This window comes from Lissotriton helveticus, chromosome 3_2 (assembly GCF_964261635.1).
Source record: "Lissotriton helveticus chromosome 3_2, aLisHel1.1, whole genome shotgun sequence".
NCBI lineage: Eukaryota > Metazoa > Chordata > Amphibia > Caudata > Salamandridae > Lissotriton > Lissotriton helveticus.
The window spans coordinates 190,987,071-191,131,249 of record NC_136062.1 but is presented as its reverse complement, the minus strand read 5'-3'; the positions used below and the strand labels follow the sequence as shown (position 1 = coordinate 191,131,249).

The window sequence follows — 144,179 nt, the reverse complement described above, 5'->3', positions numbered from 1 at the left end:
AGAAGTAGGCACACTACGGAGAGAGGTTGCAGGTCTAACTCGTAAAGGACCAGGGGGGAGTCCGTATTTGAAACCTGCTACCTTACCCCCTCCTGGCGCCAGGACACCTACACCTCTGGGAGCAGAAGGGGGTGGGTTTTTTGTTCCTCCTCAAGCAGCCCCAAACACGGCACCCACGACGGATCCAGTCCATACTGTTCACGTAGTACAGACAGTGGGTGTTCCTTTGGCTCCGCCTGAACGCTTTTACGGGGACCCCCGAAAATTCGAGACATTCTTGAATCAGTGTAGGTTGCATTTCCTATGTAAACCTGGGGTTTTTCAGGACGACCCCGCTAAAACCGCATTTATGATGTCCTATATGGGTGGTAACGCTGCTAGTTGGACCATCCCCTTGTTGGAGAAAAACGACCCAGTGTTGCACAATTTTCCTGCTTTTTGTGTGGAACTACGAAAGCTTTTTGACCGGAAATCCCATATGCTGACCCTGGATAGGGAACTGCTCACCATTCGGCAAGGTTCACAGGACTTGTTATCTTACATAACCTTGTTCAATAGGCTGGTGGTCGAAACTGACTGGCCCCCTAATAAACGTATCTCACTGTTCTACCAAGGCCTCCGAGGGGAACTGAAAGATGTCCTAGCACAAGTGGTACAGCTGCCTGATACGTGTGAGGAATTCATTGATCTCACGGTTCAGTTGGACCATCGGCTCTTGGAGAGGAGAGGGGACAAAACAAAAGGGGACAATCGTCCATTCTACCCTCGCTTTAAAGGCCCTACGGAAGAACGTGCCAAAACGCCTGATGGCCCTGAACCCATGCAGTTAGGCGGAATACGTGGTCCCTTGACACAGGAGGAGAAAGACAAAAGACGCCGTCTGAAACAATGTTTGTACTGTGGGAAAGGCGGTCACTTTATCAAAGAATGCCGAGCCAGAAACGCAGTACCAGAAAGAACCCTCGTTCCAAGGGTACAAGCCCTCCTGCAGTCCGAGAAACCGACGGAAAACTGAAGAACCCAAATCAGGAAGAGGTCTCTGCCTTGGGTTGTTTGCCACTAATGATCTCCCCTTCTCTTGCTAACACATTGCATCCTGCTGTGGCGCACATGAATCTTCAGGTCATCCTATGGGTCACACCTCAGAAATCCATGACCATAGACGCTTTGGTAGATTCCGGGGCCACCGGGAACTATATCGATCAGGAATTCGCTATGAGGATCGGTATTGCCTGTGAGAAAAAGGAAAAACCTGAATTGGTGAAAGCCGTTGATGGAACCGTTTTGTCATCTGGTCCAGTGGCTTACCACACCCGTCCTATGCTGATGCAAACAGGCCTTAATCATCAGGAACATATCCAGTTTGATTTAATCGACGCCCCCCACTTTCGTCTCATACTGGGGATGCCCTGGCTAACTCTGCACGACCCGAAGGTCAGTTGGGCAGCCCGTACCATCACGCTGTCCTCCGAATATTGTCAGGAACATTGTAACCACGATTCCTCTGACACCTGCATACCTGAAACATCACCGTCTGCATGTTTGGCTGCTGCATGCTCACAAGTCCGTTATTGTTGCGCTACCGTGCTCCCTGTGGACTATCAGGCATTTCTTCCTGTGTTCGATAAACAACAGGCTACCCATTTGCCCCCACACCGGGTGTACGACTGTCGGATTGACCTTGTACCTGGAGCCGACATTCCATGCAGTAGGGTCTATGCCATGACTGAAAAAGAAACTCAGTACTTAAAGGTGTATATAGAGGAGAACCTAGCGTCCGGATTCATCAGACACTCGACTTCCCCTGCCTCTTCTCCCATGTTCTTCATTCCGAAGAAGGACTGCGCGGAATTACGGCCCTGTATTGACTATAGAGCCATCAATCGGGTGACCATCAAGAACCGATACCCTCTCCCCCTGATACCAGTGCTCATGGACCAGCTAAAAGGGGCCAGATTCTTCACAAAACTCGATCTCCGTGGGGCCTATCATCTGGTGCGCGTAAAGAAAGGGGATGAGTGGAAAACAGCGTTTCGCACAAAGTTCGGTTTATTCGAATACAGGGTAATGCCCTTTGGGTTATGCAACGCCCCCGCGGCGTTTCAATTCTTTATGGACGAAGTCTTGCGCGGGTGTCTGGAGACCTATTGCATCGTCTACATAGACGATATTTTGGTGTACTCGTCTACCCTCTCAGAACACGTCATGCATGTGAAATCCGTGCTAGGCAGATTACAACAAAACTCATTGTATGCAAAACTGGAGAAATGTTTGTTCCATGTGCAGGAGGTGTCATTCCTTGGATATGTGATCAACGCACAAGGTTTTCAAATGGATTCGAGCAAAGTGGACGCAATCATCAACTGGAGTACCCCGAAGACCGTTAAGGCTGTGCAGGGCTTTCTCGGTTTTGCGAATTACTACAGAAGATTTATAAAGGATTTCTCCAAAATCATACATCCAATCTCCAGTCTGTTGAGGAAGAATACACCATTTGTCTGGAGCGAGGACGCGGCTGCGTCCTTTCAGTATCTGAAGAAGCAGTTCACCCAGGCTCCCATCCTCCGTCATCCTGATCCGCAACGACCATATATATTGGAGACTGACGCTTCTCAATATGCGGTCGGAGGCGTGCTATCCCAACGACATCCATCCACCGGTCAAATACACCCAGTCGCCTTCTTCTCCAAGAAGCTCTCGCCCTGCGAGGTAAATTACACCATCACAGATAAGGAACTACTCGCCATTAAACGGGCATGTGAGGAATGGCGTCACTATCTCCTTGGAGCGATGCATACTGTGGAAATTTACACGGATCACAGGAATCTGCTCTTCCTGAAAACCGCGAAGGCCCTTACTCCAAGACAGCTAAGGTGGTCCCTGTTCTTTTCGGATTATGATTTTACCATCAAGTACAAACCCGGACCCCAAAACGGCAAGGCGGATGCACTATCGCGGTTGGTTGAAGGAGAACCGGAAAGGGTGAATGAAGCTGAAACGCCTTTGATACTCAAGGAAGCAGAAACGAACGCAGGAGCGGTAGCACTTCTGTCAACCAATGACTTCCTAGAGGACGTTAAGATCGCCCTGGCGGGGATGAATCTACAGGAATGGATACAAGAAGACCCAGAACATCGCCTAGAGAAGGATGACCTCGCCTATCACGGTACCTCCTTGTTTGTTCCTACAGAAAACCTGCGGCAGCAAGTGCTGACATGGTCCCACGATTCTGTGTTGGGTGGCCATATGGGAATGTACAAAACCATCGCCAACGTAGAACGTTCCTTCTGGTGGCCCCGGTTAAGAGAGGACGTCCGGTCCTACGTAAGGAATTGTGCTGTCTGTGCACAGGGAAAGGCAGTACATACTCGACCCGTGGGTCTGCTTCGACCATTACCCATACCTCCCTTACCCTGGCATACTCTCTCCATGGACTTCATTGTTGAGATGCCCCCCTGTGATGGAATGACCGTGATCCTGGTTGTCATCGATCATCTGACAAAGATGGGTCATTTTATACCATTGCCGGAAGTACCCACGTCTACAGAACTAGCGAAGGTGTTTCTCCAACATGTTGTAAGGGCCCACGGACTTCCCAGAGTGCTAATAACGGACAGGGGCGCTCAGTTCACGTCCCGATTCTGGAAGGCACTGTGCACCACCTTGGACATCGATGCCCGTCTTTCATCCAGTTACCACCCTCAGACGGATGGCAAAACGGAACGTCTGAACCAGACGTTGGAACAGTACCTTCGTTGCTTCTCTCTGCAAAACGAGATGGACTGGACTGTGCTCCTATGGATGGCAGAATTTGCATACAATAATGCTGTGCACACAACACTGGGTTGTTCTCCTTTTTTTTGTCTCCATGGGTTTCACCCGAATGTCCTACCCTTTGAGTGGCCTATTCGCTCCCCAGTCCCTAGCATTCACGAACACCATGCACATCTCAGGGCTGTGTTGATAGATGCAAGACGTAGTCTGGCCGATGCTCAGTCCGCGCAGAAACGCTTCGCTGATAGGAAGAGGGCGGTTGAGCCGAGCTATGGGGTGGGAGACAAAGTGTGGCTCTCCACTAGGAATCTCCGTGTTAAAGGGAATTCCAAACTGAAGCCCAAATACGTGGGTCCCTACGTCATTACGGAGGTGATCAACCCTGTCGCGGTCAGACTCCAGCTCCCGGAGGGTTGGAAGGTCCACCCTGTGTTCCATGTTTCTCTCCTCGTCCCTTGCCCTCCCAGTACGAGACTCCCGGTGAGACCCCTTCCCATTGAGGTGGACGGGCAGGAGGAGTATGAGGTGCGCGCCATTCTTGACTCCAGGATGGTGAGGGGAGGGATCCAGTATCTGGTGGAGTGGAAAGGGTATGGCCCTGAAGATCGGTCTTGGGAACCCGTGGGTAATCTGCATTGTCCTGAGTTGGTTGAGCGTTTCCATGCCCTGCATCCGGGTAGACCGGGTCGACCGCCGAGTCGGCAGTCCTCGAGAGGGGGTTCTGTAGCGATTGCTGGGTCCTGGGGGCTGGGTACCGGTCACCTTCGAAATCCCCGTCGCTGTAGTGCGCCTGGGAGGATCTGTAGGACACGTCACACGAACTACAGGAACCAGCATGCCCAGGGAAAAGTGGGCGGAGCCACGAGACCAAGCATTCATAGGCACCTCCCTTCCTTCAGAAAGGTGCTTGTCAATCGATCCGGAAGCCGTGGGAAGGGCGGATGGTGTTCCCCGCCGGATTTCAGCTAGAAGCACAAGACTGCAGAGGAGCTGAAGCCGTTTACATCCTGCCGCCTGCTGTCTGCATACCGATAAGTACTTTGTCAAACGGAGGCGGGCTCGTCTCCGTTTCAGACCCTGTGTTCGCATGGTACCATAGTTAGATAGGGATTCAGTTGGTACCGTGCGCTTGCTTGTTTGTGGACCCTGGTTGCCCCCCTCTGATGATTCCAAGAGGGGAACTCGTCTGCTGTTACGACGAGGATTTGCCTATTTTCAGTCCGCTACTCCCCAGAGAGGCATTCTGGGAGATGTAGTGTTTGTGACGTTCTGTACGGGAAGCCTTGAATGTGAGGCAGAGACTTTTTCATTAACTTTGTGAACACTCGTATACTTCCCTGGAATTAAGGCTGTGTTCGGCTTGTGCTGTCAACAAACCGTCACAGTCTATGTACTCTGTCCGCAAAAGGTCCAGTTCTGGTAACGCCTGTCCAAGGAACAGTCAACCATCCTCCGGACGCATTTCTTCCTGAAGAGTCAGAGGGCTCTCTGTTCCACAGGAGTCTGTTGTTGCCGGTTTCAAAGGCCTGGGTGGTGTGTGAGTCTGGTAAGCTCCAGAAACCAAAGGGGGGGTTAGCGGTGTTCTCCGACTCAGGGGCATTGGTGGTAACGTTGTTCCTTTGTTCTCCCTGGACAGGTGGAGTGCCCTTGTCGGTCCCCTGCCACCATTAGACCAGACCAAGAGGGATCCTCAAGATTCACCATTACCTGTTTTTTATTTTATCCACTTACCCTTTCCCTGCTTGGTATGTGTTCACACAGTGAGTAATCCTTCACTGTGGGATCCGTAGCTGGTAGGGCTGGGGAACTTAGCGTCTGACGTCGTTTCTGCCGGACATCCTGAGCAAAGGTTAGTGGCGATTATATGCTTGCGCTGCTGCCAATCCCCGACAATAACTTAGCTTAGAATACTCTGAGTTCTACTGAACCAGCTGTTGTAGCTCCTAGGGCCTAGCACACCCTAAACTACAACTCTAGCAAGGGATCAGTAGGTAAACATATAGTGTAGGTAAGTGCACCACTTACACCTCACTAGAAAAGCATGTCTACCCAGGGAGAGTCTACTGAGACTCCCCTTGTGGATCTTGACCCTCCACAGGTCAAGTCAAGATATGCAGCTCTCAGTTTCCAGGAGATGAGACAAGTGTGTACCTCCAGGAAACTGAAACAGGGGTCTAACCCCACCATTCCCTTTCTGATAGGTCTCTTAGAGACATATGATGCGAGAAAGATTTCTCAGCTAGATGGGAATATGCCAGCCTTAGAGGGTACCACTGGGGATCCAGACCTCCACAACACTGTAAATACAGTTGAGGAGGAGGATCTAGAGGAACTCTCTGAGGGTGAGGCAACCAAGGGTCCTGAGTTAGTCAGCAGACTCACTAGGGCCAACTTAGACCTACTTGGGGAAGGATCTGGGGGACCCCCAGTACTGACCCTGATGAGGCCTAACCTTGGAGTTAGGAGAGATAGATCTCTTTCTAGGGACTCCATTAGATCTCTGCACTCTAATGCCTCTTCTCAGAGGAGAAGGAACTCTCCCCAGAGGAGATTGACTTCCCCTCAGAGAAGAGAGCATGAAGCAAGGATGAGACAAGCTAAACTGAGGATTGAAAGGGAAGAACTTGCCCTGGCCAAAGAGAAGCTTGCCTTTGCTAGAGAGCAGCAGATGAGTGGGTTAGCTCCCACTGGTGGCAGCAATCTCCCAAGAGAAAAAGAGAAGGGTTTAGATACTAAACACCTGACAAAGATAGTGCCCCCCTTTAAACAAGGGGATGACATCCAGAAATGGATGGCTGCTTTGGAGAGGGCCTGCACTGTGCAGTGCATTCCCCAAAGTCAGTGGGCAGCTATACTGTGGCTCTCCTTTGATGGCAAAGGGAGAGATAAGCTCCTCACTACTAGAGTTGAGGATGCTAACAATTACCAGGTCCTGAAAAATTCACTGGTTGATGGGTTTGGCTTAACCACTGAGCAGTACAGGTTGCAGTTCAGAGACACCCAGAAAACTCAGTCTCAGGACTGGTCTGACTTTGTTGATTGTGTCACTAAGGCTTTGGAAGGCTGGGTACTGGGTAGCAAGGTTACTGACTTCACAGGATTATATAATCTTATTATGAGAGAGCAAGTCTTAAATAATTGTCAGAACCAGTTATTACACCAGCACCTGGTAGACTCTGATCTGACCTCTCCACAAGAATTGGGTAAGAGGGCAGACAAATGGGTCAGAACCAGGATTAGGCCCAAGAACCAAGGTGGTGACCAGAAAAAGGAATCAACCAAGCCTCAAGAGAAGGGTGGGAATAAATCTCCAGATCAAACCACACCAGGGCCCCAAAAATCCTCTGAGGGGGGTGGGTCCCAGAATCCTTCTAATAACCAGAAGAAACCTTATTGTTATCCCTGTAAACAGGTGGGTCATTTGAAAACTGACAGCAGTTGCCCAAAGAATAATAATAAGGAGAACATACCCCCAAGTAACATTCCCAAACCTCCTGTTACTACTAGTAGTAATCCCCCAGGTGGTGGGAGTGCCCCCAAGAATTTGGGTGCATTTACTTTGGGAGTTCCTGGGGACTCTGGCCTAACCAGGTCCCCAAACTTAGATACTCTTGTCTGTGAGACTGGCATGGGGTTTGCCAACTTCACAACTTGTGACAACACTTTGGGCAAGTACAGACAGGAGCCCCTCATCAATTGTATAAAAGATGAGGCCTATAGAGATACAGGGGCTAGCATCACTATGGTGACTGAGAGTCTAGTCCCCTCAAGGCAACTTTTACCTGGTGCCACATACCAGGTGACCAATATTGATGGAATACAGAGAGATCATCCCATGGCAGTGGTCAATCTCAGCTGGGGAGGTGTCACTGGCCACAAGAGAGTGGCAGTGTCACCAAACTTGCCTGTAGATTGCCTACTGGGGAATGATTTAGAGCTCTCAGCCTGGGCTGAAGTAGAGCAAGAAACCCATTCTAAAATGGTAAACTTCCATGGTAAGGTTAGTGGGGCAGTGATAGCCACAGCCCCAGTCCAAGATATCCTCCCTGAACAGGTCAGGAGGGCTGTGCCAGTCACAGCCCAATCTCAGACAACTTCCTTCCCAGAACAGGTTGTAAAGGCTGTGATGGTCACAGCCCACACCCAAACTGAGCCCCCTCCTGAAAAGGTTGGGAGAGTTGTGATGGCCACAGCTCAAACTCAGACAGATGATAGTGTTGTGAAGCCTGAAACTATGGATAACTCCACTCAGACAGAGAGCATTGAGGAGGAAGAGAAATCTCCCTCCCACCAGACTTTAGGAAAGGATCAGCCTCCTCAGGGAACTGATCCGACCCCTTGTGAAGGAACTGCCCCAGAGGTAGTCAGGCCTAGCCTGGCAGAGCCCCTGATGTCAGTGGACCCTTCCAAGGTGGGACCCAGTCTGGAGCAGGTAACCTGCCCCGCTCTACCCTGCCTCAGTCAGCCCAGGGCTGTAGAGGTCAGGGAGGCCAGTGGTGGACCCCAAAGGGCCCCCTGTCCAAAAGAACTTCCCAATCAACAGATTAAGGGCACTGAAGCTAGTAATCCTAGCCAAGTGAAAATAAAACAGACTCCTGAGGGATCCCCCTTAAATTTAGTTAGGGACCTCCCACAGATGGACACTGTTGGGCACAGCCAAACCTGGGACCTGAGGGCCCCAAACCTGACCTGTCCCTCCAGTAAGCCAAACAGAGGGACCCAACCTCCAGCTGTAGGTAGCCAGAGGTTGACCCCGAGAGCCCAAAACAACTCAGTCTTTGAAAGAAAGGCCTCTATGGTGGAAAATGATTGGAGGAAGCTGAGCCCAAAATTAGTGGAGCCTCACTTCAGTACTCCATTTCAGCACCAGCCTTTTACTTTGCCAAAGCACACCACAGGTAGGGATTCCCTATGGTGGAGACCCTCAGACACCCTTAGGGTGAGGGATTGCTTAGTGGACCATGAGATAGGGGGTAACCATGCCAGTGCTGGTACTTCCTTATATGGCCACTCAGGCAATATAGGCTTACCTGGCAAGGATAGCCTTATCTCCTTTCGTTTGGGGGGGGTTATGTAGGAAGGTAGATCCCTGACTATGGTTGCCCCCAACTTTTTGCCTGGTGTTTTGCTGGTTTTCTGACTTAGTTGACCTGGGGCCCTGCTATTCAGGACCCCAGGCCTACTGCTCTCTCTGTAAAATGGATTCCATGTACCCTAGGTACATATCTAATTGGATACTGAGTCACCTTATCAGTCCCTGTACAGTGTACCTTAGGTACCCAGGGCATAGGTGTAACCAGGGCCTACCAGGGGCTGCAGCATGTATTATGCCACCCCTGGCTGGCCATCCAGATCTGACACAACTGGCTGCACGACAGCTGGGGCAAGGTGGTGTAATCACCCTTTGCTTTAGATATAGTATACCTATATCTAACCCTAAAAATGGACACACAGATCTCCTATCAGTCACTCCTATGGCAGGCCTTAACAATCCTGAAGGCAGAGTGCTTGGAATCGTGTGAGATAGTGCTCTGGCATGAGCTGAGCCTGTCTGCGGCTTTCGGGATCCATCCCTTAGCCGTTTCCATGATATCGCATACCATATACTCTTAAGTGCATTATAATCCTCGCGGTTATATGCCAACTCTGGTATCGCTTTATCAAAACATGTCGAGTAAGGTGTCATACGAATTGGAATACTAACCCCTCGCCAATTCTGGCGACGGGGTTAGCATTCCACCCTTCTAGAGGGACACGACATGTATGTAACCTGTAACCCCGGTTAAAGTTAGACAGAGCCTTAGCTCCACAAAATGGATGCTGCCACCGAGACACAAGTCTGCCCTCCTGCTGCTGGGAGTCCTCCCAGCCCAGGAGGCAAGGACAAAGGGTTTCCTGCCAGGGGCGGTGCCAGCACCGTCCCAGACAGGATTTTGTGTATTCTAGGTAGGCAGGGCTTTAGAGGAAGGTGACTGCAAGTGGCACCCCGGTGCTCACTGTGCATAGGCCGGCTGGAACCAGTTCCAGGGGCACTCCAGCCCCTGGCCTGGGGAAAGCCCGCCAAAGGAGAGGGGTGTAACCACCCCCCTCCTAGTCCCACCCATAGGGCAGGACTTAGTCGCGTGCCAGCCCCTTTTTGCAGGATAAAGGTAGGAACTGGCCCCCTTCCAGATCAGATCATCTTTGAATCCTGAAACTACTTTCCACGAAAGGAACTCAAGACTCTTCCCAAGATTCTCCCTTGTGACTAAGGAGTAGTCACCCTGCAGCAGCAGGCACCAACCAAGCATCGCGGTTTGTTGCCAGTCTCTCCTTCGGATCAAGACTGCTCCAGCACGACGAGAACCGGCTTCCCTGGCACCTCTGACCTCAACCTACATCATCAGCCCAGCTGTGATCCGTGGGTGCGACGAGACCTCGAGGGCCCTTCTGCTCTTTGCTGCCAACGGCGTTGTCCAGGTCGCTTGCCCGTTGGCTAGTGGCCCTCTCACGACGCTCCACGACGACAAACACTGCTGGTCTGGTTGCTCCAGACTAGCCCTTGCTCCCCTCCAAAAGAGGAGCACCCTGGACCCTCCTGGTCCACTCAAGACGCCATTTTAGGTCCACCGCGTGGGCCTTGCATTTGCCAAGACTTGTTGCCCAATCCTGGGTCCAGCGACGTCGACAGCAAGAACCTTCGTGGGACAGCTCGCACCTCCATCCTGGTCGCCGACAACGCCTCCTGGTCCGAGAGACTGCAGAGCCCAGCAGCGCCCACTCACCTGGCTGAGGTGACTTCGTCCGGTGCCATCCTGGTGCCCACTCAAATCACTGGCTAGTGATTCAGAACTTGGTCCCCTCTGCTTACAGGTTTCTTCTTCCTTGATCCAGGCTTGGATCACTCCGAGCTTTCTTCACTGGCCGCCTGCCAGCAACTCTTTCTTCAGGCTCCTGGATCTTCAACGAGGGTTTCCGACGCAACTTCAACCCTATGCAGCCGCAGCCCCTGGGCTAGGTAACCTGAGTACTCCGGTGCTCCAGCATAGTCCAACACCCTAAGTGTTCGGATCCACTCTTGTTTTCGACCCACCTAGTCGGGTTCGCCCGAGAACAGTAACTTTGCAACTGCTAGCCTCCATAGACTTTTTCCCGCCTTACGCGTGAGAGTTCCCACTCTGCACACGACGTCCACAGACCTCCTGCATCTAATCCCAGTGTTTAGAATTGTAGGCCTAGCGATTCCTAAGTCTAGAAAAGTATTACTTACCTGCTAGCAAGTTCGCATTCCACTTACTGTGTATATGGTTTTTCGTGCCCCTAGGGCACCTGTGTAAATTGTGCGACTTAAAGTATTTTCGTAAGAGTTTTGTTGTGTGCTTAGCTCCCTGACTCATAAAGAGTTCAGGGTAGACTTGTTATAAATAAATATACGTTTATTTTCATAACAACTTGTGTGGTGTCCTTTCACTTGGTGTTCAAGGGGTAATGTGATGGTAAAACAGCTGGCTTAACACGCCCTCTAGAGTCTTAGCCTTAGACTGCTCGTATCCATGCTACTAGGATAGCTGGTCTATAAGGTTGACTTACAACCAATCATCAATAAGGGTTGTTTGGACTGATACATAGTGATCACTAGAATAGTGAGCACTGCATATCAGGCCAACTTCTCACAAGAGTGTATAGTTTGTTAGTGCAGCGCTAATTATCCCTCACTGCCACCTTTCTCCTTTTTTCAGAGTCATTCCTTCATTAGAGACAATTGCGCAAAGAAAACACAAAAGCAGATAAGGAAAAAAGAAGAAAAAATTTCCTGAGATTAGACACCACCAGATACAGTGAAGATTTCTAGAAAGTGACTTAATAACAGACGAGTCAAGTGACACATTTTGCCATAAAAGTCCACCACTAAGATGTACTCCATACTCTGAAATTGCTCCTCACCATGTTAGTCTTGTTTTGTGAAACTCACACTTTTCAGCACTCAACGTAAGACCTGCATCAGCCAGTAGATGGCACACTTGAGTAAGGGCGCTATCATGTTCCTTTCGGTTGGCCCCCAAACACTAGTGTATCATCACTATAATTGAAAGCATGCATGACAGGCTGTATAATGCGACAAATTACATCTTGGAAACCGTAAGCAGCTGAAGACACTCTGAAACTTAATCTCTTAAATCTGAACAAACCAATATGAATTGAAAAGGTAATAATGTGCCTTCAATTTTCTTACAATTCAAGTTGATTATATCCTTTATTCAGATCAAGGCCGGAAATGAGTTCTGCAACATTCAACTGGGTAATCATATCCGCAAAGAGCGGACCTAGGTGTCATTCTCTTTCGATTAGCTTGTTTGTTTGATACACGTCAACACAAATTCGCACAGACCCTCCACTGTCCATTTTAGGTACCACCACTATGGGAGACATCCATGGTGTCGGACCAGTAGAGCGCTCAACAAGATCATGTCTTAGTGAAGTCTCAATTTCTTTTTCCCCAGTCACTTGGAGAACAAATGCAATTTGATGAAGAAGTTGTGCAACAGAACGAATTTCCACCTTAATGTGGAGCTGTACTTTTATTTTTCTTAACCTTTCCTAATCCATGAAACAATGACCAAAACTATTCACAAGTCATGATGAGCATTGACATTGCAATTTACAGAAATTGGTCTGATGTCAGCAGCAGTGCTTAAGCTGAGCAAACTGATTTGCATATGGCTGGGTCTGACCTAGGGTGGCGATGTGAGCTAAAGAATGATAATGGATTCAACCCAGATCTGTGACTAGGGGTGAGTGTCTGAAAAGTTTCAGCGGTCCGTCCACCATCTCCTTGTGTTTGCTTTGTTTGCCCCAAGCTGAGCAAACATGCACTCAATGAAGTACTCTGAAGGACATGGATTGGGGCTTGCACCTTGTCATTTTACATTTCATGGTCAACATGAATGAACCTTGACTTTGTAATGACTTCGAGGCTGTCCACATATATACCTTGGTTTTCGATGGTGTAAGACGGGGCACTGGAAACAGTTCATGCTAATTTTCGACTGGCATGATATTTATTGAGGCACCACTGTCTATGATAAACGGTATATAGCAACCATTAACCTTCAATTTTATTTTTGGACAATGTCCAAGTGAATTTCACTGTTTCACTTGTCGATCTTTTTCCATCTTGTAGTCTTCTCTGCAAGAAGCCAAACCTTCATGAGCACGTCATTCAGTAGCATTGACATTGCACACCCATCTTCTTCACTGTCGCTCAACAGTGATCTTGACGAAGAATTGGATAACAATCGAACTCTTCATTTCTGCTTACTTCAACTGTTGTTGCAATTTACTGTGGTGGGCATGACGGGAATGCTTTTGGAATTTTCTGGTAGCCATTTTGTCTGCACATGATGCACTGGCAGCCATGCTGTCTTCACAATGTGACGCGCTCACTTTTTCTCTCGCTTTGCTAACTGTTACAAAATGGTTCTGTTTCTCGTAGTCTTAACATATCTGTTGAATGGCGGGACATTTACCTTCTTGCGGAAAGGAAAATCCACGTCCATAACACAACTTCTTTTTCTTTGGAGACATCACTTTGTGGCCTTCTCCCTTGTGCTTTTTCTTCCTCTTCACTTTCAACGCCGATTCACTCTGGACACTTCCGGCTTCCACGTCAGCAGTTCTTTCTTGGCCCACTTCTCTACTCTGGCCATCATGAGCACAGGCTCCAGATTGAACGTTTCTCTCAGCATTCGTCGTCGAAAGAATGGGACAGGGCGTAGATCCGCATGTCTCTTGTAGCTTGTTTTAGCTTTCTGAAGATTCAACTGTGTCTTTTTGATAGTGTGTTGTATTTGTTTCACTCTGTCCTGCACTTCAGGTAAGTTATGATCCATCCAAGGGTGGACCAAATGCAAGAATCTAGGATGAAACCCATAGTTGCTGTAGTAAGGGGTGTGATTGGTGGACTGGTGAGTCGCACTGTTGTAAGCTGTTTCTGCCACCCACAACAGATCCATCCATTCATCAGTGTTTTCTTGGACATAGCACCTTAGATATTGTTTTAATGTTTGATTTAAACGCTCAGTCTGCCCGTCCATCTGCGGATGGAAACTTGTGAATTTGGCGGATTTTATTTGCAACGCCTCACACCACACTTTCCAGAAGTGCGCGGTGAATTGGGATTCACGATCGGATACAATAGTGGAGGGCATGCCATGTAATCGCACTATCTGACTCAGAAAGATTTTGGCTAACTGCTCAGAAGTAGGTAACGTCTTGCAGGCTATAAAATGCCCCATCTTTTTGAGACTGTCTACTACTACCAAGATCACAGTGTGCCCTTGATCTTTAGGCAACCCTACTCTGAAATCTATGGATATAGTATTCCATGGAATCAAGGGTGTGGGTAACGGTTGCAATAACCCTTGAACTTTTCTGTGATCAGTTTTTGCTTTTGCGCACGTTTCACATTTCTGTACAAAAATCACCACGTCGGTCTTTACTGAAGGCCACCAAAATATCTCAAAATTCTGTCTCGTGTCTTTTCGATGCCATTGTGACCTGCACTGGGAACCATATGGCACCGATGAAGCACTCTTGCTTGTAATGCTTTTGAAGTAATTAACATTTGTTGATTTCTGATCGGCACCCCTTGTTTCATCTTCCATTGAGAATGTTCTTTGAGCCATTTCCTCCATAAGGGAATTGGGCTTGCACGAGCCACAGAAAGTAAGAACTGTTCAGAGTGCACCACGCCTATGACTTGATCAGGGGCCAATATAGAAAGAGTTGGTTTATTCTCCTGGCCACACACTGTTTCCTGTCTGGTAAGAGCATCTGCTTTCCCATTCTCTGCACCTGGTCTGTAGGTAACAATGTAATCGAATTACGAGTAAAACAACATCCAGTGCATTTGCCTAGGGGACAATAAGCGGGCAGACCTCATAAATTGTAGATTTCTATGGTCAGTGTATACTGTGACCACATGCTTGGCCCCCATCAAATGATCTCTCCAGGTAGAGAAAGCATCCTTGATGGCCATTAACTCTTTTTCCGCAATAGTGTATCTTGTTTCAGCCTCCTTAAGTTTGCGAGACATGTAGGCAACTGGATGTAGCTGTCCTGTCTTTGCATTCCTTTGTGACAAAATTGCACCCACTGCCATGTCTGAAGCATCTGCTTCCACTACAAGCGGTTTCTCCAGATCTGGGTGGGCCAAAACTGGGGCTGAGGCAAAGGATACTTTCAGCTGTGAAAAGGAGGCTTCGGTTTCTTTAGTCCATTCAAACCGAATGTTTTTTCTTAACAGTTTTGTTATCGGTGTTACCATTTTTGAAAACTGTGGTATGAACCTTCGGTAGAAATTAGGGAAGCCCCCAAAAAAGTGGACTTCCTTCACATTGCCTGGTTGTGGCCAATCTTTCACAGCTTTTATTTTACGATCAGACATTTCCAATCGATGAGGTTAAATGATGACTCCTAAAAACTCCACTCTCTGAACATGGAATTCACATGTACTCAGCTTGCAGAATAACCCATTGTCACGTAAGGCTTGCAGGACCAAACACACATGCTGGTAATGCTGGTCCACAAAATCAGAATAAATCAAAATATCGTCAAAATAAACAACTGTGAAAACGTCCAGATACTCCTGCAACACTTCATTAAAAAAAAACTGAAAAGCAGCGTGAGCATTACATAGCCCAAAGGGCATCACTGTGTATTCAAATAACCCACAACGAGTGCGAAAAGCGGTTTTCCACTCATCACCTTTCATTACCCTGACTAGGTGATAGGCTCCATTTAAGTCCAGCCGTGTGTATATTTGAGCTGTTTTCACCTGATCTAATAGAACAGGGATGAGAGGTAGGGGATACCTGTTTTTTTTGGTGATGTGGTTCAAGGCTCTAAAATCTATGCACGCGCGTTTTTCCCCATTTGCTTTTGGTATGAAAAACAAAGGGGAGGCTGCAGGAGACTTAGAGGGTCTTATGAAGCTATTTGCCAAATATTGATCCAAATAGGACTTGAGATGCTCGTTTTCCGTGTCCGTGAGAGCATAGAATCTGCTACACGGTACTACCGCACCTGGCACTAGGTCAATTTGACAGTCATAAGTCCTATGAGGGGGTAACACATTGGCTTGTTGTTCATTGAACACTTCCCTGTATTGTTCATATTCCACTGGTAAAGTAATATCCTGCTCTGCCGTGGTAGCAATGTGAAGAAGTGTGGCTAAATCTTTTACTAGAAAATCACTATGTTCTTGGCTGCCATGTTCCTACCATTCCGGACTGTTAAAGAGAACCGTCCTGGAAACCCAGTCTATGGAAGGATTGTGCTTGATCAACCAATGTAACCCCAGAATAATGCCATATTACGGTGCACGAATGATGTTGAAGGTTAGGGATTCTACGTGTTTAGGCGTGCTACGCACTAATAAGGCACTTGTGGAGAAACTGACGTGTCCTGTGATCAATTCCCTCCCATCTGTGGCCAAAACAGTTTCAGGTACCTCTTTCTTAACCAAGGACAACTGTAAGTTAGCTGCCAAGTTCTCATTCATAAACAACCCAGTGGCCCCTGAGTCTAGCATAGCTTCCAGGTCTCTCCACCCATTAGGCAACTGGATACAGATAGGGATCCTAAAATGTTTTGACGTGATCGCCTGTATCTCCTGAGTTGAAGGGATTACTAAGCCGCTCAAAAAGCCCCCCCCCTTTTACCTTTGAGCATTCTAATTTTCCGACTTAGGGGACATTCATGCTACCAAACCCGGGTTTAGTCTTGGGATTGGCTAGACAATCCCTTACAAAATGGCCTTTCTTGCCACAATACAAATATAATCCATTCTTGGGTCTTTGGTCTCGTTCCTCCTGTGATAAAGGAGCCCTAACCGTTCCTATCTCCATAGGACCCGGGGCCCTCCAGCCGTGCTAGGTTTAGAGAACCTTGGTTTCTCGTATCTAGGAAAAACCCTGTCAGGTCTTCTCCTATCAGCCCTACAATCGTTCATCCTACTATCGAACCTCAAGGCCAAATTAACTAGATCAGTGCACGTGGATGGTTGAGGATCTACCTGGACTATCACGTCTTTGAGCTCTTCTCGTAATCCCTGATGAAACAAGGTTGCACTCTTATCCTCAGGCCATTCAGTCTCTGATATCAATCGCTGAAAGGTATTCAAATACACAACTAGATCTTTATTGCCTTGCCTCAGTTCCAGCAACTCCCTATCTGCTGCGAGACTGTGGGCTTGTCTATCAAAAATATTCTCAAACTCTTTTCTAAACCCATCCCAATCGTACAACAGAGGATCATCATTACGAACTAATGGAACAGCCCACAAAGTGGCATCTCCAGCCAGATATGAAATAAGGAAAGCCACCCTTGCTTGATTAGTAGGAAATGCCTTAGGTTTACAGGTAAAGTGAAACAACACATGTGTCATAAAAATCAGTACCTTGCTCTCATCCCCTGTAAACCTTTCAGGGGCCGCCAAAGGTATAGGGTTGGGAAAGTCCATCGACAATGGTGGTGCCACTCCAGTAAAGGAACTCGAGGATCACATGGCACCGCTACCTTTACCTGCGCCCACATCAAATGGGTTCCTCTGTAACAAATCAACATGGTCTTGTAAAACAGTGGTTTCTGCCCTAGAGGCAGCTAATTCCTGTTGAACCATAACCAAGGTTGCCATAACATCCTCTAAGGTGGGCATCATCAACCAAACACCGATCAGGAGAGAATAAATTCTTGGGCTGCGAATTCTGTCAAGGTTTTATTCCAAACTCCCAGGATCGGTGCGTTGATCAAATGGGTCCACCTCTCAATCACTCCACCCTCTGATGCTATAACAGTGCAGAGGGTAAGAATGATTAGGCGAAGGAAGGACAGCGGGGAGGGAGACCTACAACACAAAAAACACAGTTAAAGGCCTGTACTACTTCCAATAATACATGTTCAAACTCATATCACTAGACTGAGCAAAAACTACATGTAAAGGAAAAAAAGAACGTGCATTCTTGTAACCAGGTTCTTGATGAGGATATTGTGTATATGAAGGCTCTTTATATGCAAAACAAATGAGAAAACACTCAATGTCAAGTTTCAATGCACTAAGAAGTTACACAACTCACACACTACTCACTCACACTGTACCCACCACAATGTTTGTCGGTACTTGCATCACAGAGGAGGTTGAGCCTAACTCACACCAAGCCCCCTGCTAGGAAGAGAGATCACAAGAGCATATAAAGTATTTAGGGATACCCATCACAAGAATGAAATAAAAGGTACTGGCATTACCCTTGTGCCAAGCACTCCTCTGCTGTTTCAGCACAGCTAATGACATGCATACAAATCCATGGATAAGGTATATCTTAGGAGTCACACTATACTTCTATAAACAGTACACGTTGGAGGTATAGCTTCCACCTCAATGATTAGGGTAGCAGTACGAAACTGGGCACAAGGTTCCAAATCACATCTTTGGGAAGATAGAAAGTTATGCCCCCAGAGCGGTGACGTCTTCACCCTTACCGCCCTTCTAGAAAGCGTCCAAAATCGTTGAAGAATCCCAGAGCGTGGTTCTTCCTTAGTCCAGCGTCTCTGCCGAACAGAATTCGCAGCATTGATCGCTGCTGCCGCCCAGCATAAATTAATCTGGGTAGGCGCGTCATCGGAATGCGTGCGCGCCTACCCGGAAACAGGAAACATGGGAAATGTAGTCTGGTCCTAGGACGTGAGCGAACGCCGACATCGCGCTCGCCCTCCTGTTGCGTCCCTTGAGATGAGTGTGACAGGTTGATGAGCATTTCCAGTTTTTCAACAAATTCATCCATCGGTTCACCATGTCTCTGTCTCTCCTGACTGAAAATGTACCTTTTATAGTCAACGTTCGGCAATGCAATTGTAGTTGATGTTCAATGCCACCTTGACATCCTGGTAAGATACTCTGCCCATCTGTGGTATCTCCTTTAACACTTCTTTTACTCCTTCTACTGCTATGTTCTTAAGATATTTGATGACATTTTTGTCATTGGTTATTTCTTGCACATCATTGAAATCTTCAGTGTTTCGATCCAAGCAGTCTATCGGATACCAACAGTATCCAATGAAGACAACGAGTTTAAGAAAACTGCGGCATCATACTTTGCTCTGTTTCCTGCAGTTGCTGCCAGGATTATATGTTGTTCAGGCCGCACTTGACCTTCAGCGTCTTCTGGCCCGGAGTCACTGCTGTGGGCTCGGACCGTTGTGCCCAACTGGAGGTGAGGAGGCATCATCTTTTTTTTTGACGGTGAGTAGTGTCACTCTTGTTCGTCACCACTCTCAGCCTTCTACATTGTACCTGGTTTTCACCACTTGTAACTCTCCTTTACTTTCCTCTGCTTCCCCATGCAGCGTTCTCTTGTACCTGGCTGTCGCTGCTTTCTGTACTTGGTTATCACTACATTTAGTGTTATTGTACTGTATGAATGAAGGCTCTGTATCAAGTTGTGTTCCACTACTTATCTTGGTCATATTAGCAATGTTCTGACCGATGATAAATGAAACTTTCTGTGGGGCCTTTACTGTCTTGAAGGTCTAATACTGGCTGGAGTTGCGCTATGATGCTACGTTCGTCAACCCTCGATTCTTCACTACAACTTAGAGGAGGGAGGGAGTCGGAAGTGAGTGAGGGCCTGCCATCGGCCCGGTTAGCGGTCTAGTGGTCAGGCGCCTGCCTACTTAAGAGGCATGCTGACGCGCAGCTGACGCGTGCAGCGGGCGCAACAAAGGAAAGCCCGTCTGCGCCCACCTGGACCGGGCTCAGGGCCAATCCGCCTGGCTGGTCGACCCTAGAAACTACAATGTATACTAGAGAAGAACTACGGAGGTTGGATCCAGGAATGGGAACACTTAGATGTCTTTTGATCCCTTTAACGGCCATGAACAATATCACAGCATTTACTTGCTCTAACTTCTGGCTACACCTCCCCCACATGTTAGACTCTCCAGTCACGGGCCCAGATAGGAGGGTAAAGGAAGTCGATGCAGGCCCACTAAAATGTGTCCTAGTAAATGTCTGATCACTGATCAAACATAGTACCGAATGCGCATTTTTGTTGGAGGAATATAAGATTAAACTGGCTTTCATTACAGAGACCTGGGCAGATAGTGCTTCGGGACCAGACCTAGTGATAGTGACCCCTCCAGGTTTCCAATGCTACACTTTGGATAGACCGCATAAAAGGGGAAGGGAGTTGACTGTCATATATCACGCATCACTGGAGCCTACCTTTCACAATGTCTTCAATACTTGCTGTGAGGCGCTATCATTTAGTTTCCACAGAGTACAGCATAGCACCTTTAAGGGTATATTGTTCTACCGCCTGCCAGGCCCCAGAAGCGGTTTTCTGGAGCTGCTAGGCACACTGCTTGAGGAAGGGCTATGCTTAGATTCCTTTACGGTGTTGGGGGATTTCAACTTTTATCTGGAGGTCCCCTCTGACTCAGATACTTCCTTACTGGAGCAAATCATGGGAGCGGGAGACCTCAAGCAGTTGGTAGAAGCCCCAACTCATGATAAAGGAGACACTCTGGATGGGATATATTCTAATCACCCAGACCTAGCCTGCACTGCAGTCCTCCCTTTTCTGTGGTCTGATCACAGTGCTATTCAATTTGTATTGAAGTCCCCCATGAGCCATCGAGCTACTTCAAAACCCGCTCAGAAGATTGAAACTAGAGTATGGAAAGATGTGGACAGCACAAAACTAGAAGTAACTTTGAGGAGTTCATTGCATCCCCTCCCTTTTGGAGTGGAATAGGCTACAGTGGCCTATACACAATGACTTGATGCAATCTGTAACATACTAGCCCCTGTAAAGAAGTAGACCCCTAAACGGGCCCAACCCTCAGCCCCCTGGTATTCTGACGAACTAAAAAATCAAAAATTAGCCTGCAAGTGCCTGGAACGAACTTGGTGGAGAAGCTATAAAAGTTTGGATATGGAAGCATATAGACATAGTATTGCTATCTACAAGGACAAGGAGCTAGTGCTGGACACCCAAAAAAACTTTGTTTGCGGTGCACAATTTACAAGCTAAATCTAATTTGAAGGAACTCTTTAAAACTACTAACAAATTGGCTAATCCGAATGTCCCTAAGAGTTCAAGAAGCCCTGGACTCTGCAATACACTGGCCAACAAAAGGTCGAATCCATCTTTTCCTCTTTTACATTTGCTGACAAAAAGGAACAACAGTCGCTGCCGGCGAAACCAGATAGCGCTAGCCTTATACCGGTCTTAAACCAATTTCTTCCTCTTGAGATACCAGATACGATTAAACTTTTGAGTTTTATTCGTTCTGGGGCTCCCACTGATTCCTGTCCTGTGTCGGTTCTGAAACAAATTTCAGATGTCATTGGGCCAGCACTTACACCTCTGTCGAATGCCATATTTAGCTCAGGCATTTTCCCAGTATGTGGAAGGCCTCCATTCTTCCCCTACTGAAGAAACAGACCCTTGACCCAAAGGACCCTAATAATTATAGGCCTATATCGCGTCTTCCGCTTCCCGCTAAGGCCACGGAAAAAGCCATGAACATCCAACTCAGTGCATTCCTCCAATCTAATAAAATACTCGATCCATCCCAATAAGGGTTTAGAGCAGAGCACAGCACTGAGCTAGCCCTAATTAAATCTACAGAAAAAATCAGAGAGGTCCTGGATAGGGGAGGCAATGCTATACTAATTCTGCTAGATCTGTCCGCGGCCTTTGACACGGTCCATCATAAAGTTTTGATGGACCGGCTGTCTGAGGTGGGGATAAGAGGACTAGCTTGGAAGCTACTGCAGTCGTTTCTCTCTGACAGAATGCAAACTGTGGATTTGGATAGCTGCAGCTCAAAGTCTTTTTTCCTCCCATGTGGTGTGCCACAGGGCTCGTCTCTTAGCCCGACGCTTTTTAATGTGTATGTGGCACCCTTAGCCGGAGTGATAAGACCCTCTGGTTTCCAACTCACCTCCTATGCAGACGACGCTGAAATAGTGTTGTCACTAAGAGATGGGGCTGAAAAGGTAACTGGGGCACGTTTTCACAACTGTATGGTGGCCATCTCAGGATGGATGTCCGCTAACTGTTTAAAACTGAACTCAAGTAAAACCGAGGTCATTACGTTCGGGAACAATCCACATGTGTGGACACCGGACTGGTGGCCTGAAGGTTTGGGAATCTGCCCTACACCCACTAAGAAAGCAAAGAATTTCGGGGTAATGGTGGACAACAAGCTTGCGCTGGGTGACCAAATAAGTATGGTAATTTCTGTCTGCTTCTTGGCACTCAAAAAAAGTAGAACATTTTTGTTTTTTCTCACCGAAAACAGCCTCAAGACTGTGATCACGGCCCTTATTCATGTCACGTCTTGATTACTGCAACGGCCTATATTTGAATGCCCAAAAGCAACATATCAACAGACTACAAATCGCTCAGAATGCTGCGGCCAGAATGTTGTCAGGGACTCCGAAATTTGTTTCCGTCAGGAAGAATTAAAACAACTCCACTGGCTCCCCGTTAAACCAAGAGTAGGTTTTAAAGCACTTTGCACAGTTTTTAAGGCTCTCAATGGAGTAGGACCTGACATCCTATGGCAAAAATTCCAGTGGTATGTCTCCAGATGAAGAACGCTACGCTCAATTGGAGCTAAACAAGCGCTAGTCCCTTCATTTAAAAAAGTCAATTGGGGAGGCAGGAGCTTTATCACCTGCGCGTCAAAGGCATGGAATGATCTCCCTTGCTATCTGAGAAACTCCACAGACCTCCTTTCATTTAGGAGGGGATTGAAAACATGGCTCTTTAACCAGTAGAATACGTATTACTTTTTCCAGCAGGCAGTGCTCAGCGCCAGGACACCAGAGGGTAACCGTGTGCTCTAAAAAAGCAAATAACATAACATAACTGAGGCACGAGCAACTGAGGCACGAGCAATTTGCTGGACCTCGGCAAACTCTCTGGGAGGGCACTCTCAACTCTTCGGGTTGTGGGGTTTACGTATCCCCTATCTCGTCGCCAGCTGCGCCTCCTCCCCTTATGGTAGCATGTAAATTAATCATGCCACACATGGAGCTAGTATTATAAGTCTTGTCTTTATTCTCTAGAGCACAACCGGACACTGGTGGAGTGGTGTGGCTCACTGGTTAGAGGCGGCAGACCCGGAAGCAGAAGTCGGCCCGGGACCAGGGTTTGATTCCCGACGCGGCAGGGTTGTGGACCAGGGTCAGCAGACTCGATAATTCTCGCCTCGATGCCTACTCTAAGCAGGGGTCCCACTTGGCAACTCTGGGCATTAGCTTGCCTAATCTCCACAACGGCCCCATCAACGCTGGGGATGCCTGGCTCCACCTTGGGGATTCCCAGCAGGAACCATCCCACAGGGAAAGCCAGGACGGGTTCCCCAGCGGTATACAGCGCCAGGACGCCGACTGGCAACAGTGCGCTTTACAAGTATACACATTATATTACATTACATTACACTGAAACTTACTGTGTCACAAATGTAATTAACCTCACCCAATCACTTGCGTCACTAGACTACAGAGTCTGTTAAAGACCAGAGGAGTCATGTGTGCAATAATAGACAAGACACTACAGACACTTCATTGTTTTTTAACAGGCCTAAATTGAAAATCATAAAACAACGTACCTTATCCCATATGAAACATACATTTAATGTATTAAACACATGAACTAATTGATTAAAAAGTAATTGAGAAATGTATTTCTTTAAGATTATTAAAGAAAACAGACGGGTAATTGCAATGTTTAAAACATTTTAGGATTTTACACAAATTATTAATGGCCTATTACCTCTTGACCCTTTCAAAACATAAGCATATGACCTGGATTTTTTTCTGACATCCTTATCTGCTGCGTGTGCACTACTACCCAGTCCTGTTTTTGATGGCGCTATTGCTGGCCCTTCTTCTTCAGTCAGCCTCTACCTTTAGCCTTTATCTTTTTAACTGGTTTTCTATGCTGTAGTGTAAAGCACTTCGACTTCTTATGACTACGCTACAGAAAAACAGTAAACAAATGTTTCCCGAGTGTCGGCTGTACTGTGTGTGTGTCAGGTACAGCTCCATCAGTGGGGAGACTGCACGTGACAGGTTGCACAAGGCCACTAAACTTCTTGAGAATCGTTGGACTGTTGGAGTGGGAGGGCTCTGTCGAGAATGTTTCACAAAGCTGAAGTCAGGCAGCGCCCCGCCCAAAGGCTTAACCCCAGATGTTCCTACACGTTGGAACGGCGGGATCCTGACTGACTCGAAAATGGCCTCTGGTCAGGACGTGACCCCGCCCTTGCGCGGCTTGCGATGCGCAGTACCGTGTGTCATTCTGTTCGGTGTGTCATATGACTGTCAGCTCAGAGGTGCTGTGCATTTCATTGTGGAAGACATGGAGCTCGCAAGTGCCCCTCGGTGCCTTCATCTCTGGCCTCTGCTGCTTATTCTAGCCCCACTGCACCTCACCCCGGTGAACGCAGTATGGCCGTGGCCGCAGACTCTCATTTCTTCCCCACAGATCCTGCCTTTGCTCCCTGATAGATTCCGCTTCTTGCATGGGGAAGCATCTGCAGTGGGACCCGAATGTATGGTGTTGGAGCAGGCGTTCAAGCGGTACTACCCTCTGCTCTTCCAGGGAACGCTGGCAGGTAAAAGAAGGTGATCTACTAATTGTACAGTTCAGGAGCCCTGCCCAGCTGAAATAACTCGGATGCTAGGTAGAATGTAGTAAGGGTTGCAGTTAAGTTTTAAGGTTGCTTCCTATCGCTAATGCAGAAGAGAGGAGTGGTACCTGTCCTTGGCAGTCACAGGGGACAGATGCATCATGATGGGGTCTTTGCACTTAGTGGGGGTACATATGGACATCTATATATACCTCACGTCGAGCTGTTGCCTTCAGTTGTCTTCTTAAAGTAAACCGAAATAGCATTGGTGTGAGCTTTTGTAGCCCCGGTGTGCACTTCGGAGGGAATTCGTTTATTCTACTTTTTTGTTTCTTATCTTTTCCTCCATTTGAATGTTTATAATCCAGTTTTGGACATTCTTCAGTATTGTATTCCTTGCTGTATAATGCTCTTTTGCATAATGATTATTAGTTTATAAACCGCAATAAAATATTAAATTTTCACATGAAGATGTGCTGCTACCTTCTGGCCTTTACTTTAATCAATCAATCAATCACAGACATTTATATAGCGCACTACTCACCCGGAGGGTCTCAAGGCGCTGGGGGGGGGGGGGGGGGGGGGGGGGGGAGTGCTGCTACTGCTCGAATAGCCAGGTCTTGAGCTTCTTCCTGAAGGAGAGGTGGTCCTGGGTCAGGCGCAGGGAGGGAGGGAGGGAGTTCCAGGTCTTGGCGGCCAGGTAGGAGAAGGACCTTCCTCCTGTTGTCGTTCTTCGGATGCGGGGGACGGCGGCGAGGGCGTGGCTGGCTGAACGGAGATGTCGTTTGGGAGCGTAGAAGTTGATGCGGTTGATGAGGTAGCTCGGGCCTTGATCGTGTAGGGCTTTGTGTGCGTGGGTGAGGAGGCGGAAGGTGATTCTTTTGTTGACGGGGAGCCAATGCAGGTCTCTCAGATGTCCGGAGATGTGGCTGTGTCGTGGGATGTCGAGGATGAGTCTGGCTGAGGCGTTCTGGATCCGCTGGAGTCTCTTCTGGAGCTTGGCGGTGGTTCCGGCGTAGAGGGCGTTGCCGTAGTCCAGTCGGCTGGTGACGAGGGCCTGGGTGACCGTCTTCCTGGTCTCGGTGGGGATCCACCGGAAGATCTTCCGTAGCATGCGCAGGATGTTGAAGCATGACGAGGAGACGGCGTTGACTTGTCTGGTCATGGTGAGGGAGGAGTCCAGGATGAAGCCCAGGTTGCGTGCGTGGTCTGTCGGTTTGGGTGCGCTGCCCAGGGCGGGGGGCCACCAGGAGTCGTCCCAGGCGGAGGGCGAGGAACCCAGGATGAGGACTTCCGTCTTGTCTGAGTTCAGTTTCAGGCGGCTGGTCGTCATCCACTCGGCTACGTCTTTCATCCCTTCGTGGAGGTTGGCTCTGGCGGCGGCGGGGTCGTTGGTCAGGGAGAGGATCAGCTGGGTGTCGTCAGCGTAGGAGATGATGTTGAGGTTGTGTTGGCGTGCGATGGCCGCGAGGGGGCTCATGTAGATGTTGAAGAGGGTGGGGCTCAGCGAGGATCCCTGAGGGACGCCGCAGATGACTTCGGTGGCCTCTGACTTGTACGGTGGTAGACGGACTCTCTGTGTTCTTCCGTCGAGGAAGGAGATGATCCATTCCAGTGCCTTCTCCCGGATTCCGACGCTGCTGAGGCGCTGCACTAGGGTGCGGTGGCAGACCGTGTCGAATGCTGCGGAGAGGTCTAGGAGGATGAGGGCCGCTGTTTCTCCGTTGTCCATCAGGGTTCGGATGTCATCGGTGGCAGCGATGAGGGCGGTCTCGGTGCTGTGGTTGGCTCGGAAGCCAGACTGTGAGGGGTCGAGGGATCCATTTGTCTCGAGGAAGGCGGCCAGCTGCTTGTTGACGGTCTTCTCGATGACTTTGGCTGGTAACGGGAGGAGCGAGATGGGGCGGTAATTCTTGAGTTCGGTGGGGTCCGCTGTTGGTTTCTTTAGTAGAGCGCTGAGTTCGGCGTGCTTCCAGCTCTCCGGGAAGGTGGCGGTGTTGAAGGAGGTGTTGATGATGTCCCGCAGGTGGGGTGCGATGACAGCGTCGGCCTTGTTGAAGACGTGGTGAGGGCAGGGGTCGGTTGGAGATCCGGAGTGGATGGAGTTCATCATGCGGATGGTGTCTTCGGTGCTGATCGGATTCCAGGCGCGGAGGGTGGTGGTGGGGGGCGGTGGTTCGGTTGTGGCGTGCGTCGGTTGAGTGCTGAAGCTGAAGCTGTTGTGTATGTCCGCGATCTTGTTGTGGAAGTAGGAGGCGAGGGAGTTGCAGAGGTCTTGCGATGGGGTGATGTTGTTGTTTCCGGCGTTGGGGTTGGAGAGCTCTTTGACGATGTTGAAGAGTTCCTTGCAATTGTGTGCGTTGTTGTCCAGCCGGTCCTTGAATGCAGTTTTCTTAGTGGCGCGGATCAGTTGGTGGTGCTTCCGGGTGGCAAGCTTGAGGGCGGTCGTGTTGTCCGGTGTTGGTTCCCTTGTCCAGGCTTTCTCGAGGGCTCGGCAGTTCTTCTTGGAGTTCTTGAGTTCGTCGGTGAACCATGGGGCCTTCTTGCTGCTGGGTCTGCTGGGCGGGGTCCTCAGTGGGGCGAGTTCGTCCGCACAGTTGCTGATCCACTTCGTGAGGTTGTCGGCGGCCTGGCTGGGGTTCGCTGAGCTGGCGGGGGGGTGCTGGCTCAGGGAAGCGGCGAGCTGGTCGGCTGTGATCTTGTTCCAGCTTCTTCGAGCAACCGGTTGCTGGTGGTGGTGGATCGTCGTTCTTCTGAAGGTGAAGTGGACGCAGCTGTGGTCCGTCCAGTGGAGTCCGGTGGCGTGGCTGAAGGTGATGTCTTTGCTGGATGAGAAGACGGCGTCGAGTGTGTGTCCGGCGAGGTGGGTGGGGGTGGACACCAGCTGCTTGAGTCCGAGGTTGGCGAGGTTGTCGAGCAGGGTGGTGGTGTTGCGGTCGTTGTTGTTTTCCAGGTGGAAGTTGATGTCCCCCAGGAGGATGTAGTCAGTGGAGGGGAGGGCATGCGGGCTGACGAAGTCGGCGATGTCCTCGCTGAATTGTGTGCGTGGTCCCGGGGGTCGGTAGATCAGGGTGCCTCTGAGGGTGGTTTTGGGGTCCGTGTGGATCTGGAAGTGTAGGTGTTCGGCTGTAGTCAGGGTGTCGTCGGTGTTGGTCGTGATGTGGGTGGTGTCCCTGTGGATGATGGCGATACCTCCTCCAGTCTGGTTGACGCGATCTCTCCGGGTGATCTTGTATCCCTCTGGGATGGCGATGGCGATGTCGGGCGCTGAGGAGTCGTTCATCCAGGTTTCCGTGAGGAAGGCAACGTCAGGGGCTGTGGTGTCGAGGAGGTTCCAGAGTTCGATGGCGTGTCTGTGGACGGAGCGGGTGTTGAGCAGGATGCACTTGAGGTGGTTGCTGCTGGTGTTCGGCTTGGCGGGTGCTGGTGCGGGGCAGGTCCGGATGCAGGTGAACTTGCAGGCGTGGCAGCTGAAGGGTCCGTGGGTGCGCCTCGGGGTGGCTCGGTAGCATCCAGGGATCCCGCCGGTGTTGAGTGCGATGAGTTCGGTGGCGTTGTAGGACATTCGGGTCGTCTCCCGTCGGTGGGGGCCAGGGGTCCTGGCGCTGGGCGCGGTCCGGTCGCGGATGGGCGCAGACGGGCTTACCTTTGGCGCGCCTTCGGCGCACAATCGGCGCGCCCGCTGCGCGTTCGCACGGTTGCCATATATGGCCAAGTGCGAGGGAGGGCGGAGCAGCTGGGAGGCGGGAGCGGGGAGGGTACAGAAAGAAAAAAGGGGGCGTGGTTAGCGGCGGTGGCGGGAAGCGGGGAGCGGGTTGGGATGAGACGGGGGAGCGCGAAACAGGCAAACAGGCAAAAAACAAATACAAATTCACAATAAAATACAATAAATGCAGAGGGGCACAGGTCAAGATAGCGGGGTAAAGGAGCCTGCATGTCAGGCGAGCACAGCGCTACGCCGTAGGATACCACGCCGCTCGGAGGCAGGGGACGTGGTCACACGGCGGCGGCCGGGGCAGCGAGGCAGGCAGGCGGGAGGCACACGCAGCAGCTGGTGGCCGTGCGGCGCGGGGGTGTCCTAAACTAGGTCACACTCACCTGCGTCGCACGGTCGCCATATATGGCCAAGTGCGAGGGAGGGCGGAGCAGCTGGGAGGCGGGAGCGGGGAGGGTACAGAAAGAAAAAAGGGGGCGTGGTTAGCGGCGGTGGCGGGAAGCGGGGAGCGGGTTGGGATCAGACGGGGGGAGCGCGAAACAGGCAAACAGGCAAAATACAAATATACAATAAATGCAGAGGGGCACAGGTCAAGATAGCGGGGTAAAGGAGCCTGCAGGTCAGGCGAGCACAGCACTACGCCGTAGGAGACCACGCCGCTCGGAGGCAGGGGGCGTGGTCACACGGCGGCGGCCGGGGCAGCGAGGCAGGCAGGCGGGAGGCACACGCAGCAGCTGGTGGCCGTGCGGCGCGGGGGTGTCCTAAACTAGGTCACTTTAGATATAGCAGCTAAGTAAATATATTCGTACAAGGCGCAGAACTTCATAATGTGGCATCCACTTGCCATACCTGGCAAATAGCTCTGAAAGGCGCACCTCAAGTGTGATTTCATACCACGTGCCCCATGCACAACCCTTGGGGATCAGAAACCCCTCCAGCTCCACAGATGGGGCATTTTGTAAAGCGTTAACCCTTTGTCTTGTTTTTTATTGAATGCATAGCATTTTAATCTGTATGTTGAAAAGCCTAGTCAGGGTAAATGTACTGATGCCAGAGCTGCGCGCTTGCATTTCTGATGAGTTATGTGAGAGGAACAGCCTAAGGCGCCTCGGAAATTCCCAGTAGCCTCGCCTATTCTAAGTTCTTTGTGATCTAACCTGGAATGAGCGGGATATCCAGCGCTTAATTTGTAATAAAATGAGTTACTGTGCGCAAAGCCATGCTCAGAAGTCCACGCTGGTGCAATCAAATGTGAGCGCGCCGAATAGGGAGGCTGCGTGGAGTTGAATTCACCTGTGCATCTTTAATCCACTCCCTGGCTCTTTAGCCAACTCTTACAGGTTCCTGCTTTCTCCCTTTATGACAATTTTGCCGTCGTTCTCTACTTCAATCCTTCTGCTTGGTTTAATGTTGCCTCTCTTGCTCTTAGTTAATGCCTTATGCAAAAAAATACACGCCAGTCTCCAAAATTGAAGGCAGGTGGCTTTCACCAGCTCAAATTAAGCACTGGTCGCAGCGGCTGACTCCTGGTAATGTTCGAACGTGCTCTTGTCTGACTCCATCTTGCTTTCATTGTTGTCTCTCTCCTTTCAGAGAACCCTGCATTTCTAGTCGATCCTGTTACCGCCCTGGTTGTCTCTGTCACTACTCCCGGCTGTGAAGACTTCCCCGCCTTGGACTCAAAGGAGAATTGTACGTATTGACATTGCCCAACATAAGTCACGCTGGTGGCGCTCCTTAGCTTTCTGCCTTCTGGGCCTGAGCAATCACCTGCTTTTACTGCAAGATACTTGAGTGATGAGTGTACAGTTTCCAACTATGTGTGCTTAAGGTTATACAGTCTCGTCTCACAAGGACCAGGGCCTTTCAAGAATCAAACGGGAGAGCTGTGCTCACACATTAATATTTATAAAACTGTGTTAAAATATGATTTTATGCTGTTTTTACTTGTGTTAATCTTACCCAAATTAATGGTACTCAGTTTACCAACATCGGAAGGATGGAAGTCAGAGTTTTCTTGACGAGATTCAAATTCATAACCCTGCATTCAATTCATATCCCAGACGTTTAAGTGTTCAACTCATTACCTGTTAACTTGACTTTATTCGGCGTCTGTCATCTTTTGTTACGTGATTTTCACCCCACCAAAAAGTGACATGACTTTATACCGTGAGGTCCACTGAATATCCGTCCCAAATTATGTTTTCTACAGTTCCCTTCAAGTGGGATTATCCTCTTAAGCATCAGAGGCCTCATTATCGAGCCACCAGGGTGTAGGTATGCAAATCACTGAGCCATTTTACCAGATTCTCCTTCATTGTAACTCCACGACTTACTTGCCGATTGGTTTAATGTTTATAGTGACTCAGATTAACATCATTCAAGATTAGTCAGTCAGTCATAAATTCTTTATTCGGTTTGAAACAACCATAAAAGCATACAAATAAAACATTAAAAGCATCCAGTTAATTAGTTACAGGAATTCATCTGCGAAAAATCCCTGATAAAATACATGTACAGATAAAATGCTACAGTACAAAGTTAAGATGATCACTCTAAAATAGATTCCATTCAATAATTTAAGGCAATTGGCACTGATGCAGTTCATCATCATTTACCCACTATTTTTCTATGTTTAATAACAAGAGTAAGAAATCCAAAACCATTGATGCACACTTGATCTGTCTTCAGCAATTGTAAATGCTCTAAAGCCGCTCATTCAAGATTAATAACACTCTGGGAAAATGTACTGTTCAACTGGTGTCCGTTTATAAATGTATGTCCTTGAGCTTTCAAATAGCTGGATGCTGTCATGAAACCACAGATTGGATTTGTCACTGGATTAAACCCACACCATGCACTATCCCAAGGGGTTCTGTAGCACAAGGTCCACTTTCCAGACCTGTTGGCAGAGCTGGGATTTCTCTTATCGCGACTGTGACTTAGATATAAAGATATCCAAAGGTCTGTTCTGAGCAGCAAGCTGACCTCGTCGACCTGGCCTAAGCGGTAGAGAGTGGTAGGGGCAGGGAGATGCAGATGAGGTGGTTCCTTTATGGCCGAGGAGTAGTCCTATGGGAACATTCTTTTAACTCCATTTAGTTTCTGTGCGAGAGTGGCACTTCTGACTGCATCTCAGCTGGAAAGTGTTCTTCTAATGGCATAACCATTCAAGTCAAGTCAGATAATTTATATAGCGCACTACATACCCAGAGGGTCTCAAGGCGCTTGAGGAAGGGTGCAGGATTACTTGTCGAATATCCATGTTTTAAGCTGTTTTCTGAAAGCTAGGTGGTCTTGGGTAAGGCGGAGGTGAATGGGAATGGAGTTCCAGGTCTTAGCCGCTAGGTAGGAGAAGGATCTTCCCCCCATGGTGGTTTTGTTGATGCGTGGAACAGCAGCGAGGGCAAGGTTGGAAGAACGAAGCTGGCGGGGGGGAGTGTAGAATGATAGTCGTGTGTTGAGGCATTCGGGTCCAAGTTCGTAGAGGGCTTTGTGTGCGTGGGTGAGGAGGCGGAATGTTATTCTTTTATTGACCGGAAGCCAGTGGAGGTCTTTCAGGTGACCGGAGATGTGGTCTTTGCGCGGGATGTCTAGTATGAGTCTGGCTGATGCGTTTTGGATGCGTTGTAGTTTTTTCTGAAGTTTTGCGGTGGTACCGGCGTACAGGGTGTTTCCGTAGTCCAGGCGGCTTGTAACCAGTGCATGGGTTACCGTTTTTCTGGTATCGGTGGGGATCCAGCGAAATGTTTTTTTGAGCATGCGAAGAATGTTGAAGCATGATGATGAAACTGCGTTGACTTGTCTGGTCATCGAGAGTGAGGAGTCCAGGATGACGCCCAGGTTCCTTGCGTGGTCCGTTGGGATGGGTGCTTTTCCTAGGGCCGTTGGCCACCAGGAGTCGTCCCAGGCGGAAGGTGAAGTACCTAAGATGAGGACTTCTGTCTTATCCGAGTTCAGTTTAAGACGGCTATGCTTCATCCATTCGGCTACTTCTTGCATCCCTTCATGTAGGTTAGTTTTGGCGGTGTTTGGGTCTTTGGTGAGTGAAAGGATCAGTTGAGTGTCATCGGCGTAGGAGATGATGTTAAGGTTGTGATGGCGTGCGATGGCCGCGAGGGGGCTCATATATACGTTGAAGAGTGTGGGACTGAGTGATGATCCTTGCGGCACGCCGCAGATGACTTCGGTGGCCTCTGACTTAAACGGTGGGAGGCGGACTCTTTGAGTTCTTCCGGTAAGGAACGAGGTGATCCAGTCCAGTGCTTTTCCTTGAATTCCGATGTTGTTGAGACGTTGTATAAGGGTGCTATGACAAACTGTGTCGAATGCTGCGGATAGGTCAAGGAGGATGAGGGCGACTGTGTCTCCATTGTCCAGTAGTGTTCGAATGTCGTCAGTTGCTGCGATGAGGGCTGTTTCGGTGCTATGTTTGGCTCGGAAGCCGGACTGTGAGGAGTCGAGGGATTTATTGGTTTCGAGGAAGGCGGCGAGCTGGTTGTTGACGGCTTTCTCAATGACTTTGGCCGGGAATGGTAGGAGCGAGATGGGGCGGTAGTTTTTGAGTTCGGAGGGGTCTGCTGTGGGTTTTTTCAGAAGGGCGCTGAGCTCGGCGTGTTTCCAGCTTTCCGGGAATGTGGCGGAGTTGAGTGAGCAGTTGATGACGTCTCGGAGGTGGGGTGCGATGAAGGAGTCTGCTTTGTTGAAGATGTGGTGGGGACATGGGTCTGTGGGGGATCCTGAGTGGATGGAGTTCATCAGGCGAATGGTGTCCTCAGTTGAGATTGGGTTCCAGTCCTGAAGGATGTTCAGGGGGGGTTTAGGATCGGGGGTAGGTTGGGTAGGTTGGTTTCCGGGATGGTTGTCGAAACTGTTGTGGATGTCGGCGATTTTGTTGTGGAAGAATGAAGCTAGGGAGTCGCAGAGGATTTGAGAGGGAGTGATGTCGTTGGAGTTGGCAGTGGGGTTGGTAAACTCTTTGACGATGTTGAATAGTTCCTTGCTGTTGTGGGCGTTGTTGTCTAGTCGGTCTTTAAATGCGGATTTCTTGGCTGATCTGATAAGTTGGTGGTGTTTACGGGTGGCGTTTTTGAAGGCGTCTCTAGTCCTAATGTTTGGTTCTTTTTTCCAGGCTTTCTCCAGGGAACGACAGTTTCTTTGATTTCTTAAGGTCATCGTTGAACATGGGGGCGTTTTTGCTGCCTGGTTTGATTTGACGTTTTTTCAAGGGTGCTAGGTTGTCTGCGCTGTGGGTTAGCCATTGAGTGAGGTTGATGGCTGCTTGGTTAGGGTTCGACGAATAGGCAGGGGGGTTTTGAAGAAGCGATGTGGAGATCTGGTCGATGGTGATTTTGTTCCAGTTTCTTCGGAGTGTTGGTTGAGGGTGGTTGTGGATTGTGGTTTTTTTGTACTCAAAGTGGACGCAGCTGTGGTCCGTCCAGGGGAGAGCTGTGGTGTGATTGAAGGAGATGTGCTTGCTGGAGGTGAAGATAGGGTCGAGAGTGTGTCCTGCGTAGTGGGTGGGGGTGTTTACGATTTGTTTGAGTCCGAGGTTGGCGAGATTGTCCAGAAGGGTGGTGGTGTTGCTGTCGTTGTTCTTTTCCAGGTGGAAATTGAGGTCTCCCAGTAGAATGTAGTCCTCGGAGGGGAGGGCGTGTGGGCTGATGAAGTCAGTGATGTCTTCACTGAATTGTGTGCGGGGTCCTGGTGGTCTGTAGAGGAGGGTGCCTCTGAGTGTGGTCTTGGGGTCGATGTGGATCTGGAAGTGAAGATGTTCGGCGATAGTGAAGTTGTCGTCTGAGCTTGTTGAGACGCGGATGGTGTTCTTATGGACTATGGCGATGCCTCCTCCTGTTTGGTTGGTGCGGTCTTTTTGGATGATCTTGTAGCCGTCCGGGATGGCTATGGTGATGTCTGGAGCTGAAGAGGCGTTCATCCAGGTTTCTGTGAGGAAGGCGAGGTCCGGTTCTGTAGTGTCGAGTAGGTCGCAGAGTTGGACGGCTTGACTGTGGACTGAGCGGGTGTTGAGAAGGATACAATTCAGCTGATTGGTGTTAGGAGTATGTTTGGAAGTGGTGGGTTTGGTAAGGGTTCTAATGCAGGCAAACTTGCATGAATTACAGGTGAAAGGTCCATGGGTGTGACCGGGTGCTGCTTGGTAGCAGTGTGGTGGTCGTCCGGGGTTAAGGGCTGTGAGGGTGGCAGCATCATATGTAATGCGGGGGGATTGGGAATTGCAGGGGCCAGGGGGTCTGGCGCTGGGCGCGGTCCAGGCGCGGACGGGCGTAGACTGGCTTACCTTTGGCGCACCTTCGGCGCGGCCGTAGCGCGTGGACGCTGCGCGTGGAGTCATCTGTCATAAGTGGATAGTAGGGGGGGCGGAGCATGGGAGGGTCAGCTGGGAGGCGGGAGTCAGGTGGAGTGACGGTGTGGGAGGACGGCACTACAAACAAAATGGCGGCAACAGTAAACAAACAAATGTTGCAAGGCAGGACGATATTAGGTCCAGGCTGTAGTTATAGTGGAGCGCTTATGGGGAGGATAAAGCGCTACGAGGTTTGGCAGTACTTTAGGGAATGTGCGCTAAGCTATCTAATTGTGCAGCCAGTAAGTCGAGGCTAGACTAATTCAGCAATGACAGAGTGTACTCGGTGATCAGATTAAAAACACCAAGCGCTATGAGCCCAGCAGTGCAATAGCATAAGCCTTACTTAATCCCAGCAGAGCGATACCGGCAGAGTGTTACAGAAGTGCCCTCAGTGCGATATTAGCAGATCGCTACAAGTCCAGCAGATCGAAACCAACAAAGCGCTACAAAAGTGCCCACAGTGCGATATTAGCAGAGCGCTACAAGCCCAGCAGAACGAAAACAACAAAGCGTTACAGAAGTGCCCGCAGTGCGATATTAACAGAGCGCAGCAGAAGCCCAGCAGAGCGAGTACTTAGCAGAGTTGAAGAGCTGTGGTAGGATACCAGGTCGGGAGGAGGTGGTGGGAGCGACCGCTTCTGCCGAGGACAGGACGGTCACCATTGCATATTCTTTTTGGTAGTCGCTTTATTTAGTATAACATGAGGATTGTGAAGTCGGAGCACAGTTTGTGTGCATGTAAATTTGCAAATATATAATGTTCAAAATAGAGTATTTATGCAAATACTCGAGTGTAATATGCTTGCTATTTATTAGTATTATGTTTAGTTTGGAGAGGGCCATCACTCATGAGAGGAGAGGCCATGGGTGGGTCATGATACCCCTACTCCCCGAACAGTTGTAATAAATAGCATATTACATCTGCATTTTTGGCTTATACCATGGCATTTTCCCATGTCTATTACATCTGAATAAAGATTTGAATATATGGGTTAAACTTGTACAGTGCGGTAAAATGACATTGAATAGCCATCCTAAATACCAAGAGCCTTGTTTTTCTGTGTTAGTAGACCGGTTTTCTAATTTCAGATCAGATTTTCAGTTCTGTTATAATATGGAATTTGGCCTTCCACTACTATCTATCATGCTTGGGTGTTGTTATTGCACGAAATGCACTGGTATAAAAACATATCTTTACAGTGAACCTTCTAATGTGGGAAATATTTCACAGTTCCTCGTGAAATATTTCACAGTTCCTCGTGAAATACTGATTTCATATTCCTAATGACAGCTCTCAAACCACGCTGCAGAGCTTTAACATTGTCTGGGCTACTAGTTGTCTCCCTCTTTCTTTCTCCCTCTCCCCCCTCCCCCCTACTCAAGGCAATAAAGCTCTTTCAAATTCTTGCATTTCATCAAGTTATTGTTATTGTTATTGTTAATTTAGATTTATAGCGCGCCCAATCACCTGCAGGTCTCTAAGCGCTTGGAAATCGATGTTATTACAATAACTTGGCTCACTCCTCAGAGAGACGCAGCTGCAGGACAATATTGCGATCAGGGCTCTTCCAAACAGCAGTGTTTTCAGTGATTTCCTGAATCGTAGGAGATTCACCTCCCTGCGTAGCCCCTCAGGCAGTTTGTTCCATAGCTGGGGGGCCAGAACAGAGAAGGCTCTCCCTCCTTTAGTCACCAATTTGTAGCGAGGGCAGACCAATAACTGAGAATCCGATGATCTAAGTATTCTCTTCGGGTTGTATACTTCCAGGCGAGCTTTGATATAGGCCGGCGCATGACCGTAAATCGCCTTGTGTGCTATACAGAGGCTCTTAAACTCAACCCTCTCTTTAACAGGGAGCCAATGAAGGTTTCGGAGAAGGGGGGAGGCCTTTGTTCGTCTGGGCAATCCGAAGATTAGCCGTGCGGCGTCATTCATTACGACCTGAAGTCTGTTTGTCAATATTTTTGGGAGGCCAAGGTACAGGGCATTCCCATAATCGACCCGCGAAATGACGGTTGCTGCTACAATTGAGCGCATCATGGAATGAGAGAGGAAGGGAGCTAACTTTCTCAGTTGCCTGATGATGCTTGTGCAGGTTCCAACCACGGTGGAAATTTGGCTGCACATTGACAGGTCACAATCCAATTTAATCCCCAGGCTCTTTACGTTAGTACTAGGTTTTGGGGCTGATCCAAGCTCTACAGGCCAATACAGGTCACTCCACGGTGAGGTGGTAGATGGAATTACCAATACCTCGGTCTTATCCGGGTTGATTTTTAGTAGATTTTTCGTCATCCACCCTACGGTGTACCTCAAGATGTTTTGAGCTTGGATTTGTGCTGTCCCTGTGTTATCGATACTCAGCAGTAGCTGAGTATCGTCAGCATAGTTGTAAACTCTACAGCCCATCTCGGCCAGGGATGCAATCAAAGGCTGCAGGTAAAGATTGAACAGAAGTGGGGACAGTGCAGAGCCCTGTGGTACTCCGCACTCTAAGGACCCCACTTCAGATATTGCCTCCCCTAGTTGTATCCTCTGAGTCCTTCCTAAAAGGAAGGATTGCAGCCACTTAAAGGCCAAGCCTTTGATCCCAAAGGCCTCCAGTCTTCCCAGGAGCAGGTCATGGCTGACGGTATCGAACGCCGCTGACAGGTCTAATAAAATCAGGGCGCTCGGTTTTTTGCCGTCAGCCATGCCTCTCAGTTCGTCTAACACCGAGAGCATTACTAACTCGGTGCTATGGTGTGCTCGAAACCCCGCCTGTCGCTCATGCAGTAAGCCATGAGATTCAAGGTACAGAGACAGGGACTTCAGCACGTGTTGCTCCAGGACCTTTGCAAGGAAAGGCAACTGGGAAATCGGCCTATAGTTCTTCAAGGCAGCCGGATCAGCGCCTGGTTTCTTCAATAAGGGTCTAACTCGCGCCTCCTTGAGGTCACCAGGTAAATACCCTGTTTCTAGGGACCTATTAAGGAGAGAGATGATCCGAGCTTCCAATAGCGGCTGTGCCACACGGAAGATACTCGGGGGACATGGGTCCGCTGGGGAACCAGATTTAGTTTTCCCCATTAGCTGCTCTAGGCTCAGCTCATCCAACTCAGGGAACTGTACTATAGAGCAGTGAGCAGGATTATGGACCACAGAATGTATAGTATCACAGTTCACCATACTATTCTTAATTTCCAGGATGATAGTCTTTACCTTTCCTAAAAAATACCCCTGGAAGGTGTTACAGTTTATGGGAGACTCAGAGTTCTCCTGTTTTTTACTCAACTCCGACAGGATTTGGAACGTCTCCTTCTGGGTATTCCTGGCCTTCTGCAGGCGAGACTCATAGTACTCCGCCTTGGCTTGTGAGATAAGGTTTTTATACATAAGTAGTGAGTCTTTATATTGGTTCCTTGCTGTGTCCTGCTTAGTTTTCCTCCAGATTCTCTCCCGAGCTCGGAGCTTTCGTTTTTGTTCCCTTAACAATGGAGTAAACCATGGGGCCTCTTTACCAGGTCCTTTAATTGGCTGAGTTTTTACCGGCGCTATCTGATCAATAGCTATGTTCAAGCTCTGGGTAAGGTCCGCGTATTCTACATCCAGGCTTCTATCTGTATTCGTCAGACAAGCCATTTTCGGAAGCACAGAGGTTAGGGTTTTTAAATCCACCTCGACCCATTTACGGGTCCTTCTAGTACCTCGGGGTAGGTGCTTTAAGTGGTCTTTAACGTTTACCTCACAGGTCACCAGGTAATGGTCAGTCCAGACACAAGGAACCACATCCTTAAGAAGGACATTTGGGTCCGTGGACCATACTAAGTCAAGGGTATGACCCTTGATGTGGGTGGGTACTTCCACGAGTTGACTAAAACTCAAGGCGGACATGGTAGTGTCCAGTTGGCGTGTTGGTAGGTCCTTTTGGGGGCTATCCCAATGCAAATTAAAATCTCCTAATATCACGATGTTTTTGTACCTTGTACATAGATCTGATATGATGGGGGTAAATAAATCATTAAAAAGTGGGGATGAGTTGGGTGGGCGGTAGATCGACAGAATCACCCAGCAGGAGTTGTTTAGGGAAATCTTTATTCCTACTAGATCAGCTAGATCCACTGTTTCTGATATTATTTCTTCCGCAGATAGTTTTTTAAAAAATAAAATCGCTACCCCACCCCCCCGAGCCGACCCTGCGCGGTTCTGCCAAAATGCGTCATATCCATTAGGGAGGGCAGCAATGATATCCGGCATGGAATAGTCACCCATCCAGGTTTCTGAGAGTGTCAGGATATCAAGGTCTCTATCCTGAAGTAGATTATAGATCTCCACATGATGACTGTGAAGGGACCTAGTGTTCAGGCTAGCTATCTTTAGTACCGGGTATTGGATTCTAGAACTTCGTTTGTGAGACCGTAGTATGGCATGATTTTTTAGCCGAGTAATTGCACCTTGATCGAGTAACAACTGACCGTTATCTAGACAGTGAAGTTCTTCCACCGTATAAGTATAGCGATGGTCAGGGGTCCGAGCCACCGAGCCCAGCCGTGCGCGGACGGGCGCAGACGGGCTGGACTCTGGCGTGACTCCGGCGATGCTCTGGCGATCCCGCAGCGCGAAACCGCTGCGCGTAGGCATGGTCGTCTTTAAATACCGGTCTAGCGTCCTTGTGACGACTAGACCGTGCAGATCCTCAGCCCCCACCCAAGATGTCCGCCGCTATTGTATTCAATCTGAGGAAGCGAGTGAAATGAAGCTGTTAGCTTCTCAATGTCAGGAGGAGCCGCCCCAACGCGGTGTTTGGTAATTTTAATGTGCAAGTAAGTGGCGCATTTTAAAATAGAGTAAACAAATCAAATTTTCACCTAACACACAAAAAAACGATAATGTTAAAATTTTAGGCTGTGAAGGCTCCTAGTGAGCGCAATATGCTCTGTACTGCCTTCTGGCTTCAGGGTATGCCAAAAGCGTGTTTCCAAGTGGCAGGCCGCCTAATTTGCTCGTCTTAAATACCGGTCTAGCGTCCTTGTGACGACTAGACCGTGCAGAGCCTCAGCCCCCACCCAAGATGTCCGCCGCTATGGTATTCAATCTGAAGGAGCGAGTGAAATGAAGCTGTTAGCTTCTCAATGTCAGGAGGAGCCGCCCCAACGCGGTGTTTGGTAATTTTAATGTGCAAGTAAGTGGCGCATTTTAAAATAGAGTAAACAAATCAAATTTTCACCTAACACACAAAAAAACGATAATGTTAAAATTTTAGGCTGTGAAGGCTCCTAGTGAGCGCAATATGCTCTGTACTGCCTTCTGGCTTCAGGGTATGCCAAAAGCGTGTTTCCAAGTCAAAGCTGTAGAAGCTATTTGAAGTCCAACCCATGCTGCGTTGCTCTGAGCTTGGGAAAACTGAATGAAATGTGTCTGGCACTAACATCTAATTAAAATCTTGACAAAGAAGTGCATTTAGGAAATAGTACAACTTTACAAATAAATTTGCAAGTGATAATACTGAAGAATAGCAAGTAGCTAGTAAGCTTTGCATCGCTGAGGAATATGAAGAGATCCCATAAGTGAACTACCATGATCAGGATGGTAACTGCGGCTGTGTTTTACTAAAAGCCCACCACGGTTGAAGAGAATAGTTGGGTGCCTACTTGTTTTCAGGGCGGCCAGCTATGAAAGAAATGCTATGGCTATCGCTGATTGTTGGAGAGCTATGCACCGGAGGCGAAATGAAACCTCGCTGGACTATTCTTTATAATAAGAAACGTTGACAAAAAGTGCATCAAGAAATGAAAATTGTAATGCAGTTAGAAACGATAAGGCTGGAAAAACAGCTACTAAGCTGGGGGATATGCAAGCATTGCATGGTTGAACCATGGCTAGAATTCACTAGGAGGGAAAAGGACCCCGTCCTATACTAAAAGTCCACAGCTGAAGGTAATTATTTGTGCGTCTAATTATCTTGTGTGTATGTCCACCTTTGGACTTAAACTGTTCTTTAAATTAAAGTTTAACGCGTAGTTACGCTTGTGATTCAAAACTGAAACCCCCTGTAATTCACCAGTTACTGTCAGCTCTGCAATTTATAACTCACAATCTAAATGCAAAGCTCATGCCATCTCCCATAATGTGACAGATGACTTCATAAAGAACATGAATGACTTCACAGGTGACATTGCAAATGACATCACCATTAACATTCTATATGACTTGTGTATGAATATAATAGGATGCGTTTCTTTAGCTATGCATTATTTCCTGATGTTGTGATGTCATCTTATTGGTATAACATTTGTGAGGTCATACGCATTGCATTTTGTGTGAGGTATGGCTTGCCTGGCTGCTGTGCAAGTTATGGATTACTAACTAGAACTGGTGAATTTCAGGGATTTTTTTATTTTCAATTGTAAATGTAACTTTATTTTTACTATGTTTTTAACATGATTTTCAGAGTACTTGGGTGTTTACAAAAATAACCATCCCTTCACTGTAACCGTTTATTACAGTCAATGTTTCTTTCTCTTTTTTTTGTTGATGATATAAGTGGACACCACTGCTGGGCTTGGCCATGTGCAGCATGGATGCCAAAAAGGGTTGCCAAAATCTGGACTAAACCCCAAGTGGGTGACTAAACCCAGCCACGCAAGACCTTAAGCTGTGCACTGCGGGGCCTGACTGCAGACCTTCAACACGTCCCACAGCAGCTGGCCAGGGTGGTTGCAGTGTTTGGCCTCTAGCCGAGCACAGAACCCCTGTCTCCCTCGAAATGTGTCTTGCCAATCCTTCATTCGTGTATAGCGAGGTTGGCCAAAGGGCCTGTGCCTAAAACCCCATTGCCTGCTAACCTCCACTGCACACACACATGATATTTTTGCTTGTGTAGCCAGGGTGGTTGCAAGGCCCCTTTTCTTGTTATTTACTTATTTATTTTTTGTCTTAAATTTGGATCTTCGAGCGTGAGTTCGGGGTCCACAGGAGTCATTTTATGTCCACAAATTCAGATTTGGTGTTTGCAAACCCAGTGACGAAAATCCTTTTTTTTTTTTCTTCTTCAAATTGATTACCCCTGTGGGCATGCCCTTCCACCCCTAAAGGCGCCTTTGTTATTACAGGACATAGGGAATGACCGCTGCAACAACATTTAGAGTTTTATTGCCCCATTCCGAGCAGTAGGGTCTGCAGACCTGGGTACAGGTTCATGAACCTCATATGACGATACAAGAAAATGCTCCCTCATTCAGTGGTGCAGGCCATTCCGTGCATAAAGAGCCTGCTGTGCACATCAAAAGGACCTGTCAGTGGCTTGGATGGCATGTGCCCTACTCCCATATACACACCAGCTAATGTCTTATTCAGAAGACCATAAGGCGGGTTGACTGGTGCAGGGGCCTAGCTGCAGGTTCCACCGTGTTTTCAAATCCCACTGGGCATGACTGAACAGGGGCAGCGTCAACTCACTGCTTTAAAGCAGTGCAAAGGAAAAATAAAATAATAATGGGGAGTTATTAGCATTTTATTTTGAGTATGGCAGTTGCGCTGCAGCCAGGTTGTTAAGGCAGTCCGGGCTGGGCTCCCCTGATGTTGAGGGAGGAGTGGTGGTTGCACCTTAAGTACGCATGTCGGTTTGGCTGGCCGTCTTGGGCTGGCCAAACAATCATGCGCACTTTGCATTCATGTTCGTTTTGCATGTTTTCCACAGGCAATATTGTACAGCCTGGGTGGAGAACATGCACAGCCTCCCAGTCCCTCTCAGAGTGCCAAAAACACGGCGCTCAGACCAATCCCAACACTGCTGTAAGGCAGTGTTGTGATTGGTCAGGGGATTCTAGGAGGCTGTGTGCTACCTGGTCCCTGCTGGAGGAGAGACAGCGGGGACTACCAGGTAAGTTTTCTTTTTATCCTTTTTTTTCTCACCTACCCCCGTCCTCCAGCCCGCCACTGTTCCCTATCAGCTGCCGCTGTGACGGAAGACTGGACACAGTGTTTTTGGTGACTCGGAAGCTGCCTCATGGCTTTACCTCAGGCCAGGCCCTGCCCCCAGAATCATTTCACACAGCCAATGATTACTCCCATTACATTAAACACAGTAGCTGGATGCAGTAGATAAAAATAACAGAAATACCTTCACGAAACTTCGCTAACCACTTTATTCTTTGTTGTGTATGGATTCTGTTTGAGGTGACAGTCTATATTTCCTTTCTTTCTGGTGGTTATATACCCCTTCTTTACCCCTCTGAGCTAGAATTAATTTCTGTGGGCTGCTTATCTCTGTGCTCTGAACTCCCTTAATTTTTGTGTCCCTGCACTTGCCTGACATGCTTCTCTCCTCACCTACTCAAAGGCTCTGTTGTGGCCCAAGGCTCCCTTGTTGCCTTAGACACCCTGCCTCCTCAACAGCGAGTGGTGGATAGTCGATGCAGTCCTTGCTGTGGACCTAGGAAAATAACTCAACCTTTAAGCCTGGTAATTGCCTCTTTTATGGGTTCTCCTCATTTGTAGATTTTATACTGACTCTACCCTCAGTTTTCCCTATTGACATATAATTAAATTATCACAGTTTAGGGACAAGATAAGCTTAATCATGTATTGGAGATGTGTGCTTAGCTGCTCTTCTGCCACTCTCTTGGCCATTCCCCTGTTTCTTTCCCAGAGCGCCACATGTCCCCGACTCCTCTGAGCAGTGCGGTCATCATGCAGATCTCTCATCTCTTTGGTGTCACTTTTTTCCCACCCGTAAACTATTGCCAATTTGCTTTCCCCTGTTGTCAATAATATCTATAGTTATCTCCCTGTTTTCCATATTGCATTTTGCAGTGCTTTTTTAAGTTTAAGCTTCTCACCCCAATTTTCAACTCAAAGTGCGTGGAATGAACTGTTGCTAAAATTACTAGTTTAGTGCCTAAAGTAAATGGTTTAATGCCCCTACTCTACAAACTTTAATTTTGCTTCTTCCAAGTAACCATTTTGATGCTCTTCTGTAGGTCTCACTAGTATTCGCAGTGCCAAAATAGATCTCTTTCCCATCAGTTCCCACTGATTGCATGCATGACTAGATAATGGATGGGGGACTGAGGACTGTCAGTGCTGCACCACCAAAGAAATGTTCATACTATCCCTGTCAACTATGCTTCAATGGAGCACTCAGATTCCCACCCACCATCTTTTTATTTTGAGTTGTGACGTAAGATGGGTTCCTGCCCTTTGGTGGCAGGGATTCAAATGGGATTGCAATGTCCAGGCTTGTCTGCATTACATTTTCTGACTTCATTGTCCTAGATTTGATGTCGGGTCTGGCTTATTACAATGATAGGATGTGGATTGATTATGAATAGTTATGTCTACCTGCCATAGAAAATTGTATTTAGACTGCCGTGTTACATTAGTTAGCCTACTAGTAAAAAGACTAGACTTTTCAGTCCCCGTTCATCTATATTGAAGCTTTTACGCATCAGACTTTTCCTGTTTTTAAATACCATAAACCCATGCTTATAGTAGAGTACTCAGTCATAACGAGCTGCTAAGGCAATGGGCTTGAGCAATGCCAAATTTAATGATGCAGGGTTCATTTAAGGGCATTGTTAAAATATAAAAACAGGTGTATGCAAACATATTTTTTGCACCTAAACGTATCCCTTCGATTACTTCTGCAGTTGTTCTCGCACGCCTTTATCTGCGCAGAGCTGACTAAATATTCCAACTCCAGTCCTTGCAATTGTTTTACAGAATTAAATTCAAAGTAAAGGTGTGGATAAAGTCCAGTTCATTGTGCCTGAAAGTGAATTTGCCAAAGTAGTGGTGTGAACACGGTAAAGTAATAGTGTGGTCAACTGAACAAGGGAAGGTAATGCTGTCACAGTGAGTGCTGTGACAAACTGAGTTGAAATGGGATCTAATTGGGATTGAAGACTGAATCCTATTCTCAAATGTACTGTGCAACAATGTTGAGGTGTAACCTGAACCTGTTTTGTGTTCCAGATACACTGAGTATTTCGAAGGATGCTTGGCTGCTGAATGCACACACTGTGTGGGGGGGCCTTCGAGGTAACTTTCCATTGGTCTCTTCACTGTTCTGTCTTAACATGCATGACGAAGTGTGCTCTATTATGCTGATGCATGTTTGGAATAGGTGGGAAGGTGTTATTGGGCTTGCTGTGGGCAGTACTGTTAGTTTTGAGGGCGCATTTCTTGTGGGTAACATGAAATACTTTGAGATTTGTTGCAGAATGATGTGCTTTGGGGACGATTGACCAAGGCAATGGTGGACGTTTTAACGACCGAAAAACGTCCATTATTGGAGGTCTTCCCTCAGTAGAGTAGAGTCGACCTTGAAGGTTGTATGGGTGCTAGGAGGAAAGTTGGTGTATGACTTGTGGTACGCTGTGGGCTCAAGAAAACAAATTCAGGGTTTTGGTTTCTTCATAGATAATGGTGACTTGATGCAGATCCAAGGAGAAGACGCAATATTGCATAGGGCCACAAGATGTAGATTATTGGGTGTGGGCATACTGATAATTGCACTATTGAACAGCCTGCTCTATGCTGTTTATTGACCACTGATAGCAGTTCCTGGTGATGTTAGACGTCATGTAGGAGTAGATCTACGTGCAGTAGGAACATGAGACTGTTGAATGTATGATTGATTCAATGGTTCTAAATGGAATGTGTTAACTGATGTGGTCCTGGGCTGTACCGCGGGTGGTATTTGAATGCTGAACTCTCATAGGATACCTCTTACATTGTAGAACGTTGCTTTCACAGGGTTGGAGACATTCAGCCAGTTAGTATGGCGAGCAGAGGATGGAGCGGTGAGTACATGGCACCTGCATAGACAGGAGGAAGCAATCTGCCTTCGCATCCTGTTCCAAATGCAAAGTCTTTCTTTCATATCTTCTCTTGTCCCCCATGTATCACGATTAGTCCATGGTGGCAATCGTCTATGGATATACAGTGCTGGCCTGATTGATGTTTGTTGTAGTATTAGCATATTTTCTAATCTGGCCTCTAGTGCTTACAGGGTAATACACCTGCAAACTAAATAACTTTATAAAAATGTAAAGTTTTCCACTGAATGAGAGAGGAAAAAGGCTGTCTCTTCGAAAAGAAAACACATAAGTAAGATGGGGAAGACCTGATATGGGAACGGTCAGATGCTATGCAAGCCATTGCAGATATCTTAGTGATTGCATATACTTCCTCAAGGCCTTTCAACCACTGCAACAGCTTGGTGCTCCTTTGTTGCTAGTGCTTGTTCTGCAGTGACTGGACTTCCGGACAGTGCACGATTTGTGGTGAAACTGTGAAGACAATATGTAGGCTACGCTTGCATGAATGATGTATGGCATACTTTGCCTTTTGTTATACAGACTTTACTGCACGATGAGCAAGCAAAAGTTCAAAAACATATTGTTAGACCTGGTATCTTTGGCGTGGTTTCCCCTTATCTTTTTGCCTCTACCTCCTGTATTTTTGATGCTGTGCTGGATTTCGTTTTTGCTGGTTTAGATGCTTTGTGCACTTTGCCACTGCTGTTCAGTGTCAAAGTGCAAGTGCTCCATGTATAAATTGTTATTGAGATTGGTTATCCATGATTGGCATATTTGTGTCACCAAGAAGTCCCTAGTAAAGTGCACTGAGTGTGGCAGGGCTGGTGATAACAAATGCTACTAGTGGGCCTGCGATACAAAAGGGGATGATGGACGGAGCGTTTGTATAAATCAAACACTCATCCCCAGCCAACTGATCTGGGTTTAATCCATCACCATTCTTTAGTTCACTCAGCCACCCCAGTTCAGACATGGCTATATGCAAATCAGTCTGACCCTGTGCCTTATGGGAACAGTCCAGCCCGAACTGCCAAGCCATGTCTTCCCTGGACCGGAAACAAGCATCCTGGGACCGGTTTCGGATTCATAATCCTCATCAGCCAGGCTATCTTGAATCCAGTGGCCAAGTGAACAAGGGACTCACGTCTGAGCATACCCTGCCACACTTAGGGCGAACAAAGCGATACAAAAGGGGATGATGGACGGAGCGTTTGTATAAATCAAACACTCACCCCCAGTCAACTGATCTGGGTTTAATCCATCACCATTCTTTAGTTCACTCAGCCACCCCAGTTCAGACATGGCTATATGCAAATCAGTCTGACCCTGTGCCTTATGGGAACAGTCCAGCCCGAACTGCCAAGCCATGTCTTCCCTGGACCGGAAACAAGCATCCTGGGACCGGTTTCGGATTCATAATCCTCATCAGCCAGGCTATCTTGAATCCAGTGGCCAAGTGAACAAGGGACTCACGTCTGAGCATACCCTGCCACACTTAGGGCGAACAAAGCGATACAAAAGGGGATGATGGACGGAGCGTTTGTATAAATCAAACACTCACCCCCAGTCAACTGATCTGGGTTTAATCCATCACCATTCTTTAGTTCACTCAGGCACCCCAGTTCAGACATGGCTATATGCAAATCAGTCTGACCCTGTGCCTTATGGGAACAGTCCAGCCCGAACTGCCAAGCCATGTCTTCCCTGGACCGGAAACAAGCATCCTGGGACCGGTTTCGGATTCATAATCCTCATCAGCCAGGCTATCTTGAATCCAGTGGCCAAGTGAACAAGGGACTCACGTCTGAGCATACCCTGCCACACTTAGGGCGAACAAAGCGATACAAAAGGGGATGATGGACGGAGCGTTTGTATAAATCAAACACTCACCCCCAGTCAACTGATCTGGGTTTAATCCATCACCATTCTTTAGTTCACTCAGCCACCCCAGTTCAGACATGGCTATATGCAAATCAGTCTGACCCTGTGCCTTATGGGAACAGTCCAGCCCGAACTGCCAAGCCATGTCTTCCCTGGACCGGAAACAAGCATCCTGGGACCGGTTTCGGATTCATAATCCTCATCAGCCAGGCTATCTTGAATCCAGTGGCCAAGTGAACAAGGGACTCACGTCTGAGCATACCCTGCCACACTTAGGGCGAACAAAGCGATACAAAAGGGGATGATGGACGGAGCGTTTGTATAAATCAAACACTCACCCCCAGTCAACTGATCTGGGTTTAATCCATCACCATTCTTTAGTTCACTCAGCCACCCCAGTTCAGACATGGCTATATGCAAATCAGTCTGACCCTGTGCCTTATGGGAACAGTCCAGCCCGAACTGCCAAGCCATGTCTTCCCTGGACCGGAAACAAGCATCCTGGGACCGGTTTCGGATTCATAATCCTCATCAGCCAGGCTATCTTGAATCCAGTGGCCAAGTGAACAAGGGACTCGCGTCTGAGCATACCCTGCCACACTTAGGGCGAACAAAGCGATACAAAAGGGGATGATGGACGGAGCGTTTGTATAAATCAAACACTCACCCCCAGTCAACTGATCTGGGTTTAATCCATCACCATACTTTAGTTCACTCAGCCACCCCAGTTCAGACATGGCTATGTGCAAATCAGTCTGACCCTGTGCCTTATGGAACAGTCCAGCCCGAACTGCCAAGCTGGACTGGGCTGGACTGTTCCCATAGGGCACAGGGTCAGACTGATTTGCATATAGCCATGTCTGAACTGGGGTGGCTGAGTGAACTAAAGAATGGTGATGGATTAAACCCAGATCAGTTGACTGGGGGTGAGTGTTTGATTTATACAAACGCTCCGTCCATCATCCCCTTTTGTATCGCTTTGTTCGCCCTAAGTGTGGCAGGGTATGCTCAGACGTGAGTCCCTTGTTCACTTGGCCACTGGATTCAAGATAGCCTGGCTGATGAGGATTACGAATCCGAAACCGGTCCCAGGATGCTTGTTTCCGGTCCAGGGAAGACATGGCTTGGCAGTTCGGGCTGGACTGTTCCCATAAGGCACAGGGTCAGACTGATTTGCATATAGCCATGTCTGAACTGGGGTGGCTGAGTGAACTAAAGAATGGTGATGGATTAAACCCAGATCAGTTGACTGGGGGTGAGTGTTTGATTTATACAAATGCTCCGTCCATCATCCCCTTTTGTATCGCTTTGTTCGCCCTAAGTGTGGCAGGGTATGCTCAGACGTGAGTCCCTTGTTCACTTGGCCACTGGATTCAAGATAGCCTGGCTGATGAGGATTATGAATCCGAAACCGGTCCCAGGATGCTTGTTTCCGGTCCAGGGAAGACATGGCTTGGCAGTTCGGGCTGGACTGTTCCCATAAGGCACACGGTCAGACTGATTTGCATATAGCCATGTCTGAACTGGGGTGGCTGAGTGAACTAAAGAATGGTGATGGATTAAACCCAAATCAGTTGACTGGGGGTGAGTGTTTGATTTATACAAACGCTCCGTCCATCATCCCCTTTTGTATCGCTTTGTTCGCCCTAAGTGTGGCAGGGTATGCTCAGACGTGAGTCCCTTGTTCACCTGGCCACTGGATTCAAGATAGCCTGGCTGATGAGGATTATGAATCCGAAACCGGTCCCAGGATGCTTGTTTCCGGTCCAGGGAAGACATGGCTTGGCAGTTCGGGCTGGACTGTTCCCATAAGGCACAGGGTCAGACTGATTTGCATATAGCCATGTCTGAACTGGGGTGGCTGAGTGAACTAAAGAATGGTGATGGATTAAACCCAGATCAGTTGACTGGGGGTGAGTGTTTGATTTATACAAACGCTCCGTCCATCATCCCCTTTTGTATCACTAGTGGGCCTGCAGCACTGATTGTGCCACCCACATGAGTAGCCCTTAAATGGTGTCTCAGGCCTGCCAACGCAGTGCCTGTGTGTAGTCTGTAAACTGCCATGTCCTCCTGGTCAGTGTCTCCACTGGCCAGGCCAAACCCTTCCCTTTCTGTGCACATTGGTCACCCCTATGGAAGGCCCAAGGTTCCCCCTTGGGCAGGGTGCAGTGTATGTGAAAGGTAGAGCATGTACTTGTGCAGGTGACATGCTCTTGTAGTGAATTACAACCATTTTCGTTTCTCACTATTGTAAGGCTATCTTGCCCCTTAGGCTATCATGGAGGATGCTGGCTACAGTGGCTACCAGCATATCTTCCCATAGGAGCAAGATAAGAAATAAAAGTCTGATATCCCTGAACTCAGAATTTAATAACACACCTTTTAGGAAAGGTAGTTTTTAAATCCTGGGTTTGAGAACGGCACTTTTAGAAAGTTGATGTTCTCTTGTCTGATTCTTCTGTGTGCATTGGCCTGTTTGTGAATTGGCTGTCTGGTTTGAGAGTGACAGGGTCTGGGAGCCCCCAGGAGGCTGTCTGAGTCAGCCCTAGGCTGAATGACTGCATCTGCATCTTGAGTGGTGGGAGGGGATAGCACCTGGGCCTGAATAGGGCTGTGCCTGCCTTCCACAATGCTGGCTCCACCTCCTGCTGGGCGGCTGACGACCCTGCCTTTCTCTCTGAAAGGAAAGGCCAGGAAACCAAAGTGCTCAAGGAACACCCAGAACTGGTTCAGACCGGGCTCAGAGCCCTCCTGCACAAAGGGATCAAAGACTTTTAGGGGTATAAGTACAGGACCTGAAGAAATGTAGTCTTCAATCTCAGGGAATACTTACTAATAGAAAAAAGAACTTGGCACAGAAGCTGAAATATGAAAAGACATCTTTATTAAATTTAATAAGTGAGGCCACGTCACACAGAAGCCGTAGCAACTGAATGAGGTAGTCTAAAGAGTACAGAGCACAGAGGCCTTTTATATGCTTAGAGTTACAAAACTCAGCATAAAAGAAAGGGGCAGTCCTTGCTTTTGCAAGCATGCAAAATGCCTAACATTCCTTCTTACACAAGCCGGACAAACCCATAATAAAAGGACCACAACCCATATCATAAACAGACCATAAAAGAAGGAACAGAAAACAGATAAGAAGCAGGATAAGGGGTGTGTGTGTGCATACCAAACTCTGCAATGTCCTATGCTTTGATCCTCAATCTTGATCAGCTAAAGGGCAGGAACTGGTTTAACAAGGTCCACTTCAGGCAACAGGGTCAGTTCACTCAGGTCAAACAGGAGTCAGCATGAACTCAAGTTAAGGTGTACATGTCCTTAAAAGACTAGTTCAGCCACAATCATGGCCTATGTGAGGGCAACCACAAAATGGCTGCCATACACAAAATGGAACCCACGGGTTCAGAATTCACAGAACCTCAGACCCTCCTTTTGCCCTTACATAGGCAATCACTCAGTCTGTATCTGAATCAATGTCAATATTATCCGTTATTCCCTTCACTAAGGCATTATTACTCGAGTTATCTTTCATGGAACACAAGGGATAGACTTCGTTGGCATAAATAAACATCGTCTGATATGCCCATACAGACCCATTGTAACTAAATGACAGAACCAAATAGGGAATACCTCTATCTGTAGTATGTGGCATAAGACCACACACCCAACAATTAGTGGTGCTCATACTAACTGGTGTTGATGCAGAAGCTGTGACAAAGGAATTATTAGTAAACTCTGACCTCCTAACCAGTTCATGTTCAGGTAAAGTATGGAAAGCATGCGAAGAAGTAGTAGTAGGAAGAGACATAGGTTGGGAGGTAGGTACAGATGTCAATTGGGTAGCAAAATCAATCCAACCCACAAAAGACAACGTCATGCTTAAAAATACCAGAAAACATGTTGTTAAGAACATATGGACAACAGGAGAAAGTAATGACCAATATTACAAACAAAATTATCATTTTCACAACACTAAGCGAAAGCAAATCCTAAAATGATCTAATAACATTTTAGGGCTCCTATGCATTTCAGAAACTTATTATATACTCAGGTGAAACAGTGGCGATTCTTATTAATGCTCTCAGGTGAAAAGGGATACTCTTCCACAGAGAATGGACTTTATTCCGCTTTTACAAAACAGAATACTATTTTAAAACAATGCCAGCAAAACAGCAAAAATCAGTCTCCTAACACCCATTTTATGCAATCGCACGGGAAATACCCAGAGTCCGTCCAAGCCTCTCCGGCAGGCTTCTATTGTTCATCAAATCTTCTTCTGTTGTTTTCTTCCGCATGGGCCTCTTCGTTCAGGCCTTTCATGAAAATGGTCCTTCTCAGTATCCATTGGAGTGCCCTCCTGGCAAACACTCGCAGCTTATTTGAAAGTCTCAATGTCTCAAGGCAGTGCACCAATATCTCTCCTCTTCGGCAGGCACTACAGATAGTGTGCTCTTCATTGATCAAGGGCACAGATCATCTTCTGCAGATACGGGTCCACATTCTCAGGCTCCAGCACTCATTACTCCGTGTCAGAGAACGTTCAGGCTGCTCTTTCATGGGCACCAGAATGTAGTGCCTTTTGCCAAACTCGAATCCTCCGGTGCACTGCACTTCCGTTGGAGCAAAGGAAAAGGGGGTGTGTGGCCAAAACTCAGGCCAAGGGGCTCAAGGGACTGCACACTGTCAGAGGTTACCAGCACATGACAGGTGGGTGGAAAACTGAAGCCTCAAACAACAAGAATCCTTCTCTTTCGCTCTTTGCACTGAAATTATTGTTCTGTGATGTCCAATGCCGTCTGATGGAGCAAGTGCGATGCTTTAAACAGTTCATTGTATAACAAGAGGACTGCAAGCAGGTGGCCTGCAATCTTCAAAGGAGTGGCCATATGCCATGGGACAATTCTGGTCTAGACTATACTGTCATTTCTCAAAGGCAATACAAAGACAAAGGCAGTAGGCAAAACAGTGCCTCTAGGCTCTTCAATTGGGTTTCCGTGTGAGAGCATATCCTCCACCATCTAAGGGTAGATAGCGACATGATTAAGTCTAGGTATTCCTAAATTCCTTATCTAGAACATCTCAAAAGAAAAATTGCATAATACAGATTATCAGGGACATGTAGATACCTCACTTTTAATAACTGTGCATCAAGTGCACTACGCAATACACAGGCTAATAATCAAAATGTGGAAACTTGTCTTATAATAGCATTGAGTCAGTTAACCAGTCCATCACTACCATGACGGTTAGACTGGAAAACATCGAGTTAGGCCTAAAGAAAATTCTTAAAAAACAGTCTAGTCATACAAAAGGGACTTATACATAATATAGGGGTTCCTAGTACATTACTGCAATCTGGAAGTGTGAACCTAAACAATACACCTACAATAATAAAAAGGGTTGACTGTTGAAAGGAATATAGAAAAGGGAAATGGGACTAGGTCACAGCTAAAATCCCCAAACGCTAGGCACTATGTGACATCGGTCAGGGGAGAAAAAGAAAAATCTATAGGAAGAACAAGAAATTACTTGGGTGAACAAAAATCAAAAATAGTTCAGAAATGTTAACTCTACCGCTGGCCGCTACACCATATACGATAATCTCAGCTAATGTTCCAGTTCCTTCTTCAGGGAAAAATGAAACCTTGTTTCCTTTATGGTACAAAGCCATACACTGCTTAGGAAGCAGAACAAAACTGACTAATGTAATATAGAAATTAGGTCACCATGTACAAGAGTCACAAATCTATAATTTTATCCTTACGTCCAATCAGGATACATAAATGTAGGGCTGCCTGTTCCTTAAGGGAAGGGGCAGTACGTGACTAACAGCATGTGACACACTTTGATCCTGTATATCTCTTTTTTTATTTTCCTTCAAATACCATTAAAGCCAAATTTGACATACACTGATGAAGTGTTGTCTGTCTGTCTATCTGTGAAATTTAGTGTCAGAGCAAATCTACCCAACTGTTGTGCAGGAAACACATCGTCATGTATGTCCCTACACAACACAGGTAAACTTGTTATAGTATCAAAAGCAGCAACATAAAGGCAGCAACATAAAACAAAAAACATGCAACAAAAAAAACGCACATGTCAAGCCATCAGATATACTTGCTGTATATCAAGCACAAAAAATATAGACAAACAATAGCAAATGTGAATGAGCGGTGACACATAACACCGTGTCAGGTTTAAAATCCTTACCCTCCTTTTTGACAGTAGATCACCAATTAGTGGATATCTGCTGTCAAATACAACTTTCAGACACACAGAACTAGCAAGAACAATTCATGATAGAACCAAATACACAAACATGAAAAACGCATGGACATTTCTTTCCAAAGGAGTTACGCAAAAACACATCTCATTTCAACCAACCAAACTCACGTGTCTTGTCAGCCTTAAAATCACCCAGAGCAATCCATGGATGATCTGTGAGCAGAAGCAAAAAAAACAAAAAAAATACACAACACACAAAAGAGAAAACGTTTCTCATAACAAACAAATATTCTGTATAACTTGTAATCAGAAGACCAAACATGATACAAATTAACAGACACAAAAATAAATTTCCATTACTTAACTGATACTATCTTGTCAGTCAGCTTGCAACATTAAACTAAAACTAAAATTCTTTCCCTGACACTCCATGTTATTTTTGGGCCACAATTTCCACTGTAAAAAATAATTCTTAATTGGCAAATCGTTCTCACTTAGGCATGTAGCCTTCAAAATTTCAATAAAAAGCTTCGTCTTATTTTCTGTCTAAGACTTAATGCAATGCTTCATTTTCGGTCAAATAAAAGTAACTAGCAGACATTATTTTTTTAGAGGCAGAGATACAAATATATCATTTCTGCAGAGCATTTAGCATGTGTTGGGACTTTCAAAGAAACCTTTTTCATATTTTCCCTTTGAAATTAAGTTCTTTATTTTGTGGAGAAACCAGAAACCCTTCCTTTTAGAGGCCTGTTTAGCAAGGTCATTCTGCATTTCACAGAGACAAGGCCCTAATTTAAAAGGTCACAAATGTCAACATGACAGCCTCCTTCCATTGTTTACAGGGAAACTAAAGATAACACCTCAGCGCGACTTGATCAGCCTCTGCAGCTCTACTAGCCCCCACCCTCTGCTCATTCTGAGGCTGACAAAGGCAAAGGCCTTCCTAATTCCTCCTAACCTGCAATAATTCACTCTATATTGAAAAATAATGTCTCCTTTTTAGGCGCTAAAATTTTTTTATCTCTGTTTCCAGATTATTAAACAACATTTACTGTGAATAATTCACAGAACCTAATAACACACATACCAGTTTTTAGAACAAATGCTTGTTGCAATGGTACTTCTTTCATCAACCTTAAATGGATCTCACTGGGTCATTTAAAAGCAAACCCCAAATGGGGACAACCTGCAAATTTGTATTATACCTAAATGTATGCATTTACTGAAGCCTAAAGCACTTTAAAGCTATTATAAATGGCAAAAATACCCAAATTCGACTTTGATATTTGGGGCACTTAAAAATAAATATCCTACAAGTATGTTACATATTAATCATCCTCAGAATGTTCTTTACACATTACAGATATTAGACATTAGACATATCTCATGTAAATCCTTAGAAAAATGAGTTGTTTACGCCTGCGCTAAGTGAGTTGTCATATGCTAATGTCCTCATTATGCAGTGCAACACACCTCAAATTAAATTATAATGCTAGGAGGTCACAGTATGAGCACTAAGCTTCATGAATAGTAAAAAACGAATTTTGTAGCACTTATTTTTAATAATTATTTTTCATAATTTTAATTTTATTTTTTTAAGCATTTAGACAGTTTGCTTAATAGACTGAAAACATCAAAAAGAAACACAAACACACATTTGGGCTCATTTCAGACATAAACAGAAAGGGGTCAAACACTCAGGACACACAATACAGCGCGCTTTAGCCATGCATTTCGTGAATAGCGCCAACGCTATTCACTTACAGAAATTGCACTAATGAGAAAACCACATAGACATTTAAACATATATTTAACCCACAAACCAATACTCAGAACAAAAACAAAGGACAGCCCACAGACTGTACTTAAACCAAACCATTTGTAAATACTAGTTGTAAGTCATATTTACAAGAAACACTTCTCAATTGTGTTTCAAAAGACTGCAAAAACAGCCCAACAGACTGATGTATGTCCAAGAAGCGAAAATACACTCAATTCACTAGCTTTGGCTAGCAGAACACCAACAAATCGCTCTGCATATCTTCATTTATAAAATTGCGCAGAACAAAGGATCCTTGTTTTGTATCATGTCATATTTTAATTCCCTGGGGATACAAAATCACCAAGGAGGAAATATGTTTGTATACCTACCTATTTAGGAATTCCTTCTAGGAGAGACGGCTAATTAATTTCACATCACAACATGGTACCTTTCAAACAAAGCAACACATTCTTCTATGTGAGCTTTTAAACAGGCATGTCAAAAATATTGCAAAATATACAATATTATAATCAATGTAGTGCTTAATGTACTTTTCGTACGTGCACCGTTCAACTAAACCAAATAGAGAAAATTCTCCTCATTACCTGTTCTACACAAATTGCAATTCGCATATACAAACCTATACAAATCCAAAGTTGGCCAACACAAATTCCAAAGTTCCAAAGTTACAGTCCTAAATTTGCTAGACCAGGCATCTTATAGCTCACTAATCTAGCTTCAAACTTCAAGGGGTTATCAAAAACGATATACTCGCAAATATACGAGCCCCTCTGCTTTGGTAATTGCAATAACTAAATCAAAACCAAGAAACCTAACAAAGTCGTGGGAGCGACCCACTTGTACTTCTTATTCTTACTAATCAAAAAGTTATCCAAATTCTAACTGTCAAGTTCTACATGACCTAACGGTCTTTTTTAGAATACTCACGCCAAAAAGGTTCTCAGTCAGGAGTGACATCATGTGGAGGATCAAAATCAGGAAGATCAGAAATATACTGGGCTGCAGAAACAAAGAATCTCCAGAATCCCTGTGCACAGAGTACCTCCTTAGTAGAATCCTGTTCTGTCCTCCTCCGTAGATTTCAGTCCTCTGACAAGATCACTCCCACAGATAGTCACTTCTTTGATGAAGCCCGACGTTGGGCGCCATTTGAAGAAATGTAGTCTTCAATCTCAGGGAATACTTACTAATAGAAAAAAGAACTTGGCACAGAAGCTGAAATATGAAAAGACATCTTTATTAAATTTAATAAGTGAGGCCACGTCACACAGAAGCCGTAGCAACTGAATGAGGTAGTATAAAGAGTACAGAGCACAGAGGCCTTTTATATGCTTAGGGTTACAAAACTCAGCATAAAAGAAAGGGGCAGTCCTTGCTTTTGCAAGCATGCAAAATGCCTAACATTCCTTCTTACACAAGTCGGACAAACCCATAATAAAAGGACCACAACCCATATCATAAACAGACCATAAAAGAAGGAACAGAAAACAGATAAGAAGCAGGATAAGGGGTGTGTGTGTGCATACCAAACTCTACAATGTCCTGTGCTTTGATCCTCAATCTTGATCAGCTAAAGGGCAGGAACTGGTTTAACAAGGTCCGCTTCAGGCAACAGGGTCAGTTCACTCAGGTCAAACAGGAGTCAGCATGAACTCGAGCTAAGGTGTACATGTCCTTAAAAGACTAGTTCAGCCACAATCATGGCCTATGTGAGGGCAACCACAAAATGGCTGCCATACACAAAATGGAACCCACGGGTTCAGAATTCACAGAACCTCAGACCCCTGACAACAGAAAATTAGATCATCCTGGAATCAAGAAGGAAGCTCTGCCAAGGAGAAAGCTGAAACCGAAGAAGGAAGACTGTTCTCCTGTTGCTCTGCTGGACTGACCTGCTGTTGCTTTGCTGGACTGACCTGCTGTTGCTTTGCTGCCAAGGAGAGGGTAAGGACTTTGCTTTTGGCGCTGGGTCCCCTTGCTTGTAGGAATCTCCAAGGGCCTGAGAAGAGCTGGCTCCCTGTTAAGAAGTCTCAGGAACAAAAGGACTTCAACCCTAGCTTCACTGAACTCTGCTGAGAGAGTTCTGTCCTTTCTAGAGTGCTTGGGCCAGTTGTGGTGCCTCTGGAAGTTGTACCTATGTTGGGAAGCTGGAAACCAAGCTTTTAAAGACTTTCTGCAAGGTTTTGTCGCATTGTTTGCTTGCGAAGCGCATCCCTGTCAGTGCGAGGAAATTCCAGCCGCTACGAAGGCCGAGATCGTTGCAGAACCTGTTGCCGCTGCCAGAGTCATCGCATCCTTCGTGTGCGGGACGCACCAGACCGGTGCGGGAAGATTATCATCGCTGCGAGTGTCGTCACAGAGCCTGTCGTCGCTGGGTGAGATCGTCGCACTGCTTGCTTGCGGACCGCATCACGTCGCTGCGAGTGTCGTCGCAGAGCCATCGCATCGATGTGCTGCGAGAGGAAGATCACCGCTAGTCCGCGCATCGTCGCCCCGGAGATCGTTGCAACTCCAAAGATCATCGCATCGTGCCTTTGTAAGCTTCTTTCACTACGGAACCTCCGCACCAGAATCCATACAAGGGACTGCATCCCTCCCCATACAGACCGGAGTCACTGCATCACGCCCGCTACATCCAGTGAGGCTGTCGCATCGCCTCCCCAAGGTCTCAAGAGTGACGCATCGCTTGTTTTCCACCGCACCAGCTTCTGTTTTGGAACTTTGTCGCATTCAAAGGTACTGTTGGCTAAACGCGACGCAACTGTGAACTTTTCACGCAACTGTGGATTATTTTATCGCAACTTTAAAACTCTTTTGCAACCATATTCTTGAACTGTGTATGTTGGATTTTTATCGTTTTTGGTCTTGTGTAGTTTAGATTAAATACCTTTATTTTTCTAAACTGTTGTGGAGTCAGTTTGTGGTGTTTTCACTGGGTTACTGTGAGTGTTGGTACAAATACTTTACACATTGCCTTCGATAAGCTTTGACTGCTCGTGCCAAGCTACCCAGGGGTTGAGCAGAGGTTATCTAAGAGTGTATTCTCCTTACCCTGACTAGAAGCAAGGATCCCTATTTGGACAGTGGTACCTACCTCTGCCAACTAGAGACCCCCAGTTCTTATATATATATATATATTTTTGTGACTGGATTTAGGTCACAACACGTTCATAGGGTATCAGATTGATATTTGGAAAGGACACCCAAAACATGTCCCTTCCAAATACTGATTCGGTATCCATTTCTAAGCATAGTTAGTGGTTTGTGAACAGTTTTCTGAAGCGTTATGTTTTGTACACAAGATAAAGGGCTTTAATTCATCTAATCGTTTAGATCTACTGATTTGGAGGATTTTCACACTGATCCTTGGTCTTTTGCATTTCAGTTCTACGGTTTGGTCACGTCTACATTGAGCTGTAACTTTGCCTTTTTTTATGTCCATTCTCTTCTGTGGACTGTTTCTTTGCAAAAGTCGGGTTATCTGTACCACATGTACAGTCTTCTCCAAGTTCAGTTTTTACTGCTCTGAGCCATAATTGCATGTGCTAGTTGGCAGCTTTTTAAAAATTAATAATTAGCTAACCCTGCCTGCTCTTTCTGTAGTTAACTGATGCTTTCACAGAGGCAGTATTGTCTAACGGTGGAGTCGGTGACTTGTGAACAATGAGACTTGGCTTCCAGGTCATTTTCTTGTAGTGACCACATTGTGTAGTTCAGAGATAATCGCTTTATCTCCGCATGCGTCATTTTCCGTTCTTACTAAAAAGAAGAGGGCTTAGAAAATGCTCTAAAGTTCAAGTACAAGAAACGGGCATTGACTTTGAAGAGCATCTTCGACCGAACTTGCACTTTGGTACCATATAATTAGTTACCCTAGCTATTTAGTTATGTATTTTGCAATTGATGCTTATTGTGTTAATAAACCGCACAAATTTGTCTGAAAAAGGAATTAAGCAAAGCGTGAGAAAGGCACTATAATGCTACTTATAAAGGCTTAAAGTGTGGACGGATGTGAAGTAACTGCTGTACTGTAGCACCGTGGTCAAGTGGGTGTTCCCACCTGACCACGTAAGTTCAGCACAGGAGTTACTACACATCTTTTCACACTTTAAGCCTTTAAAACAAATCAGTGAAGTCTGTACGATGGGTCGTTTGCCTCTTGCAGGCCAATTCAGGCGGTGTGTGGGGGAAGACATCTACTTTGTGAACATTTGTGTTGGATTTAGTGATAATTGGTTCACTCTGTTAAGGTAGTACTGTCTTCTTTTTTCATGCAGTATTATGTGAACAAGACTGAAGTCACAGATTTCCCCCGGTTTCCACACCGGGGTTTGCTATTGGATACCTCTCGTCATTATCTGCCTTTGAAAGTCATCTTGAAAACCCTGGTAATGTACTCTGCATCTGTATGTACCAATATTGCACTGTCTGAACTTTGATTGTTGTGAGCGAAACTTGGCAAGGTATTTGTTCTAACACCATATAATTGTAGGCAACTCTAAAACGTAGATTTTTCATATCAGAAGTTTCCTGAACTTCATGGAAGGAGCTCGGGACTTAAGTTAAGTTTAAGAGTCTTGGGAGTTTGCCACACTGAGATCTGCCACTGTGTTGCATCCTTTTGAAAGATTGTTGGATGAGGCGATGACATTCAGTTTAAATCTCTTGTAGGGATGCAAAGCAACAATGTCCGCTCTTCAGCCATTCAAAGTAGATTATGATTATAGGCTTGCATGGACGAATGCTCTGTCAGTTCGATTCATTGTGAAGCAGTGAGAGAATTATGTTCATCTGGAGAATGGCGAGCTGCCTATATACTTCATACACCAATCAGTTTTATTTATTGCCCCCTGGGACTATTTCTTCTTTGTAAATGGTAACTTTTATTAACGTTCTTGTTGCAGGAAGTGATGGCCTATAACAAGCTGAATGTCTTCCACTGGCACATCGTGGATGACCCTTCGTTTCCATTTCAGAGCGTCACATTTCCAGAACTCAGTGCTAAGGTACAGAGCACTGTCAGTGCACCTAACATCTGGCCCATCGATATCCCTTGCTTTATATCTTTTTTGTTTCGCTCCAGAGATCAGATTTTCATATCTGCACTGCAAGATTCAATTTTGTACCTCCAGCCTTCCTTTAAGTATCTGGTCATTGAAGTAAAAGTACAGGCCCATCTTCATATCACTACTGGAGAGCATCCTCATTGCCCATCGCTAATTTGTTCAATTCTTGAACCCTCTGCAAGGGTAGTGGTAGAGTTCTGTGGCTCAGCAAAAAAAGGGACCTGCTGCTTTTCTTGCACTCAACAAATAAATATTCCCTCTCCTTATCTTGTTCTAAACCAAAAAGTATTCACCAAGTCCTGCAGTCTGAATGGGATATACGCTACAGTACTCCACTCAACTGAAACATTATTACCTGATCTAAGCGTCAAAAAATAACTATACATTTCCCTTGTCTCATAGCATTGTAGTGTCCTTTCCCTGGTGCCCATGCACAGAGGGGCACCTCCACCTCTTGAGCTCCTCAGAAAGCTACATGCTGCACAATGAGCTCCAAGGAAAGGTACATCCTGCAGATCCCTTCAGCCCCACGCAAGAGAGAAATGTGCCATCCTGTTGTTTTCTGAGCTCAGCACAAGTATATGAGATATCAGACGAGCTTCACACCATGGAATATAACACATCTTCTGAACTCTACACACAACGATATATGCCCCATTCCATTAGTGATTTGAGATGTATGGTACCCAATCCACTAACTGTATATGCAAGTGCATGAATCATCAACTCGCTATGTCTTCTGTACTGCGACTCCATCCCATGGCACTCAATTGTTAGAGTACTGCTAGATTTTTCCTTTTTATAGGCTTTGCCATTTCAGCTTATTTTCTTAACCCCATGTTCAGCATAATATATCTGGCTTTTCACAGTTGCATTAAAGATTCAGTCTTCCGTATCTTCCTAAAACAACTACTCCCTCCTGGCCTTGGTAATTTTCAGGCTGTATTTCTCCCTTATGTAACTTGCTCTACTCTGAGCACTATATCCTATTCACTCTTCCACACTGTTTGACAATTCTGCTGTCTTCATTGTTCTGACCTGCATAATGAATCCTGAATCTGATGGTGAGGAGAGTCTGTGTCAAAGAGCGATCCTGCTTTTTTTCCTCGTAGGGTGCGTTTAACCAAGCGACGCATGTGTACACTGCCACTGATGTCCAGATGGTGATTGAGTATGCCCGAATGCGTGGCATTCGAGTAGTTTCCGAGTTTGATACACCTGGCCACACACAGTCTTGGGGAAAAGGTGAGTAATCAAGGAGAGCAGGAAAAAAAAACAGTTTGAAATGCTCATCTGGATTTCTTGAAACAATGTGTGCTACTCTTACTTTGTAGATTAGATTAGTGGCCTGAATATTCAGAAAGAGAATAAAATAGAGAACTGTTTACCGAGAACTCACGTTTCCCAAAGCATCTATTTGCTTCAGTTTGATTTTATGGCTCTGGACTCTCCTATCTCTCTTGGCCTCTGCCATCCCCAAATTCAGTCCTATTTTTTAAGAGATTAGTATGTCTTGAACTGTGGTCTGAGATGAGATATTAGATGTGATGACTATTTAGAGGTTTATCATTTGGACTTACCAGCATAATATAAACGAAACCATATTCAATTTGATATTAGTGCCATTACTAAAAATGGGAATTGTTTTGGAGATGTTTTTCTTCGTTGTCATTTAAAGAGCCGTTGTGCCTGTTGGAGCAGTCTCTGAGCTTAGTCAAAAACCTGACTCTATATAATCATTTATTTGTCTCCTTTAACATAACTGATGTATAATGCTTACTTTTTGCATCCAAAGTCCCTGCTCCCTGTACGAATACTAGACCAGATATGATGTTCAGATGTTTCCTATACTGTACTCCACCAGGGCAAGGCAGTGTTTCAAGTATACCTGTGATATTGCATGGTTTATGTTGACTAAGAGATCTGCTCAGATGTCCATTATACCTATCTAGGAAAGTTAAGGAACCACAATACTCCATTTACCACTGGGACTAAGTGTTGTTTAGGTCTACTCTGAAGTACAGCTGAATTTCATCTAAGCCAGTCATGGTCAGCTTAAAAAGATTAGACCTGTCAAAATCCCTGCCATTTCTATCAGTTTTAGGATATAATCCTTTAAGTGAAACCCTATTCTTATAGTGTAGTTGGCTCTGCTTGAGTGGAGATCAGACGCCCCTTTCTTGTGGCATCAAGTCTGTTCTTATTAGCCCATTAACACCTAATTCTAAAACAGTTTACTTATTTGTTAGATTCTACAAGACCCATCCCTTTCAGTGGACACTGAAGACTGGTACCATTCTGCCTCCCTTCCATTATTCGCTTTGTAGAGCTACCAGGTTACTTAGAAAATGCATAGTCAGAATGGAAGAAAAAAAAACTTCTTCAAGGGAATCCATAAATGATGGCAAACTTTCTCAAGTGAAAATTTGACCATGTGAAAAGGAAAATGAATGCCCGTCATTTCTAGAGTATTAATGTCTTTTTTTCTTTAAGCTTGTACTTTGTCCCCCCCGAAAGAGTTGTGTACTTTTATCTGTGATGTTGGGGGTCCTTCATTATTGAAAAAGCCTCTTGCAAGCTGATACTTGTATTGTCTCCCTTTGTACATGTGCCTCCTCCATATTTCTTGAACCTTTCCTCATTCTTTCGATTCTCCCATGGTTTTCTTGCTTTAGGTTTTCCTGACCTCCTGACCACTTGCTACAGTGGACCAAAGCCCACTGGTACCTACGGTCCAGTTGATCCAACCTTAAACACCACTTACCATTTCATGGCCACATTTTTCAAGGAGGTCAGCATGGTTTTTCCCGATTACTACATTCATCTTGGAGGTGACGAGGTGGACTTCAGTTGCTGGTATTTACTTTCCTTGTATACTTTGTTTCTTCTTCCATCCTTCACTTTCTCTCATCCCTGCAAACCCACTGCATGACTCTGTTATGAAGGAGCAGTATTTATATAAGTTGAAGTAGAGGGTTGCATTTATGCTACATTTCCGTACATGATATTACCCCTTTCCAGCTTTGTGCGGATTCCTATCAATTCTCTTCTCTACAAGACATTGTACAGGTCAGTTTTGTCTGAGATGTAAACTTGATGTGTTTTTCTTGTCTCCTTTTCTGCCTTTGCATGCCGTTGGCCTCAGGAAGTCCAATCCAAACGTTCAGCGCTTCATGGAGGAGCACCATTTGGGAGAAGATTATGCCAAGTTGGAATCCTTCTACATCCGGAGGTGAGGAGCTGGAGGGAGGGGTTTAGAGCTGACCGGTGTGCGATCTGTGCTGCAAGTTAGCCACATGGGAGGAGTAATGTCTATGAGTAGGGTGAATGTAGGAAAGTAGGTTTATGTTGCAGTACCCCAAACTTCTTGTCCCTTTTTTAGTCACTAGATGCTGGTTATTAACTCTGACAGTGCACTGAGGCCTGTTAACCAGACATCTTTCCTTAAAACAAGGTGATGTCTGATTGTAACACAATTGGCAAAGGACTTTAGCACCACTATAAGGTAAAAAGGACTTTAGCACCACTATAAGTCCCTAGTAAATGGTACCTCTGGTACCTAGGGCATGGGTACTATATAGAGTCCCCCAGGGATGCAGCCTATCTTATGCCACCCTAAGGGACCCACACACACGGCCATTGTTACTGACAACTGTGAAGTCTAGTTATATCATTGTATGTTGTGAGTGAACAGGGAAACCATCTTAAGGTGTGTACTGGTCAAATCGAGTTACCCAGCTACATAATGGCTTTACTGATACATATGGTGTTTGGCATCCAACACCTCTTATTATTAAGCCCACAGCTCTGCTCTGAGGTGAGGGACAATGCCTGCTCTGGCAGTGGGTGTGTACACCTCCACCAGCAGGAAGGCTAATAAATCAGCGTATCGAGGCCAGCGGCTTCAAAGCCACTGCTACCTTTGATATGTGAGCCTGGCTTCCCCCAGACCTGGATGCCACCCTGTGCCCTGAGGTCCATGTGAAAGCAGGACAGGCAGGTAATTAGATAGTCAGGAGTTATGTTGCACGGCCAGGCTGGACACCTCTGTGGTGGCAGCCTGAAGTGAATACAAATGAAAGGGTTGCACTATCTTAAGTGTGGTGGAATTAGGAACTCTGGGACCGGGTGATGCTCACGCACCACAGGAAGTGGTCATCCAGGGGTGTAGTGACCCCGGGAATAAGTAGCCCATCACTACTATCCCTTTCTTCACTTCACACTCTTAAATTTAGTATTTAGGTTCTCCCCTGATACCAGGAAATCAGATTAATTTACTGGGAAACGAAGAAGAAAGAAGGACTGAAGAGAGCGAAAACTGAAGACTTGCACCAAAAAATGCCGCAAAACTCTGCCTGGCTGCTTGCACTTCGACAATCACTAGGACCAACTTTGCAATGAGCTGTACATCCTTCCCAAAACCCTTGTGGGACTGACCAGCACCTCAACAACTGAGAAGGATCTCCCTTTGAGCAGAGAGGCTGTTACCATGCACCTGCAGGTACTGAAAAGCATCTGTCCGGTCCATTAGGCCCACTGAAGGAGCAGTGCAGCAGGAGTAGGTCTTTGATTGATTGCTTGAACTCCTGGAGTACAATCATGTCATTTGTAAAGCGCACTACTCACCCGTGAGGGTCTCAAGGCGCTGGGGTGGGGAATGCTGCTACTGCTCGAAAAGCCAGGTCTTGGGTCTGCCATAGGTGGATGGGGAGGGTGTTCTAGGTCTTGGCGGCGAGGTGGGAGAATGATCTGCCGCCAGAGGTCGCTCTTCGGAAGCTGGGGACTGTGTCGAGGGCGGCGGAGCGGAGATGGCGGGTGAGGGCGTAGAAGCGGAGTCGTCTGTTGAGGTACATTGGTCCAGTGTTGTGAAGTGCCTTGTGTGCGTGGGTGAGGAGCTTGAAGGTTACCCTCTTGTTGACCAGGAGCCAGAGCAGGTCTTTCAGGTGGGTGTGATGTGGCTGCGGTGAGGGATGTCGAGGATCAGGCGTGCAGAGGCGTTCTGGATGCGTTGGAGCCGTCTCAGGAGTTTGGACGAGGCTCCTGCGCGGAGGGCGTTTCCGTAGTCCAACCTGCTGCTGACGAGGGCTTGAGTGATCATTCTTCTGGTTTCAGTGGGGATCCACTTGTAGATCATGCGGAGGGTGTTGAAGCAGGAGGAGGAGACGGCGTTGACCTGTTTAGTCATGGAGAGGGTGGAGTCGAGGATGACCCCTAGGTTGCGTGCGTGGTCGATGGGTGTTGGAGCGGTTCCCAGTGCGGTCGGCCACCAGCGGTCGTCTCAGGCCGAAGGGGTGGATCCAAGGATGAGGACCTCCATCTTGTCAGAGTTCAGCTTCAGTCGGCTGTTCCTCATCCATTCAGCGACGGCCTTAATTCCTTCATGAAGGTTGGTTTTGGCGGTGTGGGGGTCCTTGGTGAGGGAGAGGATCAGCTGGGTGTCATCGGCGTAGGAGATGATGTTGAGGTCGTGCTGACGGGCGACGTGGGCGAGCGGTGCCATATAGATGTTAAACAGAGTTCGGCTGAAGGATGAGCCCTGGGGTACGCTGCAGATGATCTCGGTGGCTTCGGAGCAGAAGGGGGGAAGGCAGACGCTCCGTGTTCTGCCAGACAGGAAGGAGGTGGTCCAGTCCAGGGCCTTCTCTTGGATCTCGGCTTTGTGGAGGCGTGTTCGTAGTGTGTGGCGGCAGACCGTGTCAAAGGCGGCTGACAGGTCCAGGAGGATGAGGGCCCCCATTTCTCTGTTGTCCAGCAGGGACTTGATGTCATCTGTGGCGGCGAAGAGGGCAGTCTCTGTGCTGTGGTTGCTGCGGAACCCGGACTGGGAAGGGTCCAGGATGTTGTTCTCCTCAAGGTAGCGGGTCAGTTGTTCGTTGACGGTCTTCTCGATGACCTTTGCCGGGAATGGGAGCAGGGAGATGGGCTGGAAGTTCTTGAGGTCCTTGGGGTCCGCCTTCGGTTTCTTGAGTAAGGCGTTGATCTTGGCGTGCTTTCAGCTTTCCGGGAAGGTTGCTGTCTCAAAGGAGGTGTTGATGACTTTCCGGAGATGGGGTGCGATGGATGTGCTGGCTTTGTTGAAGATGTGGTGTGGGCATGGGTCTGACGGAGATCCGGAGTGGATGGTGTTCATGATCTTGATGATGTCGCCGTCGTTGAATGTTGGTCCAGCAGAGCAGGCGGTTGGTGCGGATGGTGGTCGTGGGGGCGGAGGTCTCAGCGGTTGTCGGGCCAGTTGTGGCGTTGAAGCTATTGTGGATGTCTGCGATCTTGCGGAGGAAGAAGGTGGCCAGCGATTCGCACATGTCTTGCGAGGGTGGGACGTCGTTGGTGTTGGTGTTGGAGAGTTCCTTCACGATGTTGAAGAGCTCTTTGCTGTTGTGCATGTTGTAGTCTCGGCGGTTTTTGAAGAAGGCCCTTTTGGCGGATCTGATGAGGTGATGGTGTCTGCGGGTGGCGTTCTTGTGGGCTGCATGGTTGTCTGGTGTTCGTTCACGGAGCCAGATCCTTCTCCAGCTTTCGGCAGGTTTGCTTGGAGGCCCGGAGGTCTTCAGTGAACCAGCTGGCTTTCTTGTTGGTGTGACTGTTGGAGGGTTTCTTAATCGGGGCGAGGGTGTTGGCGCAGTCGTTGATCCACTGTCTGAGGTTGCGGGCGGCGGTGTCGGGGTCGGCGGATGGGCTCTAGGCGAGGGTGGTGGTAAGCTGGTCTTCGGTAACTTTGCTCCAGCAGCAGCGAGGCATCTGTTGAGTGCAGTGGTGCGTGGTGGGTTTCTTGAAGCGATGGTCGGTCCAGTGGAGTTCGGTGGTGTGGTTGAAGGAGACGTGGGGGCTTGCGGAGAAGATGGGGTCACGCATGTGACCAGTGGAGTGGGTGGGTGGGTGTTGTGACAAGTAGTCTGAGTCTGAGGTTGGCTAGGTTGTCGGTCAGGGTGGTGGAGTTGGTGTCGTTGTTCTCAAGGTGGAGATTCAGGTCCATGAGGAGGATGTAGTCCATGGAGGCGAGGGCGTGTGGGCTGATGAAGTCAGCGATGGAGTCACTGAACTGTGTTCGGGATCCGGGGGGGTCTGTAGATGAGGATTCCTCTGAGGGTGGTGTTGGGGTTGGTGTGGATCTGGAAGTGCTCTGTGTCAGGACCCCAGAACCCGCCCAGCACCAATTCCCTGGGAAACGGAGCAGTTGGAGCAACCAAAGCTTATTGGTGGTCTAAACCGGACTCGAACAGCCAGAGACCGACCTACTATTGAGGGATGTCCGGATCCACAAGGCCAGCACCGAGAGTGACCTAGCTGCCCGGTTTCCTTCCTTCAGCAGGTCACCGAGCAGAGTGAGTCACTGCCCACTGTGACCCGACTCCTCAAAGCACCTCTGCACCTGAGCCCCACAGTCCGAGTCTGAGGGGGGCGACGGTTCCAACGGAGTCCTCAGACCCTCAAAAGCTGATTCCACCCTTGGGTTTGACCAGACTTGTCTACCAGTCGCCACCTGCAGGGACTGAGAACCGCAAGAGTCTTCGGCAGCAGGATCCCCGCTGGACAAAGCCCCACTGTACACAAGCCCCACCCCCCTGCTTTAGTACGAGTGTGCCGACAGTGTCCCGGCATACCCCAACCCCTCAAGACCTATGCCCCCTTTCGGTTCTGCTGGACTGGTTCCCCAGTTCCCTCCTGCAGCCTCCTTTCCACAGGACTGTTTGCCATTGTAATGAACAGTTTTGTATTGTACCTTGCTCCATATTCACCTTAAGTCCAGGAGAACAGTCCTGTAAGCCATTGCTAATTCCCTATGCAGTATATGTTTATTCCCTATACGATAGCATTACTGCTTGATGTCCACAGTAGTGTTTTTTTTATTGTGACTTAAAAACTGATAACTTGAAAAGTACTTAACCGATTAATTATGGGTGTTTAAAATTCAAAAATCATTATTTTTATACATTGTTGTTGAAGTTCTGTTATTGAGTATGTGTCTGTTTTACTGACTCTGTGTATAATAATACTTACTACTATCCTCTGATAAGCCTAAGCTGCTCGCCCACACTACCAGAAAAGAGAGCATTTGGGATTATTTAACACTTGTGAATCAGTACCAGTCCCCTGTACTCTCTGCACTGTGTACCTCGTTTTGGTACACTATATAGAGGGCCAGCTTCCTACAGTGAGGCACTCTACCCTCCAGATGCTGATGTTTGAACCCACTATACATTTCTGAACCCTGAAGCTTTTCTTTTACACATGTCTCTCTTCAGCTGCTTCATAGTAATTGTTTATCTGCTACATAGCACATATTTGCTGTCACTGGGGGTGCACAGAGGTGCAGAGATTCGTCTACTTGTTATTACTAATAATTTTTTTATTTTTTTATAAAGCCCTCAAACACTTCAAAGTCATTCTTGGTAATGAAAATACCTGTTAAAACATGACTGTTACAGCACTAGAAATCCCTTAAAATCTGATTGTATGTTAATGAAAGAATATGTGATGGTGTGTTGTGTTGCCCTTCCAGTTCTATAATATTGATGTGAAATCCCATGTTTTAAATGATTGATAACATAACATAACAAAACTGATTAACTCTCCTTGTCCTCGAGCAGGACCGCCCACGTTCCCTTTTTCTCTATGGAGGCTGCTGCATGCAGCAGCCTACATAGAGAAAATGGCCCAGGTGGGGCACGCTCTGCTGCGCCTCACCAATCACAACGCTGCCATTGCAGCGTTGTGATCGGCCGAGGGGAGGGAGGCTGCCTTTCCTTGAGGACGAGGGCTGCTGGTCGGAATTGGAAGACGGACGGCGGGAGCGGGAGTGGGAGTCTGAGTTTAGGCCCATCCAGAAGCGGGACTGTATGTTTTATTTTAAAATTTTCCGACCTCATTACAAAACCCCCTCCCACCCGCCCGTCATGCCGGCCGCGACTCGGTGTGAGTAAAGTCCCACATACCAGTAACTGCACCAGTAAACTGCAAGAATGGCTTGAAATTGTAACACAAATCAAATTGGTCATAAGGAAAATCTTTGCTTCGACATCTGCATCACCAAGTGAGGCAATGGGGTCCCTTACATAGTGCCTCATGTAAATAAAAATGTCTGCACCACAAGCGCCCTGATAAATGATTGTTTTTTTCCTCCACCATGTTGTGGAACACGATGGTGAACTGCCCAAGTTTGGAGACGTCACTTCAGTGGGATCGTGGCAAGACGGATTAATGCCATAATGTTATCCTCTCTAATTCACCGCCTGTCAAGGCTTTAAATGGGGAAAAAAACTGGGGGTGCTCTAAAAGGGGCGTGACAAATTTCTTAAAGGGGTGAGTCCTATCCGAGTAGGGGCGTGGTCTAAATCGTAATATTGGAACAATATTTTCGAATTCTGGGGAACCAGTGGCGCCCAATATTTGCCTTGATTTCCCTTCAGAGGACTGTGCAATCTTGTTTACGCATACGCAGTGCTTTCTATGAGGGTGCTTTACCACCACATATATAAATCAATAAACGGAACAAGTCCGCATTGGCAGTGAGTGTTTCGAAAAAGATGAATGGCGCTTTGAGGCGGAATGAGAAAGCTGCGCGGAAGGGGATTAAAAAAACGGCCATTAAAATACTCAAGTTGCGGGCTTGCAGGCAGGGTCCCGCCAGTGTTGGTAGGGCTGGGGAGGCGTCACGAAGGTAAGTTTTGTTTTCACTACTGCTGGATTCATTTGTAGACCCTTGTCCCTCGCTTGCTTTAAGGCAGAGGAGGGTCACACTGGTAGCTGGAGAAATCTTGCTGCAGGCCGTAAAAGCAGGGTCGTGCCAGTTCTAACCAGCTGTTGTTGTGCTGATGGCCGGCATGATGACATAGGTGGCGCTGCGTGTTCAAAGAGAAGGGAAATCCCGATAGAAAGTGTCTCCCTTCAAAAGATTTCCCTTCCTGCTACAATGACGTCACGCCTGAAGCACTGCGCGCGCATGCTCACACGAAACACCAACAAAAACCGGGACGTCTGGTCACCCTACCTTTGAGGCCCGTAAATAGAGCCCCATAGAGACCCCTCTCGAGGCCTCCCCAAAAAAACTGAGGGAGCTCAGACTCCCACAGACCCCCCCCCCCCACCCAACCACCAGCCCCCACACTTAAAGCCCTGCCTGCTGTTATCATGTTTAATCCATTGGGTAACAAAATTAACCAATCTGGCTATTTCTATTGCATTGGAATGTCTAAGTACTATTTCTCATTAAAAATCACATTGTGAATGAAATATATCAGAAGTTTGGCCAGCTACGGGCTCCCCAATATCTCTACAGCAGACACGAAGGTGCAATGGAATTTTTTCTGACTGTTAACCCAAAGATCAGGATTTCGGGTGCTGACTTCCCACATTACAGCATTGGGGTCTCGAGCAGCAGTTGGTGCTCCATATGGGCAGCAAATCAAAACCCCAGTAAATATTTTACAGCACGCGCGCATTCCTTTCCTGCAACAACACCCACTCGTTATAGATCCTGACTAAGTGTCCGAGGAGGACACCATAGGCTGGTGCGTCATTGTGCCGCACGTGGAGGGAGCGCACAGAGCAAGACTGCCTGGGCCTCCTTGAGCCAGAGAGTACTTGGTGATCTCCAGGTAACCTTTTTTAAGTACATCGGAGACTCGTGGGTTGTAAAACATCCGGGAGGATTTGGAAGCATTCTGCATGCAGAAAGGGAGCCTGCCTCAACAGCACCAGCCTGGGCGTTTCTGTACAGCCGGTTTGCTCGCCCCACCACTTTGAAATGTCACCAGCCTCCACTGGCGTTGCGAAGACAGAGGGTGAGTAAATGGATGGCTGGACGAATGTAGATGGTTGTTTAAAGGACACTGTGTATGGACAGGTGTCTCAATATATACATCCTTGGGAAAGTCCTAGCCAGTTTTACAAATTTTTTTATTGCACGTACGGCCTCGATTTGCTATCAGGTGCTATTGTTAGTTATCGCACCTGCTTCTTGAGCTTTGTTGTGTGTGTTGGCAGGGTAAAGAGGCGTATTTATTTATTTTGTGCTGCAGTAAATGCAGAGATGGGTCGGCGGTGGTGGGAGGATGGCACCGCGGACCGAGGCAAAAGCAACCAGGACTGGTACAATCTGATAATACACCAACTATAGAAAAGAACTAAATTGGCACTAAGTTGGTTTCGTATTTATTGCACCGTTGGTTTCTTGACATTATTGCAAGCAATGTAAAACAAATCGGCAAAGCTCGAAGGAAGGGCACATTTCATAGTGAAATCAAAGCCTCTTCTCTGCAGAATAGTGAAGCCTCCGCTATTTCATTACAGAGAAGAACAAATTGTATTGCATTAGCCGTTCCTGGCCATTCCTGGCTAAATCCAGGGCCGGCCCTAGGCTTGTGTAAAGTGTGCACCTGCACAGGGCCGCCAAACCCCAAGGGCCGCCAAACCCCAGGGGCCGCCAGCCACGGACGAGGATCGGATCGGAAGGATCGTTCGTGGCAGTGGCGGCCCCCTGGCAGGATTTGGCGGCCTCCGGGTTCCGACCCCTAGCAATGGCAGCGTTGTTGTTTTACCTTCACTAACTTGCTGCCCAGCCAGCCAGCAGTTTGGGTCCCAGGGCCGCCAATCTTAGCCTACTACCAATGACGTCACGGCCCTGGGACAGCCCCTGCGCGTTGTGCGCAGTGCGACTGCTGCTCTCGCTGTGACGCGTCGCGGTGGTCTGGTCACGAGTCCCGGCGCCAGGGAGAGTGCGTGCGTCGTCATCGTGTGTGAGAATAAACATTAATACCAACGCCACCGCCGACGATCATCTCTGTCCGACTCCGGCATCTCGACTCTTTCCCCGACCCTATTTGGAACGGTGAGACTGAGAGTCTCAGCGGACAGCGGACTTGCACTGCAGGTATAGACACAACAAAGATCGAATTAATTTATTTTCAATCTGTGACTGTGATGAGTGTGAATATTACAGGCACTGTTGAGCAGACGCAGACAAGTCCTAGGGCCGATCTCCAGAGCCATAAGATATACTAAAGTACAAGACAGAGTGGGCCCCCACCTACGCTCCCTGCACAGGGCCACCATGAGCCTAGAGCCGGCCCTGCTAAATCCACATAAAACAAGCTTTACCGAAGACACATGGAAAGCTGATCTTCAAAGGGGGTGGGCGGGGAGTGAGGGGGGAGTGGGCTGAGGGTACCGCCTAAAATTAATCCATACTAATATTATAAAGAGAGAGCCCAAACCTTTGAGACGGGTAATCTCAGTAACCACAGCACCAATCACAACACCCAATACAGCGTTGGAAAGGGCAGTTGCAGCAGAAGGACATAGGCTATGGATTTTGGATTTGGATTTGGATGGGGATTTGTAAAGCGCGTAGCTACCCTAGGGCGTCCCAGCGCTGAATTGACCTATAGTTCCAGAGGGGAGGTAGAAGAAGTGGAAGATTATGGGAAGTTTTTAGTTGCCTACGAAAGGCCAAAAGATTGTGTGTTCTCCGCATGGAAAGTGGGAGAGCGTTCCACAGTTTTGGGGCGTTGTAGGAAAACAAGCGCCCCCCCGGATCGGGCCTTTTTTATTCTAGGAACACTGGCCAGGGAAAGGGAGTCTGATCTGAGTTGTTTGTTAGAGTGGTGGGGTTTGACTATGGATCTCAGAATCGGAGGGCCTCTGCCTTGCATTATTTTGTGTGAAATGCATAAGGTCTTAAAGGTGATCCTTTCTTTAACCGGAAGCCAATGCAAACTTTTGAGTGCTGGTTTAGCAGAGCATCTCGGTTTGGTTCTGGTTAAGAATCTGGCAGCAGCGTTCTGAGCGCATTGCAGTCTGTGAATGACTGATGCCGGTGCCCCCAGGTACAGGACTTTGCCGTAGTCCAGTCTGGAGTTCACCAACCCCTGCAACAGCAGTTTCCTCGATTGGAAGGGGATCAGATGGAGGATTTTACGCGCCATTCGAATGAGGCCGAAGCAAGTGCCCGTGGTTTTTCTGGCCTGAGTTTTGAAGTTGAGGTCTTGATCCAGCCAGATGCCAAGGCTTTTGACTTCGGGTTTGGGGATAGGAGGTGATCCCATGCATGGTGGCCAAGAAAGGGATGGTGGGAGTTTGCGTGGAATTTCCCAGGAGAAGTATCTCAGATTTTTCTCCGTTTAATTTTAATCGAGATTCACACATCCAGTGGAAGACGTTCTCGAGACACCATGCCAGATTGTCTAGGCTTTTGATCAACTGGTTTATAGAGACCACCAGCTGGGTGTCATCGGCATACATGACTGTTTTTATGCCGAATGGGGAAATAATGTCCTCTAGAGGGGACATGTAGACGTTAAAAAGTGTGGGGCTCAGGGAGGAGCCCTGGGGGACCCCACACTGTAGTGGCAGGGCTTTGGACACAGCTGTGCCATCCGACACTTGGAAGGTTCTTCCTTCCAGGAAGGATTTGATCCAGGACAGGGCGGAGCCAGAGACTCCTACCAGACTTAGCCGGTGGATGAGGATGGCATGATCCACTGTGTCGAAGGCGGCACTCAAGTCGAGGAGGATCACTGCCACTGATCCTCCTGCGTCTATGATAGTTCTTGCCTCTTGGACCACGGCTAGCAGAGCAGTGTCGGTTCCATGTCCAGGTCTGAACCCTGTCTGGGATTGGCGCAGGAGATTATTGGATTCTAGGAAATTGGAAAGTTGATGGTTGACAATTCGTTCGGCCACTTTGCTGATAGCCGAAAGAAGAGAGATGGGTCTGAAGTTGGTCAGGTCCGTCGGATCAAGGTGGGGTTTTTTAAGAAGAGCCCTGACTGTGGCTTTCTTCCAGTTGGCTGGAACAGAGCCTAGTGCTAAAGAGGCGTTAATGAGATGGGTCTGAGGAGGGGCAACAGTGGAGGCGACCAGTTTTAATTTGCTCATAGGGGCTGGGTCTGATGGAGCACCACTTTTTACGGTTTGTAGAGTGGACAGAAAAAGCTCTGTGGTAATCTGGGGGAAAGTTTGGAGGCGTGGAGCCTCGGCGCAGAGGAGAGGGATGGCAGGGATTTGAAAGGAGTTGGGGGCTGGAAGTGAAAAAATAATTTTGTCAAGTTTTGAAGAAAAGAACTCGGCTAGCTGGTTGCATCTCATGCCCGATGGGTCGGGTGTGGGTAAGGGGTCTGGAGTTTTCGTGAGTAGGCGTACGATGCGATAAGTTTCTTTAGCAGAATTGACTGGCGCTAATATTTTTCCTAGAAGAAGGTTGCCTGCGTATTTTTTATACAGTTTTTATAGTGCTTGATGGCGGCCCTATACTCGTTTTTTACTTTCCGTCGCCCAGTCCTTTCTCCAAAGGCGCTAGAGTTTTTTGCACTTCTTCCTGAGATTACGTAATTCTTGAGTGAACCACGGGGATTTAGCTGTTCTCTTTTTGCTGGGGAGGGGTTTGACTAACAGGGTAACATCGAGGGATTGATTAATCCAATCGCGTAGTTGGACGTCTGCTCTGGAGGGGTCTGGGTCCAGTACTGGCAAGGTGGAAGTAAGTACTTGTGCCCATGAGATTGTATCCAGATTTTGCCACGGGCGGGAGGGTGCTTGGGGGGGAGGTCTCGCTGGTGCCTCAGCCGAGAATTGCAGCTTGAAGGAGACTAAAAAATGGTCTGACCATGGGACAGGGAGGGGGGTATTCACAACTAATCTCGTGAGGTTAGTAAATATGGGGTCCAGCAAGTGGCCCTTGTTGTGGGTGGGATGGTTACTTTGTAGGTGGAGATTCAGGGAGGCTAGGTCTGCTTTGAGATCGGCAGCTGTTTTATTAGTGAGGTCATCGAAATGGAGATTCAGGTCTCCCAAGACCATGAAATTCGGAGATAGACGGGCGAGGGAGGAGGTGGTGTCCATAAGAGAATCGCAGAATCGTCGTTGCTGTCCTGGGGGACGATAAACTAAAATCCCTGAGAGGGTATGTAGACGGCCACCATATAAATTTTTTTTAAAATTGTTTTTATTAACTTTTCAAGAAACAGTGGTGTTCATCACAATCATACAGTGCAAGACATACAATTGTACCGTAGGACACCATATACATTTAAAAGGTAAAAGAACCGTGCCAGCAAAGTAGTCCCTTGTGGGCGTGTCTGCGTTGTGCTGTGGGCGCGGGCTGGGGGCGTGACTAACGCTGGGGGCATGTGGTACGGCCATCACATCGTGGGCTGTGGGCGTGTGCTGGGGACGTGACAAACGGGGGCGTGACAGAGGCTGGGGGCGTGTGCCCGCCCTTCATACCATGTGAGCCGTACATACAAGCGCCAATTACGTTGCTGCGCAGCATCAAGGGGCACACTGGGGCGTGACACGCTGGGGGCATGAGAAACGTTGGGGGCGTGTGTCCGGCCTTCATGCCATGTGAACGCAATTGCGCTGCATCAAGAGGCACGCTGGGGGCGTGTGCTACGTTCCGCCCTTCATGCCATGTGGGTCGTACATTAATCAGAGGATCGTCTGCTGTGGCCGTGTGCTGGGGGCATGACTAACATGTTCAGCTGGAGGCCTGGTAAGTAACATTACTGCAGCCTCTCCTGCGCGCTGTTACTGAACTCTCTCATTCAACGAAATTAGACGCGCCTGCTGCCATCAACCAGGGCTCTAACTGGGCTCAGGCGGCGAATCAGTACACTAATTACACGCGCCTGATAACATCAACCAGGGCTGCAGCTGGGCCTCAAGCGGGGGAACACGCAAATGAGCGTGTCTGCGGGGACAAGTACTGCAGCCTCTCCTACTCGCTGTCACTGAACTCTCTCATTAAACGGATTTACCCACGGCTGATAACTCTCTCATTCAACGAAATTACACGCGCCTGCTAACATCAACCAGGGCTGTAGCCGGGCTCAGGCGGCGGATCACTACACCAATTACACGCGCCTGCTAACATCAACCAGGGATGCAGCTTGCCCTTCTACGTCCCTATTCTAATTAAACAAAAAATGTTGTCTACCGCGAGATTTTAAAATAAATTGCCCTTGCCAAATACACACATTACACACATTCTATTTCATACACGGACAACGTCGGGACGGGCTGCTAGTAGACCTATAAAAGCTTTTATTTTATTTTTGGTCATTAATACTTGTGCAATTTTGCCTAGATTGAATATATTGCTGTGACGCACATCTCATAAATCTGGCCACCTAATTGCCAAACAGTAACTTCATTATGCCTTGAGGGTAATGCCATGCTGACGTGTCACAAAGCCAGCCTAACAAAAACATAGCAGAGCACAACAAATACGCTGTTTCTGTTAACTAGACTGTCTGTGCTGGTTTCGACTCCTCCTGCCTGGCTTGGCACGACATAAACGCTGTACAAATCTCTGGGCTACCATGAATGAATGGATGGATGAATAATGGATGAGACATGGCTTCAGTGTCCTATACCAGGATGCACCCTGAGGGTAGCACCAGCGCTCGTATACAATTCTATACCTTGTACCCGGAGCGCAATGAAAGGCTGTATGAATGAATGAATGGATGAATTAATGGATTTATGCCTTTAGAAATCTGAGGGCAGCATAAGCGCTATTCTATTGGGATTACTATGAATGAATTCATGAATAAATGGGGGCATTCCCAGAGCACATGTACATGCTAGGATGCAGCCATCGGACGTTACATTTGGTATTATTTAAGTTTAATATTATTGCATCATATTCCGGGAACCACCCTTAAAGGAATGGATGAATTAATGTATGTCTACAGCCCACACTATGCATGCGTGCACACTCAGGGAGCACAGGTGAAAGAATGCAAATGTACGGCACATACTGGGACCCCATGGATGAATTTAAATAAGCACAACATGAAAATGACAAAATTACTCCAGCACAATTGGTATTTAGTCAGAGTCTTGTTAAAATCTCCTGTTTCATGAGGGAGATTATTGCTATGGTCCCTCTTCATTTCAGAAACAAAATCACTATCTTGCACTCCTTTGCTGGCAAATATCTGGAAGCGGAAGCTCTCTATCCTCTCTTGTAATAAACTATGCAAATTTCATCAACCTTCTCAGAAAAATATTTTTTTTTTTGCTTTCATTGTGTGATTTCAGATGTACACTTGCCCTTTTATAAATGTATCTGACAGTAGCTCGCACTTCTAGATTGTGTTAATTCTTGATCCATCTATATAATTTTGCCTTCCTTTATCGCGTTTTGCATTGCGCTGTTCTTGGACTATTATTTTAACAATGTGTTTGAAACCTGCAGGGCAAGGATGCCGATATGAATAACTACTGCACTAATTCCATCCGAGATTATTTTTGGCATGTATTGCCCTGTAAGCACTCTTGCATATACGGCTACCATGCAACCGGGTGGCATCATGTATCACACCTGTGCCATGTACTGTTAGCTTGGAGCATAATCATTCAAGGCTTGTCTGTGGGGAGGATATCGGGAGCTTCACCCCCACCCCCACCTCCACCTCAGCCTCAGCGATAGAGGCGGAGCAGGGTTAGGGAGGGAGGAATGAGGTTGGATTGAGAGGGTGCCACTGGCACGGCCCTGACAGAAGGGGTCAAGTAAACCTGGGCCCTCAATGACAAGGGAGGGCCCGGGATACCTCTGGTCTGAAAGGTGTGACGAGGGAACACCACAAGGTGACACGCTCATGACCGCTCTGCACACCTAGTGTCTCTGGCCACAGCACTTGCCGCCCGCGAGCCCCCGCACTGCAAGACTACTCACCAGCCGCCTCACTTCTGTGTCCTTTTGACTTGTCCAGGACTGAAATCCCAAAATAAGACCAACTGTCTCTGAAAGAAGCAGAAAACAAATGCACCCGCCTTCCAACCCCACGAAGGTGGAGAAGCGTGGCTCAATGGTTAGAGCGGCAGACCCTGATGCAGAGGTCTAGCCCGGGACCAGGGTTCAATTCCTGCCTCGGCGGCTCTTGGACTCAATCTCCCCGGACCTGATAATTCTTGCCTCGGTGCCTAGTCTAATCATGGGTCCCACTCTGTGACTCTGGGCTAGCTTGCTTAATCTCCACAACGGCCCCAGCAGCGCTTGGATGCCTGGCTTCACCTTGGGGGTGCCCAAGAGTGGACATCTCACAGGAAAGCCAGGAAGGGTTCCACAGCGGTGTGAATACAGCGCTACGAGACTTCTGGGTAGAAGTGCGCTATATAAATACAAACCCATTTACATAACATATATACAAATAGAAGTGTGCTTTTAACCGCATGCGTGCGGGCGGAATTCCGCTCGTACGCGGAGTTTTACGAAAGCGCATGTTACGGGACGAGCTGGGCTCGTCATCAGCGTAGCAGGAGGCTACCTCATGACGAGCCCAGCTCGTCATCAGCGTGGAAGGGGTTAAAAACCTAGAAAGGAAATTGTTTTGTTAGAAATCCTAGAGTGGTACATGTCCTAAATTATATTAAAAGGGCAAGGGACAATAATTAACACCAAAAATAGATTTATCAATGTGTTGCTTTAGATGGGCCGTAGAGTCTTCTCAGCCTCTTGTAAAACCAGACTACTCTGCACCTGCGCATGGCTGAAAGCTTTTCTGAGCACGGGCCTCGGAAGGAATGTTTCGCAGCGCCAAGTCCCCCAGGGCCAAGGCATGTCTGCAGCAGAGCACACTTGAGCTGTGCTGCGCCCCTGCTACCAAGAGATTATCCTTTTCTAGTCGGCTAAATACAGACCGACGCAACCGAGGTTGACCGCTTAATAGAATGCCCTAGCTTCTGCTTAACCAATACTAAACGTGCCTTGCTGATGTTTGAAATGTGCTACAAGCATCAAGAGATCACCTCCAAGCGGGTTCAGAGAGGACACAAACCGATGGAAGGAGGAGCCATCATACGCTGTAACAATGTGATGGCCAACAAACATGTTCTCTTGGTGAAATCACTGGGGAGGGAACTAAGCACACAAATAAGGGACATTTACAAAAATGAACCTATAAAAAGGAAGCATTTAAGACAAGCTCAATAAAGAACGAATGGCATTAGATGGCCGTACTTACAGCCCATAGACTACATACAGCATTACTAGCAGACCGTGCAAGTGCTGCCTAGGCTCGACCTAAAAAGGAATCAACAGTATGATAAAAAACTTTGTGCACAAGGCATGCTGCCTTAAAACACACACATTCTTTCAAAAGCAACCAGTGAAGGTTTTGGATTCCCGGGTAACATGGGCAAAAGTTTCCAAACAAACTACCTTCCTTATTAAGTGTTTAATTCATTAGAGTTTGGATGAAGTGGCTTTTGGAAGGCCCATTTAGAGACTATTGCAATAGCCGATCATTGAGAGATGAACTTTGCATGAGTAGAATTGTGTCTCAGTCGAAGCTTAACTTGATGCATTCTAGGGTAGGACGGCTGCTTTGGGTATGGAGGATATCCGGTGGAGCTTTCTGTCGGTATCCTCGTAGTTCCTGGGACTAACCACGTCAAAAGAAGATTGTGTAGTACTGCTGTGCATCACAGCATTTGATTGGCTGGTTCTGTTCTCCATGACTGGTCTGAGTTATTACAGATGTCCGGTTCCAATGCCATAAGGTGTTACTTTGTGTTTCTTCCACCCAAGTTCTTTGGCAGCTTTGCACAGATTATCCAGAACACCGGGCCTCTGAAGGTATACAGTGAAGTGACCATTTTTTAGCTCCTTACGACCTCCTGCCCTAAGCTGCTTTAAGTAATTTATAGGAAGCTCTTTGAACTTTGTGCCACCACGAGTGCATGCTGAGTTTTTAAAAGTGAGGAAATATGGTTGTGTTTCTCAGCTTTAGGAACATTATAGCTGTTTTATGACCTATACCAGGGCTTAACTAAAACGCTTGTTCAGGTTTTGCAAAGATTTCACAACCGTTTCATTTAAGAGGGTCAAATCCCAAACCAGCCAGAACTAGTGACCCCATCATCCTTAAAGTATTTAGGGGCTGAGTTGGATTGGTCGTGGGGGCCATCGCCAGCTCAGATGGACGGTCACATGCCATCTTTGCATACCTCCGCCTGCCTGGGGTACATCTCTAGCCCTGGAGAGGAGCCCGCACCCCACCGACTCCTCTGAACGCAATCAGGGTTTGCTGGCCAGCCACCATATTGCATGTGGCCGCTCAGCAATCTATTTTGTTTAAAAAAAACAAATTCTCAAAGCAGGAATTTTTGTGTTTTTTTTGTTTTGGGGGTAAAACATTAAAAATGACCCTGACGCCCTAGGAGCTCAATTCAGTATGTGATCTAATGTACTTATGCCAACTGCCTCTAGTCTGTCATGCTGTCGGTTTAACTATACAGCTGACAGACCGGGTACATCTGTAAAGGAGTACCTTGTCAGCCATACTCTGAATAAGGGCCTACGGTTGTAATGTTTCTGCCTTTAAGATGATGGCTTTTGCTTTTGCTAATGTTGCCCTCAATTCTCTTGCATCTGATATTTGTTGGGTCCCTCTAGGCTGCTGAATATGGTTGGTTTGTTCGGCAGAGCTGCTGTGGTGTGGCAGGAGGTGTTTGACAACAAAGTACAGGTAAGAACTGGAAAAAAATGGAGCTTCTGACTGTCCCACTGTTTTCGTTTCCGCGAAGTATGCATTTCAAACCAAAATCTCTCACTCATCCTACTGCCTGGTCTGCCTGTGCTTTGTTGTTTGTTATTATAATGTCTCTTCCTACTCCCCTTTCTGTCTCTTAACCCCTTTGAATTTTCCAACTATGCCTGACCCCTTTCATGTGAAGTCGCCTTCTCATTCGCTGGTTCCTTTCCCACCCTTCTGTCTCATTCCTTTCATCTTTCCATCTCACACTTTGCCTCCCTCTGCCTGGTGCTTTTACTCTCTTTCACGTCATTCCACCCAGATTGGCTGGTGCCTCACTTGTCATCTACATTCAACAGAGACTTTCCCCTTGTGCTGGACAATTCTCTTATTGTGTTGCATTCCAAGCTACATATTGCACACTTATTCTTGCTTGTAGAGATTTTCTTTTTTTACAATTCAATAGTGCATTTTTTTCGCAACTAAAGGTTGAACAGGTTATTCACAGCACTTTTATGTTTTCCTCTGATAGCTTTGTTATACAAATGAACAGTATCACCTAGGCCCTAGTTCCTCCCACCCAAAGTCATCACTGGGCTCCATTTGAAGTACAACCTCTGCGACTTCCATCCTTCCCTTAATCCACCAACCTTGATAATATTTAACGGATATAGTTATATAACCTTTTGCGTAACCTTGGAACACTTTGCTCACCTCCTAGTCCTTCCTGCTGCCATTCTGTACAGGTATGTTCATCATTATAACAAGTCAGATTACTATTGCCTATTGTAACAGTGCAGTTGTTTACAGTGGGCTTTGTTGATTCCAGGTAATACATATCTTTATTTCTTCCATGCTGTTAAAGACAGTTTTGCTTGGATAACGGGTGAGTTTTTTTGTTACTTTCCAAAAAACAACTATTATTATGGCTTCCTCCCCAAAATGTAAGTTAAATGCTACTCTAACTCCATCTCTAACATATTTCCCCTAGACTGGTAAGGACCTCTACCAGGTCTAAACTACTCTGTATCCCCAATTGGGAAAACAAACACTGTGTGGGAAATGTGTGCTAAGGAGAGATGGTAACTGCTTAACCTTCAAAGGGCATGTGTGCCTACCTGGAGATTCATCCTTGTCACCATGTGTTAACCTGTTGCATCAAGCAATGGTGGTTAAGAGTACAACTTGCTCAATCTCTTTGAGGAGTTCTCTTCATAGTTCAGCCAACGTGGCGCCTCTAACCATATCTGTGTCTCCTCATTTACCACCGTTCTTACCTGGAGACCAGACCACTCATCTCCTAAGGGTCCTATCTTTCACTGGAAAGCAAAATTATCCATCATCCAGCTGCTGCAGAGATCATATACATTCAACCATGCACTAAGTATGTTGCCATTTTTTTAATCCTACCTGTTGATTGTCTTTCTGTCCACAAAGTGTTTTGTTCGGCCATAAGTCCTCAGTGTTCGGGTTTTGAATGACTTTGACTTTTAAAAGAGAATAAAAAAAACTCAAACCTGAAACGAGGCCAACGTAGCATTTTGCGTTTCTTTGGGCAAGATGGTTGACTTTCCATTGTAGACCTAACAGGAAAATGTTATTGCTTATTTAATATCTGCTGTGAAGTAATGACGAAAAATGAACAATATGGATGATCCTGCGCATCTTAAGAGGGTTCCAAAATCAGATGATCCAATCTGAGTCAATTATATCTCTGTGTATTTCTTTTACATTGTTAATATGATGTGAAACTTCAGGCTACACATATTTAAAGTTGCAATTCAAGGTTAAACAGAAGGAGTGTCATTCGTGGCACGAGCCACGAAGGTCTAAAGTTGCAGCCTCCACTTGTGAGGTGAGCTGTACTACAATGTGACTCATTAATCCGTGGACAAAATCTACCTATTTATTTTAAATGAATCTCATTCTATTTCACTTTGTTTTCTACCTTAAATTTACAACTTACACTGTCTTGATAAAGCTCCATAGTTTATTGGCCGGTACAAAACATGTCATCTGCAGCTTTCACATCAACAGATATGTAAGAGAACGATACCAGTACTATAATTGACTGTGAATAGGATCATTGAATCCTGGAGTGCTTCCACAGTGCACAAGATCAGCCTTGTTGTTTATTGTATAAAAACCAGGAATTAGGCTCAGACTTCGAGGACTGCAGCCCAGCATCCAATCACTTACTCGCTTTTGACCAGTAAGATTTATGGGTGTGCAAATGCTACTAATTAAATCCAAGAACCCTCATTTGTAGGCAAATATGAAGAGAAAAAAGATGCAATCACTCCTATCTTCTTATCTTGAGTGTAATGTAGTCTGCCTGTTGACTTCTGGTACTGCTGTTTCATTGCACACTTCTCTCATTCCCAAATGCCTCGGTCCTAATTTTCAGATGTACCCACTATTCTGTCCTGTTTTTTTCAGATGAGCAATGACACTGTGGTGCATGTGTGGAAAGGATCAGAAGACAAGAAGTATCTGGAGGAGCTGGCAGCTGTAACCAAGGCTGGATATCGAGCTCTCTTGTCTTCTCCTTGGTACCTTAATCGCATCTATTTCGGGCAGGACTGGCGGGACGTCTACCAGGTGGAGCTCCTGCAATTTAATGGTACGCTTGTGGCTAAGCTTGAAAAAGGTTGGCGATAAAATGGTTGAAGGGGAGTGCACAGTCCACAGTATGAAGGGCAAAATGCAGAAATTGGTTGAGCTACACAATGGTATCTATTACACTCACGGTCTTAGCTGTGCTAGCAGAGACTTTAGGAGCTAAGGTAATCTCCTATGCAGATGATACCAAGTTCCTCTTCTCCTGGGTGAAGGAAAAGAGCTCGCTGGGGAAGTCATAAAAAATTCCCTTTCTGTGTTCCATTGGTTGTCTATCATCCAATTAAAATGTAATCCAGATAAAACAGAGATAGTGTTTTTGGCCCAATATCACCAGATTTATGGAGGACCTTCTGGCTGAAGGAAGCCGTCCTCCCTGACCCCCAACATGGCACTGTAAAGAACTTGGGAATCAAGTTTGATAGTGCCCTTTCTTTCAACCACAGATCCAGGCTTTGACTGGCTCCTGTTTTGAGCTGTTAGGGACCCTGAAAAAGATCCTTACCCTGTCAGACAACACAAAGAGAACGGTGATCCAAGCATCAGTAACCTCCAGGTTGGACTATGGAACGCATTGTACCTATGTCTCTTATAGTACTTCTTGGCAGACTTCAGTTGATGCAGAATTAAGCAGACTGTGTCCTCCTCAATCTTACCCCGAGAACACACATGTTCCTGCATTTGAAAGCTGTTCACTGCTTCCCATTAAAAAATTGATACTTTTTAAATCCCTTGTCCACAAAGCTATGCACACTTCAGGAGCTGGCTACTTGAGAGAGCGGATTCATGATTACGGACCATCCAGAAACCTGTGTTCCTTCTCCGAGTGAATGACTTGAGTTCCCAAAATTCGTTGGCCCAGAACTGGCAGCAGTTCTTTTCTTATCTCAGGCCAGTTACATGGAATAAACTCCCTCTGGTGCTACAAACTACAAAAAACTAAAAGCATGGCTCTTCCCGCAAGCATAATGGCACATTCCTTGTGGTTGTAGGCTTCCTGATTTAGCGCTGGGACTCTCTTTTTAGTGGCTGTGCGCTATATAAATCTTGATAACATAACACTCAGTAGGTTAGGGAAACAACAGAGTTATAAGTAGTGAAGGCAGTCTTAGGTGAGAGCTACTGGCATCTTTAGTACATTCTGGAAAATAGCAGTGTATGGTGACACCAAAATCATCAGGTCTTAAGATGATTGTGCTCCACATATAGCCGATATGCAAGTACATTTTAAGAAATCCAGTCTACGGTTGAGTCATGTTGAGAAAGCAAGGAAGGAGCTCCCATATCGCACTGAATGCATTTAATTCATCATTACAGTGTGTTCATATTGGGTATTATGCTGTAGTTCCAAAAGCCATTTATGTTCCTCCGGTAGCGTATGTGGGCGCCCGTGTCTGAGTTTATGGAGTTTGACTGCATCCCAGAATGATTACCTATCAACAGATCTAGGACAATAGACCTGAAATCTCCTAGCTGTTATGTAAAAGCTCAAGTAAGTAAGTGAGGGAGTGAGTGAGTATGTGTGTGTGTGTGTGTGTGTGTGTGTGTGTGTATATATATATATATATATATATATATATATATATATATACATATATACATATACATATATGTGTGTGTGTGTATATATATGTATATGTATATATTTCATTTTAGTGGCTCAGCTCATCTGTTGTCCCACACTTTCATCCAAAGAAAGCGTATTACCATACTGGCTAAATATAGTGTAGGTCACAGTAACTTGCAATCACATCTCTAACAATCTGCATGTGGAGGCACGTGTCTGTCATTTCGGGGGAGTACAGCACCAGTCATGCAGGACTTTAAAATGATAAAAATTGAAGTTTGGTCTCTTGATGTATTTTGTTGTGCACTAGTAAGAGAATTGACCATTCTTTCATAGTTCAGTCTTTTTTTTTTTTAATGCCATCTGCCAGTGCAGTCTGAAAGTACCTTCTATGGACTTTGAATAGAGCTGAGATGGGAATGTTCTGTATATGTCTGACACTACTCCCAGAGCCTAGGATATTGTACAGTAGGTGATGGAGACAGTGAAACTGGATCCAAGTCTAAAGTGCTCATCAGATAATGTCTAAGCTAATAATAGCGCTGATGCTAGGAACCCTGTATGCTATGTGTTTGTAAGTCCGTAAAGATCGGATTAACCCTTTCTGGGCTCCTGTTGGTCGTCGCGAGCACTACCTCGCTCTTGCTGCGAACGGCCGATTCGGACCAGCCCACTCAGCGGCACCGCCGCACTGCGGACGGCCGCGGTTAAAGTGTTAAAGAGTCTGGATTATCTGCCCTGCCCTTTCTGGCCAGCTGAAGATTAAACCGTTAATACAAATGTAAACAAATATGTAAATCCGTATTTGTAAAGCGCGAACTACTTGCCCTTATGGGTCTCAAGGCGCTGGGGGCCATTGTGGAAATTAAGTGAGCTATTGCCCAGACTCACATGGTGCTGAGCTGAGCTGCCGCCGGAGCCGGAAATCGAACCGTGAGCCCTGTGCTCTGAAGTCAGCTGCCCTGGCCGTTGCACCACACCTCTCCACAAATACGACCATTGCATTGAATGGGGGCAGTCTTTTGTAGCCTTAGGTATATGTGTACTTGCCTGTCAGATTTTAAGATGCTCTTATTGAAATTATAATTGAATTGTTTGTTGAACTTGTGTTTTATGTCTGTATATGAGTAGAGTATCGGACTGACTTAGAAGAAAGATCACTTCTTCAATTCTTGATTGGAAACGAGATCTGTGATTGAATTGCTAAGTCATCACCATCAAAATACTTTATTCTGTTGCCATAACCATCGATGTGTACAATAAAACATCAAATGTAAACATATTAAAAATCTGTTAATATAAATATTCAATTCAAATAACTTTATTTCGATTTCTCGAAGGAAATCATAAAAGTATACAGATTAAAACATAACAACATTAAACCATAATACATTTCCAAGAAAGAAAAGAAAAAGACATCATAATATATTATTACCCAATTCTGGTTTACACAGTACAAATCAATAACGGTTATAACAGTTATCAAAAATAGACATAAATTTCAGTTGAAAATCATCAATTACACTGTTAAAAAAGTTTAAAACTCAAAAGTAAGAGAATACAAAAGTCAATATGAGAAAAAAAAAAAAAAAAAAAAAAAACAGCATCAATATTACACAGACCTTTCTAAAGATCTCCTAAACTTAATCTTTCTTGTTAATTATGCGTCAGGTTTAACATTCATGGATCTATTGTTACAAAAAAAGGAGGAATTTGTCCCATAATATTAATAGCGCTTTCCGCATTTATCACGATTATACAGCAAATCCAATCTATTGAAAGCGGAAGGGCCCCTACCATATCATGCATAGGCGGTTCTGTTCATCAGATAGTTGTACCTTTCCTTTGGTTTTAAAGGCGAAATGTATTGTGCACGAGGGTAAAAGTCATATAAGTCCCAGGTGGATATAAGACCATCTCCTTCTTGGGGTTGCCAAGTTTTTAAGTATGGGACAACATATCTGTTCCTAAATTTTACTAAGACTAGGTCACCAGGAATGTCTTTTGGTAAGGAACCCAGCCAGCCCACCCTTCTAGCACTCAATATTCGTCCATCAAGATCGGGTGGAAGGGGTCTATTTTTTGCTAGCCAATACGTAACCTTGTTAAGTAAATCTTGGTGACTTTCGGATTTACCATATGGGAGTGCTGGTACTCCCGCCAGGACAGACACGAATGGGGCAGCCTCTGGGGGTAGATGAATATGGGGAACTTTTTTAATCTCTATTCTAGCAAGATTCTGCTGCGTTAAAGTGACCCTTGGAACTTTTGGGACTATTATATCAGAGTCTAGTGGCAGGATTTTGGTTGTTATAGATGGCTTGGTCTCTTTGGAGGCAACTAATGGCTGAGAGCAATCTGATATTATAATAGTTTTGGTGGGTGGGAAAATATCCTTCAGCCTTTCTTCTATTCCCGTCAGCCTTTCCCCTAGTGTGTTAATTTTTTCCAACAAGGGTGATAGGAGGGATTTGACCAATAGTTCGATTTGAGAAAGTAAAGGCTGCTTTAAAGGGGGTACTGTGTAGTCAGGCTTTACTGCTGTTTCTATGGTCAGAGGGGAATTATTAGAAAACAAAGAGAGGCTTAGGACTCCATCGTGCTTCCTTTTAACACAAGAGATTTGTGAGAGTGCTGTGCTTTGAGTATTAGCTTTATTGGGTAAAAGGGGGGATTCCTGCGGACAGTCATTGATGGGTAATGTACAGCCACTGATTATGGTACAGGATGGAGCGCTTATTTGTTCATTTAAAGGTTCCACAGGGACGTATCTAGATTTACACAGGCTATTTAATTCCTCCCACAAAGCGAGACATTGCGTGGTATCAGCTGTTTGTGAAAATACTTGTGAGTTGGGTGTGGGAGGAGTATTAAGTATAAACAGGGGAGAATCATTGTGTGCAGTTTCATCAGGAGTAAGCACTGTTGACCTGTTAAAATGAGAATCTAATGTCCCTTTGCAGAATCCCCTCTGTGGGGTAGCTTTGTTGGTGATCTCTTGCAAAGTCATGGTCAGATTTAATTATGGCTTAGCACTATAGGGATTATGGCGTAGTAACAGAGTCAGAGTGTTGTACATAAAACTTCAAGTCTGTTGGTATAGTCAATAGGTAGATATTGAATTAATGAAAGTATACCACTATCTACCTCCTCTTTAGTGAGCTCCAATGGGGGGTGGCCCGTCCCGGCCTCCTCTGGCCTCTGAGGGCCACAGAGGGCCCGCCCTTTGCCCGGGCTTAGCCCGCGCGCGGTCCTGCGACGCGGGGGCTCGCGCTGGCCTTATGCGCACCTCCGGGGGCGGGTCTGGAAACAGGATGCGCGCCTTCCTGGGCGCAGGGGGTGCAGGGAATTGTAGTTCCCGATCTACCGCTTCGCCGCGGTGATCGGGAAACGTCAGGCAGCAAGGTCCGGTGTCAAAATGGGAGCAGCGCTCGGGCTGCAACAGTCAGCAATCCCCCAGGTGACCCCTCTGGTCAGGTTAATATAAATATATAATGAACAGTTTTAAAAGTTCGATTCTGATCTCGTTATTCATCACATAGGGCACCACGGAGAATAGTCCCAAAATAGCACAGAACAAAAAAAAATGCTGCATCCAATCCTCTGAAAATCTAAAAACAGATTGAACAGCTGCTTAAAAATGCATCATGGCAAATCCAAGTAAAGTGCAAAATTCATAAAATGTAAACATATCTAGAGATAAAGAGAGTCCAAACTAGGTGGACAATATGACACAACACAGTGCGAAAATTGATAGTGTAAATATCTACAAAGTTTGTTACAACCTAATTTTATACATTTAAAAAGATCTTCATAACCAGTGCAAAGTAATTGTTCAAATGAACCGACGGAGTAAAAAAGACAATGTAACCACAATACGACATATTTGGGACTGGCTGTTATCAGCAGGTATGGCTAAGAGATTCAAGATAAGGTAGGGTGGCATGATAATTTATATACCAGTAATTGATAATATAGCTAGGTTAAAAATGTTGCTCATTTAAACCAAACGTTTAATAGGAAGTGACTGAATGAGAATAGAATTGGGCCAAAAGTAGGAGTTTTCATAGCTTTATCAGATCCCTAAGGGACTCCCTATACTCTAGTAGCTCAGGGGGTGACTAAATGCATATCTAATATGTTTAGGGTTACAGTTTTGCCCCATACAAAATATCTTTTATACCTAAATGAAGGCAAAGTGGGATAAGAGGGGTGTTGGTCAGGACCGAGATAAGTGATCTTTATAAAGTTATTCTCTGCCAAGGCCAGCTTCTGGATATCCGTATAACCCCAAACTGCCTCTCCAAAAAGTGCTGCACTTGGGCAAGATATGCCGCAAGTGTTGGTGAAATTAAGCCGGAGTCTGTCCTCTTATGCAGTTGGAGTATGGCATTAGCTCTATGGACTATCGGAAGGAAACTTTAGATCATTTGGGATTCCCATTTAAATTTGTCACAGTTTGACTCCCAAATAATCAAAGCGAAAGACCCTTTCAAGGGGTTCACTATCGACCTTTACAGTTCTGCTTCTAGCTGAGCCTTTATCAAAAACCATATACTTTGTTTTTGTCACATTTAGTTCTAGACCCCTTGCCGTGCAGAATTCCAGAAACTTATCTATCAGGTTTTGAAGACTCCTAGGGATTTTGGAGATTAGAAGCAAATCCTCTGCAAAAAAGAATATGGGGATTTGTATCCCTTTTTAAAATGGGAGAAGACGGTCACCCAGGCCCTCGTCACCAGCCGCCTGGACTACGGCAGCTCCCTCTACGCCGGAACCACCGCCAAACTCCAGAAGAGACTCCAGCGGATCCAGAACGCCTCAGCACGACTCATCCTGGACATCCCCCGTCGCAGCCACATCTCCGGACACCTGAGAGACCTGCACTGGCTCCCGGTCAACAAGAGAATCACCTTCCGTCTCCTCACCCACGCACACAAAGCCCTACACAACCAAGGCCCAGGATACCTCAACAGCCGCCTCAACTTCTACGCTCCCAAACGCCAGCTCCGATCGACCGGCCACGCCCTCGCCGCCATCCCCCGCATCCGAAGAGCCACCACAGGGGGACGGTCCTTCACCTACCTCGCCGCCAAGACATGGAACTCCCTCCCGACCCACCTCCGCCTGACCCAGGACCACCTCGCCTTCAGGAAGCAACTCAAGACCTGGCTGTTCGAGCAGTAGCGGACCCCCCTCCCCTAGCGCCTTGAGACCCTCTGGGTGAGTAGTGCGCTATATAAATGCTTTGATTGATTGATACTTGCATGCCATTAGTGCCTCCACCACATAATTGGTATACAGGGTGAATAGGGTTGAGGCACCCGAGACTAACCTCGCAAAGAATGGGAATGCGAGTAGTCAGTTTGCCACTCTAACCCAGCGGGCCGGAGCTTAGTTAATTTCATGTAATCTAGCAATGAGTTTACTCAGGCTACCGGGGGGATACCCATTTCTGCGAGCACTCTCCATAGATTCTTACGACAGACAAGATCAAATGCAACTTACCATTCTATGAGGGTAACAGATAATCTTAGGTTTGCTCTCATATAATGGAAATGTGCACTGCTCAGCATCCAAAGGACTTGGTAAGAGGTACTTGTTTTAGCTCGCAAGCCTGCTTGGAGTGGAGACAGGACCTGTTCATTATCTGCCCAGTTTTGCAGTTTATCAAGGATCTGTCGTGAAAAAACTTTCCGCAAGTTGTCTATTAGGCTTATGGGCCTATAGTTGTATGGACTGCAGGCATCGCCCTCTTAAAAACTGGAATTATTTCCACTCCCCTCCCGGTGTCTGAGATTTCTGCCCAGCAGCAATTGCAGCTGATAAGAGATTAACATAGCTAGCCCATATCCTTGGTTTAGATTTATACATGTCACCCGGTATTTCATCTGGTCCGGGAGCATTTGCGTACTTGAGTCTGTAAATAGTAGAGAGAATATCCTCTGGACAAATGAACAATGCCTCAGCTGTCTTCCTTTGAGCTAGATTTAGTACATCTTCAATTGGGCCTCATGGTCTCATGCAGGGAGGACGGATTTTAGGTGTTTTAAGGGCATACAATACAGAGAAGTAGTCTACCCACTTCTCAGACTGGATATGATTTTACTGTCTATGATCCTGTGTGAGAGTATGTTCCAGAAGGATCTGCTGTTGTTTATTTTGCGGTATTTTGTACCGTTGTTTATTTTGCAGCAGATCCTGCCAGTTCTTGCCTCCCTGTCCCGCTTGGCTTCAGCAAGTGCCACTTTATACTTAGATCGTGCTTCAATAATGTCTGCGCCCTTTAACTGCCTATTTTAGCATCGCTTTAGTCAATGTGCACTCTGGATTGAACCATTGGGATCCCTCACGCAAGTTACTTGCATGAGGCCGTTTTCTATTTATTTTTTTAACAGAAAATGCACTGCAGTCTATTAAAAAGGTGCTTATGGACGTCTAAGATTTTTACTGCAAGGCAGGAGTTTCCTCTTAATTGGACAGGAAAAACAAAAACTTTGATAGATCTCTGCGTTCAACCTGTGATTTGACATTACCCGAGACCAGGAGACTCTTCCATAATTATTGGCTAAAATAGGCTCCGGGACCACAGTATGGCAAATGGCGGAGGCTCTTTTAAGGGCGTCCCCAGTTAAAGATGTAACCAGCGGGCTCTTATAGCTATCTGTGTACAAGTTGCGACCTTCATATCTTTGAGCAATGGCCATAGCCTTACATCTAGTAAAACATAATCAATAATATTTGAGTAAGAACCCCTTTTAAACTTGAATGATCCTAACTGGTTAGAGCGAGTTCGCCCGTTGCATGCTCAGAGACCCTTAAAAATCACTATAGATCTAATATGAAGAGCAACATTGATAAAGTGGCGTTGGGGTTTACCAGATAGAAAAAGGTATATACAATTTCTCATCTTCTTGCTCAATTAACACACTGATAGATGGAGGGGGCTGAAAAGTTACATAAATTCTGACTACTAATATTTTTGCCTGCTGCTGGTAAATGTCAATGTATTTATCTAGCATGCTCAGGGCAGGTGATTTCATTGTAAACTGGTACTGATCTAGCATGAACTTTAAATAGTGCCATAGTCAATGCAGAGGGAACTTTAAGCAGAAGCCCCATTAGATCAGGAGAATCTACTTCCAGTAGTGTGTGTGAGCATGATTTTTATTTTATTTTTTACTAAAACCTACCCACCCCTATCTTCCAGCCAGGATTTCCTTGGGGGCTTCGCCTCCACACTATATGGGACAAACCCGTTTACAAATACTTTTTCTGCTGCCCACGTTTCTTGGAATAAATCAACATTCTGCTTCCCTATAAAGAGGAACATTCAGAATCAGTCAGTTTGGAAACAATCCCAGCTAAATTCCAAGAAATCATGGAAAGATCATCCTGTTGATCGAGTGCAAGATGGGATTCATGATCTTTAACCAGTAGCGCGTTAGATTCCATAGTAACGCAAGTGGAATTGAGAGCCTCTTTTTGTCATTTGTGCCTCCTGATTTCCAGGCTCATTATTACCATTGGTGAACAGTCAGTCATTATCTAGCAGGCCTGAGAGGGGAGCAAAACAAGTACAAGTGGGTAGCCCGGTTGGAAGGGACAATGAACCCGGGAGACTACCTGAAGATTAGATTAACTTGCCGCCAGGGGGAGGTTAGGACGATAGAAAAAACCTAGTGGAAAAGCATGGATTTGGTTACCATTCTGCAATACAAGGTTCAACCGCAGTAGGAGAGATCTCACCCGGCCTGGGTCTTTAAAGTTGATCACATTGCAGTCTCTTTGTGTGGTTTAAGGGAAAGGGCCTAACCAGTCCACTCCATGGGCCAATATGATGTTATCCACTAGTTCTGTTGACCAATTTGGGTTCTTCATGCACCAGTGGGCTTCCTTGAACCTTAAGCTGTCCCTGTCTTCTGAAGCGCCATCATCCAGCAGGGGGGACATCCTCTGGGACGATGACATATGGTGTACAGTCAGGGTGGAGATGTAAATGTCTAGGTCGGCCCCCATATGAAGAATCTTCCGTCCAGGGGCAGCAGTCAAAATCAGCATTCAGGAATTCGGCATGCCTCCTTGTATCAACTGCGCTAGCTTCTCAACGGAAACAACATTGAGGAGGTCAAACTCTATGTATACGTAGGAGTGAAAATAAATGCAAATGGCTCCTTTGTTTCTCAGAAGAAGTCGATTAGGGCGAAAGCGCAGGCCCTTAATTATGGCTTCTCATCACTGGCCAGCTCTATTCAAGGCCACGATCAAAAGCCCCTGGGATCAGTTATGAAAGCCAAACTGTTGCCAACCCTTGGATACAGAATGGAGATTATGCTGTTCAATGATGCTCTTTTGTTAAAAAAATAACTGATAAGAGCCTATAAACAAATGTTTAGGCTCCCCAAGTTGGCTTCTCCTGTGCAAATCCAACTCGAATTTCTGCTTATAAAACAGACAGGCCGCTAGGCCGGTGGTGTTTTTAAAGCTCTGTTGTAACCTGCGAGCAGCAGCTGAAAGCACTCTGGCTAATCTATTCTGGATCAAAATTTACTTGCAAAGGGGCAACGTTGGTCACAAGAAATTTTTAGAAAACTGTATTACGACACTTTATCTGGGTGACCTTTGGAATTTTAATATCTCTTGGCAAACCTTTAAGAAACTAGTAAATAAATCTACTAAACTGCCAAGTTGGGTGGCAGACAAAGAAACCCTGTCAAAACGTCGCCACGGGTGGCTGGTGTTGAAATAATATTCCACTCTAAGAGAATCAGCCCTGCTAGCCGCACCTTACCACCGGAAGATCAAACAATAATTTCTGGCCCTAAGATTCGGAGAAATACTCACGCTAGACCTCATGCCAAAATGGAGGCTGTCCGGTCGAAGTAAAGACCGGTCCTGCCGTCTATGCCATCGGGGGACTGAATCTTTGCTTCACATTGTCTGTGTTTGTCCTGCTCTGATGGTTCAACGAAGATTTCTATTATGGCGGGAGTTCCTTGAACGGGGAATTGGGTCATGCAGGAATGCACTGGTGGAGTCCATGGACCTGAACAACACCATGCTGAACATTAGACTGACTCAGTTATTGATCTGTTTTAAGAAAATGATCAGCTAATAGGATATGCAATGTGTAATCTGGAGGGAGTCCCTGAACGTAATTCTAAAATGTAATAACTCAGAAACCTTTTATGTTAACTTAACATGCACAGAAACTGTGAAGGACGGGTTGCTAGGGATTGAAACTAGCAGCTCCCTATCCTGTTAGGCTCAGATAATTACTTTATCTATTTCTGTATTTTTAATTATGTATATTCTTGCATAATTGCTTTTTAACAGTGGGTCTCATAGTTCATCTGGCACTGTATTCATACTTGCCCCAGTCCCGCTTAAATGCACCTTTATTACATATATTAATTAACTTAAGGGACTTTTTAGTTATCTGTGTGGAAAGCTTGCTTTTTTAGACTTCCGGATTACGATCAGCCCCTGTTTAGTCACTTTTATCTAACGTAGCTTAGTGTTTGGTATCCCAACGAAAATCCCTAGAAAGGAAAGTTGAAGAAAGCAAAGTGCATGTAGCGCGATAATTGGTGGCTATACTAGTTGTATCTCAAATTCCCTTGTTATCTATTTTTTATGTATTTTTAAACTGTTAGTTTATTAGTCAATTAAAAGCACAAACAAAATAAAAAAAATTTTTAAACAGCGCTAGTCATACTTATATTGCCAGTGGGAACTCGTGAGGAAGGGGAGTTAAGGTGTTGGGTGAGGGGCTATGGGGTTGGATGAGGGGGCTGGCTTAAGCTCAAGCTCTAACCTTGATGGAAGTGGCAGATTGTTTTTTGAGAAAGAGGGGTGTTGGGCCAGGAACCGAGGTTGGCAGCTCAGAATACTGCTTAAGGGCAGGAAGGTTGATATTACATAGTTTAACATCAACAGATGCCAGGCAATTGTAAATAGGTTCCAGTTTGCTCGCCACAGCTTCAATAAGGCTATTGCATAGGTCCCTGACTGACTCCAATAGTGAATCCTTAAGCGTAGCATCCAAAATTCCCCTCCCTCCCTCAATAGACCTTACAACACATTGCTTCTTAGACCTGGTGGGTCCTTTCTCACTTTGCAACTGGATTCAGGTTAGCTTAGCTGATGGGGATGAAACCACGAAACCGTTCCCAGAATGCTTGTTTCCGGGCCAGGGAGGATCTGGCCTGGCAGTTCGGGCTGGACTGTTCTCATGAGCAGAAGGGTAAAGACTGATTTGCATATGGTTGGGTCAAACTCGGGTGGCGAAGTGAGCAGAAGAACGATGATGGATTCAACCCAGATCTGTGACTTGGGGTGAGTGTCTGAAAAGTTTCAGTGCTCCGTCCATCATCTTATTGTGTTTGATTCATTTAAAGTGGAAACAAGTATGTTTTTATAGCGACTAGTATGGTCTGTCATCATGACCAGTTTAGTTCGTGCTGATGCAATCAGGCGCAATCTGATGTAAGGAGAATTGTTTTGATCCTGAGTGGTGTAGAGAATAGAACAACTTGATACGACCAGTGTTGAAGCTCAAGGTCTGTGTGTGATAATGAGACTCAAATCCACTGTACAAATGAGACTGATCAGTATGTAAAAAGATAGGGATGGGAGTCAAAGGATTAAGCTGTATACATTATGAGACATTATCGTCTTTCTGCTGCATACCTTTGATCATTGGTTCTTTGATTTAAATCTATTCAGGTCTATGCATCTCTTCTGAGCATTTATCCGAGGTTTTATTGATCCGATATTATGTAACTTAGGGAAGCAATCACCCTCTGACATGCAAATACACTTTCTGTGTTTCAGACTAATGGGTAATTTCTCTGTATGTGTCTGGGCTGAGGACAGCTTTTTCCCTGAATTGCATGCAGACACTTCTCCTTTTCCGGTTCACTATGCTTCTCTGTATATTTGTTGTTTTCTATGTACCTTCTTTGTTCGAGTTCTTTGCTGTAGACTTTGTGATCTCTCTGATTCTGAATCTGGCTGCTTTAACCTGTGTGCCCTGTCTGCCTTCAGGCACATAATCCGGTTCATTTATTCTGTACCCCAGGAACTGCAGAGCAGAATGAGCTGGTGGTAGGCGGTGAGGCCTGTATGTGGGGAGAGTATGTCGATGCCACCAACCTTGAGCCAAGACTCTGGTAAGCTACCCCCTTAAGACTGCTCCTTGATGAATGGTAAGCTGTTCTTCGCTTTTTTTCAGGCTTTATTTTGAGTCCAAGAGATTGGACCAAATAATTGCGTAACTATAAGGGAAGTGAGTTATCTCTCAAGCTAGAATTTACTTGCTTGATTGATCTGTGTATTTAAATTATTTTGCAATTTAGCCAACTATATATGCAATCGGGACGGAATATACATGTAGAAGTTAAGTGAGAATGTAGCAGCCCTTCTGTTCGCATTCCCAACGTAATCGATATGTTGCTCTGTATTAGGAGGCAATACTCGCTTGGTGCTTCAAATGAGGCACACATTCCCACCACTCTAGTGTAGGTTGGAGAACAACCGGTCTTAAAGGTGGTGATAAAACAGATGTATCCAATGTTAAATAGGCTGTCACATAAGTATTAATTATTTAGTAGTTTTAAATTGCACAAACTTTTTGCCTGTGGCCCACTTTAAGTGCCACGCAGTACTGTGTTTGGCACCATACTTGGGGTGCGCTGGCATGTGAATTTTAATAAGTTGTAAGTATTCAATAGATAAACATCCGATGGGTAACAGATTATGCAGCTGCTGTTTTGATGTCCTGTGCCGTAGTGGGGTTTGTCATGGGGAGGGGGGGTAGTAAGGTGGTAGGTTGATACAAACTGTCAGCTGCACATAGCAGTAATCTGACGTTCCTCCTGGGCAGTCTGTGAAGTGAGGCCTTTTCCATTATTGTCTGTTTACCTGCTTGCAATATAGTGGTGTTCCACCATGAAACTTTTCAAGGGTGGTAGGGGGCTTGAGGCTTTTGCTCCTCTGCTTTGATCTAGCTTAGACCTCTATATTTTATCAACCGAATTGATCAGTAACTTTTTTAAGAGTTAAACAAATTTCAGGAGCATGTCACTCAAGATCAGCTCTATTTCAATAAATGTATTCTCATTCTTCATGATAACAAAACACGAAAAGGACAACAGCAAACCTAATTTTGAACCTAGAGAATTATTTAATATCTCAAGGTCAACATGTTCATCATTGCAAATATTGATATGAATTATATAACAAAAGGTTACCCCAATTGGAGCATGCAGATAGAAAAGATATAGATAAAAAGAGGGTGCAATTCAAAAAGAAAAGGAAATTCACAGAAAAATTATTGTGACATAAAATATTCGTAATAATTGGTTCGAGGCATGTGGGCTGCTAAATTCATATCTTAGCATTAGATCGCCGCCTAGTGTTGGGTCCGGATGATCGCACATTGTTGTCCTGGAAGAGTCTTCGAAGTATCCTGAGATAGGTGGCTCCTCCCCTGGACTACAGTGCGCATGGGCATCGGCTCCATCCCCAGATTGTTTTTTTCCGCCATTGGGTTCGGATGTGGTCTCGACGTCTTTCTGTCGAAACCGAGAAAAACTAACTTTTAGCGGCCAAAAGGCCTCGCTTTTTTGCGTCGGTATTGTCTGCGCACGGTCTCGAGTCTTCCGTCTCTTGGAGCCGGAATAAGCGGAGTCTTGTTTCGCTTTTCGAACTTTGAGGCCTTCTCATCGCGACACGACTGCAAAACTTTTCGAACATGGAGCGGAGCCCGTTTAAGTACTGCCCGCTTTGTGGGTCCAAGTACCCACACATCGATCTACACCCCGTCTGTAACAAATGCCTTTCGCCTGACCATGACGACGGCAAGTGCAAGGCCTGTGCACAGTTCCGCTCTAAGAAGACTCTCAAGCTTCGGCGCGCGGTGCGCATGGAAGCTAGACAAGCGGCCCCGGATCCGGAAAACATCTTCGGAGACCAAGAAGAAGAGGACCAGGGTCATCATCTTCAAATCTTCCCCACCCGAGACGGAGGTCGAGGCGGATCCGGGAGACGACGACGGAGTCGTGGGTCAAGGCCTTGAATACGTCGACGAGGTAGGAGACGACGATGAGATTTATGGGGCCGCGGCAGATAGCTCGGGGGACGAGCTCTGCCCCGAAGGTTACGAGGATACCGACCGGGTCACGGGATCACCTGTTGGCCTTACCCAAGACCCGTTGCCGCAAGCCACAGCCCCGCCTTCGGGCCCGGCCACGGACTTACTTGCTGAGCAGACTGTTTCGAAACCGAAACCGAAACAATCGGGATCGACAACATCTAAAATGGCCGACCCGAAAACGAAACCGAAACTTAAGGACTCGAGTGTCCCTAAGATGGCTGCCGTACCGGCGAAAACGACTGTGCCCGCTACTCCATCGACTCCGTCGACCTCCGGTCCGCAGAAGTCGAAGAAGTCCGTCGATTCCGCTGCTGCAAAATCGAAATCGACGCCAGAGGAGGGGTCCTCTAAAAAAGATGGTCGGCACGGGTCAACAGCTGCGCCGCCGTCCAAGCACGCCAAAGCCGGCTCCACGGAGGCTACACAGGCGCACGGATCGAAGACTAGCACGTCTGCGCCCCGGTCCCAGGATTCGGGGTCGGTGACAGCGGGATCCGCGTCCAAAGCGCACAAGGCCCACATAGACGTCGGATCCGAGGGAAAGGTCAAGACATCCTCGTCGGCGCCAAAACACACTGTGAGTGAGACGTCCCCCATCGCCGAATCACTACAGAGAATCAGGGAGATGGCCTCTGCTCCGTCGGCTCCGAAATCATCGCCGCAGCCGCAAAAGGACAATCCAGCAAAGCCTTCTGGAAAACTTCTCTTCATTTTGCCGCCGAAGGAGGCGCCGAAAGCCTTTTCCACCAAATCGGCACCAAAGAAGGCGATTTCTTCAACGGCTGGTCCACTTCCACGTCGGGTACTCGAATCAGAGGATGATTCAGAGCATTTCATCGACGCTGATACAGGCAAACTGACCCTCTATAAGAGAAAAATCACTTCGGAGTCAGTGGACCCATATGTCATCCCACTGAAGAAGAAGAGGGTGCCCCTTGACGCTTCAGGCCTCATGGAACCAATCCAGCCTCCTCCGAGACGGAGCCCTACTCCCTCACCAGAACACTCTGCGGGTGAGGGGTATGATGAGGACGAGCAATACAATTTCCCTATCAATGAACCAGATGCACAACCGGATTCATATGATGACACTGGTGACCAGGGCACCCAAAGTGTGGGGCATGACCCGCAGCTTTTTAATGCACGTGCATCCCCAACTGAGGATTCAGCAGGTTTTCATGCACTACTTGAGAGGGCGGCAGCCAATCATGATGTGGACATGCATGCTGACCCGGTTGAGGAAGACTTCCTTTTCGACACATTTTCAGTCTCTGAAAGGACGGTAAAGACACTGCCTATGCTTAAAGGAGTCCTCAAGCATGCTGGGGACATATTTAAGGAGCCTACAAGAGCAAGAGTGGTCAATCCACGTATTGAAAAAAAGTACAGACCTGCACCTGCAGACCCCGCGTACATTCGGGGCCAGTTGCCACTGGACTCTCTTGTGGTCGCCAATGCCAGGAAACGTGCCAACTCCCAGACGACGGGTGAAGCTCCTCCCCCGGATAAGGAGTCCAAAGTGCTAGAGGCAGGGGGCAAAAGAGTAGCTGCACAGGCATCAAACTTTTGGCGCATTGCCAATACACAGGCACTCTTAGCGCGTTACGATAGGGCGCACTACGACACCCTAGAACAGATTATACAACACCTGCCTCCACAGTTCCAAGAAGGCACCAAACTGCTTATTGAGGAAGGGAAGCTAATCTCAAACGCAGCCATCAAGTGTGCACTTGACGCAGCAGACACAGCTGCTAGAGCTATCAACACTAGCGTTATGCTGAGACGACAGGCGTGGCTCCGCATCTCAGGGTTTAAACCGGATATTCAGACAACCATTCTTAATCAGCCAGTCAATCCTGATAGTCTGTTTGGTCCAGATGTTGACACCACCCTAGAGAAAATAAAAAAAGACACAGAAACTGCTAAGTCCATGGGGGCCCTACAGTCACAACAGTTTCGTGGCAGCAATTTTCGTCGCTCAGGTGCACGTGGAGTCACCAGAGGACAAATGGGTCAACAATCTCAGTTCTCAAGAGGTGGAGCACAATCCTCGTTCACAAAACAGAACAAGGGAGGTTACAGAAATAACAGCAACAGAGGTCGCGGCAGAGGAAACAACAGCTCCCGCTCCTCTACCCCAAGGAAACAGTGACTCTCTGTCACTGCCCCCCGACCACTTAACACCTGTCGGGGGGAGACTGCAGCAGTTCCTGCCCGTCTGGAGAAACATCACCACAGACAGGTGGGTGCGACAACTAGTCCAGTATGGTTATTGCCTAGAGTTGAAATCCACTCCACCCAACATCCCGCCAAGGCAAAGGCCTATGTCCGCAGAGCACTTGCTCTTATTGCAGCAGGAAGTAGTGGTGATGCTGCAAAAAGGAGCAATCGAGCTCGTGCCGGTGGGAGAGGAAGGCACAGGGGTGTATTCCCTGTACTTCCTTATTCCAAAGAAGGACGGATCTCTCAGACCCATTCTAGATCTACGTCCCCTCAACCTGTACATACTATCGGAACATTTCCACATGCTTACACTGCAACAGATTCTTCCCTTGCTAAAACAAGGGGACTTCTTGGCAACCTTAGATCTCAAGGATGCTTATTTCCACATTCCACTACACCCGTCCCACAGGAAATACCTCAGGTTCACTATTCAAGGCAAGCATTACCAGTTCAAGGTCCTACCCTTCGGAGTCACCACAGCCCCAAGGGTGTTTACCAAGTGTCTGGCAACAGTAGCAGCGCACCTCAGGAGGCAGAACATCCATGTCTACCCCTACCTAGACGACTGGCTTGTGCAAGCCAAGTCGGAACAACAGTGCGCCGCAGACATGTCGACTACAATTCACCTTCTTCACAATCTGGGTTTCTCGCTGAACTACCCAAAGTCGCATCTACAACCAGCACATGTCCGGCAGTTCCTAGGTGCGACAATCAACACCCTGACGGCCATGGCTCAGCCAAACCAAGTCAGGATAGACAGCATGCAGTCTCTGATCCAAAAGTTCAGACCACAACACTCGCTTCCAGCGAGAGTGTTCATGCAGTTGATAGGCATGATGGCCTCCTGCATCTTCATAGTCCCTCACGCACGGTTACATATGCGTCCGCTCCAGGAGTGCTTAGCGAATCAGTGGACACAGGCTCAGGGGCAATTGACAGACCTAGTGTTGGTTACCAGTCGGGCATACGACTCTCTGCATTGGTGGACTCCACACAACCTTTGCAAGGGCCGACTGTTCCAAGAGCCTGTGCCGCAGATTATCCTGACAACGGACGCATCTCTCCAGGGATGGGGAGCTCATCTGCTCACTTACACAGTGCAGGGACTATGGACGACGCAGCAACAGAAGATGCACATCAACTATCTGGAACTGATGGCAATCTTCATGGCGATCAAGTCCTTCATTGTACATCTGTGCAACAAGGTAGTGTTAGTCCGGACGGACAACATGACTGCGATGTACTACATTCAAAAGCAGGGAGGCACCCACTCGCCACAGCTGTCTCATCTGGCTCAGAGCATGTGGAAGTGGGCCATTCAGAGGAACATTTTCCTCATGGCAGAACACCTCCCAGGGAAGGACAACTAAATGGCGGATCTGCTCAGCAGGTACAGCCATCAAATGCACGAGTGGGAGATACACCCATCTGTCCTCCACCCGTACTTCCAGCAGTGGGGTCATCCGGAGATAGACCTGTTTGCCACAAAAGAAAACGCAAAATGCCAACACTTTGCCGCCAGGTTCCCTCACCCACAGTCGCAGGGGAATGCGATATGGATGAACTGGTCAGGCAAATTTGCGTACGCTTTTCCGCCAGCCCCTCTAATACCGCTGGTCGCAAGAAAGCTAAGGCAGCACGCGATGACTCTCATCCTAGTTGCTCCAACGTGGGCGCGCCAGGCTTGGTACACCACGTTCCTCGAACTCTCAGTGGTGCCGCATCAAAGACTGCGCCTCACGCCCAGACTTTTGACGCAGAACCATGGAGAAATTCAGCATCCAGATCCGCAACAGCTCAACCTGGCGATCTGGCTCCTGAAGTCCTAGAGTTTGGATACCTTAACCTACCTCCGGAATGCATGAACATCATCAAGGAGGCAAGGAAACCAACTACCAGAGCATGCTATGCTGCAAAATGGAAGCGTTTTGTCATTTACTGTGCAGCCAATGACATCAACCCGCTAGATGCATCTATCCCCAACATCATTTGCTATCTGTTGCATCTTTACAAGTGCAATCTAGCGTACACTTCCATTCGGATACATCTATCCGCCATAGCGGCTTATCTTCAAAACAGGCAGCATCTCTCTGTCTTCAGAGTGCCCGCCATTAAAGCCTTCCTTGAAGGTCTGAAACGAGTCATTCCCCCAAGAACACCGCCAGCTCCGGTGTGGAACCTCAATGTCGTTCTCACCAGACTTATGGGACCACCATTTGAGCCACTGCACTCGTGTGAACTCCAGTTCCTTACGTGGAAAGTAGCTTTCCTAGTAGCTATTACGTCTCTGAGGCGTGTCAGTGAGCTGCAAGCGCTCACAATCCAAGAGCCATTCATTCAAATTCATCCAAATAGGGTAGTGCTACGCACTAACCCCAAATTCCTTCCGAAGGTGGTGTCACAGTTTCATCTCAACCAAACTATTGACTTACCAGCATTCTTTCAAAACCCGCAAACGGTGGCAGAAAGAATGCTCCATACCTTAGATGTACGGAGGGCGTTGATGTACTACATAGACAGAACACAACCCTTTAGAAAGACAAAACAACTTTTTGTTGCCTTCGCACCACAACACAAAGGCAACCCTATTTCCAAAGCAGGGATAGCCAGATGGATTGTTAAGTGCATCCAGATATGTTATCAAAACGCCAAGCGCACTTTAACAATACCCCCAAGGGCGCACTCCACACGCAAACTGGGGGCATCCATGGCTTTCCTAGGGAACATTCCTTTGGAGGATATTTGCAGAGCAGCCACGTGGGTTACACCACATACCTTTACAAAACACTACTGTGTTGATGTGCATTCCAAGCAGCAAGCTGCTGTAGGACAGGCTGTTCTAAAAACACTTTTTCAGGTTTCTGCAGCTGGCACGGGCGACCGCCGCTGATGGAGGGACTGCTATGTATTCTATGCTAAGATATGAATTTAGCAGCCCACATGCCTCGAACTGAATATGCTACTTACCAGTATGCATCTGTTCTTGGCATGTAGGGCTGCTAACATTCATATCGCCCGCCCTCCTCCCCGGTGCCTGTCGCAGCTGCAGATATACTATTGTATTTATTCATTAGCATGGACATCCTTTACACTTTTCACTCCATCTTCTGCCACAATGGCGAAAAACAATCTGGGGATGGAGCCGATGCCCATGCGCACTGTAGTCCAGGGGAGGAGCCACCTATCTCAGGATACTTCGAAGACTCTTCCAGGACAACAATGTGCGATCATCCGGACCCAACACTAGGCGGCGATCTAATGCTAAGATATGAATGTTAGCAGCCCTACATGCCAAGAACAGATGCATACTGGTAAGTAGCATATTCAATTAGACAGCAGACGGTAAATCAATTAACCGTACTGTTCAACCTGGCCAAGGTAAGACACGTTTACTAAAGCTATTATTAAATGTTCATGACTCATAGATGTCAAAATTGTCTGCACATCAGTATACAGAAACAAAAAGTTCCTTCTGTAGATTTAACGAATAAGCCTTGGGTACGTGAGAATAAAAACCACCCCCCATCATCGGCACAGGGTAAGCCACCCATAATTGGTAGCGTCTTACCTTTACCAAATAAGTTGTTTGCGACAACAGTTTATAGAATTATCTTCTATAAACTGTTGTCGCAAACAACTTATTTGGTTTTCGTGTTTTGTTATTATGAAGAATGAGAATACATTTATTGAAATAGAGCTGATCTTGAGTGACATGCTCCTGAAATTTGTTTAACTCTTAAAAAAGTTACTGATCGATTCGGTTTATAAATATAGAGGTCTTGGACCACTTTCCTATAACGCAAGAAACCCAGGTCCAGTACCTTTTTGGGTTACCCCATTACTTTAATTGATCTAGCTTAGGCTAAGCTCAATTACTGATAGCTGCCATAGAACTCCACAAAAAGACTTCTCATCTTCTTCCGAAGGATTGTGTCACCATTGCTTCTGTCCATTTACTGATAACTTAATTAGCTTTCTTCCCTACATGGTGCTGGCCTGGTCCAGTTGACTGTTCTTCACTTGACTGAATTTGTGTTTTGTCTCTTCCACTATGTCTCTTTTTTCCTTGCAGGCCCAGGGCTGGAGCAGTGGCAGAGAGGCTCTGGAGTAATGCACATGTGAGGGACCTCCAAGATGCTTATAACAGGCTAACTGAGTTCCGCTGCCGGTTACTGAGGTAAATACTTGTGTGTGTGTGTGTGACCGAGTGACCATTGAGGTCACTACCTAAATCTCCTATGTGCATGGCTTTCAAGACTGTAATACAAAAGTTTTGGATTAAACAATAAACACACAAGACAAGAAACCTTAGACCTGTGGACTGATCATATCGATTTCGCATCTTCATTACGTATTTGCTTAAAACTTTACATGTGTGTAAGTCCCTAAATTGATTAAATTAAGGAGGGATAAACACTGGGCGCCTTACGCTTAAATGTAACATAATGGATCCGAGCCTCCAGGCCAAGTTGGCATATGAACAGTACAATAAATGTATTTAAAATACCATTAAGGGGAATATTTATACCAGTCCTCAGTAATTGATATGGGTGATGGGGAACAAAACCAATCTCCTTTCCACCCCAAGGGTTTTGAACCAGATAACCTGATTCTCTAACAACACCTCACACCTCTAACGCTGACTGTGAGTTAGAGAGACCCTACACCTCGCTTGCATGCTTCGATGCAGGAAGGTGGGTCTAGATTCTTCTCTCTCTATAGGGTAATCGACCCCATGACTTGGAGCAGCTCAAAAAAAGAGGATCAAGTCTAAGAATGTGGTCTATCTTGAAAAAAGGGGCAATTTAAAATCCTGCATTGCCTTTAAATGAGGATTGGAATCAAATTCAAATTCAGGTTTTTTCGGTGCAAATAAACACCGTATAAGTATAGGAATGGAATCAAAATGTGCATTGAATTCTGCAACTTCACAATCGGGTGCATAGTGATAGTCTTCTGCACAACTGCAAGCGCCTGGTTGATAAGATCAGTCTAGATAAAATAAAGTTGTTCTATGAGAAAGCTACTGACTGAGGAAGGAAGTGGAACATGAGTAAAAAGATGTCCGGATGTGGTGCAGCATGCTTTTATGAGACGATCTGATACTTAAACTATGGACTGGGGGCCGCTTGCGACCCTCCTGACCTTTGCATGCAGCCACCTGCTCAACAGCAGCTCAACACTGCTATTTATTTGACTGAAATGTCAAATAAACGGGCAAGCCTTTATTTACAGGTTAACTGAAGTGAACGAAAGGAAGCTACGGTGTCCTGCACCACTTAATTTAAGGAACACCTTCATTTTTAAAGACATCTTGCAGCAAACGTGTTAAAATATGATACACTTTTTGAATTCAGAAAAAACTATTTCATTACCATGCAGAAGCGTTTAACCCCAGCACATCAGACTATATCGGTGCATTGAGAATTCTTGTTTTTTAATGATAGTATTCAAACATTAATTGAGAAACGTGTGCTTCCCCTCACTCTGACAACACCAATAGTAAACCAAGAGGCAAGACAATTGCTATGTGCACACTCTGGGAAGTCCTGTATGTTGTCGTCCTCTGATGTGTGATAATTAAGAAAATACAGCAGTTGCATACGATCACACAGTTTGGTCATATGGGAAAGCTAGGATTGAGCCCAGGTTTTCTGGCTTCACAATGTGCAAATCAGCCACTAGATGTACTTGTTTCGCTTCCCCTATGCCCTCCTTACAATCAACCCCCCACCTCCTCCCTTACCCACATGAGCCAAACCCTGCAGGCATCAATCATGCCCTCGGACATACCACAGACCAAACTGTTGGCCCCTGAGAGAAAGCTTGCGTGTACCCAGAGGCTCCAGAAGCATGCAGGTCTTCGGAAGAGGATGGAAGGTGAGGCCGAGCGTGCGTGCTGCTTGGACAGGAGCCTTGTCTCAGAAGGACGTCTTTCGTGTAACACCCGAGTAAAAGCCAGAAGGTTTACATGTCCCATGGACACAGAGAACTCTTATGCAACTTGCCACTGTTGGCAGCCATCTTGAATATCCAGAGTATTTCTTGCTTGTGGTCCATAGCGCCCTGTAAGGCAATCATGATGGCTAGTTGCTGCAGCCCGGATTGTTGGGAATCCCTGACCTCTTTTTTTACGTGATGTTGGCGGTAGACATCTTGGAACCAGAGAAGTATTTTGCAAAGATGAAGATTGTCATTAATTTCCACTTGACAAAGGAGCTGTGAAAAAGTATGATGTACTGTACAGCACTTGTTTGCTTTCACAAGGAATCCTTCATTAAAAGCATGTCCACTTGTTTACTTCATAAGGAGCTCCCTGTTATGATTACAAACGCTGCTGCACATGTAATTCAGCAAGGAAGTTCCTGTATAGCTTAGAAACTATTCTTTTGGCAAACTTCAGTGTAATTATCTTGGCACATAATTATTATTAACTGGCATGATCATATGAGTGCTGGTAAATATATGATCTCCAGTGTGATAAAAGAATGCCCTTCTAGTTACAGTTACCCTCTTCTCACATTAAATAAAAGCAAATCACTGAAAGTCATTTTCAAATATTGAAGGAAGCTCTCTTTAGCATTGCAACTTGTTATAATCGTGTTATTTACAGTTACTATAGCCACCTTAATTGCATTTCAGCTCAGACGAAAGAATGAGTTCAGTTAATGATAGTGTGTAAATACAGACTGCACAGCAGACCATGCTATAGGCTTGGTAAAGATATTGTACCGCTAAACATCAACACTTCTGCAGTGCATGCTAAGCCCAGTTGTGCAACCGGGCAGTCTGAGAACATCCAGTGTCTTCTCCCATTCCTTTTTCCTGAGGCCTGCTGCAAACCTGCACAATCATAGGGTGAGATGGGTAGGGTGGGAAAAGTGTGCCTTTGCCCCTGTTGGATCCAGATTGCCGGGTTAGGGCGGGTTGAAGGGATGATCAGCCAGAGGGTGAGTAGCATAACAACTACTGGGAATTATAAGGACTTGGTTAAAACAGGGGCCTTTACTTCGTTGGTTGAACATAAGCTTAAGGCTGTCCCTCGGGATTCCATATGCATTCTGGGATTCATCCGGACTCATTCACTGATGGAGCTACTGCTACAAATAAGGCAGGCTTGGTTTGAATGCTGCTGGTAATAGAATGGCCAATGAAGAAAAGGGGGCACTCTGTATTCTAATGCAACTAGGGTATGAAGGCCATACATAAAACAGATGTTCCAAAGGCCATCATTTAGAAGAAATGAGGCAAATTGACAGGGACATACATTTCAATGAATCCGGCTTTTGCAATGGATGGTTTGAAATGATCCCATTAGACACCATTCTGCCTAAGGACCACGAACGTTGGTTACAGAGCTGTTGAATGGCATGATGTGTAATATCATAACTGCAATAAAAATATATTTAATTTTTTTTTTTTTTTAAATAGACACCATTCTGCCAATAGATATCCAACCCTATATAGGACTCTACAAAATTAGACGACACTAAGGAAAAAAGGACTTTCTTGCCCTAGTGTTTGTGAAAATATTAGTAGGACTAATATGATACAAAAAGTGTAAATATGATTAGTATATGTTTTGATGAATTCATTATGAGCCTTATCATTTATAAATTCATGTATAGATGATCTAGTTGTATATATGTTGTATAAATCAATGTTTAGTGTGTGTACATATATGTTCTTCAACAAAAAAGGAGAAGAGAATATACATTTTTGAAACGAAGGAGAATCCCAAATGTGTAAAATATCAAATAAGAAAAAAAGATACACTTAAAGCCCAGAGTCAATAAAAGAGACTATTGAGGCAACAAAAAAGAGTGTGATTGATGGTGTCAGAGGCATCTTTGTTTATAAATATGTTTGTATATTGATTCCAGCCTATGGTATCCTAAATTGAATCATTTCCCTGTGTTATGAATCCTTAGTTAAATGTAGGCTCCCAGGAAACCATTGAGTGTGTGTTGTCAGGTAGGGTGGTCGTGGGTTTAGTCCTGGTTGGTTGCCCGACTACTTTAGCTAAAAAAGATGCATCTGACGTGTAATTAATTTGTAGCCTGAGAATTGCATCTAGGTTGCAATTTCCCAAGCTGGAATGTTATCTCCTCATTATTACTGGGTTCACTACCTTCTTCGCATGTGTGGGTGCCCATCATTCCCATATATGGGTGCACATCGTTGCCATAATGATCCTGTTTGTGCAACATTTTAATTTCCCTCCACAGCAGATAGGAAAAATAGCAACTACAGACAATTTGTGTACATTTCCTGAGGAATGACAGATTGTGTATGAATGTGTACTAGTACATGTGTGACAAAACAACCAAGGTACTTTTTTGCCAACTATGATTATTCTTTTAAATGAGAAGGTGATACAACGAAGTACATCTCATTTTAATGCTGCTGACGTAGAGCATTGAGAACAAACCCATCTGACCACACGCATACCAGTTCATACCATACCAGGTAGTCTAGGCCCTTTGTAACACTCCTTTATCTCATAGAAGTTTGTGGATTACTCCTGAGTTGTGCCAGAGTGGTCACATTGTACCCCTGTTTGCTCTGTCCTTTTCAATGGTTCCTTCTGTTTCCATTCTTAGGCGAGGAGTAAGGGCAGAGCCTCTCTACGTTGGAGTCTGTGACCCCGAGTACAACGGCTACTAGGATTGACGCTCTGCTTGCTGAATCCTTGTTGGGCATTACCCTCCGCTCTTGGGGTGTCGAGGTGTTGGCTGCTGGTGTTTTGATGATCATCTGGATCTTATTTCTGGCGTCTGGAACATCACAAACTGCTTCTGGGATGTCCAGCAGTCTGAAAAATCACAGAACCCCCACTTAACGTCAGATTATGAGTGCTGCGTTATTGTTGGGTTTCAATAGCTGGCGTCTCGGATATTTTGACGGTGCATTGTATTTTGGCTGTGGGGGAGAGGGGCACCGGGTGTCGGGACATCATGGTGGCAGTTTTGTTGGATGTGAGATGTATGCTACATGCCAGACATAAGTCAATAGTATTTTTTTGGGGGTGGGTGAAGTATACAACGGGTGTGGTTGACACAACTTCGAGATTCTGGATGTTGAGGGGCTGGGAGTGGGTGGGCATAACATCATAGTAGATTTGTGTTCTTGGGGGAGATGTGTTTACAGCGTCCCTGGACCAGAAGAGCCTGGAATGTGCATCGATCAGAGATACGTGACCACGTCCTCTTCTACGTGCCGCCATTGTGCACAAAAGGTCAATTTGGCAGCAGGGCAACAACGAAGCACAAGAAGGACTATGCTGCCAAACTCAGGACCAAATTGTAGTTCTCTATCATGCTTATTCTAGAGGAAGTTTGAGTAGCTTATATACATTTATTTGGGACCGTAGTAATTGTACTGAAATGATGTTCAACAACTGGGAAAATGATTCTTTTTACATATGTTTTTTGTGTAGATGAGTGTGAAAGCGATGGCTACGAGTCCACCACCTGGCCAGTGGTGTTGTGAATATTGTTCACATTTCATGTGACCATGGTCAGTGGACACAAAGCTCCCCTGTATACTTCTTTACCAAAGACCTTCGGATGAGGTGTGGCTATCTCCAGGCGCGTCTGAACCTTTACCCTCAAGTGAGACTGCGGACTGGACACAACCATATGGCTTAACTGGGAAAAGGAAGTTTTACAAGAAGGGAAGTGCTAGCCTCGTGTTCGAGTCCATTTAACTTGGTTAGTGACATTAAACTTTTTATCCAGATATCCTTCTAAAGCACGCTCTTCCTACTTTCGAGCACCTATTAAGTTTCTTTATTTCCAGCATTAGTAGACCAGTGCATATTACTAAGGTATGATAGGATTGGCCCTCGCCAGGGGAGCAGTGATTTATCGCTCATAGGATGCTGGGGCTATAGTATCCTGTCATGGAGCTCAGCAGAGCTATGGAACTGGTTCCAATCTGCACCACTCTACAGACAAGCTCGGTCTACTTTTCTTATACTTAAGGGCCCCTTCCAGTGTCAAGATAAAATATGCCCCCTTAACCAAATCTGCATCACTCACAGCAACAGTAGGTATTCTAGAATGTTGCTGTTTAATGTCTGCTTACGTTTTGAGGTGTATTGGGACACCATTCACTGGACTGCCCCTTTAAGAAGTGGCTCAGCCAACTCCTTAGTTTCATACCATCCCACTGTGTACCTTGTGCCGTTACAGCTCTAAACACACTCCAGTGATATGTAGTACATAAATAAAATGGAAATGCCTGCCCCACTTTTGTTTTCCCCCCTAGAATCAATGCTGCTGAAACTTTCCGAGGTTTTTAATACTTATGAAATGAACCTGTCATGCCTTTTCAGATTTTTATCGAGAAGATTGCTGGTTTGCTATTGGTACACCTTTAATTACTTCCATCAGCGTAATGACCTGTTGCCGTGTAGTGCCACCCTGGTAAAATTGTTCGTTTTGGTCATTAATGTATGTTTGTTCCTTGCCTCGACCTCCATGAAGTGCATCCAGCAGATGGTAGGAGAGGAGAGCTGTTCATACGGGTCTGGCTCTTCCACACTGCCCATCTTCTTCTTTCCACTTGCAGAGCCCCAGGGTTTCTGCTTGTATGCAGTACTTATCAAATGACGTACCTACATGTACCAGGAACAGGGTGGTAGAACTGGGAGTCCAGGGTCCCAAGCTGGGGATTGCACTGAGACCTGCATTGAAAGCAGAGAGGGAGGCAAATAAACAAGTTAAACTTACCTTTGGCTGTTGCCTCCAGAGATTGGAGACCATGCATGATTTGTAAAACGTCTTCATGCAATTTTTGAGCCCATTATTGTGTCCAAAAGACTGGTTCAAGCAGAATGTCTCCTGGCGAGACATCTTCTGGAATCAGTCTCCTGCTGGTATCTTGTGAGACCTAGCTACTTCATTTCACACCCTCACCCCCCTCCTGGCTGAAACTAGTGATACTGTTGGCCTAGCCTGCATCCTATTTTATTGACATGTTCGTTTCACGGTCCAGTTACCTACATCCACAACGTTACCTTGTCTCTGATTGCCAATTACTTGTTTTTTGAGCGGGTAGTACCTTTTCCCTTTTATTGTTTTTATCGAATCCATGGCATGCGGATGCAAAACTTTCTCCAGGTTGGCTAATTTCGCATCTGCCTGCCTCAAATTTTAAATAGACAGAATGTCTTACTGCTCAAGAATTCCCCGTGTTCCGCACAGTGAGGAATGCACGGACCGAGAAATGCTTGTGCTGCCCTGCACTGAGGCTGGACCATGAAGTCCCCAGCCAATTATTGAAAGCCAGTTCCCCAGAAGTGACACCTGTTCGTGGCGCTTACCTGCTGTAGCATCCAGGGGCCCCTGCAGGCCGGTTTCCTTCCTGGGGAACTGGCTTTCACGGAAAAATTGTTTTCAAGAGCACTGTCGGGGTTCCCAGGCAAAGCAAATTATCACAACAATAAATATATTACCCAGCCCTTCACAGGACCTCAAAAAACAAATGTGTTGTGCTTTTTGTCTCATCTGTCTGCGTCTGCGGGCAAACTTGTGGTCGTAATTTCTCCGATCGCCTTCGCCACCAATATCCACTTTACATGTTTCCGGTGCATTAAAGTTGGGCGTCTGCGAAATTTGCACAAAATGGTTGTTGCATACATGCGTTGGGTTTACATTGTGTGCAGTTGTAATAAAGACTTCATTATCAAAATGCGTTTTCTAACCTATTTAAAGAATTTCTGGGTCAGGGTGGGAGATTTCGTGGGATTGGTGAGTTGTCATTGGCGGGTGCTTTTTATGTAAAAGTGGAATTGTGCTGGAACACCGGGGTTGAAAGACTCGTCTTCAGTCAGCGCTTGCGATTTTATAAAGTGCCAGGAGGGGGCGGTGCTGCTCCTTGGAAGCGGCGTTGCTGGCTTGAAGAAGCGCCTGGCTGCTTCAGCGCGCGAGAAGCGTGAAAAGGTTTTGATATAAAATTGGTTCAAAATTAATTAGTACTCTTTCTTCGGATTGGAGCTGCAGTATTTTAGTTTTTTTGTTTTTGATTTGATATGATTTGACCTCTTAACTCTCTGTGCGGCCTTCATATGCACCTGCACAGACCTCAAGGGAGAGGTGTGGCGCCGCGGCCAGGGCGACTGACGCTGGAATCTGGGGACCACGGTTCGATCCCCGGCTCCGGCGGCAGGTTAGCCCAGCACCATGTGACTCTGGGCAATAGCTCGCTTAATCTCCCCGACGGCCTCCCAGCGCCTAGAGACCCTTACGGGTGATTGTGCGCTTTATAAATGTGGACTTTTACCTCTCTGTTTGACAGATGGAGAGCTCTCAGTAGGAAGGGAAGAGGTGCTGGGGGCCTGCAAGGGCTGCGGGGTTGCTCTTGCGTAGAGGGCTGATTACGTGGTAGAACAGGTTGGGCAACATCGGGTCTACATTCGAACTCTGAACCTCTTTTCAAGTGTGCCTCCGCGTTCAAACTCTAGATGCAGTGACCGCTAGCGAGTTTTGTAAATTGTGGGGCCCTGCTTCCCAATCCGATAGCACAATCGAGAGAATCCCGCCGCTCTGGGTAGTAAGATTTGGAGGAATTTTTCCTCCTTTCGCCCCAAAAAAATTGTAAAACGATGGGGGCCAATTGCTGCATTTTGCAGCACAAATGAAAAAAAAATTGTAAAACATCAAAGGATTTGCAGGCAATTTTGAGTAGGTTCTTGCAAAATATTCCAATAATTCATCCTCGCCAAAGGTGTTTAGTGGATACACCTATGAAACTGACCAGAAAACCCCAGGTTTGAAAGCAGTTAAAATAATAAGGTTATGCCAAATGGCATAAACTCATATAATTATTTATTCAAAAAGTATTACAATTGTGCTTAGCTCTTCCCTTCTCATTCCTGTCGTTTTCTATTTCTGCCCCTTGGGAGTATATATACCCGCAGTCATGTAATGTGACTTAGTGTCTTCTGGGAAAGAACACAGTGGTCAAGTGAAAAATTACCCATATCTGTAAATCTCAGGCCTGAGACAGAATAATTGCTCAGGGTAGACAGATCTTACAGTCCGAGGCAGAAGAGCGCATAACTCAGGTTAAACGACCTTAAAGGTTCAGGCAGCAGATCTATTTGTTAGCTTACACTGATATTAAAAGCTAAGGTCTCAGACATCTGTTATATATAGTAATGATAATGTCATAAGAAGCTATCATTACATATGATTAAATCACTCTCCATGAGTCAGGGAATAACTGCTGGAGAGGCAAGGAATTGATGGTACAACATAAGCAATTAGTGTCTTCAAATAAAAATGAATTATCACTCAAATTACCACTTTAGAATATTCTCAAAGTGGTCGCATTTTTTTAACCCAAAAATCGTGCTTTTTTTCGGAAAATACGCTCTTTTTGCCCATGTCCTATTAAATAAAGTAATTTGCAGCACACCTCTTTTTTGATTGAATTTTTTCGAAAAATGCCATCAATTTGCAAAAGACTATTTACTTTATATTTTAGTAAATACATTAAGTTGCCAATTAGCTGGCACTTTATCCAGCCATTTGTTTGTCACTGTGCCACATGGATAAATACTACCCAACATTCCCATGTTACAGCCCTGCATGTGAATGAGAACAAATCATATGTCTACCTGCTATAGGACAGGTAGCACACCCATTTCGCTCATTAACCCACATGCCCAGGCTTCCTTTTGCTCCTGCACTCACTGCCTACATAGGTTTGTGTACAAATATCTACAGATACCCTCTCCAATACAGATACACCCGCCCTCTCTATCCTGACCTTTCTTTACATCCATGAGGCTGTGTCTGCTCCTCTTTGCCTGCACCTTCTTGCCTGCCCCTGCGTGGCTGGTAACTCTGGAGATTTTCTAAGGCTTCCTAGGTAACCAATGTGTTCGTTCTTCTGGTTAAAAACTAGAAGGGTGAACTTTTGGTGCACGTAATTTACACGATGTGGTGTGTATTGAAGAGAGGAGGTTATCCAGTGTTCCAAGATTACATATCCATTTAACTCTCAGAAGATCCTAAATATTGCAAACAAAGAGTGGGCTCCTAGCTTTTAAATAGAAGAACTATTGCATTGTTTACCTAGGAAGCCTTGAAAAAACCCTAGACGTACCAGCCATTCAGCGGTGAAACAGGTGTTGGCTAAGAGAAAAAAACAGGTTAAAAAAGGCAGAATAGATACTCTCCAGAGGCGAATGGACTGGAATGAACGAATGAAACCATGGGAACTCTGAAAGGAAAACTTATGCAACATGTGCTGTGTAATATTTATTAAATGTATTTCTGAACTTGTGAAGCTCTTTTCATACTCTTCTTGATCTAGTGTTCTTTACAAAATAAATGTTTAGTAGTATTTTCATTGGGTACTCTCATGCTCATTTTCAACAAATGTAGCTTACCCACATGAGAGAACTCTCATCCTTTATGTTATGTGTATTTATAAAGCTCAATATCCCCCACATGGGTATTCTGGTACTTAGGAGGCGTGTGTGTGTAGCCCTACCTCGGGTATGTATGTTGGTTAATGTAGATTTTCCTAGTATTCATGACGGAAAGTCTTAATTTTATTAAAGACACGGAGGCGAGTATTATGCTTTCTAATCTTGCGTTTAATCAAACAGCAGCCAAGATAAGCAATGAAAACTACAGTTCCCAGAGGGCCAGAACAGCTGGGCCATGGGAATGTGAAAAAACGCGATAGTACAGTAACCAATCATAGAAGACCTATCAAATAAAGGCAACTAACTGACTGCGCAGCTTCCTCTTTTCGCTGTGAGCCAGTCATAAAGGTTCAGTGAATAAAGGACAAATTAACATAATTAAGGCCAGAGCCAAAGTCCAGGAACATAAGTCTTGCATCAGAGGAATCCAAGGGAGAAGATCGAACAGGAGACCAGGAGAAGGATCCGGAGGCACTGGAAGTGGAGGACGTGGAGGCGAAGACCTCAGCATTCGAAGAGTAGAACTCCTAAGACGAAGCCGGTGGTAAGGCTGGATTTGCTGTAGGGAGGGAGAAACAAATGTCAGTAATGTTGCGGCGGGATAATACTCGCCTCCGTGTCTTTAATAAAATTAAGACTTTCCGTCATGAATACTAGGAAAATCTACATTTTATGGCAAGACCGGAGGCTCCTATTATGCTTGTTCAAAGCATATTAACAACATCAGAAGCCACAGTATGGATTGGTTTACAATAGAACATACGAAAGATACTGTCATTGGACCAATCTGCCGATCTGAGAATGTCCTCCAATCGGGAGCCAGACCAAAAGGCTTTAGAAGCCATGGCTCCCCTGGCCGAGTGAGCCCCAAAAATGGAGACATCAATTCCGGCAAGAGATATGACCCAGCGAACCCACCGGGCCAGGGAAGGGGAAGAGACAGGGAGATGGGGTTTACGAAATGAAATCAGGAGTTGAGAGCAAGAGGGCGTTCTGAGATCAGCGGTCCTTTCTTCATACACTTTTAAGCATTGTCCAATACACAGTTTGGGTTGAGCAGGGAAATAAGGATAAAATACTGATTCCAAATTAGTTTTTGTGCGTCTGCGTATTTGAAACATCACACCTGTAGGGGAAAATTGGCGAGCAGAAACATCTAGAGCTTTGACATCAGAAACTCTCTTAATGGAAATCAAACACAGTAACATGGTAAGTTTGGCAGACAACATTTTGAGTGAAAGAACCGAATTGTCAGGCCAATTAATGAACAATTTAAGAACAACTGTAACGTCCCATAAAGAAGAATACTTAGCCAACGGTGGTTTCGCACATCGAACACCTTTCAGAAGACGACAAATGAGGGGATGAGCACCAACTGGTTTTCCATCAATTTGGGAGTGGTTAAGGGAGATAGCCGAACGGTATAGATTGACAGTGCGGTAAGCCTTACCTGCGCTTGCCTCGGAAGCGAGGAAATTAATAACAAAATTCAGAGGGGCTGAAATGGGATTGAGGTCCCTTTCCAAACACCAGCCTGCCCAAAGAGACCAGGCGGATTTGTACGCCTTGGAGGTGCCAGGGGCCCAGGCCTGGCTGATAAAGAGCGAAGCCTCTTGTGAAATGAGGACGTGAGAATGGGGAGGCCGGAAACTTTCCAGGCCGACAAGGTCAGAGTGTTGTCGAGAATGAGACTGTGTTGTTCGCCCTGAGGATTGAGGAGGAGATCCCGGAAGGAGGGAAGAAGGACCGGGAAGTCCACCGCCATCTCCAAAAGAGACGGAAACCAAACCTGAGCCTGCCAGAAAGGAGCCACGAGAACCAGGGACGAAGACTGGCGGCGAATTTGAGAGAGGACCCTGTTGATCATCAAGAAAGGGGGGAAGGCATAATGCAGATGGCGAGACCAATCCTGCAGGAAGGCGTCTGTCGCCAAGGCCAGAGGGTCCGGACGCCAACTGTAAAACCGGGGCAATTGGGAGGTGAGCCGGGACGCGAAAAGGTCGATGGAGAAAGGGCCCCAAAGATGGGAGAGGGAAAGAAAAACGGATGGACAGAGCTTCCAGTCGCTGGAATCTCGAAGGAATCGTGAGTGCCAATCGGCCACAGAATTGAGATCCCCTGGGAGATACTCCGCGGACAAGGAAAGGTGATGGGCGAGGCAGTATTCCCACAGACTTTTCGCTAAGTCTGCCAGAGGCTTTGACCTGGTGCCGCCTAGATGGTTGATATAGCGGACCGCAGAAACATTGTCCATGCGTAGGAGGATTGAACAGCGAATCCTGTTCTTTGAAAGGCTTTTGATCGCAAAGGAGCCTGCAAGCATCTCTAAACAGTTGATGTGCAGCTTGGACTCCTCGGCGGACCATGAGCCCCCAGTCGAGATTGGCCCACAGCGGGCGCCCCAACCCGATAGGCTTGCATCGGATTCTAAGACAAGATCTGGGGCCGTGGCGAAGATAGTCCGGCCGTTCCACGCATCTAAATGGTCTGTCCACCATTGGAGCTCGATGCGGGAATAAAGGCACTTATCTGACTGCGAGCAGCAAGAAAAGAGGAAGCTGCGCAGTCAGTTAGTTGCCTTTATTTGATAGGTCTTCTATGATTGGTTACTGTACTATCGCGTTTTTTCACATTCCCATGGCCCAGCTGTTCTGGCCCTCTGGGAACTGTAGTTTTCATTGCTTATCTTGGCTGCTGTTTGATTAAACGCAAGATTAGAAAGCATAATAGGAGCCTCCGGTCTTGCCATAAAATTGAAAATCCAGGTCTTCTTCAACTTCTTGTGGAATTCAAGAAACGAAGAGGAGGCTTTAATGTAGTTAGAGGTCGGTGTAAGAGAACGCTCATCATTCCGATCTGGTTCTGTATATGCGTAGGATGTGTGCGAGTAAGAGTCCTGTGGAGCAGAGTTATCTGGGTGGTTGGTGGAGGTGGATGTGACTTTTCAGGTAGGTGGGGCCTAAGTTGTGTAGTGCCTTGAATGTTTGTTTGAGGAGTTTAGAATGAGCGAGTTGTGTATCTGGAGGCAGCAAAGCTCCCAGAGTTGTGGTGTGATGTGACTTCTGTGTGGGAGGTTGAGGATGAGTCTGGCTGCTGAGTTCTGGATGGTTTGTATTCTTCTGATGAGTTATTTGATGATCTTGGCATAGAGGATATTCGTGTAGTCCAGCTTGCTGGAGAGTATGGCATGAGTGACTGCTTTTCCTGCAATTGCTGGGGGGTCATTTGATGATCTTCCTCTGCATCTTCAGGGGATGGAAATAGGATGCAGTGACAGCCTGTCTTACTCATTTCCAGTTTGCTGTTGATGATACTTTTGAGATTCCTGGTATGGGTGCTGTTCTTTCCGAAGATCACTACTTCTGTCTTGTCCGTGTTAAGCTTACGGCAGTTGGCTTTCATCCAGTTAGTGACTTCGGTCAACCAGGTGGTGTCTTTGTTTCTTCTGTTGGGGTCTTGTCCGAGAGGGAGAATATGAGTTGTGTGTCTTCAGAGTAAGAGGGGATGTTGATGTGTGCGTGGATGATATTGGCCAGAAGGATCGTGGATGCGTTGAAGAGGGTGAGCAAACAACCATGATGCACCCAGCAGATGATTTGTGGCTTCTGAGTAGTAAGGTGCCAGGTTGACAGCTAGTGTTACGAAGTTCTTTTAAGGAAGAGCAGAACCAGCTGTGATCGGGTCCTTGGATGCCAATCTCATGCAGGTGCCTGATGAGGTGTGAGACTGTGAAGCATGCCGAAGAAATGTCCAGGAGAATGAGGGCTGCGTGTCTCCTCTGTCAAGGATCATGCGGTCTACATCTGTGTTGATAAGTGGTGCTTCTATATTCTGCGAGTGCATGTATTTCTTCAGGTATACACCAATTCTCCACCATATTGACCACTGATTATGGTTTTCTGGATTCTAAGGGCCTAAGTGTAATCTGAACAGGTGATCCTAGAAGAACTGAGGGGAGGACCGCAAAGTGCGTCTACTCACATCACCAAAGGAGACAGTGCGTACAAAATGGATGCTAAAATAGCCTGGAAAGTGAAACCACCACTACTGGACAGGATAATAATTCATGTATTTTACCAGATTTCTTTGGTAGCACTTGTCTGACTTGACACGCCGGCCCAAGTGCTTTATATTGTACTTATTGTGCATGATGCGGGGATCAGTTGTTTCTGTTCTGCGGGTGCAGATAGGTGGCACCCTCTGGTTTAGTTAGTTTACGTCCGCGCCCTCCTCTGTTTGACTTGTGGAAGGATGGCAAGAAGCCCCGAGTAATCTTTCACACGTCCAGAATGAACGTAAGAGCCAGTAACCAGAATGGTGATGCTTCCACAGTTCCAGTCCCTGGATAGGGGCTTTCATCTGGGATCTCTTTAATGCTTATCATGCAATGAAGTGTGGCCAGCAGAAAGAGCTGTGATATTGTCCAAACGTAAAATCTTCCTTCTGGGTCCACTTTTCTATGCTTTGTACACTGTAAAATTCTGAAAATCCCTGTCTTTTAAATGAATATTTTTAGTTAGAATTTTTTGTGATGAGGCCCCATACTCCCCCTATTGATGTGTTAGGTATCTTTTTCAGGCTTCGATATCGGCTTTGTGCAAATCATGTTAAATCATTTAAAGGGCGTTTCTTGCTCTGCTGGGGATGCTTTTTAGCCCCCATGGCTCTTGCCCTGAGCACCCCCGCTCTGTGCCCGCAGTGGTGACTTCCACCGCGCGCGTGTGCTGACACGGAGGCCGTGACCCTGAGCTCCTGCCGCCAATCAGCTGTGATGTGCAGCCCGGACCAGGCATGTCACTGAATAGCGAGAGATAATTAAGGAATAATCCAGGCGTCTCGCTGATTTATGGCAATGGATTAAGTGTCAAGGCTGAATAGTTGCAGGTTAAGTCCCTGTGACGGTCTTCTCCCCATAGGGCGCGGTGTTGCCTCTCTCGAGGTAACCCTTTCCGTGCCGTGTTGCGAGTTCTGTTTCACCTCTGTGCGCGCTCCTTTTCAGGAGAAAATATATCGACTTCTATCGTAGATCAGTATGTTGCAGAATTTTAACTCGGGGCTTGCATTCATTAAGTTGCTGGAGTTTGGTTCTCGTTTTATTTCCAGTGTACGCTGGCTTTTAATGTTAAAGTCCTATGTTGCCTATAGGTTTCACATTGGTGTAGTCGCTGGCCTAGAGAACTCTGTCCTTGGAAGAAAAACAACTCCATATATTGCATTTTAGGTGTAATATACTATTCTGTATTTTTTGTTGTAATCACAAAATGAAGAGCCACAGGGACTGAGGCTCCTCTGGAAGATGCCCAAAAATGGAGCTCCCCGAGTCGTAAACCTGTATAATCGAAGCACCTAGGAAAGAAAACGCGGCAGTTAGAAAACACATGCTAAAAACTACTGTTGATTTTCCACCTAGGTGCTTTGCTCATGTGCACATTCAGTCGTGTCTCTCTTTTGCCCGTAGGTGCTTTTTACGGCAGACTACCAGGTGGTGAGGTCAAGATTAGGCAGCAGGCTAGTCTCGGGGCGCCAGCCTCGGATTGGTAATGCGGGCATTCGGGCAATGCCTGAGGGGCCGGTGACTGCGTTCTGCTGTGGGCTGCTTTTTTGAGCAGCCTGGGGGGCCATTTGGGCGCTGTCTCATTGTTGGATCAGCCAGCGGCCCAGTGGGTGTCTGAGCGGCCTTTCTAGAGGCTGATGGGCGCTCATTACCTCCGTTTTGCAACAGGCAGAGGTGTCACTCCCTTTGTCTCGCTGACCGGCCCATTAATGGGTGCACATATTGAGCAGGGGCAGGGGGCCTGAGCAGAAGTGGCCTCACTTGTTTCACCATTGTAAACTAACACGTGCATTTTTTTACCACCTCCTCCACCCCCAGGTTTTTTTATAAAATTATGCTAAAGCAGTGATTTGACTGAGGAGTGATTATGCAAATGTGGGCCGATCTTTTTTTTTTTTTGCGTGCCAGGGCCGATTTTCAATCCCAATCCAACCCTGCTGGGCGCATTACGTGCCCGCACCTGCCCGCAACCTATTTAATTCGCTCTCGGTTGCCTGCGCAGTGACTAAGGAGATTCCTGAGGCGGAAGCCGGGAATCATAGCTGGAAATTATAACTTCTATGTTGTTATACTTTTAACTGGAAAACTTACCGCTGTACTTTGCTCGTAGCCGTGCCACTCCTCCTTCCATATCGCAGCCGATTAGGAGCTGCTGGGGGACACAGGAGGGATTTCGCGGCGCATAACTTTGGACGCCATCTTGGGGGAATCTGAGGCAGCAGGCTAGTCTCTGGGCGCATTACCTGCCCGCGGTGTATGAAATGAGCCCATCAGTAGGTACGTGCAGCGGGCGCGCCAAAGGCAAGCCCGTCTACGCCCGTCCGCGCAAGTCCGAGTCGGGAGGTGGGATTCGCTGCCCAACCTACTTTGATACCTTTGCCTGCCAGCTTCCTTTCATACACGAGTAAAGCGTTGTTGGAGATTAGAACTTCTGCGCCGAATAACAAAGGGATGCCAGACAACTGTCTCACTAAATTTCGAGCAGTCTTAGAAGGGCCGGTTACCTGTGACTCCTGTAAGTACCAGTGTTGTACAGAAGGGAAGGGCTTAACTCAAAACCCTGATGATAGCCTGCATACCCCTAGGGGGCTAAGCTATATCTTATGTAATGTCAGATCTCTGGCAAAACATCATACTGAAATCTGGGATATGCTATCCACCTATTCCCCGGAAATATGTTTTCTAACAGAAACATGGCTAACCCCTCATAACTACCCTGCTATAAATCTAGCAATTCCCGATAACTACAAATTTATTAATTTGGACAGAGGTGGAAAGCAGGGAGGTGGTATTGGGATAGTTTTTAAAGATCATCTAAAAGCCCAATGGTTGGCTACCTCCTGCAATGATACTGCGGAAATCGGTATCTTCAGGATCTCCATGTCGTCTACAGTGACCTGGGACGGAGCCCTTCTCTATCGCCCTCCTGGACCCAAGCTGAACTTCATCACTATTTTGACGGAATTCATAGCCACGCAGGCCTTAGCCTCCAGCAACTTCGTTTTGCTGGGGATTTGCTCAATACAGATACCACTCAGCTGACCTCAAGCCTACATGAGATGGGCTTAACACAACTGGTCCGCGGCTCCACCCACAGTGCAGGCCATATGCTGGATATGATTTTTACTAATATGGAATACCTAAAATTCCATTCTTCATGTCCTTTGATATGGACTGATCATCATATGATTCTTTTCTTAAATCCGCAAAACATCGAACGCCCTAAGCAAATGCCTCTTAATCACCTAAACCCAAAAAAGGGAAGACCCTGGCAGAAGCTCACAGGAGAAGCATTTAGGGAGACTTTTCCTCGCTTTAACAGTGACCCAGAACAGGGTTTGCAGGATACCTCAGACAGGCTGGCTAGTTTCAACTTGGCGATGGTTCAGACCCTGGATGCAGTCATTCCAGAGCGGAAAAAGATACCCTCCACTCGATGGAAATCGGCTGCATGGTATTCGGAGGATTTAAAATTGGATAAATCTTCATGTAAGGCCCTAGAACGCCGATGGAGAACAACTCAAGACGTTGAGGATAAACAAAGAAAACAGCCTTATCCCGTTACCATCATAAAATTAAAAGGGCCAGATGTACACATATTCAATTACAAATAGAACAAGCCGGAAACTCGTCTCAGACACTGTTCAATATAGTGAAAGACTTTGTCTCTCCCCCTGCATGTAAACAGATATCCCTTGAAACACAGGAACTGTGTGATTCTTTAGCGACATACTTTCAAAACAAAATATTATTAATCTATGATAGTTTCCCTACCAGTAGCCATAAGCACAGTAGAGATATAGAGAAATTGGACACCTTAAGGTCAGCGTCTGGCTGTCATCTTAAGCATTTTGAAACGATCTCATTAGAAGACGTAAAACATCTACTTCAGACAGTAAAATCAGGATCTCCAAGTGATTTTTGCCCTGCTAGCACAATGGCTCTTCTCGCCCCCATCTGTGCTCTCCCAATCCAGGAAATTTTCAATTCTTCCATTGAAACGGGCTGGATTCCAACAGCTTGGAAGGAAGCTTATGTCCGACCAATCCAAAAAAATTGACAGCGGATTCGCAACTCCTGAGCAACTATAGGCCTATATCCTTGCTGCCCTTACTAGGGAAGCTGCTGGAGGCGCACATAAATAAACAACTGAGCAATTACCTAGAGATAAATAACATCCTGGATCCATCGCAGTCAGGCTTTAGACCGGGCTTCAGCACAGAGTCTGCCCTACTTGCTGTCACAGACTCTATCAGACAAACCTTAGATGAAGGAAAATCCGCATTTCTCATCCTCCTGGACCTCTCCGCAGCATTTGATACGGTCTCCCATCGTCTGTTGTTGGAGAGGTTGCAGGACTGTGGTGTGGAAAATATTACCCTGAAGTGGCTAAAAAGCTTTTTGACAGATAGAGGGCAAACTGTTATGATGGGCCCTTATAGGTCCAAAAAAGTTTGGTTAGACAAGGGTGTACCACAGGGCTCCTGTCTAAGCCCTACTCTTTTTAATGTATATACTCCCCCTTTGGCCAAAATTGTTCGACCATTTGGATTCGAGATTATTACATGCTGACGATACCCAGTTGATCTTTCCTATCTGCTCAAACCTGAATGAGGAAAGAGCATGTTTTTCGGCTGGTATGCTGGCAATATCAAGCTGGATGACAGAAAGCTATCTACGGCTCAACCCAGGAAAAACGGAAGTGATGATCCTGGGTAGAATAAATAATAATCTCGACATGGCCAACTGGTGGCCTGAGCAGGTGGGGAAGGCCCCCACACCCACACCGAGGAGTCTGGGAATAAAATTGGACGACAAGCTAACCATGAAGGGCAATGTAAGAAACATAACTAGCTCCTGTTACTATAGCCTTCGTCTCCTTCGCAGAATTATCCCATATCTGCCGATGAATCACCGTAGGACAGTGGTCCAGGCAATGGTGGTGAGCTGTCTAGACTACGGTAATGCCTTACTGGCAGAGGTGGGAGAAACTCTAATAGCGAAACTTCAGGTTATCCAAAATACAGCGGCCAGGATGGTCCTAAACCATCCCCCAGGAACTCCATCCCTCCCATTGCTCAAAGAGCTCCATTGGCTTCCAGTAAAAAAGAGAGCACTCTTTAAGATATGCTGCCTCACTTTTAAAGCCATAATGGTGTTGGTCCCGGCTATTTACAAAAGAAACTCAGCATGCAGTCATCTTGCCGCAATCTTAGATCAAATACTATGGCTTTGTTAAAGATCCCCCGTATCCGACATACCCGATCGGGGGGCAGAGCCTACTCTTATGTTGCTCCTAAATATTGGAGCTCACTACCAGAGCCCCTACATAAATGTTCCTCCTATCTGACTTTTAGGAAACAACTTAAAACATTTTTATTCTAATTTGTTAGCTATTTTATGCCCTGCCCTTTCTCTGGTCTCCTACTTTCATAGCGCTGAGATGCCCCCGGGTGAGTCAAGCGCTCTATAAGAGCCCATTAACATAACATAACTACTGCTGCCTACTATTGTAGTGTGCTGTATCCGATCACAGCCTTTCTCTGTTGTAGCAGTGCACTTACTGTCAACCCCTGTCCTGTTTCCCTACTATTCCTGTTTCTCAGTGCTGTGTAACTTATCTTTTTGCAGCTTTGCCATCCGCATTGCCACGAGCAAATTCTAAAACATTTCTATTTAGACATTTATAAAGCACAAACTGTTCTCGAATGGCATCATGGTGCTAGGACCAGCAGCTAAAGCTGCACACAAGAAATATTGTGAGCCTATTACAGCAGAAGATTTAGCAAAAGGGGTGCGTTTTCAACCTTTTCTGAAAGGTAGAGCAATCGGAAATATGCCAGAGATCAACAAGGGGGGCATTCCAGTTAGTCTGCTGTAGTGTGGGGCGTACACTTTTGGAACATAGATCTAAGTTCTTTGAAAGAAGCATGATGAAGCAGGAACCTAGGGTCAGTGTGGTAAAAGCCTGAATGCGGCAAGCACAATACTTTGAAGTGTGTCATTAGGTCCAGCCTGAGTCAGCGCGCATGCGCTACTCAGCGAGACTGTTGTAGTGGAGTACTGAGGACAAGCTCCGCCCACTCTCCGCCCAAGTGGGCTATTGGCTTGTAACCGTGTCCTTCCTTAATGCTAGTGTCTGATCCGTAAAGAGGTTTGCTAGTCCCTCCTTACTCGCGCCTTGTCTTCCTTTGTAACCTTCCATGGTTACTGGCCCCCCTTTCTTTGGTTCTTCCACAGTAGTGTTATTTAGTCTTGTAAGCACTGCACTATTTTCTTTATTGAACTTCTCTTACTGCAGGCATGATGTGCTCTGCTTACATTCAGTACGCCATACCCGCTTTCTCTTTTAAAGTCGCTAGGAAAATCGCAGCAGCTTCTTTGAAACACAGTTTGTGCCTTTACTCTACTCCTTGAACAATTCTACCCATAAAATTAGTGAGAGCAACAAGCATGCTGGGATACCTTGGGACAAGTTTACGCTATATAAAACAGCCCAAAAATATCAGGCACTGCCAGACGCATAAATGCATGTTAGGAGGTGAGTAGTATTATCGTACGTGCCTGCGTGCATGTAAGAGTCCTTGGTGTGCGTTTTGGTTAAGAAGAATGCAGGCTACCTGCGACCACGTCGTGGCAGAATAATCTCATACCTCAGTGCTGTGACAGATTTTCAGAGCCCCTCCCTTGCACAAAGATTCGAGCAGTGGTGAAAAGAAAACAACGCCCACGGGCAGTCATCTAAACCCACAGATGTATGTTTTATATTGCATTATGATATCTGTAAAGATGCTGTGAAAATACACAGAGGCATAGCCATCCAACACAGAGATGTGATAAGTATTCTGAAGACAGGGGAACGCATCAGGGGTGCAAAAGGACAGCAAACTACAGCACACTCCCCCCCCATTAAGGGGTCAAGTTAAGGGAACGGCCCGCACCATGCACTCTTAAAGCCATCTGCGTTTTTTTTTTGCAGGATGAAAATGAATGCACGTGGCATGGAGGTGTGTCCTAGTACGTGCCTTGCCACCTACGAATTCAGAAGAACTGCGCTATGTTTGTGTATTCACTAAGTGGCAGCTCGTGTGATCCTGGGCAAATGATATGCTCTTTGTGAGCCTCATTCACCATAACCCGTCCCATTTAGGACGCCTAGGGATGGGATAATTGCTGCCGTGAAACATAGGAGAAATAATTCTATAAAATGAGCGTTCTCTTCATCGGGAAACAAAAGGACAGACATGTAGGCAAAGATACTTGAACACGGACTCCCTCCTGCACCTACCTTGTGTGTGGCCAAGCACTGCATCACCATTTGGACTGGCTGTAATCAGAGTACAGTCGGCAAAAAATGAGAAGGAAGTCTAAACCTCCAGACAAGAAGTACATAAAATCACGTAAAACCCAGTGGTCTGGCCGGCCAAGTGCACAAGGTGTGAAGCACATAGAGCTGCTGTGCATGGGTCATGCAGAGTCTGTGAGCTGAGCGACCTGCAGCTGGGAAAGATTGTGCCGAGCAAGTACAACCTGCTGCAGGGCAGTACCCGTTCCACACTGGCCCAGCATGCAAGGACTCCTGAGCTGCATCACATTAACTGCAACCTATCACAAGCATGGTGTGTAGAGGAAGGGCAGTGTACCTCGTGCAACTGCATGGGGGTCATGACAGGCCTTTACTAGATTTCAAACGTCAGCCACGCACACATTGCGTGGTGCAGTTAATATATTGACTTTTCTGTTACCGCGCACTGTGTACACTGGGGAGGAAGGGCAAAACACTTTATGCACGGGTAGCAGTAGGGATAAAACACAAACCCGGAACGCTGTATAGTACACAAGGCATCCCAAAAGACGTAGCAGCAGATTTTAGAATTCGTGAAAATAATTCTCCCTAGCAATATTGAGTGCCTGCATACACCGTTCCTGTCAAGGTCGCAACTGTGCGAACGGATGGGAGTGGCCACTCTGCCAATCCTGAAAGGTGGCGTGGGATGGTATGTGAGGGAGAAATTGCGAGGGAGAAATTGCATTTTTGCATAGCTGATATCTCCCTTCAGATAGTGTGAAGTGCAGAGACAGCCAAGCGCAAAGGCCTTTAACAGTCAGTGGCAGACCTAGCTACCTTTAGCCCAGAGCTTGCTCCCCCTGCTGAAAAATTATTACTGAGTCTTCATCCACAAGTGCATTATAAATGCAGTTAGTCGAGAATCTGAAGGCAGCAGAGAACCTCGAAGCATGGTGGTGTCCAGGGGCATTCTGCAGCCGTCTCGCGCCTGCATGCTCAGCTTTGGGAAATACAGCATCTGTAGTGAATGCGAAACATTAAAGATCTGCTATAGCTGGGTTTGAATATGAGTGTCCTGTAACAGCCTCTCTAGAGCGTGTCCTAGAACCAGTCTAGAACAGCCGATGGCAGCAGATCACGCAGCAGTTAGGGTAGACCCTGCAGTTCTTGCTTCATGTAACTGCTGCATGCAGTATAATGGCTGCAGCTCCTGCTTCTGGGGTAGGGGGCTTAAAAACTGCAGCTACTGTTGCAGGGTGGCACCATAAAGACTCTGTAAAGCCAAGAAGCGGCTATATCCCTACTACAATCAGCCTAGATGCTGCAGTTCACTCTGTAGCCAGTCTAGAATCTGTGGGTTTTGCTTGGGTTATCTGGAAGTTTCCGGAAGGAACAACAGACCGACAGTGAGATGCTGCATTGTGAACTCCCCTAGAGAGCTAAGACCTCTTGTCAGTGGTCGCTGCACACGACAGAGAATAGCAGTAATGTGCGATACTATCCAGCATAGGTAAATACTTATAAGGTCCCAAAGGCAAGACCAAATGCATTGCAAATGCTTGTTTTTTTAAGTATCGCCTACGCTGCACGCATGCGCGCTGCATAGGAGAGGACCTCTTGTAATCAACTCGCTTTTTGGGCCAAAAACGTGCATGCGTTGCATTGCTTGCAATGGCAACGCGTGCACGTTTGGAAATTCCCTTGCGGGAGCGAGCTTTGGCGCCATGTGTTAGCAATTATCACTAATGGCGCTGCTTGCTCCCGCAAGGGAAACACTTTCACTTTTGCTGCCACTTGTTGCCAATGCTTGTTCATTCCCCCGTCGCCCCACTCTTTTGTTCTTTTGTTGCATTTTTGCTTGCTTGCAAGTCTGTGCAGGCGTTAACTTCCCAGCCGGCTGTGGCGCGCGCACCCACACGCACTGCGTGCTGAAGGGAGCTATGCCTGTCCTGAGAGATGCGTGCCTTTCTAGGACTTCCTGTAGGACATTAGGCAACATTTCCCTCCTTCACCGTACTGCACGTTCTGTGCAGGACATCGAGTGGTCATGGCCAGAACCCGTTAAGCAATGCTTGGTGTGGGGGGAGTATATGGTTAACAAGGCGCCCTAGCGCATGCCTGCCTGTTCCGAGGTAAGTAGCGTTCCCTTAGGAAACCGGTTTGCATATCAGTTTGTTCGTTTTTCCAGGGTTCGTTACAGAGGTTGAAAGCGAGTCGATTGCCTGAACAAGAAAAAGTACACATAGCTCTTCTGTGAAAGGGAGTCGGATGTGGGCCCTTTTTATGTGAACTTTTTAGTGGAAAAACATCCATTCCTAATCTCCAATCGCTCTCTGCACGCATCTATTTTTGAAAATTGTCTGTCGTGTTTTATGTCGTAATCTAAAGGCAAAACGTCTTTTTGAAATCTACAGTTTTTTTTTACTTGCTATTATAATACGAGTAGGGTTGCCTTTCATTGTTGTTTAAATAGTCTACAAAGGCCTTGACATGATACTAAATATGGCAGCAAACAAGCCACTCCCAGGCTTGTTTAATTAGTGCTTTCTGCAGACTTCGATTGGCACCGTCAGGCAGGAACACATAGCTATATGCATGGGCGCCATGCTTTATATTTCTTGTATATACAACAGGAGCAAAAACCTGTCAACCGTGTTGGGATTGGGGTAGAAAGTATGATACAAACATATGATATCTCAAATGGTATTATTTGAAGGCAATTAGAAGTAGATCCTGCTAAATGGAAACCAGAGACCCTGCGCTAACTGGAAATAATTGGGCTTTGGCAAGACCACTCGCTGTTAAACCCCTCGAAATCAGCCCAGCTGTCATGATATGGTCTTCGTTTCTTTGAGATTAAAGACTGCACCTTGCGCTGTACATCCGCTAAGTCACTTCAAAGAACTACACAAGAAAGAGAACAAGCATTTGCAATGCAATAGGTCTTGCATTTGCGAGAGTAAGCTATTGGCATTGTAAATGACAATGCCTTTTATTTATGTGTGGGTTTTAAAACAGATAAATAAAAGACATTGTCATTTACAATGCCAATAGCTTAAATTCTCACAAATGCGACACCTATTGCATTGCAAATGCTTGGCTTTTTTAGGTCTGGCCTAGGCAGCACTTACGGTGCCTATCCGAGACCTGTTGTATTCAGAATATGAGCTGCCCAGCACTTCTGGTTGGTTGGTAGGTCTGCCTTTTGGAAATTCCTTTACTGAGGTTGGTCAATAGTGTCCATCTGACCCGCTTTTGGGTGCTAGGCCCCCCCCCCCCACAGGGTTATCACCAATTTGTTTCTTTTGGTTGGCAATCTGTTACCTACTGGCTCGCAGATGCACCCACTCCCTCCTATTATTTTTCTATTGACTTTTGTTGCAATGACAGCACGCTGTGCTTTAGCTTTCAACAGCGAATGTGCAGAGTACCGCCATTACTCAAAAGTCAATAATACAAAGGCGGGCTGATGCCACATTCCTTTTTCATTTATGTACTTTTTGTAGCAAGCCCTGCATGCCACATCGCCCTTTACTTTTAAGCATATTAAGCTAAAGTGGGATGTGCCACGATTGATATGAAAGTAAAGAAATACCGGTGCAGGACAACTTTTGTGGCAATGGCAGCATGCTGCGCTTTCGCTTTAAACATTTAAAGCTATTGCATTTTTTGTTTAGTTTACCCACGTTACAATGAAGTCCCCTCACTTCCGTGTTTCCGCCTCTCCAGCATAAACACACTGTCTGCGGGACTTTGTTTATTATTGACTTTGTTAATTTTGTATCCATTACCCTGTATATTTTCGGTGTTACATTGGTCACAACAGACAATACTCTCTAATTTATATAGTATAAAACTATCCCTTTCAAGATGGCAACATTGTGTTTTTCCCCCAACTTGGCAGATCCACACTGGTGCACTGTCCGTTTGAGGACAATCTTGTAAATATGGCCTCCCTTCAAAACTTCCTGCGTCAACTTTCCTGCAGTTTTGAGGCGGACATGCTGGACTCAACCCACTGAGACAGAATAGGAACCCGACTCACTGTTATCCTGTAAGTAATGTGTTTGAAGTCGAGGATTACCTCCTCCTTGCTTACATAGAATAGTTCAGGGATTCTCATACTACAGCCCGGGGGCAGCAGACGGCCTTCCTGATCTTTACATGCAGCCCCCTGATCAACAGCAGCACTGGGCTGCTGTTCACTCTATTCAGCGAAAATATTAACAAAAATGTTAAATAAATAGGCAAGCCTTTACTTAAAGGTTAAGTGAAGTTAAGAAAAGAAAGTAACAGGGTTGTCCTGAACCACTTAACTTGAGGGACAACTTCATTTTCAAGCCATTGTGCAGCAAAAGAAGTGTACAAATATGATAATGTTTCTTCAAAATTCAAAGTATTTCATTAACATGCAGAACCATTTCACTGTAGCTTAGTATCTGAGAATATAGCAGTGCCTTGAGAAGTATTTGTCAAAGTGTTATGATGCCCCAAAAGTTCGCCCAACGGGACTGTATTTTTCTATGCTTCCGAGGGCATCCCCGGGCCTGGAACACCGCAATCTCTGCTCCCATGCATCTATCAATGGCCTTTTTCCACCCACCAATTGTCGGAGGGGACACCCCCTTCCACAGCAGGGCGATGTCATGCTTAGCGAGAGTGAGCGCTAGAAAGAGCAAGTGTTGCTTGTACCTGTTCCCGTCTATCCCATCGGTGTTGTGAAGTAGGAACAGTCTTGGGTCGTATGGGAGATCCCACGATAAGACACTGCCCAGGCAGGACGCAATCCGCAGCCAGAAAAGCTGCAATGCGACACCTCCCTAGACAGTGTGCATGAAAGTCCCCTCGCATCTCAGACACATGGGTGACTGAATGACACCCATCTTCCAGAGACTGGATCGTGTGAAATATATACGATGTATGTGTTTACATTGTATGAGGCGATAGTGCGTCGACACTGCCGCTCCCGTGGGATTAGCCAGGGCTTTGATGCAGTCATCCTCAGTCAGGTCAGGTATGCCCTTTTAGTCTTGTGCAGTGTTGTACGGGTGATGGTGGTCAGTGTCTGATAAATCTGACGGATCTTATGTGCTCCTAGGTTCCCCATCAGCAGACGGCCTTCAAGGGGATGAAATTCTGGAAAAGTATCAAGTGAATGAATTAAGGGAGAGATGCATGCCTTAACTGGAGATATTTGTAAAATTGCGTCCTATGCAAATTGAACTCTTCTGTAATTGTTGAAATGATTTTAGGGTAATGCCCTGCTTTACGTCTCCTAGTGGATATACCCACTAGCTCCCATCTACAGAATGCCGATGGAGCCGTCACAGGACGTAGATGTGTACCATACCACAGTGGAGTCGCCTGTGTCAGGCGGCCACACCCCCAATCTGTCTGACCGTGTACCTCCAGAGCCAGACCACAGCTCTACTGACGGAAGGCAGAAAGTTCATGTTCCGTGTGCTATATAGGAGCTGAAGAAGGGGGGCACCCTCCATTGCCATATGCTGGAGGGCGAAAGCGGGGTCTGTTGGTGAGCTATACAACCATTTGTTTATGATTAATAGATGGGAGGCTACATACTAGGCATAGACATCCGCTGCTGCAATGCCTCCGCAGTGCGTGCACATACTCAGCGCCCTACTCGGACTGCCCCTCCATTTGTTATGTATAGCGTGGACATGCGCAAACCATGCTTGTGGTATATTATATAGGAAGTTCTGTAACCTGTATAATATTCTTGGTACTGAGGCATTTTAAAGAAAAAAATGGCTGAGCGCCCATACAGCAAGAGTGGGAGGGGAGACCAAATTGCTGTCTCATCCCTTTGACTAATGATAAGTGGCTTAATGTTGTGAGCCCACGAGGTCTTTGGGCAGGGCGACATGAAGATGCCCAAAGATGCCCAAATATTTAAAACCTACAGGCGCATGAGACAGCTGCATTACCCAGGTTTCACGTCCCTGATTCCCACATACCGGGAATAGCAACGATTTTGAAGGGTTAGTATTGAGCACAGTGCCCCGACCAAACACTCAGAGAATCTGTAGGATTCAGGGTCCCGAAAACCACGGGTCGGTCATAAAGAACAGCACATAATCTGCGTATAGCGCAATGTGGTCAGATTTGGACTGTGACTATTCGAAACCTCTGATCAACGGTTCACCACGTACCTAAGCTGCCAAGGGTTCCATGGCTGGGGCAAACAATAGTGGAGACAGGGGGCAGCCTGTCTCGTGCCGCGGCAGATAGGGAAGGAGGCTGAACGATACCCCGCAATCCGTAACAAGGCCTTTGGGTCCGTATAAAGCAGGCATACATAGGCTAGGAAGCGTGGGCCGAAGTTAGTAGCTTCGAGTTGGATGAGGTACGACTAGCTAAGAAAGTCAAACCCCTTGTCTATATCGGCCAATAGTATAGCCGCGGGGCGCCCAGTGCGGGAGACTTCTCAGCCTGGCATGGCCTATGGAGCATTTTACTGGATTTGTCCCCCCACTGGTAGAACCAGTGTTGTGACGCTAACCAGGTTTCCTTCGCCTCGCCAATAAGATGTTGCTGTATGTGTTGTTGTGTCTGGAGTAAATTGTGTCGGAGAGGTGAGCTCAAGTCAATTACAAGCTGAGATTCCAAGGCCCTCTGATGGCTTTCCAATTTGGCCAGTTGCGCGGTACGTGTACGCTTTTCATTGGCACGGAAACTTATGTCTACCCCGCGAATTGCGGGCTTTAGAACTTCCCATAGAATACCCCTGGATGGGGCTGAGGCTGTATTGGATTCGGGGTAGTGTGAGACTACTCTGGTTAAGGTCTCCTGATAGTCAGGATCTCAAAGGTGCCATGGGGACCTACGCCACCTAAAGGGGGTTTATGAGAGTGAATGCAGAGTTTGAATAAGACTGGGGAATGGTCTGATAATCCCCTGGGAAGGTGGGAGATATGGGAGATCCAGTGGATGTAGCTGTGTGATGTAAATATATAATCTAACCGGGACAGTAATACTTGTACGGTGGACATATATGTGTAGCTCATCTCAGAAGGATGATTTCCTTTACCTATTTTAACTCCTCAAAATACGTTTGGTTTGGCCTTTTCATTTATAATTAAATTACTTTGGCAGAGTCAGGACCAAGAAAGTTCCCTTATTTGTAAGTTGCATGTAGTGCAGTTTTGCACTGTCACTCTTGGTCACCAGCCCACCATCTTTATTTATTTTTTTCCCCACAGTCTTGGGTAACTATACACCCAAAAATATTTTAGGAGCCCTTCAATTACATTTTTGAGTCCCCAGACTCAGTTTTCTAAATTTTACCTTTATTTGTTTAGGATCTGTCTGTTCACTCTGAAATCTTTCCCCCCCCCAGATGATGACCCTATAAATTCCTACTACGTGTCGAAATGCTGTCAAGAGCATTAGGCATAAAGACAGTACTACTGAGAAGTTGGTCAATTAGGAGCTGTTATTCTACAATTCATTCATAACTGCAATTAATCACTCGATGTAGAAGTCCTACCAGTGACCTCTTTACTGTCTATTGCTTTTTATGGTCATATTATCGTCTCTGCATCACTGCACCCGCTTGCCCCACATGATCACTTTATTTCACAGAGCACAATTTTGGCTTATTGGAGATCCTCAATTACAAAGTTTGTATATAAAGGATTGTTATACATAATTTGGGTCTCCTGGTGTTTACATTAATTTGTTCTTTTGATTGAATTCTTTTCACAATCAACGATTGCTGTTGAATATTTTGCTGAATAAAACCTAGGTCATTTGTTGTTCTCAAAATGTTAATTTTCTAGTGACATTCGTGGTTTTAAGTTACCCGACCAGCTCCCCGCTGCTGCTGCACCTCGATGCGCTTCGCTCGCGCTCACACATTAAACCGTTTCTGCCAACTTTTAAACTGTTTGTGCAAACTTTCACCTCCTTCTAACTCTAATTTCCCCCCACCTTTGCCTCTTACCTCTTTTTCTCCCAACATTTGCCTCCCTTTAAACAGCATGCTCTCTTCATTTTCCTCACGCTATCCCTACTTGCTTTAGCATCTTTAGCTCCACAATCCCTCCCACTTCCTGCTGACCCCTCCCAAGCCCGTCTGCACCTGTCCGTGCCTGGACTGCACCCAGAACCCTGTATCTTCTCCCACCCACGGCTACACAAGCGCAGAGATCAGAACCCCGAAAAGACAACTGCATCTGCGCATCCCCACGCTCAACGACAAGACACTTTTCCTGCCAACACTGCCTCTTCTGCAATGCCCGCCCACGAGCCCCCGCCAGCCACTACTGAGATGGGACAACTCCAATACCTCCTGATCAACACCTGATCGCTTCACAATCATGCCACCGACATCTGGGACACCATCACCTCACTCACTCCTACATAGTCTTCTCACCAAGACCTGGCTCAACTGTACATCAGCACCCAACATTGCCATACGATCATATACTGGGATTACATTAACATACACAGAGTTGGAACAGCCATCATCCACAAAGAATGCCTGCCCAGCACAGCCGCCACAGATGACATCAAACCAATCATCGAACACCTCAACTTCCAACTAAACACAGACAGCAAAACCACCATCAGAGGCACCCTCGCCTACAGACCGCCAGGACCAAGCTCGCCTTCTGCAAGACCATTTCCGACTTTCTCGCCCCTCTGGCAATCAACTCTAAGAACTTCATCTTCCTCAGAGACCTCAACTTTCACCTCGATGACCCCAATACCACCAACTTACTTGAGCGCATGAACAACCTCTGCCACTCCCAGCTTGCAGCTGAACCCACTCACATTGCCAGGCGCACGTTAGACCCCATCTTTACAGCCAGTAACTGAGTCAGTGACAGCCATGCCACCGTACACATCCCCATCACACTTCCCCCGACACTCACTAACCAGCCAAGCACCTTCCACAGGACCTGGAGCAAGATACCTGAAAACCTATGGACCAATGCACTCAGCTCCTTCTCTCCAGACACGACTTCCAACATTGAAGTGCCTGTCAAAAACATCACCTCATGGATTACCAAATGTCCTGACATAATGGCGCTCATCGAATCGGCCAACCAAAGCAGACCCTCCAGCTTGTACATGCCACAATAAAAAAAAAAACTCAAACGCAACTGATAATGACTGGAAATGATTTGGTGTGCTAACAAAGACCCATTTGACTGGCTCTCAACCACTACCACCAGCGCCTGAAAGACACTAAAAGAGACGCCCTACCAGCCTGCCTTGAGGCCAGCTCTAACCATAATAATAATAATCTTTATTTGGATATAAAATATCCTTAAAAGAGCTCCTCAAAGATTCCAACAGCAATACAAATTAGTGAGAAAGAGGAAACTTGACGTAAACAACAGTGATTAAGTAAGAATCTTCCAAAATACATTAGGGGGCTTCAATTACATATGGGTGATTAAAAAACATAATGTGCAAAACAGCAAAGTCAGCATAGCGTTAAAACACAAGAGGTTTGTGGTACTGACAATTAGCAATGTTGAGCTAGTAGATACAATCTGATGTTCAACAAATAGCAGCAGGTTATGATAAGGTGCGATCAGATAAAAACAGTTTTAGCAGCATAAAAATAAAGTGCAGTTTAGTGTAAACTATTACTTAAAAAGAAGAAGGCATTGGCAAGCCCTTCCGGTTACTAAGTAAAATTACGGTATGCATGACGTATAAAAGTTATAAGGCCTATATTTGAAGCTGTATTTTCAGGGGTCAGAGCTGCGATAATTGCCTGTCTGCAGGTCCGAATTCCCAACCTATTCCACTCAGTTTTCAATTTACGTCTGCGCTGTGACATAAGGGCGGGGCAAAGACAGACCCGTGCTCCAAGGTTTCAGCCGTCTTGCCACACCCTCTACACAATAAATCTTCTGACGTACGACGCCAAGAGGGCAAATCTTTTAGAAATTGCCAGTCACCCAGTCTGAGAGCCATAAAGCTGAGTTAAGTACAAGGAGTAAGTGCAGGACAAATAGGAAGCAGGAGATATCCGCCCGTAAGAATTCATTATTGCCCATGCGTGTCTGCGTTTAGCGAAGTGAGCTTTATCAATAATGAGGGACCTCATTCTGACACATTTCTTAATGCTGGTTTTAAATTCTGTCATGCTGGGGTTGAGGGCCCATAGGTCTCCCGCAGACATTTCGCAGATGGAGTCCTTAAAAAGACGGCCGTACGAGCCACCTTGGTTTTTCTGGGAGATATCTAACTAAACTGATGACTCTAATGAGCCTGTGTCTGCTCGTCTAAGTTTGTGGCATAGATTTAGATACATGCCGATATTAGAAACTTCATAAGTTAATACGCCCAATTCTAGTCTGATCTGGGCGGCAGAGGCAGTTTTAGGCATATGAAGGACTTTTTTGTAGATTTTGGTCACGTGTTGGTTTAAATTGGTATTTAGTTTACCCCATAAAATCTCAATGCCGTACGACAGAGTCAGCCCGATTTTTGCTCTCATAACTTCCAATAGTGGTGAGAGACTTGGGCCAGACAGATTTTTTGAGAACTTAGAGAGGGTCACCTGAAGGGTCATGGCTTTTACTGAAATCTCATTGTGCTGTTTGGCAAAGTTACCCCTCGAGTCAAAGTTGACCCCTAAGTATTTATATGTGCTTCCTGTTGAGAGGCTCATGTTATTGTACAACCATCCCCCACCGAGGTTACGTTTTCTTCCAAAAGTAACCACTTGGGTTTTCTTTAAATTAACCTCTAAGCTATTCACGGTGGTATAGCTGTATAGTTTATCTAAAAGCTTTTGCAGCCCTACCCGTGTGAAACTGAAAAGGACCAAGTCGTCGGCGTATAGAAGGTTACTTATTGACAAACCTCCCAACTTGTGTGGGTGGGTTTTTTATGTTTGTTTCTTCTAGGGTGGCTGGCAAGTCTACTATAAACAGATTAAAAAGAAGTGGGGCCAGCACACATCCCTGTTTGATACCTCTAGTTGTCATGATTTTCCGAGAGAGATGTTGAGGTACTGGGTTTTTAACAACCGGTACAGAACCGGTAACCCAGCGGTGCCAGGGGATCAACACACCAGAGACCTCGGGTTCTCCTGAGTCAGACCTACAGAAACTTCAGAGTCTTCCAGGTGAAGTCAAAGATTAGTTTATTGGCTGCAACCAAGGTGACAGGGTCCTAGAAGTACGATACAAGTATATTCAGGAGACTGCACACCTTCACAAAGTCAGGCTTCTCTTCTTATACCTAATATTCAGCCTTGAGCAAAACATTCCTTGGATTCGTGGTATTTCATTTATGGTTACTGATTACAAAAGAAAAGCAGAGTCATGATGACATGTACATATTTCACGTCGTGCTGCCCATAACAAATCATCCGGCAAGACCCAACATTTCATCAGATATCGCTGGACCCCTAAAAAGTGGTCACCTCCCCATCATAAAGCAAGTGAAGAAAAGGAGTGGAGAAAGATGTGAGCGAGATATGGCAGGTGTGCGCGCTGAAATGGTTTTATGGCTGGTTGGGCCTAGATGCTATCTTGCTCGGCCACTGGGAGGGAACTGACCTAACAAGCTCGGCCTGGGGCAATGGTTCTAACTTGTACTGGGGTCAGAGAGAAGTCGATTAAGGAGTATGTGTCCTTGTGGAATCAAATTCAACTGGATTAAGGCCTATGTAGAGGGCAACATGTAGCTAAGGGTTTAGAAGGTAAATGACGATTTCGAGGTGAAATCATCACTCGACTATGCCGAAAATACATGTACTTGATGTACTCGTCATTCTCGGTCTTTTGATACCAAATTCGTCCTATTTCGACGAAGTTTTTATTCTCGAGTCCGGTACTATTATATGAATCCAGATTTTTCAGAACCACAGACCCTCCTTTTGCCCTTACATAGGCAATTAATCTGTCCTCATGTTAATCTGAGTCCAGATCTATATTCCTAAAGTCATTGAGATGTTGCTGCAACATCATTCTAGTGCTGAGCTCATGTCTTGACACAGGCTTCCTTACACATAATGTAACACAGAGGCCACATATTGCAGGAGCACACTGTATGCATAGACAGAACAGGAAAAGAATGGCTAAGACCATCCCAATGACCATCAGAATTCTCCATCCCCAGGCAGATATCAGTCCCCAGAACCATCCCATTAATGACCAATCTCCTTTATCCACATGAATAGATTCGGAAATCTTATGTAGTTTGGAGATGGCCCCGTACACTGTTGGAGCATTATCTGGAATAAAAAATGCAACAACTGGACTGGATCAATTTGCATACTCCACCTCGGTCCGCAAGTATTACATCCAGAGCGACCCGGTTTTGAAGGGTCATCAGTCGATCCGACTGGAGCTCAGCAGTCAAGTTACTAAGGGCACCAGCAGTTTCAATCACGGTGGATTCAACTACCCTTGTCAATTGCCTTATGTTTCTGCTGTTAACCATGGCTCCCCAGAACGGCAGAACACCCATTGCAAAGTCACCAAATTCTTGACCTGCAGTGTCTTCTTTACTCAAAACACCTCTAACTACCCTTGTTCGATGGTAATCCGCCGCTGCTGTGTAGGTGGGAGGTAACAGGAATGAAACAAAACATGAGCCCGAGAAATCAGGGGGCAACCATGTATAGGCTCTATCATGGCAGATGAAATAAGTACCCTTAGCGGCTAAAAAGGCAGGGGAAGTCTGAGATCCAAAAACGTACGTTTCTGTACAGACACTCTTCCCTAGCTGAGCTCTGGGATTCTTACCAATACCTTGCAGACACAGGTGACCTTGATGGGGTACGATCCAGATTGGGGACGATCTCTTGGCTTGCTGTTTCTCACTTACTGTAGTGCCATATCCGGTCACATTCCAACCTACATATGCAAGTATCTCATCATCCGGGGTATCTTCGTAAGAAGTTACTTCCTTGATCATGTCAACTATACCCTTGACTAGGGCGCTAGTCTTGAGGTTGTCTTTTACAGAACGTAGGGGTTGGATTTCTCGTGCATATATGAACATTGTCCTATATGCCCATACTGACCCATTGCGACTAAATGGCAGGACCAAATAGGGGATACCTCTATCCGTGGTGTGGGGCATGAGACCACACACCCAACAGTTGGTTGTGTTCATTACAAGTTGGTGCTGGTGTAATAACTGAACGAAGGAGTTATTAATGAGCTCTAATCTCCTATTTGATTCGTGGTCAGGCAAAGGGTGGAAAGAATGAGAGGAAACAGTAGGGGGAGGTATGGGTGATGTAGTGGGCGTGAATGTCACATGAAAAGAGAATAAAACATAGCTTATCAAAAAGACCATTACGCTAAATAGCATAAAAATACACATTATTATAAAAATTCTCTTCCTCATTGTTTTCAAAAGTCTCTGCTTAAAGTTCATTTGTTTGGCAGTTCTCTCCACATCAGGAAACTCCATCCTCTCTAAGGTGCTGCCCGCAGCGGTAGGTTGTTTCTGCTAAAGGATGCTTCCGTCAGTCTAGGGTGGCTCCCTTGGACTAACTGGAACCAGTGACCTATCGTCGTCAGCTGCACCCAAAAGTCTTTAATCAACCGCGACCCTAGCAGCGGAACCCGGATGGCGGTTCGAAAAAACCAAAAATAAGCAAGTTACCCAGATGGGAGAGTCTGCACTTTCAAAAGTAGGATTTGGGGGAAAAAAAACAAACTCTTTATTAGTCCACAGGTTTTTCTTCTCTCGGATCATAAAATAAATCACTTTTACTTTAGTCTGTTTTTCTTGGTCGTAAATTGTAGCGTCTTTTCCCGGGTACTGTCTGGTCCAGAAATAGTAGTTCAGGTTCCACAGAGTTCAATTGTTCTGATGGCGGCGTAGTTTCTTGAAAAATGTTCCCACTCTTACAATCACGTTTAGCTTCTTTTACACGTTCATCAGTTGTGCGCTCGGAGTCAGTGCCTCCTTTTCGGACCCATTGGTCGTGTGGCAGTGGGAAGGGTATCTTCTTACAATGGATCCTGTGGACCCAATTGGCCTTCCCCTCCACTTTAACAGTCGACCTTGTAGACAGGAGGACGAGGTGAGGCCCGGTCCATCTGGGCTGGTCGTTTCTTGTTCTCTGGAAATTGCGGACCAACACCCAGGAACCGGGGTCAATGGAGTGACCCGGTGTCTCAGAGACCGGAGGCAAGGTGTTGTGGACCTGTTGATATAAAACACGCAATTTAGCCGTCAATTCATACAAATAGTCAAGCAAAATGGGGTGTTGCAGCTCGCTAAACTTCGTGGGCCTAGGCACTCCCCATATGTTGGCTGGCCGACCAAAGATTATCTCATAGGGGCTGAGTTTCATTCGCGAATGCACAGTCATTCTGGTGGATAGGAGTGCTAAGGGTAGAGCGTCAGGCCATTTAAGACCTGTGCTCGCTTGGATTTTGGCCAATTTAAGTTTAAGCGTGCCATTGTAACATTCCACTAATCCAGCTGATTGGGGGTGATTTGCAGCGTGGAACTTCTGCCTAATGCCTAGCCCTTCAAACACTCTTTTCATCACACAACCCACAAATTCACTTCCGTTGTCCGACCAGACCATTCTAGGCATTCCGAACCTGGGGAAGAACTCTTTCACAAGGGCTTTCGCTGTGGACAAGGCAGTATTGTCTCTTAGGGGATAGGCTTCTACCCACCTTGAGAAGGCACAAACAACCACGAGCACATATTTTAAGTTGTTGCACCTCTCCATGTGTATGAAATCTAGCTGCAAAACCTCGAACGGATACGTAGGAGGTGCAAAATGACCAGCTGGAGTTGGGGTTCCCCTACCAGGATTGTGCTTCAGACATACCATGCAATTCTTGACAACATTCTCTGCACACTTGGGAATCCCTGAATTCTTCCACACTGGGGCCAACAACTCGCAAATCCCTTTCGCGCTGATATGGGCCATCCCATGAGCCATTGTAACCACTGCAGGCACATATGCATCGGGTAACAACCATCTCTGTTGCTCTGTCGATTCAATCCAACAACCATTTGCATCCATTCTCCCTGTACTTTCTTTCCACATGCTTAACTCTTTCTCCGTGGCCTCAGCTTGGATGGACTTCACACTTTCTATCGTGTCCTCACATATTCCAACATCACCAGTCCATCTTTCTGGGCTCGATACATACTTTCGGCTCATCATATTCTTTGCCGTATCCTTAGCAGTTTCATCAGCAAATGCATTTCCACGACCAACATCATCAATCACTTTCTTGTGTGCACTACATTTTACGATCGCTACTTTCAGGGGCAACGTCAGTGATTCAAGAAGCTCATTCACCAACTGACCATGCTGAATCTTAGCTCCATGCGAAGTCAGGAACCCACGTTCTCTCCACAATCGTCCAAAACTGTGAGCCACTCCAAAAGCATACTGACTGTCGGTATAGACAGTCACTTTCATTCCTTTGGATAACACACATGCTCTCGTCAATGCCACGAGTTCAGCGGCTTGAGCTGAACCATGTGGTATTCGCGCAGTTTCAACGATTGTGTGCAAAGTTGTGACAGCATATGCTGTAGTCACGTTACCATTTGGGAGTTTAAAGCATGAACCATCCACCCATAATGTACCATCACATTCAGCAAGAGGAGTGTCGAATAAATCAACTCTCCCTTTCGTCTCTTCCTCCGTTCTGAGGAAACAATCGTGCTGTTCTGAAGCATCCGATTCCTCTGTAATTGATAACAATGTGGCTATGTTCAAGGTACTGCACCTTTTGATGTGCACATGGCTCGCTAGTAGCGTCAATTCATAACTGGACAGTCGAGCACTAGTTAAGTGCTGTGTCTTGGTCCTATTTAACAATGTGTCTACTGCATGCGGGACCATCACGATTAGTGTATTATTCATTACTAGACCTGCAGACTGTCGAATAGAAACAGCTGCTGCTGCTGTGGCCCTTAGACAACTTGGCAATGCTCGTGCTACCGGATCCAAAGTTGACGAAAAATAGGCGCATGGCCGCTGTCTATCTCCGTATAACTGAGTCAGCACGGACAATGCACAGCCCTCCTTCTCGTGGACATATAATGTGAAAGGTTTACTGTAGTTGGGGTTACCTAACACAGGGGCCGAACATAATGCTGTGCGTAATTCGAGAAAACTTTTCTGACACTCATCAGACCAAGGAATGGGATTGGGTGTATTTGTACATGTTAGTGCCAATAAGGGTTTGGCTAATAACGAAAAATTTGGAATCCACTGTCTACAGTACGATGTAATGCCCAAGAAAGCGCGTACTTCTCTCTGCGTTCTTGGCACATTCAATTTAGCTATTGCCTGAATTCTTTCTGGGGTCAGTTTCCTTCCCTCCTTCGATAAGAGATGACCTAAGTAGGTCACTTCTTGTCGGCAATATTGGAGCTTGGAAAGTGACACCTTGTGATGTAGATCACATAGATGACGCAGTAATTCCAACGTGGCCATTTTACATATTTTCTCAGTATCCGCAGCTATGAGCAAATCGTCCACGTACTGTACGAGAGTGGAACCTTTGGGCAAAACCATTGCGTCAAGCTGACTTTTCAGAGCTTGACTATATATTGAGGGGCTTTCACAGTAGCCTTGAGGAGCGCGTTTAAAGCGGAAACTGCGACCTCCTAAACTAAAGGAAAAAATATCCCTGCTTTCCTCAGCAATCGGGATACTGAAGAAAGCATTCTTCAGGTCAATCACCGAAAACCAGGATGCGGACGCTGGAATCATAGTCAATAATGTTGTAATATCGGGGACAACTTGGAATTGTGGCACCACTATCTTATTTACTTCCCTAAGATCAATCACGAATCTATACACAGGTGGCTGAGAAGTGTCAGTTCGTTTTAAAACAGGCAGAACAGGACTATTGCAAACATTGCCTCGTGTTTCTTCAATTACGTCTTTTTCAATCAACTCGTAAACAATCGCTAGCAAAGCTCTTTCGCCCTCATTGGATATCCTGTATTGGGGAATTCGTGGCATTTTGACATTCGGCTTCAATGTTACAACATACGGTGGAATTTCGAAAAGACCTACATCATTCGGACCAGTAGCCCAAAGAATATCTGGAAGAAGTGCCAATTCTGCTGGAAGCGTATTTCTCGACAAATACATGGGAGAAACCACTTTCTTACCTAAAGTCAGTTGTACTCCTGAAGGAGAACAATACAAAGTCGCATACAATCTTTTTAGCAAATCTAATCCTAGCAAATTTTCACCACAACCTGCTGTCAAAATAAGGGGTGCTTCCAATTCACAAGGACCAACAGAAAGAGATAAAGGGTCAGAAATCGGATTCCTAACCGGGGCGCCAGAAAAACCTACGGAAACGTTCATTTCGCCAGACAAAGGTGCGCCAGGGAGTTTGGAGTGCATAATAGAACTCTTTGTAGCACCAGTATCCAACAGAAAAGGTTCTGACACACCCGATGTAATCACCTCAACGTAAGGTCCACTCTGATCTACTGGAACTGAAACAACTCCCTCTCCTTGTCTAAGGCTGTCCTAGCAATCATTATTCTCCCACTGCTCATTTTCTGTGTAATACTCATCAACGTAGTATTGAGCTGTCCTGTCAGATACGTTATTTTGCTGGTCAAACCTGTTCATAGAGTTTTGTGGTGGAAGGGGACGTGCGTCCTGAGGGGTGTTTCCACGCCCTCTCCCTCTAGGCGCTTACTGACTACCACGACCTCTTACGCCAGAAAATCCATTCGCACGTTGTGGCAGGGCAGGACAGTCATATTTGTAATGACCCTCTTGTTTGCAGTATAAACACTGGTTGGGACCTACGCGGTTTTGATTGTAATCGAATCTCTGCAAGTTTCTCAGAGGCTGCTGAAAAGTGTTCTGGTAGTGATTCGGACTATTATTATTTTTATTACCACCACCACGTGGAGGATAGGCTTGCTGTAGCAAAACCTTCGTTTTGAGTTCTCTAGTTTTCTTCTCTACTTTATCTTTCTCATCCTTGTCTCTATTCTCGTAGTATTGTGCGGTAGCTAATATCTGGGCTGAAGATGAGACTGCCCAAGAACTTTCTGAATCTTTT

General features: G+C 46.3%; 1 protein-coding gene across 1 annotated transcript; it reads left to right on the top strand.

Annotated features, from left to right (window-relative positions):
• Positions 1-24,062: 24,062 nt before the first annotated feature.
• HEXA (hexosaminidase subunit alpha) lies at positions 24,063-112,053 on the top strand. Its single transcript, XM_078685028.1, has 14 exons — positions 24,063-24,444; positions 29,768-29,866; positions 44,497-44,562; positions 45,280-45,326; positions 59,520-59,630; positions 60,147-60,248; positions 61,421-61,553; positions 62,984-63,164; positions 63,454-63,540; positions 80,710-80,782; positions 83,228-83,411; positions 96,058-96,148; positions 104,429-104,533; positions 108,960-112,053. Exons 1-14 carry the CDS (start codon positions 24,063-24,065, stop codon positions 109,021-109,023), a joined length of 1,725 nt encoding a protein of 574 aa, XP_078541154.1. The 3' UTR covers positions 109,024-112,053.
• The last annotated feature ends 32,126 nt before the right edge of the window (positions 112,054-144,179 follow it).

Coding starts and splice junctions, on each gene's coding strand:
- HEXA (XM_078685028.1), top strand. CDS start 24,063: ATGGCCTCTGGTCAGGACGTGACCCCGCCCTTGCGCGGCTTGCGATGC. Junction 61,554..62,983: donor CACACAGTCTTGGGGAAAAG/GTGAGTAATCAA, acceptor TTCTTGCTTTAG/GTTTTCCTGACCTCCTGACC. Junction 63,165..63,453: donor GAGGTGGACTTCAGTTGCTG/GTATTTACTTTC, acceptor CGTTGGCCTCAG/GAAGTCCAATCCAAACGTTC.